The sequence below is a fragment of the Mobula hypostoma genome, chromosome 18 (genome assembly GCF_963921235.1).
Source record: "Mobula hypostoma chromosome 18, sMobHyp1.1, whole genome shotgun sequence".
In the NCBI taxonomy this organism is placed as follows: domain Eukaryota; kingdom Metazoa; phylum Chordata; class Chondrichthyes; order Myliobatiformes; family Myliobatidae; genus Mobula; species Mobula hypostoma.
The window spans coordinates 49,999,602-50,132,584 of NC_086114.1; the positions used below are offsets into that span (position 1 = coordinate 49,999,602).

Below are 132,983 nucleotides of genomic sequence, written 5' to 3' on the forward strand. Positions count from 1 at the left end.
AGGCAGAAGCCAGAATAAGAAGATGGGGGGAGGGGACCGAGTATAAACTGGGATGTGATAGCCAAGACTGGGTGAGGGGGAAGGTAAAATGCAAGAAGTTTGTACTGTTAGTGTATTGCAGTGACGGGTGAGAATCTGTCATTGTGGACAAAAAAACATATAGGTGTTACTGGCTCCAAAGTCTCAGGTAGGATGAAGCTAGATATTGACAGATTCTAGAAATAGGGATCACTATATTGAAAATGTGTTATCTATTTAAGAACGTGGTGGTATGTGTAGGGGGGGAGGAGTACAAGCTGGCAGGTGATGGGTGAGACCAGTTGAAGCGAAGGTGGGTGGGTGGGGGTGGTGACGATATAAGAGGGTTGGAGATAATAAGTGAAAGAGGTATAGGATGGAAGAAGGAGGAATCTAACAGGAGAGGACAGTGGGCCATGCAAGAAAGGGAAGGAGGTGGGGGAGGTCATGGGCAGCAAGAAGAGAAGTGGGGAGAGGGTATCCAAAATGGGGAATGGAAAAAAGAGGAGGAAGGGTGGAAAAGTGATCAGAAGTGGTAGAAATCAATGTTCACGTCATCAGTTGAGAGGCTACCCTTCTCTTCTCCTCACCTGCTTAGTGGAGTCAGAGAGAGTCGTGACATTTCAGAAGCTGGTAGACAGTGATTGACTCACCAAGGCTTAGAAGGCTATAAACTAAAGGTGAGGAAACGGGGCTGGACCTGTCATTCCCCTTTTATGTCCAATTTATTCTCTCTTATATGTCCACCAATTCTCCTTTAACTCCTTTGCCATTTATTGAAATCAAGGAATAATTCAGAGTTGCCAACAAACTCATGTCTGTGGAACGTGGGAGGAAACTGGAGGAGCCAGAGGAAACCCACACAAAATCAGGGAGAATATGCCGAGTCCACACAGACACCTTTACAAACCCTCCATCCACATCTTTTCATTATGGGGCTACCAGAGTAACACACAAAAAAAAATGCTTGAGTAACTTAGCAGGTCAGGCTGCATCTATGGAGAGATATAAACAGTTGACGTTTTGGGCCGAGACCTTTCATTAGGACTGCCTGTGTTCTTGAAAACCCATTGCGTCTGATTACTGAGGAGAGGTTAAAGATAAATAGATTTTGCCATCCCCCCCACCCCCAATACCGTTCTCAAGGAAGCACTAAGATTATTATTTTTACTACTTGTCAATTTCCAGAGTAACTCTAAGTGGTTCTCTAGTTCCAGGTCAGAATCGGGTTGTAATCAATTCTGTCCGCGTAATGCAAGTGGTAGTCCCTAATCCGTCAAACGCATTGTATGTAAATTGTTATGGAAACACGCCTTGGAGCAGAAGGACCGTACCTCAAAAATCTTACATTCTCACCGAATTGCTATCATTTTCCCTCGTGGGGATTAATATCCGCAATCAGGTATAATATCTCAACACTGTCTATTTCCCTCCAGAGATGTTGCCTGGCCCAGTGAGTTCCTCCAGTGTTTTGTGCGTTGCTCAAGGTAAAACCCCCTCCCGCATTCTTCCCTTCCTTTGGCCCCAGTGCATTCACAATTTCCTTTCCCCGGTTGGCCGTTATAAAGCAGATGATTCCAATTTTAGGATCAGGGGCCTAACCACAAATTCACTCGTGGCCTCCAACTTTGCATAGGCAGATTGTGTGCACATGAAGAGTACAAGCTCTTACGTCGCACCAATACCTCTTACAAAGGATTTGCTGAACAAAGTACTTATAAAGGTGGAAAGTACTTTTTCAGTTTTTTTTAGATTATGGGGACACGCAGTCCTCTTTTATTGTCATTTAGTAATGCATGCATTAAGAAATGATACAACTCAGGGTCATCAAGGGAATGGCGGCGTAAGGAAAAGGTCTCTCGACAAAAAAGAAGGTAAACTGCCCCAAAATCGAATTTAGACAAATACTTAATATTGCATAACTATATTAATAAAAGGGGCAAGGATGATGTCTAAGAACAAGAATAAAAAGTCCGCTTTGAAGGCTGATAAACATAAAGAGATGCAGCAAGGCGACAGGCCTAGCTCCCCCACGACAAGCCAGGACGGAGATAATGAGGGGGAATCGGTGACTCTGTCTTTGATTCTCGGAGAGATTCATGAGTTCCGACAAGATAACAGCAAACAGCTGGAAGATATTAAAGGAGAAATAGTGAAAACTAACTCGCGGATAGATGAAGCCGAAGCGAGGATTGTTGGAATTGAAGAGAAGCTACAAAATGTCGAGGAAGTGATAGCAGAAATGCTGAAGCTACAAGACCAGCTCCAGTGGAAACTAATAGATCAAGAAGGCCGCCCGAGAAGGGAAAATGTGAGGATCTACGGAGTTCCCGAAGGAACCGAAGGTAAACCCGGATTGATGATTCCCTTCGTGGAGAAGCTGCTTAGAGAGAACCTTGATATACCGGCCGCAAAAGACCTACAGATAGAAAGGGCTCACCGCGCGTTGGCATCACAGCCTCCGGCAGGCGCCCAGCCCAGATCGATTCTGATCAGATTTCTCAGTTACAGAACGAAGGAAGAGGTGCTTAAAAGAGCATGGCAAAAGAAAGGTTTCATGTGGAACAACTGCAAAATCAATTTAGACCACAACTACGCACCGGGGATTCTTGCCAGACGGAAGGAATATACGGAAACACGGAGAGTCCTGAAGGAAAACAACATCAGATTCCAGACCCTGTATCCAGCTCGGCTGAGAGTTTTTTACGACGAAGGGACAAAAACTTACGCTACGGTGGAGGAGGCAACGTTGGACCTGGCGGACCGGGGACTACCTATTAAAGTTATCACCCAACCGGAGTCGCTACTGGAGAGGATTCGGCAGAAGTCGTGGCAGTTAGTGGGGCGAGGTCGCTCCACTCGAACCAGAGTGTCAAACTACAAGGAAAAGCTGCAAATATCCAGACGCGAATGTACAGAGAATACAGATTAATTAAGAGAAATGACTGAAAAGAGTAAATCGGACTTAAAAGTAAAATGAAAACTGATAACTGAAAATAAACTAGGCGGAATAACTTGAATGATAGCAATATGGTCGAGACATAAATAGGAGAAAATTCTCTATGATTATTCAAACTGCTGAGGGCCCTCTAACACAGGGTGAAGATAGAGGTTATCCCTCTGAACTGAGGCGGGTCGGTGCTCAGGCCTCACTGTGGGAAGTCGGGAAAAATTTTCAAATGTTATACGTTCAGAAATGTCTAGGGTGTGGTTATATGTCTTGGTTTACTGTTGAGAAGGGATTGCTTACTGTTTGGTTAGAAAAGGAGAGTGCTTTTTTTCTACTAGAGAAAAATGCAAACTGAATTGGTAAAAATAATTTCCTATAATGTTAATGGGGTTTTGAATCCAATTAAAAGAAATAAGATTATGTCTAAATTGAAAAAAGAGAGGGCACAAATAGCTTTCCTCCAGGAAACACATATGAGCCAATCTGAACATGGAAAATTAAAAAGAATGGGTTTTAAGCATGTATTTTATTCATCATATAAATTGAGTCACAAAAGAGGGGTAGCTACTTTAATATCAAGTACTCTTAATTATGAACATATTTCAGAGACTAGAGACAAAGAAGGACGGTTTGTAAAGATCACAGGAAGAATAGAAGGTACAGAAATAACATTGCTGAATGTTTATGCTCCTCCAGGTAGTGAATGGTCATTTTATAGACACATTTTTGACCTAATGGTCAGTTCTCGAGGGGTAGTAATTTGTGGAGGGGATTTTAATATTAGATTAAATCCTATATTAGATTCTTCAAGAATAGTTACTCAGAATAAACCTCTGACTCGGAAAGTGAATTCATTGATGGCGGAGTTGGGAATTATAGATGTCTGGAGGGAATTACACCCTACTAGTAAAGATTATACTAGTAAAGATTACTCTTTCCCTCATTCAGCCTTTTCAAGGATAGACTATTTCTTTATCTTTAATACAGATAGACTCAGGATAAAAAACTGTAATATTGCAACAATTGATCTGTCGGATCATAGCCCAGTCTCTATATCTCTAATCCTGGAAAGGAAAATGAGGAAAACACTATGGAGGCTAAACTCACATATACTCAATAACCCGAAAGTAATGGAGAGATTAAGGGGAGAAATCAAAGAATATCTAGACCTTAATGACACGGGAGAAACATCACCAGTGATTTTATGGGATACATTGAAAGCTGTACTGAGAGGGAAAATTATTTCCATTACTACTCACATGAAAAAAATCAATGCACAAAAATTAGCAGACCTTCAAGGAAAATTAAAACAACTTCAAGTTGGAGATAGCAACAAAAGTAATTCAAATCGAAAACAGGAAATTAGGAAATTGCAAAGTGAAATTGATGATATTTATACGTTGGAAACTCAAAGAAATTTTCTTTACCTGAGACAAAAGAATTATGAAGTAGGAGGTAAATCAGCTAGATTATTAGCATATAAATTACGAAAACAACAAGCAGACAATACAATTCATAAAATAAAGAATCCAAAGACAAAGCTTGTGGAGAGTACAATAGGGAAAATTCAAGAGAGTTTTGAAACATATTATCGAGAGCTGTACTCCCAACCCCGGGCCCCCAATGAGCCCTATATAGACAGTGTATTGAATTTTTTAGATCTACCTAAACTTACAGATTTACAAAATGAAAGTTTATTAGAACCAGTAACTGTCAAAGAACTGAACGTGGCCATCTCTAGGTTAAAGGCTGGAAAGTCCCCGGGTTCTGATGGGTTTACCTCAGAGTGGTACAAGTCCCTGAAGACACAGTTAGCCCCATTACTACTTAACACCTTTAATTGGATCTTGCAGAGAGGAGAAACTCCACCTTCCTGGAGAGAAGCGATTATTTCAGTTATTCCTAAAGAGGGTAAAGATAAACTAGAATGTGGCAATTATCGGCCAATTAGTGTTCTTAATTTAGATTACAAACTATTTACATCTATATTAGCGCGCAGATTGGAAAAACTTTTACCTGGCCTAATCCATTTAGACCAGACTGGATTTATTCAACAAAGACAAACACAGGACAACATAAGGAGAACTCTGCACATATTAGAACAGGTTAATAAGAACGAGACAGAGACAATGGTAGTAGGATTGGACGCTGAGAAAGCTTTTGATTCGGTTAGTTGGGCATTCCTATACAGAGTGTTAGGAAGATTCGGCTTTCAAGAAAGGTTTATTAAAGTAATTCAGACTCTATATGACAGCCCTACAGCCCGAATTAAGATAAATGGGGACCTCTCTGACTCCTTCATTTTAGAGAGAGGCACTAGACAGGGATGCCCAATTTCTCCTCTCCTTTTTGCGCTATATATTGAACCACTTGCCCAACTAATAAGACAGCGAAATCGTAAAAGGTATCAAGGTGGCAGGGATTGAACAGAAAGTGGCGTTATTCGCAGATGATGCTTTGGTCTATCTGAGTAAACCAGAAAAATCATTTATAGGATTGTTTACACTGTTGGATGACTTTGGGAAAATATCAGGTTATAAAATAAATGTAAAGAAAACGCAGGTTATGTCCCTAAATTATACACCATCCAAAAAATTGCAGGATACATACGATCTTAAGTGGGAAGCTAAATCATTAAAATATTTAGGAATAACCCTGCCGAAGGATCTTTCAACACTGTCACAGGTAAATTATGGGCCATTAATCTCAGAGATAAAAGCAGATATGCATAGATGGAATCTTATCCCCTTTTTAAGTTTAAATTCAAGGATAAATACTATAAAAATGAATATTCTTCCTCGGTTATTATATCTTTTCCGTACTTTACCAGTGGAGGTGGATGATAATCAATTCAGGGAATGGGACAAATGGATTTCCCGCTTCATTTGGCAAGGAAGGAAACCTAGAATTCGATATAACACCTTACAGTTAGGGAAGGAAGGAGGAGGTATGGTTCTTCCTTGCCTGAGAAATTATTTTTATGCCTCACAGATAACCCCTCTGTTATATTGGTGTAATAGGGGATATAAGGCTAGATGGAAGGAAATAGAATTTGGATTAGTTGACAGTTTTCCTCTTCAGGCCTCAATAGCTGACAAAGGATTGATGGCCCAGTTGGAAAAATTTAATAATGCTTGGATAAATCTTACATTAAAAGTATGGCAGAAGGTGGTTAATTCATGTGGAATTAATAACATGTTAAAACTCTTTAGATGGTGTGCATATGATACCAAATTCCTTCCCAACAGAGGAGATAAAAGATTTGAGCTATGGATAAAGAAAGGTCTTACAACCTACCTCTCATTTATAGATAAAAGAGTATTACAAAGTTACCAAATCCTGCAGGACAACCATGGCCTAGAACATAATGACTTTTTTAGGCACCTTCAAATACGAAACTATGTTAACCAGAGTTGTAGATATACAGACCTATCAACAGTAGAATTAGAATTTTTCAAGATTCTGAATTCGGCTTGCAGTTCAATGCTTAGTAAATCAGTTTCTCGCCTATATAATGCACTCTCCCATGCTAAAAATGTAAATACACTGTATATTAAAGAGAAGTGGGAGAAAGAAGCGGGGTTGGTACTTGCAGAGGAGGCTTGGGGGAAAATCTACAGCTTTCAATGGTCCTCGACTAATTCTTTGACTTGGAGAGAACATTGTTGGAAAAACATTATAAGATACTTCAAGACCCCATATCAGGAAAAATATAAAGATACAAATGTGATGTGTTGGAGAAGGTGCGGCTCCAAGGAGGCAAATCATTTTCATATTTTCTGGGATTGCCCTAAATTAAGTCTATTTTGGGAAGGTATTCATAGAACATTAGTTAAGGTACTTAGGTCCCAGATACCTCTGAACTTTGAGACGCTCTATTTGGGGCATGTATTGTTCCTTGAACAGAAGGAAGATATAAAGTTGCTGCAGGCCCTCTTAGCGGCAAGTAAGAAATCAATCACTAGAAAATGGCTAAATCCAATACCACCTACATTAGAAGATTGGTACGAAATTATCTTGGAAATATTTAAAATGGAAAAGTTGACTTACTCCCTGAGAACTCAAAAAGAAACATTTTATCAAATCTGGAATAAATGGATTGAATATATAACCCCAATGCGAGCAGACTTTAGATGACTCTCCTAATGATTTATATTGCTCTTCTCATCAACACAGTAATATTGCTAACGTAAGCACCCCCAGTCTAAATGTTTGCTTTTTTTGGAAAATAGAGAATTAACACAAGTAAAGGGAAAGATTTGGGAAAGGGATAAAAAAAAATGAAAAAATTAAGTAAATAAGTACATAGGGATTGGATAATTATGTCTGCGGGCAGGAACAAGCACGAACAAATTGGGATATAAACACCTACAATGGTTGGTATATAGGCTTGTATGCAACATTTTGGACCAGTGGAAATGGTCCAGAAGGGTTGTATGGAAACTATTATTACCATTTTTCTTAACAACTAATTTCATTACCTAGCCTAATAGGTTAGATTTACCACAGTACATAATTATCTATTTAAATGTTTATTTTCCTTTTATATCATCTTAATGTGTACTTAAGAATGTATAAATAATTGTAGTTTTATACATATAAAAAAATGGAAAAGGTTATATGTGTGAAAAAAGTACATGATAATTGTGAATTCCTTATCCAAATAAAAATAAAATTAAAAAAAAAAGAAATGATACAACATTCCTCCGGTGTGATATCACAGAAACACAGGACAGACCAAGACTGAAAAACTAACAAAAAACACATAATTATAACATATAGTTACAACAGTGCAACAATTCCATAACTTGATGAAGAACAGGCCGTGAGCACAGTAAAAAAGTTCAAAGTCTCTCGAAAGTCCCACATCTCACGCAGACGGGAGAAGGAAGAAAACTCTCCCTGCCGTGCCCGACCACAGTCCGACTCTGAGTCGTCCAAAAACTTTGAGCCTCCGATCAGCCCCCCGACACCGAGTACCGAGCACCATCTCTGCCGAACGTTTAACCTCATCCTCGGTCGCCAGCAGCAGGCAAAGCCGGGGATTTTGGGGCCTTCCCTCCGGAGATTCTCGATCGCACAGTAGCAGCGGCAGTGCACCGGGCATTTCAGAAATTTCTCCAGATGTTCCTCTGTGCCTTTTCACGTCTGTCTCCGTCAAATCAGAATTGTGCACGGCATCCTACTTACAAATATGATATCATTTCATTTTCTCCTCTTGCAATCTCTTCAGCAACATCAGTATCTCTTTGGCTGATTGTTGTCAGTTTACCTCACTTCTATGCAAATCCTCACTTTATTCTGTACACCCTCACTCCTTCCTCCCTAGGATTGCAATCAGTGCCACAACCTTAACGTGGCAGATCTCAATCTCTTCCTACAGTCCTCAGCTGTTCTTTCTCTCTCTAGCTCTCTCTCTCAATCCATGCTCCCATGAGATTACAACCCATTTTCAGCTCTCTTTTGAGCATTTTACTGAGCGCTTTTGAAAGAACAACCCAGGTAATCCCGTGGCGTCTGATGTTAGTAACCCCCCACCACCACTCTTCATCTGTGTAGAAGGAAGCTATTCGGCCCATCGTATCTGTGCCAGCTACAGAAGAGCTTTTTAGTCTTGCACATTCCAATACATCACATGCAAATCCGTAAGCTCTATGAACGGGATGCAGGTTTTCCCATTAAAGATCCTCTAAACTTGAACAAATTAGAATAATCAGTTTGCGCTGTGTTGTATGGATTTTTACAGCATAAACTATTTTAGCAATTACTTTCTTTGTTGATGTCTTTATTTATCATGCTGTTTCCACCTATGTCATCAGGATCACTGCATAGGCAGGGCTGTTAGCATTGCCAATGATCCCTCCCATTCGTCCAACAATCTCTTTGACCCCCTACCTTCAGGAAGGAAGTACTGTGGCATTAGGACAAGAACCATTAGGGTGGGAAACAGCTTCTTCCCCCAACTCGTAAGGATACTGAACTCCCTGCCACCACCCAGTTCTCATCAGCCTAAAGCATGATACTGTTTACTTTTTAACTTGTGTCATACATATAAATTATTATTTGTTAATTTACTTTGTCTTATGTATGACAACAACACCTTGACCTTATATAACTGTCGTTGTATTTACACCATTCCTCCCAAACTGATACCTGGCAACTCCGAGTCAGCTTCTTGAATTTCTAAATTGCACTCTGGGAAGGATTCCAGTAGGGGATTCAGGCTAATGAGAGTTTGGAAAAACAGTTTTTGTGTCTGCTGGGTCCATGTTTGGCGAGAGCGTTCTGTCACAATGGGGGGCGCTGGGAACGGACCCAAATGCAAGACACAGACACTGAAGTACTAGGAATAGGAACGGACAAAACTGAATGACGGGACAGGACGCAGACTAGGAGTAGGGACAGGAACACAGACTAGGCTAGGGAAGCAGGACCAGAATGAGGGACTGGGAACAAGGAGCCTGAGCGTGGACTCCGAGCCAGAGACTGGACAAGGACCCAGAACCTGGGTCTTGACTCGGGCTCGGATTCCAAAACTAGGCGAAGACGTGACGAGGCTTTGGTTCTTGGAGACCAGGTGAAGGCGTGACAAGGTTTGGGTTCTGGGAGACCAGGCGAAGACGTGACGAGGTTTGGGTTCTTGGAAACCAGGCGAAGACGTGACGAGGTTTGGGTTCTTGGAAACCAGGCGAAGACGTGACGAGGCTTGGGTTCTGGGAGACCAGGCAAAGACATGACGAGGCTTGGGCTCATGGAGACCAGGCGAAGACGTGACGAGGTTTGGGCTCCTGGAGACCAGGACAAGACGTGACGAGGCTTGGGCTCCTAGAGACTAGACAAGGACATGATGGGGCAAGGGTACTTCGAGGCAATTCCTGGGCAGGACGCAGGACTCCACCCCACAGAGGCAAGGACGGGGAAGGATAGACTCAACCGCAGGGTAGCGGCAAATGGCCTGGCTTACCCGACAGAGGCACGGGACAGGAGGTGACAGACCCAACCACAGGGTAACAACAAACGGCCTGGCTTACCGGACGGAGGCACAGGACAGGAAGGGCAGACCCAACCGCAGGGTAACGGCAAACGGCTGGCTTACCCAACGGAGGCAAGGGACAGGAAGGGAGCTAGGTCCGGGGTGGCTCCAAGACTCGAGGCAGCCAGTAACCTCGGTGGGCTACAGAATATCTCGATGACTGCACTAGCCTTCCACCAGTGGGTTACTCTAAGGGGAGACTGACAAGACAACCCCACAAGCACACTCGATCCCAGGGCCACTTATATTCCCAGCCCCAAGTTGAGCATCAGGTGCTTATGGTTAAGTCCAACCAAAACAAGGGACAGCCGGAAGACCCGGAGTCCGCGGACCGGACCGTGATCTGGAATGCGGACTTTGGACCGGATCATGACACTTCCCACCCCCCCCCACCCCCATCTCTTTTTCTATTCCCCATTCTGGCTCCCCCTTACCCCTTCCCATCTCCTCACCTGCCCATCACCTCCATCTTATGCCCCTCTTCCTTCCCTTTCTCCCATGGTACACTCTCCTCTCTTATCGGATTCCTTTCGCCCTTTACCTTTTTCACCTATCACCTCTCAGCTTCTCACTTCATTCCCTGCTCCCCCAGCAATCCACCTTCCCCTGTCTTGGCTTCACCTATCACCTGCCAGCCTGTGTTCCCTCACCTTATTATTCTGGCTTCTTTCCCCTTCTTTTTCAGTCCTGTGGAAGTGCCTCGGCCATAAACATTAGCTATGTACTCCACTTCATAGATGCTGCCTGACCTGCTGTGTTCCTCCAGCATTTTGTATGTTACCAAAATATTGTTATAGCAATAATCAGAACCACCCGGACAGGATCCTTTGCATAAGCAATCTGTTATAAGAACTCAGCAGGTTGAGCACCATCTATGGAGGGAGAGGAACTGTTAATGGTTCAGGTGAGAGGTGATAATAGATTAGCAAACATTCTTCTGGATCATCTCAGTGGGTTGATCAGCATGTCGGGAGAAAGAAACTGACCACTGAATTCCTCCAGCACATTGCCTATTGCTCAAGATTTCATCACCTACATCTCCTCATCAGAAGTATTCTGACAAAAATGGAATGTCGCAAACATGAAAGGGCCTTGACCCAAAACGTAAACTGTTTACTCTTTCCCATAGATGCTGCCTGGCCTGCTGAGTTCCTTCAGCATTTTGTGTGTGTTGCATGGAATGTCACCTCTCTTCCCAAAGATGCTACCTAAACTGTTGAGAATTTGCAGTATTTCCCAGTTCATTGGCCTAGGAAATAATGTGAATAAAAATTATGTTATTCTGCAGATGCTGGAAATACCGAGCAACACATATACAGGAACTCAGCAGGTCTCCTCCATAGATGCTGGATGACCTGCTGAGTTCCTCCAGCATTTTACTGTGTACATGTTGCTAAGGTAAGTAAGGTCTTGACAATGTCTATACAGTATAATTGGTAACACAACAGCATCATGTGTTATTCTGGTACAAGGCAGTGGAACAGTGAGGTGTAATGGCCCCATATTCCAATATTTTCTATACTCTATTTCAAAGCTTTCCGACTATTTCATCCTTTCTCTCCCTACACCAACTCTAGAACTTTAAAAATGAAGAAAGACAAGTAGGTGCTTTAGCATTGATCTGAAGAAGTGCAGCCTTGTTGGAAAACAAATCCACAAATACTGGAATGTGAGGTAGAAACAGGAGTGATGGAAGAACTCAGCTGGTCAGTCAGCACCCGTGGAAAGATGAAACAGTTACTGCTTCAAATAAACTGCAGAAAGAATTCAGCAACTCAGGCAGTGTCTGCTGAGGCAGAGAGACAGTCAACGTTTTGGATCAGGACATTTCTGTATCACAACTAAGAGGGTGATAGTCAAGGGAGATAAACTGGCAATCTCCACCCTACACTCTCAGTCTTGAAGCAGGATCTCAGCCCAAAACATTGACTAACCCCTTGCTTCCAGAGATTTTGCCTGAACCATCGCAGTATTTTTTGGCTCCAGATCTCAGCATCTGCAGTCTGTCTTCTCACCACTTAAAATTTCAGGTCTGCGACACTTTGGTGTTTCCTGACCTTGTCATAAGGGGGCGTTGGGAGCGGACCCAAATGCAAGACACAGACACTGCAGTTCTAAGAACAGGACTAGGTTTGTCAAGAAAGCAAGGGGAGTCAGCAAGAAACAATGCTGGACATTGACACAGGCCCTGGACGAGACTAGGATTCAGTTAGTCTAGGCCTGAGCTAGGACTTGGACTAGAAACACAGGGCCCAGATGGGGAACTAGGAACGAGGAGCCTGGACAAGGACCTGGAACCTGGGTCTTGGTTGGGACTCGGAACCAGAACTCAGGTCTAGGCTAGGACTCGGGACTAGGATCTTGGCAGAGATAGGACGTGGAACTCCTGCACAGGACGAGGCACATAGACAGGATTAGAACACAAAGCCTTGACTTGGACAGGACAAGGTTCTTGAACGTGGCTTGGACAGGAGGAGAGACTCCTGGACAGGATGAGGGAACTCCAGCACAGGACTGAGCCAGGTACTCCTGGGGTGGGCAAAGAATCTCCAGCTCAGGACGAGGAATCTGCAGCACAGGACGTGGCTCTTGAACTAGGCTTGGTTAGGCTCTTGCGTACAGAGCTGGGACTCCTACTTGGAGCGCAGGCCGGGATGACTGCTGAGGTAAACTGTCGAGGATTCGGATGGGGACGATCCAGCACAGGGGAATCTCCAGCACAGGACAAGGAATCTCCAGCACCAGGCTGGGCAAGGTACTGGGCTGGGCGAGGCACTCCTGGGCTGGGCGAGGCACCCCTGGGCTGGGCGACGCACCAGAACTGGATGAGGACACGAAGCTCAGAGTTGGACAGGGCTGGAACACGGCACCTTGACTTGGTCTTGGAACACAGGAACACAGAGCCTTGGACTTGAGCACAAGAACACAGGAACATAGAGCCAGGACTCCTCCTTGGGGAGCACGGGACGTAGGGCCAGGACTCATACAAAAAACACGGACACTAAACACGGGGACACAAAGAGACAGTTCCAAACTCAACAATAGATAGTTCCTTCTCTTGGCGTGGCAAGGCTCCAGTCTCACTCTGGTAGTTGAACTTGATGGGGATACTGACAAGGTTGTAGGCGGAGGTCCAGAAGGGAAGGGAACAGTCCACCAAACAATCCCTGGTATGCAGAGGTATTTATGTGGCAGACCGAAATGAGAATCAGGTGCCTCAATTAAGGCACCCAACAGAACAAGGGAGAAAACAGGAAACCCTGGAAAAAGGATCGCTGGACCGGACTGTGAACCAGAATGCGGACTTCACAGACTGGACCGTGAGAGACCTGAAAATTTAACCGGTTCCTCTTTCTGTAAATGTTGCCTGACTGGTTGAGTTCTTCCTGCACTTTTATTGTTTCTACCTCTTCAAGGATCAAGGGTCAACTTTATTCACTACTCTATTCACTCAGTGGCTACTTTATCAGGTACACCTGCTTTGTCCACCAGTCTTCTTCACTCCAAGTTAATTACACTTTATAAACTTTTTGTGTCTCAAATTACACAGTGCAATCTGATTAGAGTGCATAACGGGAAGCTGGAAATCTGGAATTAGAGTGAAGTCTAACAAAATGGATTGAGACAGAAGCTTGAACAAAGATGAATCGATATATTGAAATGAAAATACTTTCTTCTTTTTAAATCTTTTTATTAATTTTTCAAAATTACAAACTCAATAACAAAGTTGGTACAAAGAGATTGGAAAAATGTTCATCAACATATATAAAATAAATTTTAAGTAACATAGATATAAAAGACTTCCAAACTCATAATGAGATTAAACATTAAAAAAGAAATAAAAAGAAAAAAAATATATAAACAAAAAAAGGGAAAAAAAAACCCCAAGAAAAAAAAACAAAACAGGGCTAGACCAACAGCTTATATCAGACATGTTCAATAATGTCATTAACTCCGCTCCTCTCATCATATAATTTAAATTTAGAAAAAAGATTTGGAAAGGTCAGATTATATCATATGAAAATGTTGCAAAAAAGGTTTCCAAGTTTCATCAAATTTAACCGAAGGGTCAAAAGTATCACTTCTAATTTTTTCTAAATTTAAACTTAATATGATTTGAGAAAACCATTGGAATGTAGTTGGAGGATTAGTTTCCTTCCAGTTCAACAAAATAGATCTTCTCGTCATTAAAGTAACAAAAGCTATCATTCGACAGGCTGAAGAAGACAAAGATCTATGTTCTACCATTGGCAATCCAAAGATTGCTGTAATAGGATGGGGTTTTAAATCGAAACATAGAACTGTTGAAATAATATCAAAAATGTCTTTCCAATATTTTTCCAAAAGAGGACAGGACCAAAACATATGAGTTAAAGAAACCACTTCAGAGTGACATCTATCACAAGTAGGGTTTATATGGGAATAAAAACAAGCTAGTTTATCTTTGGACATATGAGCTCTGTGTACTACTTTAAATTGTATTAAAGTATGTTTAGCACATATAGAAGAAGTACTAACTCATTGAAAAATTTTATCCCATTTCTCTGTAGGTAGGGAAAGTTGAAGTTCCCTTTCCCATTCATTTTTAATTTTGTCAGATATATCTGGCTGTAATTTCATAATTATATCATAAATTATTGCTATTAATCCCTTCTGCAAAGGATTAAAGCCTAAAATTTTATCAAGAGTGCCAGAGGGATTGGAAGTCGGAAAGGTAGAAAATGAAAATACTTTCAGTGGCTTCTTTATTAGGTACACCTGTACACCTGTTTACTAATGCAAATATCTAATCAACCAATCATGTGGCAGCAACTAAATGTATAAAAACATGCAGACATGGTAAAAAGGTTCAGTTGTTGTTCAGACTAAACATCAGAATGGGGAAGAGATGTACTTTAGGTGACTTTGACCGTTGAACAATTGTTGGTTGCAGATGGGGTAGTTTGAGTATCTCAGAAACTGTTGATCTCCTGGGATTTTCACACACAACAGTCTCTAGAGTTTACAGAGAATAGTGCAAAAACAAACAAAAAACATCCTGAGTGTGGCAGTTCTGTGGGCAAAAATGCCTTGTTAGCGAGAGAGGTCAGAGGGCAATGGCCAGACTAGTTCAAGCTGATAGGAAGACGACAGTAACAGTGATATGCAGAAGAGCATCTCTGAATGCACAAGATGGCCTACAGCAGCAGAAGACCACACAAAAAAAAAAATCAGTGGCCACCTTATTAGGTACAAGAGATATCTAATAAAATAGCCACTGAGTTTACTGTTACATGTATTAGGAACTTGCTGTGGTGTGTTGGCACAACATGCAACAAAAAACAACATTCAACAATTATAAAAAGTATTGAATTATATAATATATTTGTACGTACAGACAGAGATGACATGTGGTTAACTTCCTCTATAAATTGCCTGCACTTTCCCAGTGGACACTCCTTGGATTTATAACTCCACTGTTCTGTTCAGCCACACCTGTTGTAAAAACCATGTTTGTGAGCCACGGCAGAGGCCATGCCTGGACCTGCATTTGTGCTTGGCAGGGAGCCACTGGAGCCTTGGGAACTGCACCTCAGTTACGGAGCATATAACAAGTGAACAACGGCATTAAAAACCATCATTGGGACACACCCTCTTCTCACTGTTGCCACAGGCAGGAGGTACAGAAGCCTGAAGTCCCAAACTTCAGGAACAGCTACTTCCCTTCAATATTCAGTTCTTGAACCAATCTGCACAATTCAAATTCTGCCCCACCACAGACCACCCCTTGCACAAGGACGGATTTGTCTCTGATTGAGTTTTTTTTTATGCTGTAATATCTTGTTTTTGCACAGTTTTCTTTTGTATCTCTTTTCAATGTGTTATAATTTAACACTTGGCAAGCTTCCCCATGGTAGACTCATCCAGAAAGTCAGGAGGCATGAGGTCCATGGAAACTTAACAGAGTGGATCCAGAACTGGCTAGCCCACAGAAGGCGGATGGTGGTAGTGAATGGAACATACTCTGCCTGGATGTCAGCGACAAGTGGCATTCTGCAGTGATCTGTTCTGGGACACCTCTCTTTGTGATTTTTATAAATGACTTGGGCTGAAGAAGTGGAAATGCGGGTTAATAGTTTTTTTTTCAGATGACATAGACGTTGGTGGAGTTGTAGTCAGTAAAAATTTGTCATTAGTTACAATGGGACATAGACAGAATGGTGAACTGGGCTGAGAAGTGGCAGATGGAGTTCAACCCAGTAATGTGGTGATATACCTTGGAAGATCGAAGGCAGAATACAAGGTTAATAGCAGGATATTTAGCAGTGTGGAGAAATAGAGTTATCTTGGGGTCCAAGTCCATAATTCCCTAAAGGTTGCCATGCGAGTTGATAGGGTAATTAAAAAGGCATATGTTGTGTTGGCCTTCATTAGTTAGGGGATTGATTTCAAAAGCTGTGAGATAATATTGCAGCTGTATACAACTCTGTTTAGATTTCACTTTGATCATTGCGTTCGGATTTGGTTCCCTCATTAAAGGAAGCATTAGAGAGGGTGCAGGGAAGACTTTCTAGTATGCTGCCTGGATTAGAGAACATGTCTTATGGGGAAAGGTTGAGTGATCTAGGGCTTTTTTTTTTGGATGAGAGGCAACTTGGTAGAGGAGTATAGAGGCTGGGATAGAGTTATCAGTCAATGTCATTTTCAACGTGGTGGATATAGCTAATATGAGAGGATATCCTTTTAAGGTGAGTTGAGGAAGGTTTAGTGAGATGTCAGGGGTAGGCTTTTTACACAGAGAGTAGTAGTGTCTGGAATGCACTGGTAATAGAGGCAGGGATGTCCGGGACTTAGATGGCAACATGTATGAAAGAAAAGTGAAGGATTATGGGTTATGTAGGAGCGAAGAGTTAGATTGACGGTAAAAGCTCGGGATAACAATGCGGGCTCTTTGGCCGCACTGCCCAATGTTGTTATCTATAATTTATGTTCTGTGTGTTGTCTGTCCCTGCCTACCAGTGGTGCTGCTGCAAGTAAGTTTCTCACTAACCCTGTAGCTCGCAGTGTTTTAGCACTTGCTAATAACCTCCCGTTGACTTGAAATAAATTCTTGTATTTATTAGCATTTCTTTTCCTTTGCCTAACCGTGGCAAGTTCTTGGACTCCGCGAGCATGGCAGGGCTAGGAGTTCCTGCTCAATTTTAGGCAGATAACTTCTGCTTCTCTCCGTGCTCCAAGAGTATATACATACATACACTTGACTCCGTCAAAAAAAAACTAAAGTGCTGTATATATAGTGGTTTCCAGGGAGCTCGTTCACCTTTGGTTCCCGCCGGACACTCAGCTCTCATATGAGGCTCCAAGTAGCTGTTCCCATGCATGCGACAGCGGCCACACCCGGGTGCACCTCTTCGACAGGCGGGCTAAACCAGGTGAGGGTAGCCGGCTCCCCTCATACCCCGGTGAGCTAGAGATATGCGAAGTCACCTTCGATGCACTAGATGGATGCGATCAACAGTGAGAACCAATAAACAGGAAGGCGATTCTGCAACGCTTCGTGGAGAGCTAAGGGCATGGCAAGGCATAGAAGAAGTCATGATTATCTCCTGCGACCAAAGAAGACCCCAGCGGTGTCGACTATTGGTACCAGTGGACCTGGACTTCAGTGGTCGAGAGAGTGGAAATGCCCCAGTGCAACTTTTCCACCTTAGAAAAAACTCTCCCGCATAGGGTTCTTCGTGCGTCGAAGAACTGCACAGATCTGTCGTGGTCGGATACGGCGGGCAAACCAATCACTCCAGAATGAAGGTTCTGACCCAAAACATCAATTTCCCTCATCTTTCCGTCCAGATGCTGTCTACCCTGCTCAGCTCCTCCAGCGATTTGTTGCTGCAGATTCCAATATCTGATGGGCCGAGGGTAGGTCGAACGTGGACATGCCTGGCGTGCTGTATGGCTCCAGTTCCAATGTATACATGGGGAGTAAAACTCTCCGCCTAAAGATGTAGATTTCAGTCAGCCAAAAGCCAAATATAAGCATGTGAAGCAAAGACTGGACGATTTGGTGAAGAAACGGGAGACCACAAAAGCTGGAATCTGAAGAAACACGCAGTCGGCTGGAGGAACTCAGCGGTTCGAGTCGAATCTGTGGAGGGAAATGGTCAGTCGACGATCAAACGCCGCCGAAACGTCGGAGTCAATTTCCCTCTACAGTTTGCAGTTCTACCCGCTGGGTTCCTCCAGCACTTCCTGTGTTTTTAAAAAAGAAACATCCTCATTATTTGTAATATCTCGGTACATTAGCCTTCTTCATTTAAGAGTCAAAAACTTCGTAGCCATTTTGAAGGAGCGTTTATCTTGTATTAGATTCCTTTATGTGCCCTTGGTCTCTGCAGTCTCTGCGGGATTGGTTCCGTGTGTTAGTTTGGCCGACCGCCCAGACTCGATGATATCATTGGCTATTTCATCACATCGCGCTTGTTTGCAAGTATAAAACGCACCGCAGAAGCCAGAAGTTAAACCAGATTTGCAAGGGAAATAAGTCTCTCCGTGCAGTGACTCAACATATAGGACCCGGCTCACAACAACATTAAAAGAAGGAACCAATGCCTTGTTTTCCCACAGTAGGGGTGAAGTTCGATCGTGAAATTTTACTTCGGGAAGCGTTTGTGGCTTCGATATCTTTCTGTGATCACACCTAGTTCTGACTCTTGTAGTCCGTAGCGTGAACTTTAGTTTCCGGACGCTTACATTCCTCAGCAAAGCGCGAGACCTGCTAGAATCATTTTGTTGGTTTCTCTCATGCGGAGCGGATCACAGCATGATTCTTTACAAAATGAACCTGCTAACTTGTTTGCTGGATTTGCCTTTGGAAAGGTGGGTACAAGTTGGATTGCACCTATATTGAGCACTTTTTTCCTGTCGCCTTCGGAGTGCATTTGGGATTATTTATGCCGCCCAACTGCAAGCAAATCAAACACAGGTATATATGATAAAAATTAGACCGCACTTTCCTACCTTACTCTTTTAATTGCCTCGACTGTCAATTATCTGCTGAATCAGTTGTAAAGTTGCTACAATAAGATTTGAGGTACATAATGAAGAAGGGAAAAGTCGTTAATCATTATTCTCCGTTCTGAAGCAAAAATGACCCCAATGGTGGTACGATAAATTAGTGTAGCTCTAAGCCCGACTATCCCAGACATCGGGCAGAAGATACAAAACACTGAAAGCGTGTACCACCAAGCTCAAGGACAGCCTCTGTCCCAATGTTATAAGACTACTGAATGGCTCTCTAGTAGGGCAGGGTGACTGTTGCCTTCAATCTAACTGGTTATGATCTTGCACCTTATTGTCCACCTGCACTGCACTTTGTGGCTGTTACAACTTATTTTGCATTCTGTCATTGTTTCATCTTGTAGTGCCCTAATGCATTGTGTAACGTATTGATCTGTATAAACAGTATGTGAGATTGTTCACCTTATCATGGTGCATATGACAATAATAAACCAATTTATTTATTTATATATACATATTTATTTATTTGAGATACAGTATGGAATAGGCAATTCCAGCCCTTTGAGCCGTGCTGCCCAGCGACCTGCGATTTAACCCTAGCCTAATCATGGGACAATTTGCAAAGACCAGTTAGCCTACCAACCGGTATGTCTTTGGAGTGTGGGAGGAAACCAGAGCACCCAGAGGAAACCCAGGCGGTCACAGGGAGAACATGCAAGCTCCTTAGGGATGACGTTGGAATTGAACTCCAAACTCTGACAGCCCGAGCTGCAATTGTGTCGCACTAACCGCTGCACTCCCATGGCACCCACAGTCATTGACTGATTTGGTGGACTAACATAAAAACGTAAATGATATTCTGCCAGGTCTGCCCATGGAATCAAGAATTAGTCCATTTCCCTCGTGTGCTGAATCAAGTGTAAACTTTGTATGACTGGTGGGCATCAATTCAAACAGCTAATGCTACAAGAAAATGAAGCAGTTATATCTCCACAGATGCTGCCTGGTCCACTGAGTAACTCCAGCAGTTTTTTTTTAACTCCAGACTTCAGCATCTGCAGCATTGTATGTCTCCGATGAAGTCTCATTATTGTAAGTCAGACTTTGATCATAAACAAAGGATTTCTAGAATAATTTCAAAAGCTTTTAAAATCACCTTCCAAAACATGAAATCATACAGCATTGTGAAATGAATCATCCAACAGGATTACATAAATCAGAATCGCTTTATTGCCAGTATGTGAAACATACCAGAATTGATTGTGATTCAGTGCCAAGCATAAAACACAGAACAATACCATAATAGACAACACAATAGAAACCCACATTTTACAAGACAATAATGCAAGCAACCATGAGTAATGCACAGTCGCATGTGCAAACTTTAAAAAATATGAATGTATGAACAAACTAAATAATTATCAACAGAACAAGGAGAGCGGGAAAGACTAATGAATGTTGTGCAGGGATTGTTGAGGATATTTCACCTGAGTGAGTTTTTATTGTTGGGTTTTTATTTTCCGCTCTTTACTTTGCTCTCGCGATGAACAAGCCTTTTAATGTTGATAGCTAACATTCAATGAACTCATCTGAGTGGACCACTCACTGCAACCCGGACCTGACGAAGGAGGAGGGGAATGAAGTGGTCACCACACTGTCAATAATGGCTGAGCAAAAATATCATCAGGATACACTCTGAGATGTTAAATTTTCTCAACTGGCATAGGAAGAACCACCTGTGCCGAGCTTTCCTAGGGATGAACGTAACGCGCTTGTCCCACTTCAATGTATTGTATTGTTAATGGTTGCTCCAAATTGCTATGAGCACGCCATTCTGCTAGACGGTCTACCTCTCTTTGACAGCATGTCACAGCGTTATTAGAGATCCGTGAACTTTAGGATACTGATGGATTTGTCTGCGGAGGTACAGTTACTTGTATAAAGTGAGAGCAAGACGGGTGCAATAACACAGCCCTGAGGAGAGCCTGTGTTTATAGACATTGGACTGGACAAATAGGAGCCCAGTTTTATATACTGCTTCCTTTCTGTCAGCAAATTCATAATCCACTGACAGATCCTGCAGGGTATAGCTAGCTAGGTTAGCTTGCTGTGGAGCAACTCCAGAGCAATAGTGTTGAAGGCTGAGCTAAAATCCGCAAAACAAGATCCTCACATCAATGTTGTCCAAATGTCGAAGAATCTAATGAAGGCACAAGTTAACTGCATCCTCCACTGATCAACATGCTCTATAAGCAATCTGAAGCGTGTCAAGAAGAGGATCAGTAATGGACTGATCCAATAAAAAAACTGTCATTATCTGATTACAATTTGAATAGGCGTGGAGATTTGGACTGTCCATAAAAGAATGATGCCCTAGATTGTTCAGTGTTTGCTGATTTTTAAGCTCCGATTGTTGAACAACTTCAGACCAAGGGCTGATGTCACTGCATATAGTTGGTGTTCATGTTCCACGCTGCTGTTTGCTGCACCACTGAAAGGCATAATGGATATGTTAGCTAGGTTGAAGCAAATTAAACATCACAAAAAGTTTCATTAACTGTTTAAAAGATAAGATTTCTGTTTAAGCATTGCCCAACTCGAACACTGAAACTGACAGTTGAATTTCTTCATGTATGAACTTCGTTGGAGATATTTGAAGTATTTAATTCAGTGGCAAAATTGAAGTGTTAACATATCTCTTTACACAAGAAACTTTTGCTGACACTTTTTATAACATCTGAGGTTGGTTTTACATTACTTTTCAACTAGGCTCACTGGCCACTTTATTAGGTACTTCCTGTATCTAATATAGTGGCCACTGAGTGTAATTTTGTGGTCTTCAGCTGCTGTAGCCTATCACCTTCAAAATATGCACTAATGTAACTCATCGGACAGGATTAATCCAGAAACAAATCAAACAGCTTTTTCATTCCTTTGCCATCTGCCTATAGAAAACTCATTGTAATGGTGTCAAAAGATAAACATGTTGATTATGCAAAGAATCTGACTTAAATATATTTAAATGCAAAAAAAATGCAAAAGAGGAAATCTTGCTGGTGTAATTGTTCCTACTAAGTAACTTTGCTTCCTCTTCAGATTCTGAGTCAAGCAAGAAATAGCAGAACATTGACAATCCGTGGTAAGTTTGACTTTATTCTTCAAAGTTATGCAATGTTAGCAATTCTGTTGCATCCTGATAAAAATACCTAAGAAAATAATTAACAGTTAATGTAATTGCATTAAGAACAATTACAATGGAACAATCACAGGATAAAAGGCTAACAAACTTAACTTGTAAAGGCAGAGTGCACTAATCTGATGTTGCATTTAATGGCAATAGTGTCACCTAGAGGATGATCACTACTATAGACAAAATTGTATTGCTTTTACTTGTGTTTTTGCCCTCGGTGATGTTAAATATTTACACCTTACCTTCAAGAAACCATCTCAGATTGCCATGGGAACACTACAGATGATATACCGCACAGTAACTGGCCATTTGGCCATCTTAGTTCATCTGAGCCTCTATCCCTGAATAGAGCCTTCTGACACAGAATGGTTATAGAACAGAGAACGTCCATTTGGTCCATCAGTTCTATCTAATCCAAGTATATAAAATCTCTTTCTACTCCAGGGAAAAAATTCCCAGCTTCTCTATTCTATCCATATTAACTAAAGATCCTTATCCCTGGACTTGTTTTGGTAAATCTCTTTCCAAAGCACTCATATCTTTCCTAAAGTGTAGAATCCCAAACTGCACATTATACTCAAGTTTGATTGAACTATTATTTTATAATGATTTCCTTTACTTGTTGTATTCTGTCCAGGATCCCATTTGCTTTTTGAATTAATACTCAACCAGCCTTGCCACGCCACTATCCACATAAACTATTGGATCCCTCTCTGTGTGCACCCCTTTTATAGCTGTGACCGCACGGTGGTGCAGTGATTGGCACAACACTTCTCAGTACCAGCGACCCAGGTTCATTTCGTGCCTCTGCCTGTAAGGAGTTTGTACCTTCTCCCTGTGATCACATGGGTTTTCTCCGGGTGATCCAGTTTCTTCCCACAGTCCAAAGACATACCGGTTGGTACATTAATTGGTCATTGTGATTAGTCTAGGAATGAATCAGGGGATTGCTGGGTAGCATGGTTCAAAGGGCTGTATGGGCCTATTCTGTGCTCTACATCAATAAATAAATAAATTGCCTGTTCTCACTCTTCCTACCAAAATATAATTCTTTATTATTTCAAAGTTTTCTATTACATCTCTCACCCATTCATTCATTCCACTAGAAAGTACTGCTGCTCAAGAGTTCACCTCACCAAGTTTTGTGTCATCTGCATATTCTGGACTTTCATCCCGTACACTCAGATCCAAATAATTTATTTATTTATATTAAGGAAAGCAGTAGACCTAGTAACCATGCCCAGGAAACTGCACTGTCCACTTCCCTCTATTCTGAAAAACAACATTATGCTACTCCCTTATGGCACCCCCATTTATTCAATGAGGTTAGGTATTAATAACAAGTCTATTATATGATGCCTTATCAAATTTTGAAATCCATATACATCACATCAAGCTCATTGGCTCGCTCTTCTCTTACATATCTTTTCCTGTTCACATTGAAGGAGATATTTTTAGATTTCTTATTACGCTTGTTCTCAGAATTTACTAATGGTCTTTCTTTGCCGCTCTGTAAGAAGCCTTGCTCTCAATAGTGATAGCGGGCTGGCATCTGTCACATGCTCTTTATTCAGGATAGCAGATGCTGGAGTCAGAAACAAAAGCGGACATGCTCGAAGAACTCAGCCAGTCAAGCAGACTCTGTGCAAAGGGAAACCAGTTAACATCCTGGGTTGGGGACCCTTCCCCTGCACTGAAAGAAGAGTCGTGGGGTGTCAATGCTCAAAGCAGAGTGGGGTGGGGGTGGCAGGTATAGTGAGGTGTAATTTCCAAAGGTGTCATCTTGCTATAGTCTTTTGTCTTATACCTCACTTCTTCCCCAGCCCTGCTTTGAAAATTGACACCTTTCTGCACTTCCCTAATTCTAAGAAAGTATCTCTGACCCAACTGGTTTCTCATTTCAAAGTTCCTCCTTGAGTTCTTCCAGCATTTATGCATTTGCTGTTAATTTCTGTTTTCCTCATTACCTTTCCATGTAACACTGGCTTTAATTTCCCTACTCTTCTCCCACATGGAATGCACCCAGCGTATCGCTGAATCGTTAGATTATAGCTGAATCCATTTTAAAGCTTCTAACTGTTGAGTGTTTGCCTGTTCTTTTCCCTGTACCATACTTATTTTTATTCTATTGACATTGGTCATTCTCCAATGTACAATTCTTCCCTTGAAATGTAGCTATTCTAAGTTGTATGATAATATGATCACTGCTTCCTGGATGCTCCCCCACTGAATCTTGCTCCATTTTCTTCTAGCTAATTATCCAGAATCAATTTCAACAATGTCACCTTCCCTATTGTGCTAGAAACATCCTAATCATGGAAGTCTTCCTAAAGACACTTGAAGAATTCCTCACTTTTTTACCCCTTATCATCGTCTGATCTTTCTTTATCTAAATCTAAACCAGTCAGTGTAACCAACAAAATTTGGTACCAGGTCATAGAAGGTGATAAGAAGATAAATAACTAACAGCTAGGGCAATCCTTCTTTAACAAGAGTTATGAATGAAGAGAAGGGGGAAGTGGCAAATTAAGGTTAGGTGTAATAAAGGAAGCGGTTATTTAGAAGGGAGGGGCTCAAGAAAATTTGAAGACAAGTATGAGAACTTTTACATTGGGTCTTTATTCAGCTGGGGTTAATGGGTGAATTGGATGACATTAGCTATGGCAAAGAAACAGAATCTTGGACGATTTCAAACTTACGGAGGGGGAAAAAATGCTGTTTGACAGTAATGTCTTGCAATGAAGTGAAAAGAGGGCATTGTTGAGGATTTCAGAAAATGAGTTAAAATATGGTTAAAATTAGATCGTGTTATGGAGATGGGAAAAGGTGGTTCCTACTCCTGATAATCTCACTTTGTTGGAAATCACCGCTGCGTTGATGGCAGCACTTATCTTCATTACATTGTAAGCAATGTAGCGTGCAAACATACATGTGGAAATGCAGGACCTAGAGTCAGTAATACCATGCTCCTCTACCGAGCATAGTTGTTGGGAATTTGCTGATGCAATCAATGCTGAATTACTTGATATGTCATGAATATTAACTTTATGCAAATTAGTCCCACTAAAGATAAGCAATCTGAAATGTTGAGCCTTATTGAAAAATGGTTTATACAATTTTGAATAATATCCTTTGGTTACTGTTGAACATCACCATCTCTAAACATTTAACTTTTTAAATTTTGCATCTGATTTCCTAAGAAAGCCCATTAAAACTGGTTAATAATTCAGTTTATTTAAGCTTTGGTGTTTTCATCATCAGAGATGGAGAGGGTCACCAACTGTAAATTCCTCGTTGTTATTATCTGGGAAGACTTCCTGGGCCCAGCGCGTAAATGAAATTATGAAGAAAGCACGGCAGCGCCTCTACCTCCTTAGGAGTTTGTAGAGATTCGGAATGACATCTAAAACTTTGATGAACTTCTTTAGATGTGTGGTGGAGAGAATATTGACTAGCTGCATCACAGCCTGGTATGGAAACACCAGTGCCCTTAAATGGAAAATCTTATAAAATTTAGTGGATATGGCCCAGTCCATCACAGGTAAAACCCTCCCACCTTTGAGCACATCTACATAAAACGCTGTCACAGGAAAGCAGCATCCATCATTGGGGATCCTCACCACCCAGGACATGCTCTCTTGTCGTTGCTGCCATCAGGATAAAGATAGAGGAGCCTCAGGACTCACACCACCAGGTTCAGGAACTGTTACTACCCCTAAACCATCAGGCTCCTGAATCAAGGGGGAATAACTACACTCAACTTCGCTTGCCCAATCATTGAAATGTTCCCACAACCAATGGATTTACTTTCAAAAACTCGCCATCTCATATTCTCGATATTTACTTCTTATTTATTTATAATTATGATTTCTTGTTTTTTGTATTTGCACAGTTCGTTGTTCTCCTCACTCTGGTTGAACATCTAAGTTGGACAACTTTCACTGATGCTGTTATGGTTATTATTCTAAAGGTTTATTGTGTATGCCTGCAAGAAAATGAATCTCAGGGTTGTACTTAGTGACATATACGTACTTAGGTATAAAAAATTTACTCTGAACTTTGAACTTTTTCAGCTTCTATAGTACCTTGCTCCATGTATAATCTTGCAATCGAAAAAAGGTGTTTAAATAATTATTTAAAATTTGGCTTCTTTCTTTGCTCGCTGATGATTTTTTACTTTGATTGGCTGCTCAGCCAACATGATGTCATCACTGTATCTGGGTGCCACCGCTTTTAGTAGTAGTATAAGGAAATCAGCAGTACAAAAAAATTCTCTAAACCTCACTGAGTCTCTCTGCGCAGGTATGTCAGATGTCAGGTAAGAGGCATATATTTTCCCCAGCCAGAAAATCTAGCCCAATACTTATTCCAAGAGCGGCTTAGCCATGTTAGTTGTTTGGTCCATTGCTTAAGCACTTTGATTTGTTCTCCACTGGTTAGGAAAGGGAAAATTATCTAATGCATATTAACAAAATGCTAGAGGAACTCAGCAGGTTAGGCAGCATCTATGAAGGAGAATAACTGTCAACATTTTTGGGCCGAGTCCCTTCTTCAGTCTGATGAATCAAGGTTAATGCTTCCAATAAAAAGTACAAAGTACATTTATTATCAAAGTATGTATACTATATACTTTGAACTTTGTCTCCTTACAGTCAGCCACAAAACAAAGAAACACAATAGAATGCATCAAAAAAGACCATCAAACAGCCAATGTGCAAAAAAGAAGAACAAACTGTGCAAATAAGAAGAAGTAAGCAAATAACATTCAGAACTAAAGTTTACAAAGCTGAGTCCACAGCCAGGAAGCCAGTCAACACTGCAGCTGTTCCAGGAGCCCATCAGTTCAGTGCAGAAATGAGTAAACCTCAACAAGCAGAGAGCTGAACACCAGCGCGACCTTCACTTCTGGCCCTGACACCCTGATCTTTTCAATCTGGCCCAGCACTTAAATTGGCCAAACATCAGGTTGCTCCCTCACTCTCAAGCCCGGGCCCTGATGCTGTGATACACACTCGTGCCTGGGCCCTGCTGCCTCAGTGCAGCCCATACACAACCTTTACAATCTGGGCCAGCATTTAAATCATTCAAACATTGGCTTGTTCCTCGCTCTCAAGTCCAGGCCCTACCACCTCGACTCGGTTCTGCTGCTTCGAACCTGCGCCAAGTACACTCCAGCAATGACCAAACATTGGCCCATTCCGCACTCTCGGGCCTGGCCCCACTTCCTCGATTCAGCCTGTGTGTGCCATGCCACAACCATCCTGCACCTTTGAGGCTTTAGTTCAAACCGCAAAAATGCCAGGTCATATAGGCAGTTCAACGGCAAAGCTCTGAAAGAGAAGTTACAGGCTATTGGCTGTAGTGACATTTTTCCAGAAAAAGTGTGATTAACAGAGAATTTAGTAGTTTTTTTTGCTACCATCAAGGCATCGCTGTGTTTCACTAGCACTGTCTTAAACCGGAATAGCCTCCAGCAACAAATACTGAGAATCTCTCCTTAAGATAGAATAGCTAAATCAATCATGTGCTGACATACAACCAAAATATTTGGTTTGCATGCATCTGTACAAATCATTTCATCACATCAGTTCCTCATTATAGTTTCTAAAGTCATCTTTGTCTTTTCTACTTCTAAACTCATCCTTCTTGCCAAACCTCCTAACCTTTGGTGCGTCGTTCTGTTTCCTGGAGTATCTTCCATGCATTCTCAAGCTTGCAAATGGGGAGGTTGAAGAGAATGAGGAAAAAAAATAGTAATGGAACAATATTGCAGAAGTATAAGAACGATGTTGATCAAGTGAATTATTTCTAGAGACTGCCTACAGTATTTCATTTTTCAGTTCACTCGCTGCTATTTAAGGTTTTAAAAAATACAAATGTACATTTATGATTACTACTATGTCATGGAAGATGAGTCACAACACAACCGGTGTTGTTTATTCTGAGCATCCCAACATGGGGACATGCTTGTAGGCAACATGAGGGTGCTTCTCAATCAGGCAAGTATATTTATTACAAGGTAACTGCTGTAGTTCCAGGGCTGTTAAGCTGAAGTCACAGTGTTGAATTCTTGAGTTGGGGAATTTAAACGCGTAATTAAATGTAGAATCAGCAGCTAGTATCAGTGACGGTAACCACAAATATAGTGGATTACAGTCATAGGGTCATACAGCATGAAAACAGGCCTTTCAGCCCAAATTGTCCATGCTGACCGAGATACCCACCTAAGCTAGTCATTTATGCCTGCGTTTGGCCCATGTCCTGGTAAACCTTTCCTATCAGGTACTAGTCCAAGTGCTTTTTACATATTGTTAATGTACCTGTCTCAACCACTTCTGACAGTGCATTCCATATGACTGCCCTCAGGGTGAAAATGGCATTCACACAAAATGCTGAAAGAACTCAGCAGGTCAGTTAGCATCAATGAAAGGAATAAACAGTCGAGGTTTCAGGCCGAGACCCTTCTCTATTGAAATGAGGTTAGTTGTGGGTCAAATGAATTCCTGCCTCAGAAAGGACTTGGACTTGCACTGCAATTTGCCTCTTGCCACAATAGGTCAATGGCAGATGCAATCTCAAAGGCTCTTCACACGAGCTTAGATCACCTGGACAATACAAACACCTACGTATATCAGGATGCTGTTCATCGACTATAGCTCAGCATTTAACACCATCACTCCCACAGTCCTGATTAATAAGCTACAGAACCATGGTCTCTGTACCCTCCTCTGTAATTGAATCCTTGACTTCCCAACCAGAAGTCCACAATCTGTGTAGATTGGTAATAACATCTCCTCTTCACTGACAATCAACACTGGCACATCACAGGGATGTGTGCTTAGCCCACTGTTCTATTCTCTCTATACCCATGACTGTGTGGCTAGGTACAGCTCAAATGCCATCTATAAATTTGCTGATGATAGAACTATTGCGGGTAGAATCTCAGATGGAGATGAGAGGGTGTACAGGGGTGAGCTGTACCAGCTAGTTGAGTGGTGTCACAGCAACGACCTCGCACTCAATGTCAGTAAGACGAAAGAGCTGATTGTGGACATCGGGAAGGGTAAGGAGGGAAATCAAACCAATCCTCATTGAGGGATCAGAAGTGGAGAGAGTGAGCAGTTTTAAGTTCCCGGGTGTCAAGATCTCCGAGGATCTAATCTGGTCCCAAAATATTGATGCAGCTATGAAGGAGGCAAGACAGCAGCTATATTTCATTAGGAGTTTTGGTTTGTCACCTAAAACACCCAAAAATCCTCTATAGATATACCATGGAGAGCATTCTGACAGGCTGCGTCACTGTCTGGAAAATTAGTCAGCTCTATCTTGAGTACTAGCCTCCATAGTATCTAAGACACCTTGAAGGAGCGGTGCTTCAGAAAGGCTGCATCCTTTAATAAGGACCTCCATCACCCAGGACATGCCATCTTCTCATTGTTACCATCAGGAAGGAGGTACAGAAGCATGAAGGCACACACTCAATCATTCAGGAACAGATTTTTCCCCTCTGCCATATGATTCCTAAATGGACATTGAACCTATGAACACAACTTCTCCTTTTTTCATATATATTATTTCTGTTTTGCACTATTTAAAATCTAACTTTAATATACATATATATACTTACATTGATCTACTTATTTTTTCCTTCTATGTTATCAGGTGTTGCATTGTACTGCTGCGGCTAAGTCAACAAATTTCAAAACACATGCCCGTGTTAATAAATCTGATTCTGAATAAACCGTTGACATTTCATACTGAGAATCTTCTCTATGAAAATGGATTTTCAGTCTACGTTTCAGGCCGCGGCCCTTCACTATGAAATGAATAAGCAGTTGATGTTTCAGGCTGAGACCCGTCGATCTATACATCATCATCTTTAAAATGCTGGAGGAACTCAGCAAGTCAGGCAGCATCTAGTGGAATAAACAGTCGGCGTTTCAAGCAGACACCCTTCAAGTCCTGACCTGTTGGGTTCCTCCAGCATTTGTGTGCATTACTGTGGACCTACATCTGCTTATACTTTATAAGTACATTGCTGGGAAATCTCAAAGTAGTTTGCAGTCAATTTGGTCTTTGGAAGCAGAGGGCAAAATGATGATATCAGAACTCTTCTTTGCACTAATAGGAACTTAACTAGTCATGTTGATTGAGTGACAGAGTATTAGCAGGCACGTTGGACATAATGCCATTTTCCTCCTTCGACCTGCTGTTGTGGGACTTGTTACAAGAGTGATCAGATAGAGCCTAAGTTTAGAGTTCCACCAAAAAAGACTGCATAATTTTGGTACTCCAAATTCTTGACAGCGTTGAACCCAGGACACATGAATCAAAGGCAAGAGTGTGACCCATTGTGTACCTACTCCTCATGTGGGACAATGCATGCACAGATTGGGCCACTGACACACTCTCCTATGTAGACATCCACTCCCACATTAACCCTGTTGAGTCAATCCTTTAGATAGCAGGATACCAGGAAGCCAGATAAGCAGGAGTCAAGACGTATTGGAATCTGAAGCAATCCCAGGACAGGCTGCTGAGCCTCCAGTGGACTTTTGAACAATGGGCCTCTGAATTCCCTGGTGGACACCAAACTTGTAGAGCCAGGACTTCAGCCATTGGGCTTTGACTTGCGGACTTGCATTCGACCTTTAGGTTTCGATCTTAGGTACCAACCCCTGGATTAGCTGATGATAGGACTCCACACAGAAGGACTTGGTTTTACCATCTTGCATACCTAGGTGTGACCGGCCCTCGTGTCCTCTGCTTGCATAGACCTCCAGTCCTGGGGCCCACCAAACCTAGGGGAATTTCTGTCCGGGTAGGCCACCAACCCTCATCCTCACTGTTCCTCGTCCAAGGCACCTGCCAGAGGTCCTTCATCAGACGTCCATGATGTTAGCCGTCAAGCGCAATGCAAAATACTAGACTCCAGATGTCCTTCAATCCCACGTCCACATCACTGGCCTTCAAGCATGGAGCGAAAGCCTAGACTATGGATGTCCTTCGTCACATATCCACATCGCCGGCCTTCCAAAGCAGAACACAGAGAGGAAGCCTAGACTCCGACCTGACCTCTAACTCTTCCTCATCGCTGTCCCCAAACCCTAACCTGATGCCTAACTCACCTCACTGTCCCCAAAACCATCCCTAAGAACTTAAAAAAACAACTAAATCTAAGCGACGACCTTGATGGACAGCACTGCTCAGTGCTATTTTGACTGGAAGCTGCCTGCATTCATTCCTCAATCACACTTAACTGTGCTCAAGGAGAACAGCATAGTCCCTGTCACCAAACTTTTCTAAATTTGAAAGAATACTACTTTTATATAGAAATTCATTAATTGGATACAGAAACAGACCAATGGGTAATCTTGTAGATGTACAACTTCCTTATTTGCATAATCAATCACGAATCACACTAGAACAATACAGGTATCAATATCAATCAGAGTTTACATGTAAATACTTAAGAATTAGTGAAGTAACTGACTAATTGGAAGTGTCGCCCCGGAAGCCTTCATTGCAACTCTTTCTTATCTTGATATGCCAAATGGCTCTGACCTATGCTGGGGAGCTATGTTCTTCATGGACCTTTCTTGCCTGGGTTAACTGCACAGTGTCTGTAAACTATCCTTGCCTGGACAGTTAATGCTTGTCTTGTCATAACGTCCACATATAAGTACAATTGTATGTAAGTACTGTGGAAGCCTCTTGGCTACTGTACTATTTCCAGCATCAGCAGATTTCCTCTCGATTATGATTACTCTGGTTGGTTTGACTGGTCTTGCATACTTCCATTGAAATTGTCTTACGTGGCCTTCATGTTTATGTTGCATAAGAGATGGGCAAGTCAAGCACGCCATGCACCATCGGGGTGTTGCCAGGGACCAGGTCTGTTCTCGTGGTCAGATCCAATGTTAGCATCCATTAGACCAAAACAGCAAGGATGTGACGCTGAAGCTTTACAAGACATTGTTCAGACTGCATTTGAAGTATTGGCCCCACTTCTAAGATAAAATGTGCTGCCATTGGGGAGGGTCCAGAGAATCATTCTTGGAATGAAAGGGCTAATGTATGAGGAAAGTCTGACAGCTCTGAGCTTGAATTTGGTGGCATTTAGAAGAATGAGGAGGGATCTAAATGAAGCCTGCCGGATGTTGAAATATCTGGAGTGGACGTGGAGAGAATGTTTCCACTAGTGTGGGGGTCCATGAGCAGAGGGTGCAGTCTCAAAACAGAGATGAGGAGGAATTTCTTTAGCCACAGGGTGGGGAATCTATCAAATTCATTGTCATAGATGTCTGCAGAGACCAAATTTTTGGACATATAGAAACAGGAGGTTGAAGGCTCCTGATTAGTAAGGGTGTCAGAGGTTATAAGGAAAAGACGAGAGAATGGGGTTGAAAGGGAAAATACATCAGCCATGGTAGAATAGTGAAGCAGAGTCAAAAGACCAAATGATCTAATTCTGCTTCTGTGTTTTTTGGTCCTTTGGTGCCCAGCATTGTGCCAAAGGAAAGGAGCCGGTGCATTCTCACGTAAATTAAGCCCCCAGGTCATCGAATGAAGAAGACATTCCAGTTTGAGAGAAGGGATTGGTTGGATGGGTGGGGGGGGGGGTGTTAATGGTGGCAGTTGTGAAGGGTTAAAACAAGAATCTTAAATGATTAAGTGGTAATCTGTGAGGTATTGTTTTGAAGAAGGGAACACAAAAGAATATTTTCAATTGAAACAACTAGCTGGGATTTTATTTGTGCTTGTTTCCACTGCACCTTGGCTTTTGTGTAGCTGGATGATGTTGAAGTGTCTACATGTTTAAATAGTTTTTCCAACTCAAGTGACACATGTACCATTTCCAACCAAGGCTGCTCCCACCTCCCCAGAGAGTACCAGCAGAGTGTTACTCAATCTTTCATTTTATTTTCCCTTTGAATACTATATAGTACAGGACTGTGTCAATAAATCATTGTAAAACTGAAGTTACATATAAGTATCAAACAATGAACCATTAAAATGCAACATCTCTACAAATATAATTGCTTTATAACCATAATATTATTGCCTTTTAAAACCCCTCTTCCAATTGTTTTTTTGCCTTGGTCTATTTCCCTGTTAAGCTTGTTCAGCTGTGACACACCAGAGTGCAGATGCTGAAATCTGGAGCAACACACAGATATACTGCGGGACACTGGAGCAACACACAGATATACTGCAGGAAGTCAGTGGGCTGAGCAACATCAATGGGAGGAAGGAAACTCAATGTTTGGGTTGAAACCATGCATCGGGTGTGAGAGTGGAGAGGTGAGATGACTGGTACAGAGAGCAGAAGGGGAGAGGCAGAACACGCTTACGAGACGATAGGTAACAATTGGACTTGTTCCATTGATATTACTTCCTTGCCCTAAAGAAATTTGCCACACACACACACAGATGAATGCCACATATCATGTTGATGAGAAAGCAAGCTACCCAGCTCCCTAGGAATGACTTTCCTCCTTTTCCTATCTTTGCTCAAGATAAACTGATTTCTAAACTACAACAAAATTCTGGCTTGTTTTGTCATGCATGTTGCCTGCTCAACTCTTGTCCTGTTAAGCCACTCTTAGATACAAAATACATTACACCACATTGGCTCAAAGAACAACAAACTCCCATGCTGAGACAGAAACAAGGATTTATTCATCAGATCTACAACTAAAGTTCTATGGCTCGTCCAAGCGATACCGCGAGATGAATCATTCTCGAAACATACACAAAGACCCAGCGATAAGCGCTAATTGGGAGTCCACTTTAAATAATCACCGCAGGCTGAAAACCCGTGGCAGTCAAAATAAACTTGGCAAGATTAAACAAAAAGCACAAGGGCTTAATGACTCTAGATAAGAGGACGATGAACAAATACAGGTGCAAGGCCAGCAGGGCTCATGACAGTACCTTCCTCCCTAAGGCCAACACCTGATGGCCCAGGGAGTCCTGGGGAACTTGAGACAAGGTTGGTAAATTCAAAAAAGACATGATGCTCTTATTAAGACAGGGCTGGAAAACTCAGGAACATTGCATCAAACTCGGGAATATTACATCAAACTCGGGAACATATTATCAAGCTTGGGAACATAGTATCAAACTCAAAAATATGGTGTAGTCCTTGGAAACCTGGATTAGTCCTCGGAATAGTCTTCAAGAATCCTTGACAATTTTGAACATAGACAAGAGGAGCTTGGAATGTAGTCTCAGGAAACTTGGAACATAGCCTTGGGACAAGCACTGAAAATAGAAGGCACCCTCACCTCCAGTCGACTGAACCTCTGTTGAACCTCTGCCGGGTCCTTCTTTCATGGTACACATTGACAAATGACTGAACCCAGATGCTGAGGAGCAACAGCTCCCTTGTTGAGCCAGAAACAAAAGTTTATTCACTGGAACTCCAACCAAACTTCACTGAATTGAATTGAATTGACTTTATTACTTACATCCTTCATATACATGAGGAATAAAAATCTTTACATTGCATCTCCGTCTAAACGTGTAATTTATAGTAATTCATAATAAATAGTATGTACAACAGGACAGTCAATATAACATAGAAATACAATTGTATCAACATGAATTAATCAGTCTGATTGCCTGGTAGAAGAAGGACCTGTTGGTCCTGGCTTTTATGCTACAGTACCATTTCCAGGATAGCAGCAGCTGGAACAGTTTGTGGTTGGGGTGACTCGGGTCCCTAATAATCTTTCAGTCCCTTTTTACACACCTGACTTTGTAAACGTCCTGAATAGTGGGAAGTTCACATCTACAGATGTGCTGGGCTATCTGCACCATTCTCTGCAGAGTCTTGCAGTTGAGGGTAGTACAGTTCCCATACCAGGCAGTGATGCAGCCAGTCAGGATGCTCTCAGTTGTGCCCCTATAGAAAGGTCTTAGGATTGGGGACCCATGCCATACTTCTTCAACCATCTGAGGTGAAAGAGGTGCTGTTGTGTCTTTTTCACCACACAGCCGGTATGTACACACCAGGTGAGATCCTCAGAGATATCTATACCGAGGAACTGAAAGCTTTTCACCCTCTCAACTCCAGATCCATTGATGTCAATAGAGGTTAGCCTGTCTCCATTCCTCCTGTAATCCGCAACCAGCTCCTTTGTTTTTGCGACACTAAGGGAGAGATTGTTTTCTTGACACCACCATGTCGGGGCGATGGCTTCTTCTCTGACGGCTGCCTCATTATTATTTGAGATTAGGCCAATCAGTGTAGTGCCTCAGCAAATTTAATTAGCAGATTGGAGCTGTGGTGAAGACACAGTCATGGGTATACGGAGAGTAAAGGAGGGGGCTTACTTCACAGCCCTGAGGGGCACCTGTGTTGAGGGTCAGAGGGGCAGAGGTGAGGGAGCCCACTCTTACCTCTTGCTAGCGATCTGATGGGAAGTCCAGGATCCAGCTGTGCAAGACAGGGTGAAGGCCGAGGTCTCTAAGCTCCTTGTCGAGCCTGGACGGAATTATGGCGTTGAATGCTGAACTGTAGTCCAAGAACAGCATTCTCACGTAAGCATCCCTCTTCTCCAGATGTGCAAGGATGGTATGTAGAGCTGTGGCTATTGCATCATCTATCGATCGGCTGTGTCAGTAGGCGAATTGTAGGGGATCCAGTGTGGGTGGTAGCAAGCTGCAGATGTAGTCCTTGACCAGCCTCTCAAAGCATTTGCTTATTATTGAAATGAATGCTTATTTTTGACTGAGTAAAACCACAAGATGAATCATTCTCAAAACATATACAAGGACCGCACAATAAGCGCTAATTGGAAGTCCACTTTAAATAATCACTGTACCTGTGCCAGTCAAAATAACTTTGGCAAGATTAAACAAAAAGCACAAGGTCTTAACAACTCGATGTAAGACAACAGTTAACAAATACAGGTGGACAGGCCCACAGGGCTCATGACATGAAGCCATACACGAGAATGAAAGGATGTAGCAGGGGGCAAAATGTCGAGTATCCTGTTGGGCTTAGGGAGGACATCCTGAAATGCAGGAAACCATGAACAAAGAAACACAAAGGAGGAATGTCATATAATCAGTCAGGTCCGTCTCAGTATGAGGAGGCTGAGTTGAGCTGACTGTCTTGTGGACTAAACCACTGTAAATTATTCCCCTCCGAACTATCCAGAGAACAGGGCACATAAATAGGAATGGTTTGAGAACTGTCATTCTGCAGAAGGAGCAGTATGATTGCATTGTCCAAGCACCCTAATGATTAAAGAACTCTATAGTCTGATAACAAAACAAATGCACCTAGTTTATCATGCCGTGGAATGTCCAAACCATGAATCAAGTGATTTAGTAAGTGATAAATTAAGACAATGAAAACAGTGGAATTATTGAAGACTAACCACGTGGACATGCTAGGGTAACTTGAACATTAATAAGGCTAAGTTGTACTAAAGTTTATTTTTAGAGTCTCTTTGTATTTATTGAGATACAGTGCAGATTAGGCCCTTCGAGATGCGCTGCCATGATTTAATCCTAGCCTAATCACAGGGCAATTTACACTGACCAACTACCCTACCAAGCAGAACATCTTTACACTGTGGGAGGAAACCAGAGCACCCAGAGGAAACCCACACGGTCACAGGGAGAATGTACAAACTCATTACATGCAGCGGTGGGAATTGAACCTGAGTTGCTGGTTCAATAGAGTGTTGTGCTAACCAACCCACCACCATGCCGCCCCATATACCCTAGAATCAATAGGACAAAGAAGTAACCCAGTTGTTTAAGGGCGTAGTCTCACATCATGAATAGCTGAACTTTTGAGAATTTGATTCATGTTCTCCATCCGCCCACCTTCCGGGGGTTTTAGTATGACCTGAAATTACAGCAGGGTTTTCAGATATTCAGTTAACCACTTGAATACTTTCCTTTCCACCTACAACTATAAACACCATGCAAAGTTTCCTGCTTGAGTATCCAAGCAATTGACACTCTGCTGGACATGTTACCCAATGAAATATATCTTTTCCTAACTTCAGTAAAAGGTCAATAAAAAGAATAATAATATATATATAAAACATGCTGCTAGAGGAGCTCAGCAGATCAAGGAGCACCTGTAGAGGCAAAAGGACATTTAGTGTCTCAGGTTGTGATACAGGGTCTGATGCTAAAGCATCGACTATTTCTTTGCCTCCAGAGAAAGTGGATTGACCTAGAGTTCTTACAGCAGATTGTTCCCCATTCCAGATTCCAGCATCTGCAGTGTCTGGTGTCTCTCTTAATTCTGAAAGTTAAGAGCTAACTTTATTCCAGACAGAAGTGCAGAATTACCTCTCTCGAGTAGTTGTAAAATATCCCATGGTTTTATTCTGATGGTAGACCGAGCCAACAAATTCTTTTGATTTGTACGTACTTCTGTAACGCACAAAACAAGGGAGAATTTTTCTCTGCAAACTCCCGCACTGCTGGTATTCTATCTGTGTCACTGAGAGGTAGCTAACTGGCCCAGACATTGAAATAACTCCCCTGCTGTTGAAAGCAGTGCCAGGGAGTAGAACTAAATTTTTTTTTGCCTAAAGAGTTATCATGGTCTTGATGCTAGAATGCAGAAAAATAAAAGCATTATATATCTCACAATCGGTTGACAGACAAAATATCAGATTCCAGATAGAAAGTGCCAGAGATACATAAGAGGCCAGGCAGCATCTGTGGAGAAAGGAACCAAATTTTAATGAAGAGTTGTCAACCTGAAATGTGCACCTGCAGTTTTTGCTCATGAGGCTACCCTGCCCTGCATTCCAATATTCTCAATTATTTACAGCATTGATTTAAGAGCATCTGTCTTTATCTTATTGTGTTGGGTGACTCCAATCAACAGTTTGAATGTGGTGACCCAAACAGATCTACTGCCAGGATTAAGGAGGAAAGTGGAGATGAGTTGACAAGGAGGTCCTTGGAATAGAGAGCGTGATTTTATTAAACATGTTAGAAACAACATAACAACAGATGAATCAAACTAATACTTGAATTTTCACCTTTTAACTTCCCAACATCCAGTTACGCAAAGCGGTGAAGCAGCAACCCGCGCTCATGCACTGCAGTCACTGGTTATAAAGTGCTTTCCTCTACAGTGAAGGAACCATACACAGGCTGGCCGATTACATGGAAGAAAGCAGCATTCAGTCCACAGGGGCAACCCTCAGTTCCCCATTGCCTACCCATTCAACTCCTCATCTCACTCCAACTCTGTGCTATCAGCCTGTGGCCTACTACACTGTCATAGTAAGGCCCAATTCAAACTTGATGAACGGTAACTTATCTTTCTGTTTGAGCACAGTACAGCCTTCTGGACTCAATATTCAATCCTATAAATTCAGATGAGGCAACACTTCACCTGCAGAACTGTTGGGGTCAGCTACTGTATCCAGTGCTCTCGGTGTGGCCTCCTCTACATCAGTGAGGCCTGGTGTCGATTGAAGGCCTGCTTCATTGAGCATCTTCACTCCATCCGCCACAGCAGGTGGGATTTCCCAGTGGCCACCCACTTTAATTCCACTTTCCATTCCCACATTAATGTTTTGGTTCACGGCCTCCTCTGTTGACACAATGTGGCCACCCTCAGGTTGGAGGAGCAACACCTCATATTCCATCCTGATGGCATAAACATTGACTTCTCTAACTTCTAGTAATTTCTCCCCTCTCCTCCTCCCTTATTCATTTCCACAGTCTCCCCTCTTACCACTTCCCTTCTCCTCCCGTGCCTATCACCGTCCTCTGTGCCCCGCTTCCTTCTTTTTCTCCCATGGTCCATTCTTCTCTCCTTTAAGATTCTTCTACACTTCAGCCCTTTACCTCTTCCACTTATCACCTCCCAGCTACTCGTCATCTCCCCACCCCCACACATCCACCTTCCCCCAGACCCTGTTTCACCTATCATCTTGTACTCCTTCCCCCATCTCCCTCACCTTATTCTGTTTTCTTACCCCTTCATTTCCACTCCTGCTGCCTGGTCTTGGCCTGAAACATTGACTGTATATTTCCCTCCATAGATGCTGCCTGACCTGCTGAGTTCCTCCAGTATTTTGTCTGTAACTTCAGGTAAGCTGATTTCTCAGTATGTAGCAGTTGTCCATCTGATATTGGCTCAGCTTGTTCTGTTTCTCACATTTGAGAATGGCGTGCGTAGCTTGTCTTGCAGCCGGAAACGTCGACTCTTTATCCCCTCCACAGATGCTGTCTGATCTGCTGAGGTCCTTCAGCATATTGTGTGTTGTTATATATTTCACAACTTCCAAATTCTTTTGTCTATGTTCCTGCCCCCTAACAGCTCCATTCACACATTGGCCAGATCATCTTGTTACAGCATAGTTACCCATTTTCACCCTATCATAGACACTTCTTCCCCACACCACCCCACCCTTCCTGCAATTCTAACAAAGAATCTTTGACCTAAAGCATAAGATCTGTTTCTCTACAATACACACAAAATGCTAGAGGAGTTCTGAAGATTGGGCAACATCTATGGAAGGGAATGGCTCAGGCCAAGACCCTTCGTCAAGACTAGAAGGGAATGGGGATGAAATCATAAAAAGGTGGGGATGGGAGGGCAAAGAGTACAAGCTGGCAGGTGATAGGTGAGAGCAGGTGATTGGGAAGGGGGATGAAGTATAAAGCTGTAAGGGGATGGGTGGAAGAGGTAAAGGATTCGAGAAACAACACACATCAAAGTTGCTGGTGAACGCAGCAGGCCAAGCAGCATCTATAGGAAGAGGCGCAGTCGACGTTTCAGGCCGAGACCCTTCGTCAGGACTAACTGAAGGAAGAGTGAGTAAGGGATTTGAAAGCTGGAGGGGGAGGGGGAGATGCAAAATGATAGGAGAAGACAGGAGGGGGAGGGATAGAGCCGAGAGCTGGACAGGTGATAGGCAAAAGGGGATACGAGAGGATCATGGGACAGGAGGTCTGGGAAGAAAGACGGGGGGGGGGGTGACCCAGAGGATGGGCAAGAGGTATATTCAGAGGGACAGAGGGAGAAAAAGGAGAGTGAGAGAAAGAATGTGTGCATAAAAATGAGTAACAGATGGGGTACGAGGGGGAGGTGGGGCCTAGCGGAAGTTAGAGAAGTCAATGTTCATGCCATCAGGTTGGAGGCTACCCAGACGGAATATAAGGTGTTGTTCCTCCAACCTGAGTGTGGCTTCATCTTTACAGTAGAGGAGGCTGTGGATAGACATGTCAGAATGGGAATGGGATGTGGAATTAAAATGTGTGGCCACTGGGAGATCCTGCTTTCTCTGGCGGACAGAGCGTAGATGTTCAGCAAAGCAGTCTCCCAGTCTGCGTCGGGTCTCACCAATATATAAAAGGCCACATCGGGAGCACCGGACGCAGTATATCACCCCAGTCGACTCACAGGTGAAGTGATGCCTCACCTGGAAGGATTGGAGAAGATTGATTCAAATTGGAGAGGATAATGGACCATGGAAGAAAGGGAAAAAGGGGGATCAGAATCATCTGTGTGCTATCCTATCAAACTCCTTCTTCAACACATTACCTCTTCAACCTATCTCTTCCAATCTTCTGACATCATCCTGCCTTCCCCAACCTCCCACCTTCCCCTTCACCTGCCAGCTTGTATTGAGGTTAGTTTCCTTGCAAGCAGACAAAGACTGACAAACAGTCAATGTACAAATGAAGACAAACTGTGAAAATAAAAATAATACTGAGAACATGAGTTCTGCAGATTCTGGAAATCCTCAGTAGATCTGGAGCTTGATGGTTGTAGGTTGATGATAACTGTTCCTGAACTTGGTGGGTGGGATCTATGGTCTCAGTACCTCCTCTTCAATTGTAGTGATGAGAAGAGGACATGGCCTGGATGGTGGGGATCTTTGATGATGGATGCTACTTTCTAGTGGTGGTGCTCCTTGTAAATATACTCAATGCTGGGGAGGCTTTTGCCTGTGATGGACTTTACTGTATCCACTAGTTTCTGTAGCCTTTTTTTTTACGATGTCTTACAGTGTGAATATAACCAACTTTTATAACTGCTTTTCATATCCAGTTCTTCCAACCCCTCAGTCATTATAATAATTGCTTTCAGTAGCTCTAAAATAATTTCTATGCAGCAACCTACACAATGCATATTGCTGCAAATGTAGATGTGCCAATTATTTAGCAATACATCTGCCTTTCCATTTATTCGGTTTCCGTGAGGTAGGTATTGACTAGCTCTCTCTCCAAGCTGCAGTGACTTCTACCTTTTTTCTTGGATACATGGGAATTCACCCTTCTTGCCTCTGGGAAATTGCATTCACAGCTCATAGGTACCTTCAGGACTTCGCAATGCAAATGAAGTGCAATACTTGTTAGACTGCAGGAAATGAGCCAGCCAATTTAGAAGCAATGTCCCACAAAAGGCAATGTAACAATAACTGGATAATTGTTGATTTTAGGATAAGGTATGGCCAGGACACGCTTTGAAATAGGTATGGCAGGACTTTACATGAGGAATTCTGCAGATGCTGGAAATTCAAGCAACACACATCAGGGTTGCTGGTGAACACAGCAGGCCAGGCAGCATCTCTAGGAAGAGGTACAGTCGACGTTTCGGGCCGAGACCCTTCGTCAGCACTAACTGAAAGAAGAGCTAGTAGTCTTTTGTGTTGTTGCCTGTACATGTTGCATACTGTTGTGATTAGACGGTGCAGAGTCTGATTGTCTTGGATATTTTTTATTGTGATCGCAAGACCCTGTTGGACATTGGTAACGTAGAATAGTACAAGTCCATTTCATTGGTTCATTGGCGAGTCCAATGATGGGGGAGCTGCTTTGCCTCAATTGTGGCGAGGATTAGGTTCTCACCATGGGTCATCAGTTGCAGTCGTTCAGGGGTGGAGAGTCCAGAGGCAGTACGTGAGAGAGCAGCGGCCTCTGTGGGTGCTCTGGTATCCCTACTGGATTGGGAGCTATCACCACTCACCCCCTCCACCACCACCACTCAGTGTTCGCTTCGTGCTGCTCTCCAGTGTTCGCTCAGTGAAAGGTCAAGTTGGACCAGGAAAACCCATCATCAATTTACAGTCCTGCCACTCAGGGACTTGGACTATACTGTTTATTTTCTTTGTGACTGGATGTTTTTCTGAAATCGTAACTGTATGTGCTCTTTGTGCTTTGTGCTTCGTGTAGTGTGCTGTTGGTAATGTGTTTTGCACCTTGGCCCAGAGGAATGCTGTTTTACTTGGCTATATTCATGTATGGTTCAACAATAATTGAACTTATTCCTACCCCAACATAATAGAAATCTGCCTTCATTAGTTTATGGTGAAAGTACATCAGGATAACTATGCAACAACTGTTAAATCATATCCTTTATTTAAGTTACAAAGACAGGAAAACTCTGTTAATTCAGCATGCTTGTGATTTTGGGTGTGCTGGACTTGTAGATTTTCCGGATTATCAGATCTTATTCTGTTGATGCTCCAATAAACTTCTAATTCACATTTTTTGATTATTGATAGGTAAACCATTTCAGAAAATAAACTAATATAGTCAAGTAAATCAGTCTTTTGAATATAACGCAATACTGTACAATCTCATTGAAGTGAGGGTACTAGTAGACATGATTGATAAGACTTAAGTTTAAGACTCTAAAATCGGTACATCATTGAAATTATATCTGATCCATGTGATCTCTGATGTAACCCAGTTTTTAAATCAGGAAGTGCCAAACTTGTGAATATCCAATTTCCCACGTCTGAACAGAAGAACAGATGGTGTCACTGATTTTGATTAATCTTTAATATTTTTCTGATTATGTGAGTGGCTGCTAGTTAATCCTACTGGCTCTGTGCTTATGATTACGTGTACCTCTGAATACAAAAGATAACAACAGCTCTTTTGGATAACTGAGATATGCCTTTAGTTTGCTTCCCTTGTCTTCAGGCTTTTGCAGTATGTCATTGCAACAGTTCAACTAGTTTAGAGATGATTGTTTTGCCTTAATCTTAGCTTTTTCTAAACATCTTCAGGACCCATCTCCTTTCCAATAGTGCATTGTTCTCAAAAGCTAATCTTAGATTTTGCAGACTTCCTCGTGTTTATGATTTGCTGCTCCACTGTGAAGTCTCTTCGAGGGATGCCTACCCTGAAGAAGTTTAAATCTATTCAACGGGAGTTTGGTGAGACCCCCTCTCACTGCTCCCCCTCTATCATCTCTGCTGCCCTCCGACTCTTCAACCATGTACTCACTCAAAACCACTACCACATCCATGTATCCTTCCTGGGAACTTGTCTTCATCACCATCTTGTTCCACATAGCTTACCAATTTCTCCTTCCGGTTTACAAAATATTCCCCTCCCCTCTTCTTTTATTCCCAGCTCTGGCCTCTTACCTCTTCTCATCCCCCACTGGGTCTCCTCCTCCTTCCCTTTCACTTATGGTCCACTGACATCTCCAATCAGATTCATCATCTCCAGTCCTTTACCTTTCCTACCTACCTGGCTTCACCTATCAACTTCTAGCTCCCCTTCCCCCTCCATCCCCCCAACAATCCTTTTATTCTGGCAATTTCCTCCTTCCTTTCCAGTGCTGAAGATGGGTCTCGGCCCGAAACATCAACTGTTTATTCATGTCCACAGATACTGCCCTGTCTGCCCTGCTGAGTTCCTTCAGCATTTTGTATGTGTTGCTTTGTATTCCAGCCTCTGCAGACTTTCTCATGTTTACGTATCAATATCTACTTGTTTGAAGCCTTTCTCACATCATGTTCTTCCTTATCCTGTGGTAATTTTCCACGATAGAATGTTTTGCATCCAAGATAACAGATATCTTAATGCCACTACACCACCAGCCAGCTTTACATTATTGTGCCACTTCTAATTTTGGTTAGCATTAAGCAAATATCCAATGCAGGAAAACAAACTGAAAGATGATAATTCGTTCTGAAATTTACAATACAAATGAAACGTTCATGCCAGGTATGAAATACTATACCTGTTAATATATCTTCAATGCATACAGTACATGAAACTTAATGATGATACTGTATGCTTTAAGATTAAGCATATCTAGTTGCATTAGAGAAAGGATTTGCATCATTTAGCATCATCCTCATAGTCTGTACATCTCAAAGTTCTTTAAAGTTAATTGTCTTTTTAAATAGTAAACATTGCTGTGACAGCTAATTGTACACAGCAAACAGGAAAGGATCTCTAAACCGGAGTGCAATTAGTAGACATGTGGCCCGTAACGGACAGACAGTGACCATCTCCAACAACTTGTCCTTGACATTCAAAGGCATCACCTTCATCAAATCTGAGTTCGATGTGACAATGTATTACATCTCTGATACAATTTATGAGAGGAGAGCACGAGTCATAATGATGCCATCCTTGCATTCCTGTCTTTTCTTTAATCTTTTTATTAGTTTCAACAACAAACACATTACAAAAAGCACAAAATAATTGGGATTATGTTAATTGATAATAATTATTAAAGTTTACAGTCAGGTAGCACATAGTTAGAAACATCCCAAAATCATACAGATTAACAACAAAATATAAAAAGAGTATACATAAAATATAGTAAAAAAAGAAAAAGAAAAAAAATCCCCTAAAAAAAATCTACCTAAACTAAAGAAAACTACAGAAAAAAAGAAAAGCAAGGGCTATCATAATATCTCAGATTAGAACCAATAGTGTCGCCACTTCTGTTCCTCTCCCTATATATTGAAATCACAAAATAGATTGGCAAGGGACAAATTACATCATGTGGAATTATTGAATAAATGGTCTCCAAGTCTCATCAAATTTAATAGATGGGTCAAAAATAACACTTCTAATTTTTTTCTAGATTTAAACAAGATATAGTTTGAGAAAACCAATGAAATGTTGTAGGAGGATTAATCTCTTTCCAATTCAATAGTATAGATCTTCTAGCCATTAAAGTAACCTTGCATTCCTTACAAACACAAGAAAAGTTACAGATGCTGGAAATCCAAGCAACACACACAAAATACTGGAGGAACTCAGCGGGCCAGGGTCCGCCTATGGAAAAAAGTAAATAGCCAATGTTTTGGGCTGAGTCCTTTCATCAGTACTTGCATTCCTTAGCCTAGCCAGCCGAGGGGTGGTGAGACCTATATACCAACTGCTAAAAGTAAAAGAGATTCACAAAGTGTTTTGATGTGCTCCACATTATGTTTCCAATAGACTTTTGTCTACCCATTGTTTGGAGAAATACTGCCTGGAATGACTTTCATGGGTTTTAATCTGCTAAATGTAAGTCTACTTTACAAAAAAAGGGCTTTTCATACTAGTATCTTAAAATGATGAACATGGATAGTAGTTAATAAGAAGTTGACATTCCAAGACTTATCCTTTGAGCAGAAAGAAATTACTCTAATTAAAAGGCCCAAAACGCTGATTGTACTCTTTTTCCATAGATGCTGCCTGGCCTTCTGAATTCCTCCAGCATTTTGTGTGTGCTGCTTGGATTTCCAGCATCTGCAGATTTTCTCTTCTCTGTGACTGTAATTAATTACTCAGGTTAAATACTCCTAAACTAGTAACATTGGTGTTGATTTGCATGCATGAATTGGAAACTATTAGTTATCCTCAGTTTCATGTAAAATCATTTTTGAAAGTAACTTCATGATAAATCTAAATTAGAGAAAGGAAGCCCAGTGAAGGAAGCCATTGAAATAAAGCTAGAGGAAAAGAATTTTAATAAAGATTAAGGTCTCACTCTAAGTAAAAACTGGAATTTGATTGTGAACAAGGTGGGAGAGTGGAAACCTGATTGGACAAGGACTAACTAATCGGGAGGGATGGACAATGGGGGTATAAATACCACCAGACTAAACATGCCAAGGCATCATCCCTGATGAAGATGGCAGAGTTTGTCATCGAAACATCAGTTATAATTGATACCTGTACCCGACTAGAAGCCGGAGAAGAGTTTATTCATCATATAGATCCTTTTCCTAAATTAGATATTTTATTTAATTCCATTCAAACATCAATATTAGATTCCTAATGGTCACTGAGGAGAGTTGATTTTGGTTCTTATGTAATTACATTCCCTACATAAGGAACAATATACTATTGCTTTAATCTAGTCAAATGTTTTTGGCTCTGTGGCATTTTTGTTTAACTGACGTCATTCAGTCAAAGAAATACACTGTTTCCAGAAGTATGTTAATATTTTGCATGGTGTTTCCAAGATTGATGATTGAAAAGAAAGTATGTTTTGAGGTTTACAGTGCCTACATTTTGGCTGTGTTGTAATTGGCAAACAAGTTAGTTTACATTTAAGAAATACCCAACTCTAAAATGACAACCATTGACAACACAGTTCTTTGAACTATTTCGGTGAGAAAGGTTTGAAGTGTTAGCTTCTGCATAAATGGATAAACATCGGTTCAAGGTTTTGTAAATAATTAATCATAAATTAACGTATTCTGCTTCTCGTAATACCAATGTTTGTTAGTTGCAAGTTAGTGACAGCTGTACAGCCATAGATATAAACTGTCTATTCCACAAGGTGTTGACCTTTTCAGAATTTCATATAATTCTATTGAGGAGCTGAAATGAACTTTGAAAGCTTTGGTTTTTAACCACACATACATAGTATAAAAGGCAGGCACATCCGTCACATGATCAGCAGTATCTACTGGTGATGCTGCCTCAAAAAGGCAACTCTTACCATCTAAAATCCCTACCACCTGGGCTATGCCTTCTTCTCACAGCTACCATCAGGCAAGAGATCCAGAAGCCTGAAGTCCCAAACCAGCGAGTTCAAGAATAGCTGCTTCCCTTCAACCTTTCCATTCCTGAACCAACCTGCACAACCTTAATCACTATCACTGTATAGCAACACAATGACAGTTTTGCACCACAGTGAAACTTGTGTGCTATTATTTTTGTCTCATTGTGATTGTTCTTGTAAAGCGTTCACAAGAAAGAGGATAGGTAGGGAAAATGGAAAAAAATCACATCAGACATGATCTTATTGCATGGTGATTTGGCATGAGGTGGTACACATGGACTCCTGCTGTTCTGTCAGGTTTTCATGATTCTTTTTCCAATCATCAAGCTGCTTGATTGGCACAATCAAGCAGATGATGCTTCCCATCTGTTTATTTATTCTTTATAATTGACATGCATCTCTCCAATTTCCACTTTCTTTAAATGTCCAATGCCATGGTTACTCCTGTATTGATCTAGGACTGCCCCAAGAATTTCCTTCTCTGAAAGCAGTTAGCACACTGGATATCTTTTTACTCATTTTGTGAACCATCTAACTAAATTATCTCAACGTTAATAAAACCCCACAAACTCCTGAAATCTAGACCACTGCAATCATTATTCTCTCTACCTGACAGCAACTCAGTTTGGAAACAACTGCTTGAGAGGAATATGCTTAAAGGAGCATTAAAAAATCTGTATTTCTGAAGAAATTACATTTAGCCAATAACTTCTGTCATGCCATGCACTACATACCTTCAAAAACTGGCAAATCTATTTCATTTTTATTCAATGTGTCTGTCAATAAATACAACAGTTCCCTTAACAACATAAACATTTTAAGCAGAGTTTGATAGACTAATGGACAGATACTATATCACACGATTACAGATCGGTAATTGTTAATCCAAAAGGTCACATGTTATCTTCAAGGACATTAGCACACTCTGAGAGCATAGTATTCAAAGCTGAATAGTAGAGGACAAGGTACATTGCAACTTGCATTGTGAAAGAGAAATCTACAAATTTTGCAAGATTACGCAAGTGGTTCTTTCATACCTTTGCCATTAGCTCATTGAGTCTTGTTTAGACATCTCCGCAAAGCAAACAATTAACATCTACATTTAGTTACATATTACTTCAATTCTATTATGTTGGTGATAGCTTTGGATTTTCTTAAATAACTATAGTGATTATGCTTCAAAGTGCATTTCATTATCTGTGAGGAGATAAAGGACAACCTGATGCCACTTGTAACATCGGACATTGTGGTCTTAAAAAACTCCCAAGCATGAGCCCATCATCAGGTTTAGGCCAGCATAGCAGTTATTACAGCAACAGCATACTGGGTTTAGTTCCCATTACTGTCTGTAAGCAGTTTGTACGTTCTCCCCATGACAGTGTGATGACCCCGGGTTACATCACTGATGATGTGTCCCAAACCTATGCAGAATCTTAAGTCCCTTCATTTAAGGATTCTACATCTATTTCTTGTGATATCCTCGGGCAGACAGTGGGTGGGTACGAAAGTTAGAAAACACCAAGCTGTCTCTCCGCAGGCGGAGTGGGTAGACACCCTTGGATGGCAGCGTTATGCTGCAGAGCGAGCGGGCGTCCCTGCAGGAAGCTCCTCCTGGCCACGAAGAAGAAAGTAGCAGTGATAGTGTCTGTTCTATACTGTCGACAGCTCTGCCAGGAACCACCAGTCCCGCGGGGGGTTATTAACAAAACTTCCAACTTCTCCGACCGTGCTCACTGCTTTCAACTGCGACTGCTTGCCGCGGGTCGGCTATTTATAGAGTGAGCGGAGCCCCACCCCTTTGCCTTCCCCGCCCCTCCCGCGCGTAGCCCCGCCCATTTCGCCGCTCCCTTTTCTCTCCTCGCGCCTGTTTTTTCCTCCATTTACCCAACCTCCCCGCCACGTCGTCGGCGCACGTGACCTCCTTCCAGGCAGAGGCGGCGGCGTGGGTTCCCGCCCAGCCCTGCAACGCTGCCATTCACAAAAAAAATAGCAGAGCGCGACCGCATCTGCTGACCATCAGCGATGTGTCCCTGGACTGGATGGAGTTGGGGGAAGGCGCTGAGGTGAGCCCCTTCGTTAAGAGTAGGGTGGAACCTGGGCTGGAAGCCCTTCCAGCATCCATGCAGTATTGCCGAGTCCCCAGCCGCAACTTTGCCGGAACTTTTGCATGTGAGCCTACTTCCTTCCATGGCGATAGATTAGGGGCGCTGCTCTCCGGCTTTGGTGCCTTGTCTGCTTCTCATCTTCCGCCGTGTTCCCTCGTGTCTTGGTGGGGGTCGGGGGCGGGGAGGGTTTGGTGAGAACTATGTTAGTGTAGGACCAGCTGGATTGTCCGATGCGCTGGATGGTGGCTGCCTGTACTGTTGTGAGGATTTGTACTGTTGGTGCCCTGAAGGTGTGTGTTGGTGGGTGGGGTGTTACGCTGTGAAGGGGGAGGGTGGTCATTTGATGTGATCGGGGTCCTGTTTTTTGCGGTAGGTGGGTGAGGGGTGTGGTGGTGAATCTGATGAGGGTATTGGTTTATGGTGCCGGTGGGATGCGCTGCTGTGATGAGATGGGGGGGGGAGGAGAGGAATAGGGGGCTACAGGTGCCCTGAGGAAGGAGGGGGTGTACTGGTGTAGGACTTGCCTTTCGAACTGTTGGGTGACTGCTTGTCGTGCTGATACGCTCATTTCATGCTGTTATAGGATTGCAAGTCTTTAAACAATATTATGATACTGGCTTCTACCTAACCCGCCGCCCCTTGTTATAAATTAATCTAGTTTCAACGTCTGCCATTCCCTTTAAACGTCCGTCTCCTAACCCACCACCTTGTATCTATTCTCTTCTCCCCAGTTGTTGTCGGGTGCCTGTCACTTCTCAAAACTCATAAAGGGGTTCCTTCTAGACAGCACACTGCAGATACGTGAATGTGGAGTAGTAACAATTTACTGCAGAAACCCGGTGGGTCGATCAGCATGTGAGTGGGGGGGGGGAAGAGAAGATTGGACAGCCGACATTCCGTGTCTAGATTCCGCATCGGCCCCCTTTCTGTGTCTTCGACCTGATCCGTTCCTCGTTCCACAAATGCTGCCTAACCTGAGTTTTCTTTCCACCATCGGCACATTCTATTTTAAGCGTTTTATTCCCCTTTCCCCGCCCTGATTTTAAGTATTGTATCGGTTCTCCCTGGGATTTCCTTTCTCCTGATAGTCTCTCTGAAGTTTTTTTCTTTAACTAAAGAAGTTCAACTAATTCGTTCCGTATTTCCAGTTGGTATTTGGTAGAGTTTTATATTTTGCTACCGCACTGTACTAAAGTTAATAGCTACATTGAAATAAAACAATGCTATGCGTGTAAATGCAGAAAACGCTGGAAATTCTCGGTTGTTTGAAAGGGTGTCTGTGGTAAGTGAAACGGTCACTGAGTGTATGTTTTCGCCCTGGGATTTGCTCCGTAAATCACCTTTCTACCAAACCGACTTGTTGCTCCTCGCGCCTCTGCTTAAACAGGAACACACCCCTCGGGGAGATGTCAGTGCAGGAGCAAGGTCTCCGCCGTCAGATATCAGCACAATACTCGGAATGCCGTCAAATTTGTTCTCGGTTAATAACAATGCATAAAGTCGGATCAATTCATTATTGGGAAGTTCCCTTCCCCCTCTTCTGAAGATGCGTAAAAAATGAAATTCTCGCACTTGCTAAAAACCTCAACCCCCACCCCCAACCCCTTTTCTGCGCATCACCGCCAGGTTTGAGAGATTTCATCTGGTCACTTGTGCCTCTGTACATTTCCAGACTAATAACCCACACACACACCCAATGCTCGTTCATCAAATAATTGCCGTTTCAGATTTACGTAGTCTTTAGAGGTTAGGGTGGGAGGTTGCAGGCCTATGTGGCAACACGGCCAATTTTAGGTTTTCGAGAAAAAAAAAGGCGTTTTAACCACAGAAAAGGAAGTTAACTTGCACTGACATTGTGCAAATATCATTACTGTTGAGTTATGACTTGCTACAGGTCAGTGCTGCTGTGGCTGCCATTTTAAAGTTTTAGTTTTAAAGAGGAGATAATAATAATTCCGCGTCTTTTCCACTGGCTATGGAGGCATTTCGCAGATCATGTTTTCCAGATAAAGGATTTTCCTGCATACAATGCTTTATTGTGTTTTCGGGATGGCCCTGAGCAGTTAGATGTGAAAGTATTCTTTTGAAGTGCAGTCATTGTCTGGCTGATGTTATGCATGAACAGTGTGGACACCGTGCTACCCTGCAAATGAGATGAATCATAACAAGCTCCGAAACATTGAGCAGGTCAGGAAGCATCTGTTGGCGAGAGTTGATGTCAGGTCAGCAACTGTTTCATCGTAACTGGAAACTGTTGGGATATGTTTTAAGTAAAACCAGATGCAGTAGCTAAGAGAGGCAAGGGCATTTGAGAATGTATCCATGTACAGGAAGACGTAATGGGCAAAATGTAAGGAAAGTACCCATTGAATAATGTCCTGCATTGCAGAAAGGATGTAGAGCAGTGGTTCCCAAACTTTTTTGGGTTACCTCCCCCCTTGGCTCCCAGACCACATCCCCTGCCAGTTCAACCATTACATACAAACCATAAAGAAGCTTGATTTACAATGCACAGTGAAGGAAAATAAGAATTGTACATTAAAAGCAGTCATAGATTATTGCAAAAAGTATTTAGAGTGAAAGCTCTTTTTCATCAACAATTTTACAGCGTGTACCCCTTTCAATGAACTTGATTTTACTTACCATAGAACCATAGAATACCACAGCACAGAAAACAGGCCATTCGGCCCTTCTAGTCTGTGTCGAAACATTATTCCGCTGGTCCCATTGACCTGCATCCAGTCTATAACCCTCCAGACCTCTCCCATCTATGTATCTATCCAATTTATTCTTAAAACTTAAGAGTGAGCCCGCATTTACCACGTCAGATGGCAGCTCGTTCCACACTCCCACCACTCTCTGAGTGAAGTTCCCCCTAATGTTCCCCCTAAACCTTTCCCCTTTCACCCTAAAGCCATGTCCTCTCGTAATTATCCCTCCTAATCTAAGTCGAAAGAGCCTATTCACATTAACTTTGTCTATGTCCCTCATAATTTTGTAAACCTCTATCAAATCTCCCCTCCAAGGAATAAAGACCTAACCTGTTCAATATTTCCCTGTAACTCAACTCCTGAAGACCCGGCAACATCCTAGTAAATCTTTGCACTCTTTCAATCTTGCTGATATCCTTCCTATAGTTAGGTGGCCAGAACTGTACACAATACTCCAAATTTGGCCTCACCAATGTCTTATACAACCTCCCCATAACATCCCAACTTCTACTGATGTCTACTATAAGCCTACGGACTCTCACAGCTACCTGGACTTTTCCTCTTCCCACGCTATCTCTTGCAAAAATGCCATCCCCTTCTCGCAATTCCTCCGTCTCCGCCGCATCTGCTCTCAGGATGAGGCTTTTCATTCCAGGACGAAGGAGCTGTCTTCCTTTTTTAAAGAAAGGGGCTTCCCTTCCTCCACCATCAACTCTGCTCTCAAATGCATCTTTCCCATTTCACGCACATCTGCTCTCACCCCATCCTCCCGCCACCCTACTAGGGTTAGGGTTCCCCTTGTCCTCACCTACCACGCCACCAGCCTCCGGGTCCAACATATAATTCTCCGTAACTTCCGCCACCTCCAACGGGATCCCACCACCAAGTATATCTTTCCCTCCCCCCCTTTCTGCTTTCCACAGGGATCGCTCCCTATGCGACTCCCTTGTCAATTCGTTCCCCCCCATCCCTTTCCACCGATCTCCCTCCCGGCACTTATCCTTGTAAGCGGAACAAGTGCTACACGTGCCTTTATACTTCCTCCTTCACCACCATTCAGGGCTCCCGACAGGCCTTCCAGGTGAGGCGACATGTCACCTGTGAGTCGGCTGGGGTGATATACTGCGTCCGGTGCTCCCGGTGCGGCCTTCTATATATTGGCGAGACCCGACGCAGACTGGGAGACCATTTCGCTGAACACCTACTGTCTGTCTGCCAGAGAAAGCAGAATTTCCCAGTGGCCACACATTTTAATTCCACATTCCATTCCCATTCTGATATGTCTATCCATGGCCTCCTCTACTGTCAAGATGAAGCCACACTCAGGTTGGAGGAACAACACCTTATATTCTGTCTGGGTAGCCTCCAACCTGATGGCATGAACATTGACTTCTCTAACTTCTGTTAATGCCCCTCATCCCCTTCTTACCCCATCCCTTATTTATTTATTATTTTTTATCTTTTTCCCCTTTCTTTCTCTCTTCTTTTCTCCCTCTGTCCCTCTGACTATAACTCCTTGCCTGCTCTTCATCTGCCTCTGGTGCTCCTCTCCCCTCTCCCCATTTCTTTCTCCCTAGGCCTTCCATCCCATGATCCTCTCCCTTCTCCAGCCTTGTATCCCTTTTGCCAATCAACTTTCCAGCTCTTAGCTCCTTCCCTTCCCCTCCTGTCTTCTCCTATCATTTTGGATCTCCCACTCCCCCTCCCACTTTCAAATCTCTTACTATCTCTTCTTTCAGTTAGTCCTGACGAAGGGTCTTGGCCTGAAACGTTGACTGTACCTCTTCCTATAGATGCTGCTTGGCCTGCTGCGTTCCACCAGCATTTTGTGTCTGTTCCTATACTCAATACTCAGATTTATGAGTGCCTGGATGCCAAAAGCCTTCTTTACAATCCTGTCTACCTGTGATGCCACTTTCAGGGAATTATGTATCTGAACTCCCAGATCCCTTTGTTCCTCCACACTCTTCAGTGCCCTGCCATTTACTGTGTATGTCCTACCTTGATTTGTCCTTCCAAAATGCAACACCTCACACTTGTCTGCATTAAATTCCATCTGCCACTTTCTGGCCCACCCCTCCAGTTGGTCCAGATCCCTCTGCAATCTTTGAAAGCTTTCCTCGCTGTCCACAAGGCCTCCAATCTTAGTGTCATCAGCAAACTTGCTGATCCAATTTACCACATTGTTATCTAGATCATTGATATAGGCAACAAACAACAATGGTCCCAGCACAGATCCTTGAGGCACACCACTAGTCACAGGCCTCCAGTCTGATAAGCAATCATCCACTACCACTCTCTGTCTTCTCCCACACAGCCAATTTTGAATCCAGTTTACAACCTCTCCTTGGAAACCTAGTGTCTGAACTTTCTGAACTAACCTCCTTGGGATCTTGGCAAAGGCCTTACTAAAGTCCATGTAGACAACATCCACAGCCTTTCCTTTGTCTACTTTCTTGGTAACTTCCTCAAAAAACTCTACAAGATTCGTTAGACACGATCTACCGTGCACAAAGCCATTCTGACTATCCTTAATCAGCCCTTGGCTGTCCAAATACTTGTATTTCCAATCTCTCAGAACGCCTTCCAATAATTTACCTACTACTGATGTCAGGCTCACCACTGTAATGGCGGTATTTAATTTGTGCGGCCAATCACTTGGGTATATGGAGACGAGATATTATCTGTTAATTACACAGTGAATGGTAAGTATGTTAGGTATAGTTTTTTTCAAGAAGGTAATGAGCCCGCAGCAGCATCGTTGCATTAATGGTGCCCCATCTGTTGCACAAGCAAGAAATTTGGTGAGCGGAATGTCTTTCTCTTTGAAAACTTGCTCAACAACCCAAAATATTGCTCCCCCTTCGTATCTGTTTCTAGTCCCCTTGTAAATAACAACCCTTGAACAATGCTTTCTTTTTTATGAAGCCAACATAACCAACAAGCGAAGATTCATTGCTTGGCAAAGTTGACACATCCAACTGCAATGCAAATTCTGTTGTCCTAAGAATGTTGCTTATTCTTAGAAATTTCATCTATTCATCTTTGAACAGAGTTGTCTCTGATCGGAATCACTTTAATTGTTTGGTCTCGAACTTCCAGTAATGCACCGCCCCCCCCCCCACCGTTCACCATTCCCATCCCCTTTTCCCTCTCTCACCTTATCTCCTTGACTGCCTGTCACCTCCCTCTGGTGCTCCTCTCCCCTTCTCTCTCTTCCATGGCCTTCTGTTCTCTCCTATTGGACTTTCCCTTCTCCAGCCCTGTATCTCTCTCACCAATCAATTTCCCACCTAGTTACTTCATTCCCCTCTTCCCTGTTTCACTATCACCTTGTGTTTCTCTCTCCCCTCCCCACCTTTTAAATCTGCTCCTTATCTTTTTTTCTCCAGCCCTGCTGAAGGGTCTGGGCCCGAAACGTTGATTATACTCTCTGCCATAGATACTGCCTGGCCTGCTGAGTTTCTTCAGCACTTTCTTTGTGTGTGTTGCTTGAATTTCCAGCATCTGCAGATTTTCTCTTGTTAGTTAGTTTAGTCTGGTGACTAAACGATACTCAGAGCCTCCCTTACTGCTGACAGAATCAGTTTTCCAATGGTGTGGACATTTCCAGATTTAGCAATGAGCAATGAAATGTTATATGAACCATGCAGACCATCACTGTTATGTTGTGAGGTGCTGGTAAACGTGTTTTGAAGATTTTTCCATTGCTGGAAGTTTTCACAAAGTGACTGAAAATAAGCCAAGGTCTTGTCATTTTTATCAGTGTATTCTCTTCAAATGTTCAAGGAGTCTGGACAGTGTCATTGCCTCATTTGAAAACGTTTTTTCACAACAGGCACATTGGCTGCTGTTGGTTGCTTAATGCTGGAATAAACCCATATTTCAGACACGCCACACTATACCCTGTACATTTTTTTTTGTTCGATCTCCTGCCATTTTTATGACCACAGTTGCCTGTTGTTTAAGTCCAACCTCAAACGCTGCAGTCAATAAAGGGCAAAGTTATGATGTCAGTATAGCTCAGGCAAAACTTGACTCTGCCTGAGGGTACATAAAATTGGATAGCATTACATCAGTTGAGCCGTGGGATGGAGAAATGTGGTCAAGAACTTTCTAATCGGTAGATTCTGAACCTTACTGCCGTTGACTGCATAATTCACAGGAATTCTGTCACTGTGTGATCAGAGAATGGGAATCGTGCTAACACTGTACTACAGTAGTGGACGGTAATAAATAATGTGTGAGCCTGGCCCAGAAACAACACTATTTCTTCAGTCCAGTTTTCTCATGATATGCCAGATATAGAAGACTTGTATTGCTATTCAACCAATTATAATGTACTTCAAGCAAATTCTGAGAACGGTGGGTTAGCAAGAGATATAAGGTGATTATGTGATCATTGTAATCAATTATGAGCTACTGAAGATCAAATGCTTATAATATTAATTCATTTCTTAAATTAAGCTTGTAATCCCTCAGCTGCTTCTTGCTATTTAGTACCTCCTTTATCTTTATATCCCCTTAGAAACTCCTGCCACCCTGAGGTGTGGGGCAATATTGCTCATTTTGGGAACCACTAGAGTCTATTGAAAGGGTGCAGAAAAGCTTTACCAGGCTAGTGTGTGTATTCGAGGGGCTGAACTATAATGAGTGGTTGGGTAAACTTGGGTGATTTAATCTCTGGAATGTCAGAAACTGAGGGGAGTTCATAAAATTATGAAAGACATATAGATATCATAGACTTTAGGATCTTTTTCCCAGGGTAGTAATGTCAAATAGAGGACGTGAACAGTGTAAATAAAGTGCCATCCTGCAAATGAGATGAAATGAAACAAACCTTGAAACAATGAGCAAGTCAGGAAGTACCTGTGGGTGAGAGGACGAACAGGAGCCTTGGGTTCCACACTACCACGTTCAGGAACAGATATTATCCTTCAGCCATCAGGCCCCTGAACTAGAGAGGATAACTTCACCCACCTCAACACTGAACTGATCACGGAACACAATCTACGGACTCACTGTCAAGGATTCGTGTTCTCCCTTCTACTTCATTATATTATTATTATTTTTTTCTCTCAGCTCAAGCTGGTAAAACCGAAGTTATGGGCATAGCCAACGACACTCATTTGTCAATTGCTAGGAACTTTCAGACTCTTCTAGTGGTGCTTAGTATTGTGGACTTCTGAAGATTTACATAGATATTGCTGAGTAGCCCTAATTGTTTAATGTTATTGTGTGGTGCCTTTGGGATGATACTAGTTGTAGATATTACTATCGAGACAATGTATACCTTGTTCATATTCCAAAGTCTTTCAATTTCCTCTTTTAATTCAGCATATTTCTGGTGTTTTCACTTACTGCTTTTTGTAAGTGTGTGTTTGGAATGGCTATATCTAATTAGCAAGGTGTTCTTGCTTGTTTATCATGTATTATTATATTCTGATGATTATTACGGATTATCCTACCTGTAATAACTGATGAGTTATAATAAAATTTGTGGTATTCTGACTCTAAAAGTGGATCAGGCTTCTCTTTATAGTAAGGTGTGATTTCAGTTTTGAGCTTATATTTTAAAGCAAGATTTTGCTGAATAATGTTTGCCACTTGATCATCCCTATGTAAGTAATCAGATTGTGTTAAAGTGTTACAGAATCCTGTAATGTGGGGAAATGGGGTAGCAGTTCTGTATACATGGAACTCTGGCAAAAGCTGTGTGATATGAAATGGCGACATGGATAGACAGGGTGGTGAAAGTGTTACCTTCCTTGATCAGAGCACTGAGTAGAAGAATCGTGATGTCATTACAACTGTGCAAGAGAGTGAGACCATGCTTGGCATATTGTGGGCATTTCTGGTTACCTTGTTATAGGATAAGTGTTACTATGCTGGAATGGGTGCAGAAATGATTCTCAATGATGTTACTGGGACATCATTGTAAGGAGAGGCTGGGACTGTTTACCTCCAGAATACTGAGAGATGACCTAGAGGATTATGAAATCATGAGGGGAATAGATGAGCTAAATAGCCAGTCTTTATCCCAGGATCATCATTATTATGTGCTGCATCATATGACGTGGGCGATAATGGTCTTGACCATGAATATTCTTAGCAAATTTTTCTACAGATGTGGTTTGCCATTGCCATCTTCTGGGCTGAGTCTTTACATGACGGATGACTCCAGCCATTCAGAGATTGTCTGCCTGACGTCAGTGGTTGCATAACTGGGACTTGCGAAATGCACCAGCTGCTCATATGACCATCCACCACCTGCTCCCTAGACTTGGTGGGGGTTGGAGTGAGGGGTAGAGGAGTGGCTAAGCAGGTGCCACACCTTGCCAAAGGGTGACCTGCAGGCTCCGGGAGGAAAGGAGCACCTACACATCCTTTGGTAGAGATGTATCACCACCCCACAACTCATACAATCCCAGGAGAGTGGAGTCTAAAGTCCAAAGACGTAAAGTAAAGGGGGAAAGATGTAAAAGGGGGGACCTGAGGGGCAGGTTTTCCACAGTCTTTGGTGAATGGAGTGAACAGAGAGGGGAGTGGTAGACGTGGTACAATTACAAAAGACATGGAAACACGTAAATGGATGGAAAAGATTTAGGTGAATGTGGGCCAAACTCATGGGATCAGCGCAGGTAGGCAACTGGGTCGGCATGGAGGAGATGGGGCAAAGAGCTGAGCAGCTCCCCAGCTCCCCTTTTGTGATGCATGAAGCTTCTTTAAAATATACTCCAGCAACTGAAAGTTTTGGGGAGCAGCAGTATAACATGTTGTGCTGTAATATGTGTGATTTGTAAACAATGAACATATGTCAGTTCAAATGAAAACTTAACTCTTTCTGATCCCGTATCATGTGAGGTCTGTAAACACCATTGCTCTGTTATGACTAAATATCTTAAGTGGTTTGAGTAATGAATCCTTTCAGACTCTGCCTTATTGCTTATATGTAAGCATTAATGTACACTGTAAGCTCAAAGAATGTTGTGTGTCTGGATATTGATGGACTAGTGACTGAGGAATGACCATTAAAATGTGTAATTCATCTATGAAGCAATGCTGAATGTTGTATTAAAGGACACAATGTGTGTTTGACTAAAAAAAACAGCCTAGTTATGTTAATAGAAGATGAAAAAGTTTGTCTCATGGTTACTCTATGCATGTGAAACTTGTGTATATAATGAACTTTTTGAGCTTTCTTTGGAATTTCACCAAAGACCGGGATCACAATCTGTCATGGTCCAGTCCGTGAAGTCCGCATTCCGGTTCGCGGTCCGGTCCATGGACTCAGGACTCCGGGTCTTCCAGCTGTCCTTTGTTTTGGTTGGGTTAATCATAGGCACCTGATTCCCATCTTGGGGCTTGGAATATAAGTGGCCTTGGGGTCGTGTGTGGGCAGCTGGTTTGTCTTGTCAAGATTCCCTGGGAGCAACCTGCTGGTGGAAGGCTAGAGCAGCCACTTGCCATCTTTAGGCTACATTGGTGAACCATCGCCTCATGGAGCTTTGCTGTCAGTAGTCGGAGCTGTCTTTGCAGTATGGATTTGGCTGTTTCCCGGGCCAGCTGAGTGGCCGTCAGCCACTCTGAGTCAGGTAGGGATCCGGCTGTGTCCGTAGCCAGCCGAGGTTGCTGGCCATAACTGCGACTCGGAGCAACCCCGATGCGGAGATGGAACTGTCTGTCGTTCTTCAGCGTTTGTCTCTTCTTGTCCTTGCCTCTGTGGGTAAGTCAGGCCGTTCTGCTGTTACCCTATGGTTGGATCTGTTCCCTCTTGTCCTCGCCTCCGTGGGGTAAGTCAGGCCATTCTGCCTTTGCTCTGCGGGGGATCGGTCTTGTCTTGTTCTCGCCTCTGTGGGGTAAGTCAGGCCGTTCTGCCGTTGCCCTGCGGGGGGGGGGGAACCTGTCTTGTCTTGTCTTTGCCTCCGTTGAGTAAGTCTAGCCGTTCTGCCGTTACCCAACGGATGGACCGGCCCCACCTTGGTGTGGAGATAAAGTTGAGTCCCGGCTTGTCTAAGGATAAGCCCTGGCTCTATGTCTATGTACTGTCCAGTCTCATGTTAGTGTCGTGTTAAAGATGAGTCCCAGCTTTTCGAAGGATAAGTCCCGGCTCTGTGTTGATGTACATTGCCCAGTCTGTCTCCGAGTTATCAGCCTCCGCATTCCAAGACCCAAGACCCAAGACCCAAGACCCCAGCCTGTCTCCAGGCTCAAGCCTCAAGACCCCAGCCTGTCTCCAGGCTCAAGCCTCAAGACCCCAGCCTGTCTCCAGGCTCAAGCCTCAAGACCCCAGCCTGTCTCCAGGCTCAAGCCTCAAGACCCCAGCCTGTCTCCAGGCTCAAGCCTCAAGACCCCAGCCTGTCTCCAGGCTCAAGCCTCAAGACCCCAGCCTGTCTCCAGCCTCAAGCCCCAAGACACTGGACCCCAGCCTCAAGCCCCAAGACTCTAGACCCCAGTCACGTCCTGTCCTGTAGACATGTCACGTCCTTGCCTAGTTCTGGGGTCTGAGCCCGAGGCAAGACCCAGCTTCTGGGTCCTTGTCCAGTCTCTGGCTTGGATTCCAAGCAGAGGCTCCTAGTTCATAGTTCCTTGTCTGGGTTCCCTGTCTAGTCCATGTCCTAGCCCAAGTCTGCGTTCTTGTCCCTGCTCCTTGTCTGTATCCTGTCACGTCCCTACTGTAGTCAAGTCCTGTTCCTAGTAATTCAGTGTCTGTGTCTTGCATTTGGGTCCGTTGGCAACACCCCGTACTGTGACACAATCGGTGTCTGGGGCCCAGGGGTGGCTTCATGAGTCGGAATGAATGAGAGTTCCCACAATGACAGCAACTCAGTGTCGAAGGAATCGTGAATCCAGAAATCTCTGTGACTTGCTACGTAGTGTCTTGTGGTTACTTGTGCTTTTTTTAAGAAGTTATAAGTTAAACTTAACTTACTTTGTTGTGCTTGTTTGCTTATGTATAAATTTCCACATCTCCTGAACACTTGAATAATTTGATCTGATCAACCCAGCCCATTACACATCCAAATGGAGATAGTTTATTTTTGAGCAGCAGTCAAAATGAGCCCTAATTATTATTACACAAAATAGTTATCGCATAGGAGGAAGAGGAGATGTAGTGTCTTGGATCTATGTAGAAAGCAAATACATGAACAAAAGGACAAAATACAAAATTGGTTATCCTACAGAGACCAGTATCTACTGACCACTAACTTCTCGGAGCCTGAGAGGTTGTCCAGTAGTAGTGACCTTGTGAGCTGCTTTGTTTAAACCTCTGATTCAACAAGGGTTGGTGGGTTTTTTTTGCAACAGCAGATTTTTTAAAAATTCAAGTTTGTGCATGCCTGTGGGTTGAATACATATTCAAAGACTGCAGCAGCAGTCATGGTGGTGACAGGTTACTGCTGATTGGACTCTTTGATTTTCTGTTTATCTTTAGATATATGGATACCAGTAATTATGGTCACTTCAATGCAGTAAGGAAGGCAACTGCAGATGATTGTGCTACTGTGACAACTTCAAACATTAAATCCACATTTTCATCTAATTCTAAGCTAGTGGATTTTAAACATGTGGCCCCCCTCTGGATGTTTTAGTTTCTACAATAGTCGGACGTGAGTTATTCACAGCAACAATGAGAGAATGGTTCTTTCAAAAAGGCAGTAAAACTTAAGGCATAGCAATTTTGAACACTGAAGATAATTGTTGTATTAAATTTTGTAAAATACTGGATAAAAGTCTGAACAGTTCCAAGTGATGCTTTAATTCTTGTGAGCTTGCAGCATGTAAGGTGTCTGTACAAGTTAAACACTATAGGTTTGTTATGTGTAATGTTTACTGATAGTGGCTAGATTCTTCCTTGGCCTCAGGCACCAGCATCATGAGGATGTCTGTTAATGAACACAAGTTGTTTGAATGAGAGAAACCATGCTGAGTTAACAACATGAGCACAAAAGACCAACGAGCTTGACTGTCTCTGCGTGTCTCTCAATGCTTGTGGAACTCCTATCACAGTCAGGCTGAGTTACTGGCTTGAGAACAAAAGGTCAAAGTTTGTCTCTGTGTGTTTTGCTTTCCACGCTTGTGGAACAGCTATTTATTGGGGCATCCTTCCCTTGGTCCTTGGCATTTCACGTAGACTGAAGAAATCACCACAGGTGCCAAGGACCCATAGTTTTATGAATCGGAATCCCACGACACTGCTACAATCAAATGACAACAAAGAATTGTGAGCCTGGAAATCTTTGTACCTTACTATGTGGTTGTTGTACAAAACTTGATACCAAATAAGAATAACCATGACAAGTGGATGCTGCAACTATTTGGTTTCGCTTGAACAAACGGACCCAGACTCGGTAGTTCCTCCGAGACTCGCTTTATTGTTAATACAGAGAAGAAAATAGAGAGTTGTGAGAAATGCTTTATATTATACACTACCTACACCACTAATAGGTAGGGCCATTTGGGCATGTGGCTAAGTGGTTAAGGCATTGGACTAGCGACCTGAAGGTTGTGAGTTCGAGCCCCAGCCGAGGCAACGTGTTGTATCCTTGAGCAAGGCACTTAATCACACATTGCTCTGCAAGGACACTGGTGCCAAGCTGTATGGGCGCTAATGCCCTTCCCTTGGACAACGTTGGTGACTTGCAGCATGGGCAACTGCTAGTCTACCATACAACCTTGCCCAGGCCTGCGCCCTGGAGAGTGAAGACTTTCCAGGCGCAGATCCATGGTCTCGCAAGACTAATGGATGCCTTTAAACTTAAGTAACCCCTAGTGGTCTACACTGCCTAGTATACTTAGCAATGTCTACGTGGTCCCTGAAGCAGGCAATCGACCGTGGACTGGCTAGGGTGGAGGTCCTTGGCACCAGTTCAGCTGCTCGGCCCGAAGGTGGGACCCAGGCGAGTGGTCTGCCCAAGAAAGAACGTGCCCACCTTTAGAGCACTATCGCCACCTCCCAGTCCAGCTGGAAGGGGCCAGGCATCCAGTCTGACGCCTACACGACCCCAACTTGAGCCAACCCAAGTCCTGGTCACGTATTACATCCTCCACACCTGCAGGTACCACAATTGGGTGACCTTCAACAGTTGGCCTCTGCCTCCCCAGGGACAATGCATCCTATTAAGCATACAACCAAACAATGTGTAAAACATTTTTAGAGACAATTGATTGCTTTTACACAAATCAGCACTTCTAGCTTGCTTTCATGTATGTCATCTGGTATATCAGGGGTATATATTGTTTTCCCCTTATCTAGTATCAGGGTTCAATCTGCCTAACAACAGAACAGGCCCACAAATTCCTACTTGTTAACCATTTCTTTACCATATCCATTTTCATACCCACTCACTCTACCTACACACTTACCTATACAGTGGTTTACTTGTGCTTTCTATGTTATGATAAGTTACTTTGTTGTGCTTGTACACATTGCAGTATCTCCTGGGTATTTTGGGTCTGATCAACCCAGCCTATTACAAGGTAATGCAGTGTTAGAAAGTATTGGTGTGGTGTGAGAAGACGCAAGTCTTATTCTTAATAGAAAATGTGTTCTGGCAACTGGGATCCATGAAATTCAAGGAAAGCATCCAGCAAAAATAAGAAAATAGAACAGTAAAGCACTGTACAGACCCTTCAGCTCATGATGCTGTGCTGACATTTCGACCTACTCCAGGATCAATATAATCTTTCTCTCCCATATAGTCTTTCGTCCGTCTGCCTATCTAAGAGTCTGTTAAATTTTCCTATATAACTGCTTCTGCCAACACCCCGGCAAACCCAGGAAGACATCCTCATGAATCCAAGTTTAACAAGCACAGAGTCATCAAAAGACAGATAAATCCTTTGTTCTCTGCCATAGACAGTCTGGTTTCTTTCTTTCAAACAAACACATTGTGTCCATCAATACAGTCTCATAAATCAATTAGACATTTTAATAATCACTCCTTGTGACCTCAATCCTTAATCTCAGTGTCCATGACATATAACATTCCTTGGGCTTTCACAGTACATTACTGTTTACAGATAGACAATAATCCTAAATTCAGAAAGAATCCAGTTTAAATTCCACTTAAAAAAGGCATTCTACAAAGCAAACATGCTACATTGCACCCCTCAATATCTGGTCAGGTTAGAGACACTTAGAACTTTCCCTTCTGCTTGAAACATTTAATATGCTGTCGAAGAACAGATATCAATATCCCTTGAATGATTAAAATTTAATATTAAAATATGTGGAATTATACGGATCCCAGGATTAACCTCAACATTCACATTAAAATATAAGTGTGTGTGTGTGTATGTGTGTGTGTGGAGGGGGTGTGGTGGTTGTGGTAACAACAACTCATCGCCAATTGGAATGGGGCGGGTAAGATTTACAAACAAAGCACTACATTGTCATTGGGGATGCAAGAATCAAATTACAATCAACTTGGCACTTGTTTCTGATCACACAAACAGAAGTGATATGGGGCGAGTCACCCTAGGTGTGGCCCACTGTACTCCCAATTAGCATATCACATTATGTGCATCTTTTCCTGGAACAGTAATTTCTTTTCCACAGATCACTAGGTTATCAGTGGCTTGACAGGCCTCAACAGAAGTCCGACATCCAACAAAACGCAAGACCAATGTTAAAACAGGGCAAAGCATCATTCCTGTAGAAGCCTTTTAAAAAATGAAAGGGGAGAGATAGTTAGGATCGTGTTCATTTTCTCTTAGTCAGTTTACCCTTATCCACACACACACACAGGATGGGTGTACCATCACCCAGTATGTATTTCCTTGTCCTTCAGCTAAAGCCTCACCCCCCACTGGAGTGGTAGACATACTTTCTCCCCCTTTGCCCGACTGAATCGTTATCAGTGCATTCAGTTGTGCTATCAGGAACAAAAGGAATAGACTGTCCTGTCCTTAACAAAAAGGGAGTGTCTCCATTCAAATTATACAAAGCACGAGCAAGGACAGGTAATCACTCAGATAAAGTGCAGACAGGTGTAAGTGAGTGAAGTTGCTGTTTTAATAAACCATTCATTCATTCTGGCCTAAGGGTAATATGGGACATGGAAGTTTTGGAAGCTGTTGGACCTTAATTTGTAAACATAACCCACGATTCCCTACCGCTGTACGAGCCCTCAGTGGGAAGGAGCAATCCCCTCTACCCTGTACCCCAAAAAGACCTGAGGAGACTGAGGTCCTTTAACATCTGCCAGACGATGCTGAGGATGTTCTACGAGTCTGTGGTGACCAGTGCTATCATGTTTGCTGTTGTGTGCTGGGGCAGCAGGCTGAGGGTAGCAGACACCAACAGAATCAACAAATTCATCCGTAAGGCAAATGATGTTGTGGGGATGGAACTGGACTCTCTCACGGTGGTGTCTGAAAAGAGGATACTGTCTAAGTTGCATGCCATCTTGGTCAATGTCTCCCATCCACTACATAATGTACTGGGTGGGCACAGGAGTACATTCAGCCAGACTCATTCCACCGAGATGCAGCACAGAGCATCATAGGAAATCATTCCTGCCTGTGGCTATCAAACTTTACAACTCCTCCCTTGGAAGGTCAGACATCCTGAGCCAATAGGCTGTTCCTGAACTTATTTCATAATCTACTGGCATAATTTACATATTACTATTTAACTATTTATGGTTCTATTACTATTTATTATTTATGGTGCAACTGTAACGAAAACCAATTTCCCCCGGGATCAATAAAGTGTGACTATGACTAGCAAGCAAGCAAGTGGCAACAATGCTATCTGAGTCTGAGGGATAGATGTCACCTTGTCAACACAAATGATTTTTCTCAGGAATATTGTTAAATCTTGTCTTCGGCAAATTGTGGTAAACTGATGTGGTAAACCGTAATGGTAATGTGAGGAGAAGGAATTTCTTTAGCCAGCGAGTGGATTGATTGGCACAGATGGTTGTGGAGGGCAAATCATTGGGTATACTTAAGCTGAAGATGGTGGGTTCTTGATTACCAAGTCAGGCATGATCGAATGATGTAGAAGACTCAATGGGCCAAATGGTCCCATTCTGCTCCTATGTCTTATGGTGGAGAAACTCAGCAGGCAGCATCTATGGAGGGACATTAACTTGGCAGTTTGGAAGAAGTCATTAATTCTTTTGTTTTGTAATTTATTTTTTATTGAAGTTCATCGTCAACCAAATATTTCCATAAGATGTATTTCAGATATTGTACATATGCATCATATAATCATATTTGCCACAAATCTCCACATAATATTTATCTGAGGTATTCACCTATAGAAAAGAGAGGAAAGAAAGAACAAGCAAAAGGAGTAAACTATGTACAAGTAGGGAGTGATTTTTTACAACATATTCATTGATTTGTGAGAATAAAATCAGACCTATGAGGTGTTATGTAGTTGAACTATTTTTCCCAGTATGGATCAAATTGTTCCAACTTTGTGTGGGCATGATGCTGTGTGTATTCAGCACTAATATTTTTTTTTCCGGGAGATCACAAGATCTCCGTAATGATCGAATGCAGTCAAGCAGTAGCCATCTGATGTCATGGTCCCGTGATACTACATATGGTGTTTGTTTACATCCAGCCTGACAAGTTAATCACTAACAGGCATTGGAGGCAGAGAGACCCTCACCCCACAGACACACCTAACAAGCCCAGAACACTGCACCAAACATCCTACCTCCCTGCTGTTGTGTCTATGGAATTTATAATTTCAGGTGCCCAACACATTTGAATGCAGTGACATATTTGTATGCAAGAACTGTATACACAATTCGCACTTGAACAATAATTTATACACTCTAATAGAAAAATGCAGCAGAAATTATGTCTTTCAGCCCATTGTCTGTGGCAGAACTTTGAACAGGTTGTCCGGTTCCTCAGGGCTTCCTTTCAGTAATTTTATAATTATTTCTCTTTCACTATCTCTTAAATTCCCCAGATGAGAGTTGTGGCTTGTGTACTCACTCTTCCCAATGTTCACCTGGATCTTCTGGGATTCGTGTCAAGAAAACCCAATGGCGATGAGCAAGGTGGCTGTGACGTAGGGCCAAGTGTCTTCAAAGTATGTGTGGAATCTGCAAGGGACATCGCCTTGATGAGAAATGGAAGTCAGTCAAGGGTCAAACTTTGACAAATTTTGGAGCTAATGTTGGGCTGGAATGCAAAGCCGTAGCAATGAGGTTCTTGCCTGTGATTGGCACGAGTGGAAATGGGTAAAGGCAACCTTGCCTGGCAGGACAATGGAGCAGGATATTGTGATGAGCTGTTCATGCTTTCGCAGAATGGAGAGCTGGCAGTACATTGAAAAACAATCACTGGGTGCTTTTCAGGAGATAATTAACTACTAAATGAAGAGAACAATTGGGATCTTTGCTGCTATTGAAAATGTTTCAAGTCCTGATTGTCCTCAGAATTGCATCATTGTCTTGATGATCTAAGGAAAAGAACTTTGATTGGAAAAGGATTTATTTTAATCTGTGTTTTCAAGATTGACCAACAGGTGATTTAAAAATAACTGGTTCACAGCAGATAAGGTAATTAAAAATTATTTTAAAGAATAGGTTTAAGTGTAATTATTGAAATAAAACTTAAAAGAAAATACAATGCTAGATGTTCTTCAGAAGCCTGTGACTAGAACAGGCAGATGTCTAATTTAGTTTAGACATCGGTATTCCCTTTCATGTGCTGTCCTTGTGTTGCTGTTTGTGGGAGCTTGCTTTGCCTAAATTGACTGCCTCAACTCCTACATTTTGTGAAGTACTACATTTAAAATATCATTGTTGTTGTTGTTCGTCGTTTGTAGTCGAAGATGACCATGGCTTCAAACTCAAATGGGAGATTGGTGGCTGTGGGTCTGGAGGTGACTAATGAGGCCAATCCGGGCCCTGAAGGCTCGCCCACATGTGGGACACAAGTGGGTGGGTGCTGTCATGGCAGTGAATGCTGCTTGGGCCTTGCGCACAGCACGCTTTCGTTGTGCCTCGATGCAGCTGAAGTCAGGCGCATCACGGGCTCCTGTGGTGATCTTGCTGCGCCAAGCTGCAGAAATCCAGGGCTATGCAGACAGCCACGACATAGAGTGCTTCTACGATGCGCTTAAGGCTGTATACGGACCCCAGTCCTCTGGCTCCTCACCTCTCCTCAACGCAGATGAGACGCAGCTGCTGACAGAGAAGAAGCAGATTCTGGATCGGTGGGCTGAGCACTTTAACAACGTCCTTAACCGCCCTGCCGACATCAACGACAAGGCCATTGCCTGCCTGCCCCAGGTAGAGATCAACAAGAACCTCGACACCCTCCCCACAGTAGATGAAGTCAGGAAGGCAGTGAAGCAACTCTCCTGTGGCAAAGCGCCAGGACCCGATGCAATCCCTGCTGAGTTAAAATATCATTAAGTGCTTTAGGGCAGCAGTCCCCAACCTTCTGCGCACTGCAGACCGGTTTAATATTGATATTCTTGCGGACTGGCCAATTGGGGGGGGGGGGGAGAGGGATGTTCAAATCAACAGTGTGTGACAGGGAATGAGGAAAGGTGCAGCTGACTCCTATTAGATTAGATTAGATTCAACTTTATTGTCATTGTGCTGAGTACAGATACAAAGCCAATGAATTGCAGTTAGCATCTGACCAGAAATGCAAAGAATAGTGTTATTTACAAAAAACTGCGAATAAAAAGTAAGTGCTACAGTACACAAATATAAAAGTACTGAGACAGTACAATATGGTTGCAATATTGCCTAGCGCTGTGATGTGAGGTTCAGCAGGGTCACAGCCTCGGAAGAAGTGCTTCCTGTGCCTGCTAGTATGGGAGCAGAGGCTCCTGTAGCGCTTACCAGATGGGAGGAGAGTTGGTTAGGGTGAGATGCATCCTTGATATGCTTTTCGCTCTGCCCGGGCAGCATTTATGGTAGATGTTCTCAATGGTGGGCAATTGGGTGCTGATAATCCACTGGGTAGTTTTCACCACCCGCTGGAGTGCTTTGCGGTCCGATGCGGGACAATTGCCATACCACACTGAGATGCAGTTGGTGAGTATGCTCTCACTGGTACAGCGGTAAAAGTCCGTCAGTATCCTGGGACAGAGGTGAGCTTTCTTGATGCTCTGCAGGAAATATTGTTTCATATCGCCAAATCATATTGTTTCCATGCGGCCTGACAGCACATGTTTGCAGCCCGGTGGTTGGGGGCCACTGCTTTAGGGTACCCTGAGATAATGAACGGGGCAAATGTAAGTGTTTTATTGATAACCATGTCCTATTTATTTATTGCAGTTTAATGCGGAATAGGCCCTTCGAGCCGCACCTCCCAGCAATGTCAAATAAAATTTACTGTATGCCAATGATTTGGATGACATAATTTGCGGACAGTACAAAGATAGGTAGTGTTGAGGAAGCAGAGAGGTTGCAGAAGGACTTAGATTAGGAGAATGGGCAAAGAACTGGCAGATGGAATACAGTGTGGGGAAGTGTATGGTTATAAACCTTGGTAGAAGGAATAAATCTATTTTCTAAATGGGGAGAAAATTCAAAAACCCGAGGTGCAAAGGGACTCTGGAGTCCTCGTGCAGGGTTCCCTAAAGGTTAACTTGCAGGTTGAGTTGATGAGGAAGGCAAATGCAAAGTTAGCATTCATATCGAGAGGACTAGAATATAAAAATCATGGATTTATATTTATATGGATGGAAAAATAATGTTGAGTCTTTATAAGGCACTGGTGAGGCTTCACTTGGAGTATTGTGAACAGTTTTGGGCCCCTTATCTGAGAAAGGATGTCCGGACATTGCGTTCAAAGGAATTTCAGGAAAATGATTCCTGGATCGAGAGGCTTATCGTATGAGGAGCGTTTGATTGCCCTGGGCCTGTACTTTTTTGAATATAGAAGATTGGAGGAGGGATCTCCTTGAATCTTGAAAGGCCTCGATAGAGTGGATATGGATTCCCTATAGTGGGGAATCTAGGACGAGTGTGCACCACCTCAGAATAGAGGGACATCTATCTAGAATGGAGATGAGGAGGAATTTCTTTAGCCTGAGGGTAGTGAATCTGTGAAACTAATTGCCACAGGCGGCTATGGTGGCCAGGTCATTGAGTATTTATCATGGCCGTTGATAGATTCCTGATAAGTCAAGGTGTGAACGGGGAGAAGGCAGGAGAATTCTGCTCCATTGCCTTGTGGTCTTATCCTTAGCCTATTCACAGGACAATTTACATTGGCCAATTAATCCCAGCCTTTGGGCTGGGTAAGGAAACTGGAGTTCCAGGAGGAAACCAATGCATTCACAGGGAGAACATACAAACTGCTTATAGACCACAGTGGGAATTTAATTTGGGTTGCTGGTAAGCCTGATTTATACTTCTGCGTCAACGCGTCGCCGCAAAGCCGACACGGATCCCTACGCGAGAGCCTGTGTTGCTGCAACGCGCACCTCTCCCAAAATGTAACTGCGCGTCGCGGCAACGCAGACCGTAAGAACTGTGATTGGTCCGCTTGGTAACATCGCATTTCATTCTACGCTGCAATAGCTTCCCATTGGGCGACTGAAGGGCAGGGAAGGAACTCTGGCTGCAATGTTTTCCATAAAGCTTTACAGACCTCCGAAATTATGGAGGACACATTTCGCTTTTACGAAAAAAGACGCTCGCTTCTTGTTGACCCCGAGAAAGACTACCATGGCCATGAAGCCTTGTGCGGGCAGGTGCGTTCGCGAATTGCAAAGCGACGCAGACACACCAACGCACAAGTATCAATGCTCACAACACGCGTCGGTCACTTGCGTAGGTTATGGCGTCCAGTTAACGCAGAAGTATAAATCAGGCTGTACTGTAAAGCATTCTGCTAACCACCACGCGACCATTGAAAGTACATTTCCCTCAGGATGGCAGCAATGGATAGAAGTTCCACTTGCAAGCACGGATGCGTGTCCTACACTGACAATTCAGTGCTACACAAAGACAAAACTTCATTGGAAATTGCATTGTATATGGGTTGAAATTGGAGGACAGGTTGGTGACAATTTTGACAAACGGGGGTTTCCATTTGTCCCATGGATTCAATGGAAGTATAGCTCCAGTTTTCTGTCTGGCAAGCAGTTGGCAACATGAGATGAGCGCCAGCGCTTACCGCGAAGTGAAAAAGGAGCTGTGGGGTGGAAATCTTCACTTCGAACACAGAGTTTCTGAGCCGATTAATCATTTGCTGCCTTGTCAATTTTTCACTCAAGCCATTAACACATTGTGCTTTGTCTCTCCTTTCTCCATTTGTTCCCTAAGGCCTTTTGTTCTCTTTCTGTTTATTCAGTCACCTTTTCTCCGCCAGCCACTTTCCGTTGTCCTTACTTTCTTTAAATCTTTAACTAAATGATTTAGTGTAAAATAAAAGCATTTTCTGTTCTTAGTGGATTTTGCAGTGGGAACTATTGTGAACAAGGGGGCTTGGGCACCAGACATCATGAATGATGTTTGATCCATCTTTCTTTCTTTGCCTCCCCAGCAGCCCCCTCCCAACTCCCGAAATTAAGGGTAAATCTTTCAAAAATAAACTTTTTTTTGAGTAATTGAAGTCCATGATTTCATATTAGTCCAATGTTGACTAATTTGTTTGATCAATTTATGATCTAAGCACAAGAGATTCTGCAAATGCTGGAAATTCGGAGTAACACATAGCATGATGGATGAACTCAGCAGGTCTGGCAGTATCTACAGAGAGGAATAGAGTGTCCAGATGAAGGTCCTTGGCTCAAAACGTTGACTGTTTATTCCTCTCCATAGATCAGGGTGTCTCAACCTGGGATCCACACACCTTTTGCTTCATGGTATTAAAAAAGTTGGGTACCCCTTTTATTGATGCTGCCTGACCTGCTGAGTTCATCCAACATTTGTGTGTGTTACTTTTCATCTAAGGCTTTGTTATGACTGATTACAACTGAGCCACATGAAAGACATAATTGGGAAATATAAAGGTCTTCATTCGTGCAGTAAACCTGCAGGAGAATCCAAGGGAATCTCACTATTCTGGTACAGTTTTATACTTCAACACAAAGGTGACAATAAGCAAAGAACAACAGTTTCATTTGCTATAATCATCTACTTTAAAGTCAGATAAATATAGAGAATTTATCAGAGCCCATGGTCTGTTCTTCATCAAATTACGGTATTACTTTGCACTGTTGTAACTATATGTTATAATTATGTGTTTTTTGTCATTTTTTTTAGTCTTGGATTGTCTTGTGTTTCTGTGATATCATTCTGGAGGAATAAATTGTATCATTTCTTAATGCATGCATTACTAAATGACAATAAAAGAGGACTGCGTGTCCTCATAATCTAATCAAATCTAATTTGCAATGGTGGCATGTCACGACTAATAGAACATCTTTGAATATTCGAACTAAGGCCCTTTTGTTTGTGTTGAAGGATGCCCCCATGAATATACAACTAGCCAGATGGTTCAGCGACAAAACACATCTGTCGTGAGCTGTGCATTAAATGGCAGGGATACACCTTTCATAATGTTCAAATACCTGGAGCATTCATCCCGAACAAGATAAAATCTACAAATGCTGGAAATCCAAGCAACATACAAAATGCTGTAGAAGCTCAGCAGGCCAGGCAGCATGTAAAGTCAACATTCCGACAGTCCTGCTGAGGGGTTTCAGCTCAAAACATTGTCTGTACTCTTTTTCATAGACGCTGTCTGGCCTGCTGAATTCATCCAGTATTTTGTGTGTCTTGCATAGCATTCATTCTCTAAGTAGGGCCAGAATCCATTGTGATTCTGGCCCTACTTAGAGGAAGACAATGTCTTAAAGCAGGGGTGTCAAACTCATTTTAGGTCACGGGCCAGATTGGGCAAAATGCGACCTCATGCGGGCAGGATCAGTTGTGCACGCGCGTGCTCCCACAGCTTTCGTTGCCTTCGTTATTTCAACCTGCTCTCATGTGTCTCAGTCTCTGCTATAACTACAAAGTGTTTCACTTTACGAATTTCATTTCTTATGAAGGAGATTGCCTAGCAAGCATTATTTTTATGATTGGTATTAATTTACAATTGTAGGCTACAAGAAAGTTGTGATGAGAGAGAGAAAAAAAACAATGCTATTTTGGCTAAGATTGTTTTGGGAGCCACATCCTTTCCATTAATAAACCATTTGAATTCGAACATTAGCAGACACAAATGTAGATCTAATGAAACAAATTGTAAATGTAGGCTATACAACTGCACCTACATTTTTATTAGCCTACTTCTAGCAATCAAACTCAGACAATGAACACAGTTAGCCTCAAATTTTTATTGAAGTGATCACATTTACAATAATAGAATAGTCAGAAAATGAATGAATCACAATATCATGACACTCAATATTTCATAATGCATTTTGCTTACATGTCACAGTGTCATTCATTTTTCACTTGCTGTTTCCAGACACCTGACATCTCTTGGCTTTAACTAGCCTGTCAATATCAGGGACCAGTTCCTGGGCAGTTGTGATTTTCATAATGTCATTTAGATGTCTGTGTGTCAGCTGCAAACGCAGTTTGGATTTGTTAATGTTCATTATGGAGAACGCCTGCTCACAGAGATATGTTGTCCCGAACATGCAAAGGATCTTTGAGGCAAAGCCTGTCATCTTGGGATACATCAGTCCTACATATTGATAGAATGAGTCCAGACCCACAGTCTCAAATTTATATTTCAAAGCTGAGTTACACACTGAATTTCAACTAGTTCCATTTGGAATTCCTCCGACACATCTGTTGCTGCGTTGACGGCAAACAGCGAGCAAAATAGTGAGAATTCCTTCTCGAGCTGAGTGAAGACTTAGAAATGTTTCTGAAACTCACTTTTCAGCCGTGTTATTTTGTCCTTGTACCTGTCCACGTTGTCATTCCCATGAGCGACATGCACAGACTGCAAAGGGGGGAAATGAGCTGGGTTGCTCTGGGATAGTTGCATCTCCCACAGGCCTAATTTAATTTGAAAGGCACGAATGCTGTTTGTTGCGGCCTTGCATGTTAACATTAACATTACGCATTTAAGTGCTCTATTATATCCACCAAAAATGCAAGATCATGAAGCCAGTCTGGGTCATCCAACTCTGCCACCGGCTTCCCTTTCTCGTTCATGAATAGTCCAATTTCCGCACATAATTGAAAAAAACATTTGAGCACAACCCCTCTGCTCAACCAGCGGACTTCAGTGTGGTAGGGTAGGCCGTGTCCAATATTACTTTCGGACAAAAGAGTGTCAAATTGCTGATGGTTGAGTCCCTTGGCTCTAATAAAATTAACCGTTTTGATTGCTACATCCATGACATTGTCCATTTTCAGGCTCCTGCTACATAACGCCTCTTGGTGTATAATACAATGAAAATTCCAGAATTCCTGCTCTGGATTCTCTCTCTGAACTTTCTCTCTGAGTTTCGCAAAAACACCTGCCATTTTCCTGACCGTGGATGGTGCGCCATCTGTGCCACGCCGACAGCGTGACTGCAATCAACCCCCAGTCTGAACAAGGCCTCGACGAGGCTGGAGAAAACGTCGTTCGCTGTTGTCGTGTTTGTCATGAGCACCATCTCCACAAACCCCTCTGACGGTCAAAGATGCAGCAACACCACGAATAAATATTCCCAATTGAGCTACATCAGTCACGTCGGTGCTTTCATCAATTGAAATAGAGAAGGCAATAAATGACTTCACTTTGTCTTTTAGTTGACTGTTCAAATCTCCTGCAAGGTCCCCGATTCTCTCTGCCACAGTATTTCTTGATAAGCTGATATTACCAAAAGCCTGTCTCTTCTCAGGGCACATCAGCTCAGCCGCCGTCAGCCTGCATGCTTTGATGAATTCCCCCTCTGAGTATGGCTTCAACGCAGCAGCTATTTTGTTGCCAATAATATAGCTGGCCTCGACAGCTCCATCATGAGTCTCTCGACTTTTGGTGAACACTGATTGCTGTTTTTTTCAGAGCTGCTTCAAGCTCGGTTACCTTTTGCGTTCTGAGTCCTGCGTACTTGTCATTTTTTCTCCATGTGACGTCTCATAGTGTCGTTTGATATTGTACCCTTTTGCCACAGCCACTTGTTGCGAGCATATCAGACACACAGGTTTGCCGTTGACCTCACAGAAGAAAAAACGATCTATCCAATTATCGTTGAATATCCGACCTTTGATGTCAACTTTTCTTGGACCACGCAGCGAACAGTCTCAGCCTTGCTATAGGTGTTACTTACCTGTGTACTCTGTGTGTTTACACCGAGTCTGACAATGTAAGTGGGGCCCTAGTGGTCTTCAGTGCGGGGTGGTAGGTGCTCATGCACAGCGGGTGGTTAATTGTTTTCTAAGTACACACAACAAGCTGCTGGTGCAGCCGGCAGCACAGACAGCAGTGGGAGAGAGAGCGGCTGCCGTACAGATGCAGAATAAATAGTCGTGAATGTACTTTTTTCCCCCCCAAATCATCCCGTGGGCTGGATTGGACCCCTTTGGGCTGGTAGTTTGACACCCCTGTCTTAAAGCCAGTGATACATTTCACTAGTCACAAAGTATCAGTTGTACAGGTTTTATTTCCTGACGACTGGTTCTCATTTTAGTTAATACTGTACGTAATGCTGCTATCCAGAACGTCATTTATTTATTTCCATAGACGTTGCCTGAACTGCTGAGTTCCTCCAGCATTTTGTGTGTGTTCCAGGGCATAAGTTGCCCTAAATGTAGCAGTTAGAGGAGAACTGGGATCAGAATGAGTTGACGTGCATTTGGTTGAGCATAAGTGGGGAATGCGTGCTGGCATAGATTCAGTGGGATGAATGGTCTGCTGTCTACTAAGAAACACATAAGTGATGTAGGAAAAGGTTTTTTTTTTGAGTAGAAAAATTCAAGTGGTCAACATCAAGAACAACCATAACCATGTCGACAAGTGCACTATAATTAGAAGACACCACAGATGGAATGGAGAGAAGGTTGATGTTGGTCCAACAGAAATAATGTATAAATAAGGGAAACGATTCCGGAGCAAAGGCAAATATTTAGGGAAAAACATGGTAAGTGAGGTTATGAAAATGAAAGCAAATTTATGCTGGATTTCCGGATTTAAAACATTTATATTGGTGAAATTGCTCGCGGATTAAATGATGGCCATGGAATGAAAACAGAAACAAGGTCATTGACCTGAAGTATTCAGTTTCTCAGGATGCTGTCTGATACACTGACTGTCTGAAGGACACAGGCACACACCACAAGGTCATCTGCGCGGTTTGCTTGGTGGTATTACAACGTCAGCGAGATGGATTCAATTCCACTGCTGTTTGTGTGTGCTCCCTGTGATTGAGTGGCTTTTTTTCCTGAATGCTCCAGTTTCCCTTCCATATTCCAAAGGTGTGTATGGACTTATCTGATTGGCCACATGGAGTGTAATTAGGCTGCGTGGACCCGTTGGGTCGGAAGGACCTATTACAGTGCTGTGTCTTTAAATACAATTAAAATGTGTCAGGATTGGGCGAATGGAAGAAATGTTATAGTTAGATATTGATCAGGGGCAGAGTCTTCACTGTACAGGAGGGTCGTTCAGGGGAAGTATGTCAAACATGGCTGGGAGTGAACCTCTGTGTTTCACATTGGTTAAGAGATAACTGAACATCTACTTTGGAATTGTATATTCCTCCAGATATGTATAAAATATCGTGCGAAAATGTTGAACCATGCTGTGTGATCTTGCCGCATTAATGGGTTCAATAGGTACGTTTAATGTCAGAGAAATGTATACAATATACATCCTGAAATTCTTTTTTTTTCGACAGACGTCCACAAAAACAGGAGTGCCCCAAAGAATGCATGACAGTTAAATGTTAGAACCCTCCCATGCATAAGCAGCAACAAAACAATGATGCCCCCCCCACCAGCAAAAAAAGCATCTGCACCCTCCACTAAGCACTCAAGCGAGCAGCAAAGCATCAATAAAGACACAGACTTGTAGTACCCTAAAGACTACTCATTCACCTGGTAATTCGACATACCACAGGCTTTCTCTCTCCCTAATGAGGGAAAAAAAGATGTCTCCATTGTAAGATGAATACAGAAATTATCTGGTTGACTTTAAGTGCAATCAGAGATGAATTCTGATGAGAACATGTGCTAGTAGTTGTGCAGTGGCTGAATTCTGATTATATAAACTGAAGCAAAATCAATTTTTCTTTAAACTTTGTTAACAAATTCGGGGTTACCCAAAATTAATTCAGAATTGTGTGGAGTAGGTGGTAAAATGGTTTGCAGGTTATCCTGTGGATTAAGCTTTTATTCAAGGGTACTTGTCAAAGGATTTCCATTGATATTTTGATGCCTTGCCTTTCTTCTACAAGGCTTCAAGATTTGTTGCAATTGTTGACTTAAAATTGCAGTTCAAATAGTTGGGAATTATTAACCATAGATTAGTTTTGGCATTTATAGCATTTAGTCGAACTGATTTGTATGTACTACTTTGAAAGGTATAACAACAGGAACTATTGGCAGAGCTGTCTTTTCAAATAGCAAAATACCCCTATGTACTTGAGACAATATTATTAGAGGTTGATGCAAGTGTATCGTGAGGTAGATGAAAGTTTTTGGATTCTCTTGATGTAGATAGGAGAGTTCAGGGAGGGTGTTTCAGAGCTTGGGAACTTGGCTAGATAAAAACATACACATAGATGAGGGGATACACATAGTGCAGTGGATGTGAACTACATGGATTTTAGTAAGGCATTTGACAAGGTTCTACACGGTACGCTTATTCAGAAAGTCAGAAGGCATGGGATCCAGGGAAGTTTGGCCAGGTGGATTCAGAATTGGCTTGCCTGCAGAAAGCAGAGGGTCACGGTGGAGGGAGTACGTTCGGATTGGAGGGTTGTGACTAGTGGTGTCCCACAAGGATCAGTTCTGGGACCTCTAGTTTTCGTGATTTTTATTAATGACCTGGATGTAGGGGTAGAAGGGTGGGTTGGCAAGTTTGCAGACGACACAAAGGTTGGTGGTGTTGTAGATAGTGTAGAGGATTGTCGAAGATTTGCAGAGTGACATTGACAGATGCAGAAGTGGGCTGAGAAGTGGCAGATGAAGTTCAACCTGGAGAAGTGTGAGGTGGTACACTTTGGAAGGACAAACTCCAAGGCAGAGTACAAAGTAAATGGCAGGATACTTGGTAGTGTGGAGGAGCAGAGGGATCTGGGGGTCCATGTCCACAGATCCCTGGAAGTTGCCTCACAGGTAGACAGGGTAGTTAAGAAAGCACACGGGGTGTTAGCTTTCATAAGTCGAGGGATAGAGTTTAAGAGTCGCGAGGTAATGATGAAGCTCTATAAAACTCTGGTTAGGCCACACTTGGAGTACTGTGTCCAGTTCTGGTCGCCTCACTATAGGAAGGATGTGGAAGCATTGGAAAAGGTACAGAGGAGAATTACCAGGATGCTGCCTGGTTTAGAAAGTATGCATTATGATCAGAGATTAAGGGAGCTAGGGCTTTACTCTTTGGAGAGAAGGAAGATGAGAGGAGACATAATAGAGGTATACAAGATATTAAGAGGAATAGATAGAGTTCACAGCCAGCACCTCTTCCCCAGGGCAGCACTGCTTAATGCAAGAGGACATGGCTTTAAGGTAAGGGGTGGGAAGTTCAAGGAGGATATTAGAGGAAGGTTTTTTTACTCAGAGAGTGGTTGGTGTGTGGAATGCACTGCCTGAGTCAGTGGTGGAGGCAGATACACTAGTGAAGTTTAAGAGACTACTAGACAGGTATATGGAGGGATTTAAGGTGGGGGCTGAAGGGCCTGTACTGTGCTGTACTATTCTATGTTCTATGTACACTAAACACTGGAGGACCCAGCATCTGTAGAGGAATAAACAGTTGGTTGTTTGGGCCTGGAACTCTTGGGTGGGGTCTGGCCATTCAGCCCATTGAATGTGCTCTGCCGTTGCATCATTGCATTCATTATCCCTCAAAACCCCACTCTCCTGTCTTCTCCCTGTAACCTTTGATGCCCTTACTAATCAAAAACCTATCATGCCCTGCTTTAAATATATCCGATAACTTGGCCTCCACAGCCATCCATGGCAATGAATTCCACAGATTCACCACCCTCAGACCAAAGAAATTCCTCACCTCTTTTTGAAAGGGGTGTCCTTTAATGTGAGCAAGAGAAAATCTGCAAATGCTGGAAATCAAAGTAGCACACACAAAATGCTGGAAGAACTCGGCAGGCCAGGTAGCATCAGTGGAAAGAGTATAGTCTCGTGTCGGGCCAAGACCCTTCATCAGTACTCTCAGCCCAAAACGTCGACTATTACTCTTTTCCACAAATGCTGCCTGCCTGCTGAGTTCCTCCAGCATTTTGTGTCCTTTAATATGACTGGGGGAAAACAAAACTCACAAATTTTGAAAATGCATTAAGAAATTGTGAAAATATTTTAATTAGTAGTAGGTACTTAATTCATTTCTTTCTATGAGCCTGTCACCTCCCCTGCACAGATTGGCGGCTTCATGTGCCTTGCGTGTTACACACTTGGGCACCCATGGCTCTCCACATCAAACGATCCTCGCAGCATCAATGATATCTCACACATCTTGGCAGCTTTGCACTTTAATAATTTGAGTAAGTTGGACTGAAGATGTATTGGGAATTATGTAACTAAACCTTTTTTGCTTTTGTCATTGTTCTGACTTCATTAGTTTTTACATTGAGGAGTTGATATAACCCCAAAAATTAGTGTGACGAATTAGGGAATCTCGGCAATTACCCTTGGGAGTTTTTATCCAAGATAATATTTGTGTTAAGTCAACTGTTTATCCATTTCTGTGAAAACAGTCTTTATGAACATTGGCATCAATAAAATTGTTGAATTTAGAGGTCTTATAAATGAAAATAACTTTTGAAATAACTTCAACAATGACTGCTTTTTAAAATCCAGTGAGTGGACTACATTCTTTATGTGGATTTGAGGTATTTGCGGAATTTGGTGTGTATGAGAGAGAACAATTAACTTTTGAGTTATACACCTGGCAAGCATTGAAAATTAAGCATGTTTTTTTCAGCGCTGCAGGATGAAATCTATCAGCTAAAAGTGAAAGTTAGTTCGAAGTGATCAGAATAATATTCTCTGCTTTGTGACAGGTAAAGTCAAAGCTGATTTCATCAGCCATTATATGTCTAGATTGTATTATCATAAATCCATAAATGCTTGTTGGTACATGATTGAAACACTGTAGTTAGATTAATAGGGATACGTAGATAAAAATTATTTGCAGTCTCTGATTGCTGTTCTTCAAAGCGTGTACCTGGCAGCTGGTTATTGGCTGTCGCCGCAGTGATTGTCACAAGTCTGTTTCCTTTGTCAAACAGCAACACACAGCACCTGAGACTTTCCGTTCGTTATTGCTTCAGCTGCAGTGTACACAGGATGTAGGTCAAGTCCCCTAAAGTTTCTAATGAACTGATGTCTATGCGTAACTTTCATTTGGGGAATTAATGATGGACCGTGTCAGTCAAGAACTATAATGGTACGTGGTAGTATATTTTAAGGATTTGTACTAGTAGTTAGTTGTTTTGTAATTCTCATTGCAACATATTTATCAATAATTGTTGTAAACAAGGAAGATCAAAGAATGCAAAATGTGTCTAAACATCAGCAATTCTTAAATAGTTCCAAATCTTAAGTGGCTTATGCATTTTTTCAGTACAGTTTCAGTCCGTATATTTATATTTTCCCCTAAGTGGGGTTGTTGTTGTTCTGAATCTATTGCAAGAGAGGAGAAACTTTTGCACATGATTTATGCCATGTTGATGATAGATATACATGCTGTGATGAAGTACTTCTGTGGTTCCAAGTCAATGCCAATGCTGCTGGTTGTAATGAATATTGTAAATTTTGTATATACTTGTGTATAAATATGTTTAATAGATAAATTCCACATTTTCTATTGATGGTGCAACTTAAAACCACTGATCATACTAAGCTGATAAGTCACTTGTTGGTGAATTGCTTCTATTGTGAGAGGGCATTATATTGTGATTAGCAAATATCCTGGGGTACAAACCTGCCACCTAGTGATAGTTTAAAACACTCTACATGCATTACAGCATAATCATCGAAAACACTTGAGTTTACAACAGCCTTAAGCACTCTTAAGCGTACGGTTAAGTAGCAAAAAGATCACTACAGTTTAACAGTGGTACATCTGTTGACTAGCTTTTTTTTATGCCATTAGCTAACTTTATGCCATTTTTTTAATCAATTAATTTTGTCATGTAGATGTAAGTATGCAAAAAGCAAATAATTTATTAAAGGTAGTGAATCAGATTTTCAATATCAAACTGCAAGCAGAGATTGAGTGAATCTTAGTAAAACCCCTTCCTTAATGGGGCTCTGTAACCCAAAGGTACACATGTCAAATAGAATAAAAACACCGACGTAAATAATAGTTCCTGTAACTTGTTAAAGTTCGGGTCTCTGTACAATTTTTGATTTACAAATAGCGTAACTGCTACAAGGTTTTTACAACATGGTTTTCAATTTTCTGATTAAATAATCCCTTTTTGGGATCCCATATTTGTTGCTCTGCATCAATAGTATATTTCTGATTTAAATTAAAGATGGAAAGTTTGGATATTGCCTCCATAAAAAGTTTTTGACATGCCTGAAATGTACCAGTGCAAATAATTCCATTCCTTTTGGCTTTAATTAAACTTGAATGTCATTATAATGTCAATTGTCTATATAATGCTAATAATCCAAGTTCAGAGGCAATTAAGGGTGACTCATAATAACACATTCCTGAGATATCATCTGGGCTGGTTTTGTTTAATGTTGTGTATTCAGGTTGAAGCATGCACTCAATGACCTCTTCATTAGGTACACTTGCTCCTTAATGTAAATATCTCATCAGCCAATCATGAGGCAGCAACTCAATGCGTAAAAGTATGCAGACATAGTCAAGAAGTTCAGTCGTTGTTCAACCAAACATCAGAATGGGCAGAAATGTGATCTAGGTGACTTTCACAGTGGAATGAATGTTGGTGCTAGACAGGGTGGCTTGAGGTTCTCAGAAACTGCTGATCTCCTGGAATTTTCATGCACAACAGTGTCTGGAGTTTACAGAGACTGGTGCAAAAAAAACCAAAAAAAAACAGTGAGCAGCAGTTGTGTGTGTGAAATCGCCTTGTAAATGAGAGAGGAGAAATGCCAGACTGGTTCAAGCTGAAAAGAAGGTGACGGTAGTTGGAATAACCACATATTATAACAGTTGCGTGCAGAAGAGCATCTTTGAATGCACAACACGTCAAACTTGGAAGTGGATGAGCTACAACAGCAGAAGACCTCGAGCAGGAGGTACCTAATAAAGTGGCCACTGAGTGTACCTGTTGCTTTCATGTTCCTGATTCCTGTATTACAAGATACTACAGTTTATAGTCAAATCTTCATTTAAGAAAATATAGGCACACCTAATCATGGGAATTTTAATGGTGCAAATATAAAATTTAGTTTCTGACTTTCCCTAAGTGGATATCTGAACTTTGCAATGTTGCAGTTTTGGTTCGATGCTTACACTTTAGTGACTGTAATTATCTGGTCCTTCAGAGCATTGAACTCATTAATTTCAGAGATCAGCATGTTTTCAGTGTTATTTCGCAACACGCTGGAGGAACTCAGCAGGTCTGGCAGCATCCGTGGAAACAATCGGTCAACGTTTCGGGCCGGAACCCTTCAGGCCCAAAACGTTGACTGGTCGTTTCCACGGATGCTGCCTGACCTGCTGAGTTCCTCCAGCGTGTTGTGAGTGTTACTCTGACCCCACATCTGCAGAGTATTTTGTGTTTCAGTGTATTTATTGTTCTTCTGATTTCACTTTTCAATCACCTCACTATTTAGGTTTCCTACAAAGGCAGTGCTTTTTGCTATTTGCTCCCCTTTACCTTCTCAGCTGGCACTACCACCCATCTCCTGCATCTGCTACAGTATTCCCTCTATTCTTTGCATTATTTCTAACTTTTAGCAGTTCTGAAGAAAAGCCTTCAGCTTGGAGCTATATTTGTTTCTTCCTCTCCTCAAGACTTGGGAATCCTTATATTGTTACTGCCAAGTGAAGAAGGAGCACTTGCGATGGCCTTGCTCCACAAAGTATTTCCAGCAATTCTGTATATGTGTCTTCAATTCTTTGGTCCTGACGTAAACACAGTGTGATATTAAAGGGCCAGCAGTTAGCTGCACCATTTGTCAGCTGAATTGATCTAACAAAACAAGGTGGGTAAAGGTGAGAGCCACAAACTCTGAATGCAGATGGGACTCCCGTCCAACTCTGAGTTGGCATGTTTCTTCAGGCACTTATTTCAGGTTGTCTGATGCTCACAGTGCACAGACTCAAAGGCTCCAAAGCCATTGCAAGCGTTCCTTCTCTGTGGCACTAATGATCTGGGGATTCCCAAACATCCTTGGGGATGTTACATTCCGCCCCCCCCCCCCCCAAAGGAAGAGGGTTTGAAGAAGTCCTTAACTTGGCTCTGTCTTCGTAATCTTTCTGTTTTGGAGCTTGGAGGAAAGTGTCTGGAGTGTACTTACCAGAAGTGAACAGTTCTATATTAACTTTGAAGACAGGCTTCACTCCTGTGAGAAGTTTGTTTGGAAAGGATGTGCGGCATTCCAGCAAGAGAGTTTTAGCTAAGGTGTTGCCAATGACACAGCCTTCTTTCTTGATGGTCTTCACTGAGATTGGCTATTGTGGAGACCTAGATAAGAATCACATCTTGGATGCTGTCATGAAGTAATTGCATCCAAATTTGAATGTACTCCTAGGTCCTTCTGGAGATAGCACATGGTGAAGATCATGTCTATTGTACCTAGGATGGGCAGAAGTCATGCTGGAATGCAAGAGGTTGTTCTTTGTCCACTGAGAGGAGGTGGTCAAGGAGAACTCCCGCAATCATTTTCTCTGTAACTGTTAGTCAGAACACCCCTCTTATCGCCTTTGGATTTGTCTATTGTGTTGAAGTTGATCATTATCTGCAGTTCATCATAACTGACACCTGCAAAGAGACATTTGGTTTCTCTACCAAGAAGTTTCAGCAGTAGGTTTACTACAATGACTCAGAGTAAAACTAGCTTTACTAGAATGACTAGGAGACCTACAAATCTGAGATGTTCTAGGATTAGAAGCCAGGCTGTTCTGAAACGAGCTTGAAGACAGAAAACCCAATCCTTGAAAGAACGGACAGTAGATGGAAAGAGTGTAAGAGGCTCAGCAACTCTTAACAGCCATGATGTTCTTCAGCATTTCAAGGCCATCTTTGGTCCAGAATCCAGGGCCTATTGAGTAGCTGCTGGAAGAAATACATCAATTTCCACCCCAGATCTGTCCTTAATGTGAGCAGCCTTAACTCCATCCCACTTGATCAGATGATGTCTGACTAGATCTCAGTCTGTAAGTCACTTTCCTGAAGATAAAAAGAAACACAAAACAGAAAATATTTTCACTTTTGGAATGTATGTTTAATAATCTATTATTGAAGAGGAATTAGGAGAGCATTTAATCATATACTCAGTCAATATGGGTTTCTGTAAGGGAAATAGTATTTGAGACAGTTTGAGGCAGAATTTATCTTGGTAAATATGACAATAACAAATTGATTAAGGAGAACCAGTAGATGTAGTGCATTTAGATTTCCAGAAGGCATTCAGTGAGGTGCAAGGAAAGATTGTTACATAGGGTATTAAGGGTGATGCTAACATTAGCTGACATTAGTCAGTGGCTGACTAACAGGAAACAGTTGTGTTAACTCTGAATTCAGATTGGCCATTAATAACAAATAGAGTGTAATCTGAATTACTACTGAGGTTTATAACAAAACTATTGAATTGGGTGGGCATGTTGATCAGTGGGGAGCAGTTGGTCTGAAGGGCTTGTGTATACAGAGGAACAGTGCTTACTGAGACCAAATTTGCTGATTACACACATAATAGGTGGGCTGCAAGTAACGCGAAGAGGTCAAAGAGCCTGTAAAAGGATATGTGAGTGGCAGATGAAAAGTAACGTGGGGAATATGTGGAATTGCCCACTTTGGAGGAAGGAGTGAAAAAATTATTTATTTTCCACAGTGAGACTACACAAAATGTCGTACAAGGTGATTTATGAGAGCATGATAATGGGTGAAAAGATGGTACGGGGGCCTAGCAAGCAATTAGAAAGCTAATAGTGTTTAACAGCTTGTAACAGGCTGAAATCTGCTTTGGAAGAAAAAATAAATAAGAGAAGAACTGGAGATACTGTTACGTACCCCGTAACTGGGTTGCCAAACCAGCAGAAATGGAACACTCGTTGGAGTCTGGATTACTAGGAACTAATAAAGTTTCATTAAAGAAATAAGTAATACAGTACACTAATCGTAAGGATATAAATGTAACAGGTTAGCAATGATAGTATACACATATACACAGAACTAGGGTAATAGGAATCAACCAAGCTCTACCGCAGTCTAGTGGTAAAATGATCAGTCTTAAGTGAAGCAGAGTTCAGTTCAGTTTAGTGCAGTTCGCAGTAATCGCTGTTGTCGTACAGTTGGAGAGAGAGAGATGCAATTTGGTTTCAGGCAGACCTTTTGATGTCTTCGCAGTTGGTTTCGGGCAGACCTTTTGATGTCTTCCATCCCGCTCTGGTCACCGACTGTAACCCCTCCGTTCCGGATACAATCGTTCTTCCGCGGTAAACCCGGCACCCAGGCAAGGGTGGACACACACCCCAGGTTCCCACCGATCGTACCTTTACACCCTGTGAGCCTCTGATCGGTTCCCGTGAACCGGTCCTCCAAACTCCCACCAACTTGTGGGTGCACACTGCTCTTTCCAGCGTCTCGTGGTGTGTCTCGTGCCTTAGCAAACCTGCTCTTTTTATCCCCCCCACTGGGGTATCACCTGTCCATCAAACTTCAAACCGTTCAGGTTCAAAGCAACCGGTCTGTCAATATCTAAATTGTGTTTCTTTCTCGTTAATCTCTCCATTTTCTCTCAGTAGCATTTTGAATGTTTCTCCATTGTCTTTCTTATCTCTCTCATTAGCATCATCTGGCCGGTAGCTCTGCTGGGCGTCACACATGACAATACTATGAGGCAGATATTTCACAACCGCTTTTACGTTGAAAGGTTCATGTAATAGGAAGGGAGGGGCAAGCCCAGGGGAATTGTAATTATTGGGGAAGTGTTACAGAGAGAATTGTTTGAGCTGTGAGCTGACAAAGCCTTCGGGTTCTGAAAAGCAACATACATAAAAGTTGCTGGTGAACGCAGCAGGCCAAGCAGCATCTATAGGAAGAGGCGCAGTCGTTGTTTCAGGCCGAGACCCTTCGTCTGGACTAATGGTTCTGAAAACCTTTGTACCCAGATCTTTAATGGATGGTGACATTTTTGAGTATGGAAAGCATATGGATTACAAACATATAGGCAAGTTTTGATAGCTGCTTTATAGGGTACAGGAGAACCTGCACCTGGGGTTCTGCATACAGTTAGAGTCTCCAGTTTAAGGGATGATCTACTAACAGCCTCCTGTACAAAACTGTTAATTAGGTTGATTTCTGAAAAGAGGAGGTTGACAGAAGAAAGGTATGTGTAGAAAAAGCAGAGGTGATCTTATTGAAACGTACAAGATTCGGAGATGGATTGACTTCGTAGGTGCTGAGCAGATATTGTTCCTAGTATAGGCATCAGGCATTATGGGGTGCAAATCCAGAATAAGGCTTTCTGGGGAATGTTTTCTGAACTGTGAATCTTCGGAACTCTCTGCACTGGAGAGCAAAGGAGGTGGAGTCATTGGGTGTATTGAAGGCAGAGATTAACAGGTATAAACCTTGGAGGATGTGGGAAGAGAGAACGAATATGGTGTTCAGTCTTAGATTGGATCAGCTGCAATCTTTGTGAATGATGGAGCATCTTGAGGGGCCGATTGCTGTACCCTTGCTTCTGTTGGTATCCTCCAGTGTTAATTATTAGGATCTTTGTTCATAATTTGCAAACAGTTTAAAGCATTTTGACAAAGACTGACCTTGGTATGTAATTCTCAATATGCATTGACACCTTTCCCCAATAAAACTTCTGTCCTTTACCCTGATAATCCAATTTTAATATAGTCTGTAAAGAAAATGGGTATATTACATCAATTGGAAGGAGGTCTGAAAATACTTCAGGAGATCAGAGGCAAACCTAGTCTTTGATTCATAATTTACCATGTTGAAAAATGACCAAATCCTATACCTTTGAGGGTACCTGTCATATTCAGTGGCAGTAAGTGAAGAAATTGTCTTATCGTCTAGACAGAGTTCCATTTTATCTTTTTCCTGTTGATTCTTAATGACAGGAAAGTCACAATAATAAAGTGAATAATATGCCTATAATTTCATTAAGCAGCCATTCTTGTAATTGATTTTTTAATTGTCTGATTCCTGCACAATAGCAAATGTGAACTTATTTCATCAGTTGTGTACATTACAATAAGATGTATGCAATTGATGAAATGTGTCCATATTGACAATGTTGTAAATTAACCATTTATTTAATTTTATCTGTGCACATTTGCATGCATTCTGCATTGTTAACCATGATACAATATTGCTTGATTTTGTTTTAAATATTCTTTTCTCTTTTTTTCCCCTCTGGTTAAGGCCCTTTTCCTCTATCTGGAGCAAATAAAAGACCTGAAGCATCATGATGGCCAATAAAAGAAATCTTGATTGCATAGATTCCCTTACTTGTAGCAAGATGCCTCGACTGGAGAATGAACACAATGAGTTATCAACAGCGATTTGTAAATCCGGCACCCAGCCGAGTTACCTGCAAGCAAATTCCCTTAAGTACACCGGATCTTATTTAGCATATCATCTTAGAAATCGAGATGGAACTGACCCCTCGGGATTCTGGAACCAATCGCATCCCTATATGCAAACCACGAGTATTCCATCTGTCCAGTCACAACCTGTTGAAGACGGTCGCCTCGGCAGCCGTTTGTATCAGACAGAAACTGAAACTCCTTCTCCAACATTTCAGCGAACTGTAAATGAGAAAGATAAGCTTGACTTAGTCAAAGATCTGATGAACGTTCGGTCAAAGTGGGTCACTTTTGTGGAACGACAGAAGAGCCTGAGAAATGGTCAGAATATTCCTTCTGCGGCTGGGAAACTTAACTTGCTCGCACCTGCAGTCCACAGCTGTGGAAATGTAGCATTTCCACAGCCTGTGTATAGAAGTGGCATTTGTTGTTCCGGGGCTGGCTGCTCCTTGGAAAATTCAGCAGATCATCTTCATAGAAGGGCACAGGACACTGAATGGAGAATGGCAGCTCCAGTTACTTCAGGTTGTACAGTTGCAAACGGTGATCACTTGATGCAAACTCAGCAATATGGTAATCCTCTTTTGAAAAATAAATCACTGCACCATGGATCTAGTCATTCACCGATTAGCTCCATGGCCAGAATGCCCAAGGAAGCTAGAAGACTACCCGGAGTGCCATCATCCCTGTGCCAAGGGTATGGTACTTACAATGGTAATGTTCTGCAAGACCTCAGGTATTCCATGCTGCCGTACGAAAACTCCAATGGAAACGTGCCAAGTCATGCATCTATGCACAGCCTCCAAAACTTCCAGAAACTTCCTTTGCAGATGTACTCGGCAAGTGAAGGACCGCAGGCACAGCCGCCTTTTTATTGTGACAAGTCGTCACCCCCAAAGTTCCCCATTCCCATTCAGCCAAAAGCTGTACACTCACAAAACACTATCTTAAATCAGCAGACTGCAGGTCTCTACTCTCTGTTGCATCCTCATGGCCTCAGAGCGCAGGTGAGCAGGTGCCCGTACCCAGTTCAGGGCACGGGCGGCCGGTTGTCTGATTCCAGTTCCACATTCGTAGGGCAGCTAAGCCCAGGGAATCCTTACCCCCACTACTCCGAATCTCTGGGATATCCTGTTCATCACCCTCCATTGCAGAAAGGTATCCCCATGACAAGTCCTTTGGTTCATCCCGGGTTAGAATCCGGAGGGAGGCTGGAGTTGCAAAGTCCCTCCAGGAAAAGCTCGTCCACCTCGCGCCAAGACCCAACAAGTGGAAAGCTGCCTCCGTCTGAGACCCTGCACTTCAGGTCACAGGCTATTGTTGACGCACAAGCAGAGAAGAGATGTTACAACTCATTGAACTCGCTTTCCAGCCAGCAGCAGTTGATAAGTAAACACAGTGCCTTCCAGCCAGTTATCTCTGGGAAGCACTTGAAGGGGACATATGAGAGACCAACTATCTCCCCTGCAGATCAAAGACCAAATGATATTTATGTACACGAACATATGCCGAGCATAGATATTTTGTCCAATAGCAATCATGGTATATCAACATTCAGTAAAGAGAACGAAGGCATCAAAACCAAACTGGTCGACTCTGGCCTGGGTAGCCCATCAAAGTGTTATAATAATAGTCCAAATAGGAAAGCATCAGAGATTAATTTCCTATCTGCCTCTTCCTCTCGGGAAGGCAGGAGACTCTCTGCTCCTTCCCCACCTATGCCGGTTATTAATAACGTATTCAGTCTGGCTCCTTATAGATCTTACCTGGAAGCCACGGGTCTGTTTTTCGCCAGGTGTCAGAAATGTCAGTCAGATTGCAATAAATCTGTGAATTGTTCATGTTCTTCAGAAAGTAAAACTAAACATAATCGCAATGCTGGAGTCATTGATCCAGATCCGCACAAGCAAAGCCCTGCGAAGCTTTCAAAGGGCATCACTGAATTGCAATACAAGGATGCTGAATTGATGCAGAGCAACTCTCCTCTCTGCACTGGAGCCAGTCAGAAAGAGGGCTCGTCAGGAACGGAACTGAGGAAAGCAGAAAGTGGGAAGAACCCTGACATTCAGCATCAAGGCATTAATTTGTCTCCTAACCTCAGGATTCACAGTGTTTCGCATCAGCCAAGTAGCAAGTCCGCAGCGGGTCACGAGCCTGATCATAACGCTAGAAAGACCGAGGTGACTAAAATGCACGCTGAGTCAGTGTTGGACCTCAGTATTAAGAACAAGAATCAGCCTGTGGCTGTCACTCAGCCGAAGATCCCATCTGCTTCTGGATTAGGGGAAGATCGAGAAAGCCCTGGAGGAACCATAAGAGAAAAAGAAGGTAGAGGGAAGTCCACAAGCAATGCAGAGGGACAAGGCAGTACAGCAGATGTCACTGAGCCATCTTCATCTTCGGTTCCCTGTGATTTCAGGGAAGAATTGAACGACAAAGAAATACCGAATGAAAGGGAAGAAAATACTACGGCAGAATCTCAGAGTAATAAGAGAAGACAAAACCCGGACGCGCCATCTGAGAGTAATGGGACAGGAGCAGTGAAATCCTCTGAGTCTAGCAATGTGGTGAACAATACTGCCCTCACAATGGAACTGAGTAAATACAAAATACTGAGACCAGCCCCTGCTCGAGTGGATGGATCCAATCCTACTCAGGCAGCTGGAGACTCTGATGCCAAAAAGTTAAGTTTGCTTGGATCAGTTAATCCATTGCGATTAGTTCTGAGACCATTGAAGCTGGTCATTCCTGATGAGCTAAAATTGCCGCTGAGTCCTGTTACAGAATCTAAAACGTCCCCCTGTGAAACCGAAGTTGGCATCCCCAGTAACGACGAGTTAATGCAGAGCGAGAGTAACACTTACTTTTCCTTTGTGCGTCTTCATCAGTCCCTGTGTGACATGATTGTGCGGTCCGTGGCCGAAACCTCCGAAGAAGTTTTGCGTGGATGCTTGCAGGACATTGAGACACAGAACCATGGCAAGGAAAATCCAAAGATGAGACCTTCACTAAAATCGAAGAATAATACTAGAAATGAGGTATTAAAGGTGTCAAAATCACAGGAGATTTGGCTCAATTATGGACAAATTCAACCAACTATGCAAAAACTGCTCTCCCATCTGAAAGCCTATCATTTTACCAGAAGGTGCCCGTTCCCCCACGTAATAAGAGCTGGCACAATTTTCATTCCAATATATTTAGTGAAGGAGAAACTGTTTTCCAACGTCAAGGGAGCAATGATTGATCAAGTTTTTCAGGAGCACAAAATAGAACTGCGGCCAACAACTCTGTCGGAGGAGAAGATACTGCAGAGTGACTTGCATCTTCAGAGATGTTCTTCCAGATTAATCAAGCTGCTATCCCTGAAGCAGCTGCCTGAAATCTATCCAGATTTGTTGAATGTTCTGTGGCATACTTGTGCAAAAGTCCGTCTCGGTAAGTACCTTCCATACCTTAGGTGAGAGCTGTTTCTCTGGCAAGTCCAACAACAACTTAAGATTATCAAGTTTTTAGCTTCAAAATATTTAAAACTTGTTAGCCGGACAAGTCCAAATCGCAGGGTTCTACTGTAATTTCATAAATAAGCTATTATTAGTCAATGTCTTACTGTCACTTGGAGAGCTTCACTTTTTTTCCTCCCTCTTCTCACCTTTTCATCTCCCAGTTAGCCTTAACTGCTATGACTGAAATGAATTAACAATTTGGCCTACTTGCTAAATAATTGCTACTTTCAAAATATACATGGCTTCTGTTCTTTGTATTAGATACTAATGGTTCAGTCTTGTAGCATAAGTATATTGAACCCCAAAACCTCTAAATTAAATTATCACAACTTTTTAGTTCTGATGCATAGTGTTATAACAGTTGTCAAACAGTTGACTGTATGGAATCTGGAACTGTTCATCCTTCTGGAAAACATCCCATTGTAGACGATTTCCACAAATATCCCACCTTGTAGCTTAAAAGCCTGATTCATGCTTTTCATACAGGTTATTTCTGAAAAGACAGTATTAAGTTAACCCTGGCTTTTACAGTTGACTTTGGACAATCCTATAAGTCTGAAGACAACAGAATTGGTTGTGATGTGATTTAAGCGATTAACAGGTTTTATTTGGCCAATGGGGGTGAGAGGGTTTAATGAGAAAATGTATGCCAGATCTGTTGATGTTACCAAACTGAAGTTCTATTTCAATGTATAATAATTAAGGAAGTACAAAACTGAGTGTTTTGTTGACGTCATTAGCTTTTCTAGACTTTTTTGTCAGCAATCAGTGATTGCCATTCTCCAGTGGTTTGGTTTACCATTCTGTTTCCTGTCCATATACAACCAGGAGGGGTTAATAATCACCAAAGAATGCAGGTAGTCTAGAAGAGGTGAAATTCCACCCTTGCTGTCACTCGTCCTCCTGTAGCGTCTGCCTACTCCTGATTTGTCACCATCCCTAATCAGTGCAGCTGTTACTTTCCATTAAAAAATTGAAATACCATTAAACTATTATGTGAATATTCTCCAAGAAAGAAATTTGTATTGATCAGTTTAATCAGGTTGTATGGAAGACCAGCAGTTGCCCACGCTGCAAGTCTCCCCTCTCCACGCCACTAATGTTGTCCAAGGGAAGGGCACTAGGGCCGATACAGCTTGGCACCGGTGTTATCGCAGAGCAATGTGTGGTTAAGTGCCTTGCTCAAGGACACAACACGCTGCCTCAGCTGAGGCTCGAACTAGCGACCTTCAGATCACTAGACCGATGCCTTAACCACTTGGCCACACGCCAACACAGAAACAATATACAGCGCCTGTTAATCTTCAGATCTACACGTGCTTGGGATGTGGGAGCAAACCAGAGCACCCAGGGGAAGGTTTCACAATTGTAGGGAGAATATACAAACTCCACAGAGCACAGGAGGTCCAGATTGAACCAGCTCACTGGTGTTTAATGGATTCGCTCTTAGCTGTACCTCCCTTGTGTTAACCAAGCTGTGGTGTGTTTAAAGTAGCTGAGTGTCAACCCCATGTTATAAGCTGATATTTGTTGTTCTCATGCTCATCTTCAATTCCCAGGAATCTGCTACAACTAGAGCACCAACTAGAGTCAACATTCAAAGAAAAATATTCCTGATTTATGTTCAAAAGTACCTGGAAATAAGCACATTAGCCAAGAATACAGGCTTCGGAAGAAACATGGCACCATAAATATTTTAATATTTGGGGGTTAACCTTGTGTAAAGGAAAAGGACAAACTTAAAGCAAGAAGGTGTAGGGTTTAAATGAATTGGAGGTCATGGTTGAGTATTCTGGGAAGGGTGGATTTTAATTTAAACCTCTTGCCAAGCTGCTTGTAACCCTAAACTTGAATGAACATTTCTATCGACACACCTGACACCAGCTATCTGTGTGGCTTCAGTCTGCCATTTTGATGCTATATTCTGCTGGATATCTATAAGTTTTGCTGAAACTCCCCTCATTTCATTTACAACAAGTATTAAAGACAGCAAACAAAGGCACCAACAATAGCTTATTCCATCTTCCAAGCATGAGTCTTTCATCCTTACTCAGAAGTCCATCTCACCATAAGTACTCTGAAACTTGCACGTTCGAGCTAAAATTGCACATTTGACCATTTTGATTTCTTGCATTACCCTCTGCTTCCTCTATTTCTCATCCCAATGTGATCAGTGATTACACTTCCATTTGCTAATCATTGCTCAACTTGTTTCTTCTTCATTTTTCCTCAGTTTGATTTCTAGTACTCATTGTTTCTTAATGTCTTTTGTGTACATTAGACATAACCAGATTTATTACCATTGAAGCTGGAGTCTTTCTGGTTTGTATTGTTCAATTATTTAGTCATTGAGGTACAATGAAAATTTATTTTACTCTTTAGGCAGAGGTTCCCAACCTTTTTTTTAATGCCATGGAGCCTTCGCATGAACTGACGGGGTTTATGGACACCAGCTTAGGAAACCATGCATTAGGGGACGTGTTCCCTGTTATTCCATTCTCCTGTAGTGAGTCTACCACATAATACAGCATCATGAAAAGTATGCAACAGGTTGCAGGGAAGGAATTTCTTGTTTAATCTTTGAATTGTACCTCTTGTGTGGAATACCGAATTAATCCTGGCTTCTGATTTCCCCGGGTTTACTTTAATGAAAAGTATCACTTGCATTTCATGAGGTATATTGAAAGCTTTCTTTTTGGAATCAAAATGCCAAACACAGTGACTGACTTAGAATGAATGACCTTGCAGCATCTGCAAATGGTCAAATAAAGTAAATTGCTCATTAGTATTACATCTACTTTCATTGCTGGGTCTAACTTATAGAAATTCTCTTCCTGATCTGCCCAGCTTTCTTTCTCCATTCAGTGCCTGGTCTAATTTGAAGACTGGCAAGTGGCCATTCATCAGCCAACTTTTCTATCCATTGTAAATCATATTCTCAACTCTTAAAATTAAACTTGCAGAAAGTGAATCAAAATACAGTCAGAGAGCAAGATGACTACAAATCTTGTTATTGACCTCACTTGAAATGTTAAAAACGTGCAGAAAAATAAAGCATGCATGATTGGAGATAGAGGAAGCAAACTCATGCTGAATACAAAATATAAGATTTGGAAAATAATATGCATCTATTTATTCAATGTTTGGTTTAAAAGACCTGCATACTTTGTCTTTTATCTTGTTACACACGCTTGAAATCAAATTCAGTTTGAAAGTTTTGATAAGTTTTGTGTTGTCACTAAAACTCTGCTACTCAGATTAATCTCTCCTCGATGTTCCAAATTGTGCCCTAGGTCTCCACTACCTTCGCCATAGTGGAAATCACTTGGCCCTTTACAGAGCTGGGAGGGTAGTTCCCTGCACATTTACAAATAGGGATAATGTGGGTGAAGAAGAGGCAAATCTTATCACTATGAGATGCACTTTAAATAGTTTCTGAGCGAAAAATATTAGATGTAATCTGCAATTTGAAAAAGCGACATAATAGAAACTGATTTTTGTACCAATCTTAAAATGTATATGAGGCTTAAATCTTGCATTAATAGTTAAAGATCGATGTAAATAAATTTTTATTTTGCAGATCTACCTACACATGTTGATCTAGATGCTCCAGTGCAGGTATATTTTAACCAGTGTTTTGAATCCTGTAGCGTTTTCTTTTTGTTCACTTTCTTTAATCAATAATGATTTAATTCGCTTTTCTGAAATACTGATTGGATGTGATTCTTGCCTTTCACAGGTGGAGAAAATGAGGATACCCTAAGGAAGACTGCCATCACTCCAAGCCCGGCTGAAATGGGTGGTAGAAAAAATAAGTCAGATTCTGGTTCTGCTAAAAAGAAAAAAGTAGTAAACAAAACACCAGGGGAAACCCCTCCTCCCGTTAAAGAAAAGCCCAATGATGGCATTACTGTAGCCAAACTTGGTGTAAAACTAAGAAAAAGGCGAAGAAATGGTAATGTTTCTTCATGCACAAATTCCAACCCTGTATGTACTAGCTCTAGCATTGGTACATTGTCTGGACACAAAGTAAGCCCATCATCAGTTGACCAGTCAGAAGAACCTTGCTCCACAGAACATGATCAAGATGCTTGTGCACCAAAGTTATCCAAGGAGTCCCAGCCAGCTCCTCGAAAGTTACGCAAAACTACCAAAGAGCTTTTGGATGAAAAGGCTATTGTGAAAAGTAACTTTGACAAAAAAGGCAGCACTTTGGTAGTTAAGTTGAATAGAGTAGTTATTAAGAATGACAACAAGGGACCAGACATTCCCCGCTCTGTAAAGATCAAAGAATTGCAACCACCAGTAAAGAAAAGCAGCACTGCACTGAGGCCAACTAGAAGCACATCTAAAGTGCTCCACCTTCGTGGCTCTATTGTGCGGCTAAAATTTCAGAAATCTGTGAAAGCCCCTCCGCCCAGAAACATAGTATTGAAACCATTTACCACTAGAAAGCCTTTAGTGACTCGGAATTCTCAACGGCTGGATCAGAAGAAAAGTTTGAAACCTCTACACTTCAAAGAACATCAGGAGAAAGAGTACCCCAATTTAGTGGGCAAACGTATCAGACATCTGTATGAGGAAAATGATAAAACTGAGTCTTGGTATAAAGGTGTAGTGCTCAGAGTGCATGAAAAGCACCAGAATCCTCTAAAGACTGTGTATGAGGTCAAGTATGACACTGAACCTGATTGGCAGTACTACCTTGAACTCTTGCAAGATTATGAGAAAGGATGGCTGAGGGTTGATGACTGACTTCTTTTAAAAGTAAAATTATGAATTGTCTTTTAATATTTGGGATGACCACTATGGAAATTGAAACAAACAACTTGTAAAGGAATAACGATTTTACATTTTGTAAGAGATCTACAATGAGTCTTTTGAGTTTACCTGCAGGAAATGATACCTCTACAGCCATTCCTTCCTTCCTGGCAAAATAATGTGTGCTTTGATTTTAGTTACAACTAAAGTTGTTGGTGTGAGTCTGGGCAAATAAGATGTAATGTCAAATGTGGATGATATAGTGTACATGTTCCAAGCTCAAATCATGGGAAAGGTTCAAATTTCTGAACCAAATTATATGAGTAGAATTACTTGCGCATTAGATTCTCCTTGTTTTCAAAAGCACAAAGTGCAGGAACAGCCCTTGACGTGTGCCCCTTGTCTCTGGTGTTTGGTGTGAATTCTCTTCTCTAGGATCACGCAGCCAGAATCCTGAGCAAATATCCATTTCATCTGTTGCTTTGGGCTGCAGAGCATGATTATAGTCCCTGAACAATATTTCCAGCAAAAATGGGCTAATTTACAGTGTAAAAGATGTGATTTTTAATTTCTGGGTAGTACAAACAGGGCATTGAAAATCATTTGTGTATATCATGTTTCTTGGAGATTGGTTCACCAGCCTGGAATACAAATTTGTTTTTAAGGTTCAGTAGTACAGAAACATTTGTAAACTCCTTTTTAACCTCCCTCCCTACCTTTTGTCTTCTGAACATACAAGTCTGTTGTGCTTTAATGCATCAACAGTACTGCTGCGTTGGTCTTTGGTAGAATATAAGTCAATAACCAATGATACAGAAATCTCAATTTCAATATTTTGTCATGTTAAAACCATCTTTTTTACTTGCAGGAATCACAATCAGCAACTTATCAATAGTAGCAAATATATATTGACCAGCATTATTCTTGCAGTAAACTTGGCTCCCTTTCGTCTGTCAAAAACTATGCATGCATCCTATTCATGGAGATGCATGTGCTCATCTCTTTATTGCTGCTGTACAGACTAATAACTTGAGGAATTGATAACAATTAAGTAGCATAGTTACACTGTGGTGTTTTGTACTTTTAATAACTTACTTTTTATATCTTAGTAAGTTAAGGATGTTGATATAGTGTGCTTAAATGTGAATGGTAGGTTGAAAAACCATTGTTACAAGCTACTTTGAATTATGTACTTTTGTATAAAGATTTTAAACTATTGAAATTTGTCTCATTCTTTTGAATGTATTTGCAATGAAGTAAGTTAAAATTCATGGCTGTACAAATATGACTCCAGAAAAGATGCTTGCAAATGTACATTGTCTATATGCCATGAGATTTAGCAACAGTAAACCTATCTTGTTTTAAGTATTTGGTATACTTTGTGGATCCCTGCATTATATGCTGGAGTTCCAGGAGTCCCTACAGACTGATACAAAAGAATTTTCCTGCTCTTGAGAACAATGCTCAACTAAAAGAAAACAAAAGAATAGAAAGACTATGTAATTATGATTTTAAGGTAGGTATCTTGGAAGGTCACTCACACAACTAATAAATAAATGGGTCTTCTAGTCTTGTCTCAGTTGAAGTTTAAGCACTGCCCAAAGCATCACCTGTTATTTTTTTTAATCAAATAATTTAATTCGTCACTTGGAGCAGATGAAACCGATTCTTTGTCTCTTTTAAGATGCTCGAACACTGCACTGCTGGTTGCTCGAATGTTTTTGACGCATTCAGTGTGATGCTACTGCACCCTTTGATCTAAGGCCATGGGACAAGATGCAGGCAAAGCAGAAGCTGATGATTTCAATAAAGATTTATTTGCCATAAAATTGCTGTGTTCTGTGTAACTGCAAGAATTTGCACCAGAGATGTACTGTTCATGGCTTGATTTATTTAAATAACACACAAGCAAATGCTTTTCACTATCTCAGTGCATGTGATAATAATAAACCACTACTGCAGATCCTAAAAATCACATTTAACAAAATGAAATTCTGAGCATGTTACAATGTTAATGTACATTTAGGCCAAATGTATATGCATTGCTCTAAGGCATAGATTCCATTCAGCCTTTCCTACAGTTATACAGCCCTCTGTCATCTAGTTCTTAATTCCTGACATGCCTTCTAATTTGCCCAGTATTTACTGGGTAGCTCAGCTGTGGCTGACACTGAAGATGTGAAACCAACAACAAGAAGTATACATCAGAATATTTCCAAGTGACTTGAGAAGCGTTTCAAATCATCCTTTGGAATGAAGAACTTATCTATCTGCATTTCTTCTCAGTGAGGACTCCAAATACATACAAGTACACCAGCCTTCTCATGACTGGGTTGTCTTCAGTCTTGCTATATGCCAGCAATTTAACAAATTGGGTTCTTTTAGAAAACTGTAAGTAACCATGTGACTCCTGCTGCATTCTCCATTTCTTGTTTCTTGCTGAATCTGTTGATGCAAAAGAAGAACTTGTTATGGCCTATATTTTGTGTGGGCACTTCGTACTCGATGCACTTTCCTTGTTGCTGGATATTAACGACTCCCAGTGGCATTTTTCAAAGTTGGATTTCTCTTACTCTTGAGGCTATCTGGTTTCTTGATGCTCCGTTCCTAGAAGAAACAAATGAGTGGTTAAATTTTCGAGATTTACCTCATTTGCCTTGCTCATTGAACTTCCTCATCAGCTGAAGCAATCAGTGGGTGTTAGAGCTGGCACTGCCTCTGACATCCATTGAGGTCTCTGTTGGTCAGTGTCACCATGGATGTTGTTTCCAAGCTGTGTATATGATAATGGAAGCCAATACAATATGATATTGAAAGCAAGCTGTTGCCCATGCAATTGATGAATCCAAAGGAACAGAGATCAATACAGTTTGGCAACAGCATTGTCATAGGAGGTTATCTGGATTCTAGCTTCTGATTTTCACGCCCCCCTCCCCCCACCCCAGGTTACTCCAAAGCCTTCCCCACAAGTGGATATAACCACAAGTAGTTTGAGTTTTCTTATTTTAGCTGTCAATCATGGCCGGTGAGACCCAAGCTGTTTGAAGCAGCTTATTTTAAGGCACCGGTAACCCTTCTTTGCCCCTTCTATCAGTAGAAGTGCTTTTGCCAGGCTTAGTAGCTAAGCTATATGTAGAGGCCAGGGGTTGGACTTGGTTGTCAGAGGCCACATGAGATGCATGCCATTGGGAGCACTTAATAAGTAACAGCAGCTTATCCCCACTATATCAGCTGTGTAACAACCTTAAGGAGCCATGATACCTGTCTGCAGCATAAATCACCCTCTCTTTGACTTCCTCTTTTGTGCTCAGTAATTGCTTTACCAGTCCCCATTCTAACCAAGGTGACATTTACAGATAAACGTTTCTTGAGCCCTTTCCACTTGTAGAGGTGTCTTTGGAGCTGCAGTGTAATTATTCTGCAGAAAAAGTTTCAATACTGCACCTCTTAGTTGAAGCTCACACTCTGGAGTCATAATAGTACTTTGAGCTCTGCATGATTTCAAGCCACATATTGTCCTCACAGCGGAATGGGGCTATCACATCATGGTGATGTTCTCAATGGTTCATCTTCCACATCATTTGATCTGATTCTAAACAAAGGAAAGCTGGGCTTCTGTGTCCTACATCTGAGGAACTACAACTGCATTGGAGTTGGTCTTGTTTCATACATGTTGAGCTTCCTGAGCTCCTCTTTGCACTCGTGTACTGAGGAATGCCAATAAACAATCTTGAATATCTAATATTGCTCTTCTTGTCTCAAGACAGCACAATCTCTGAGCCCTTGGAAAGCTGAACTTATGGAAAGTTTCTGAAAGTTCATCTTGATCTCTTGGTGTTACAACCTCTTTCTTGGTCTTGCTAGAGCCAAGTAACTATGCTTTGGCTTATGGAGACCTTCCCACACTTGCTTTAACATAAATAATGTATTTTAGAAATCATTTCTTTGGTTTTTGCAAACATGAGTGAGTTAGTTATTTTACTTGGTAAAAACGCACAACTGCTGAAATACACCAGACCGAAAAAAGGTGGCTTTTTATTGTGAGCATGGATATTCTTAATGTGGTTCTACTTTTTGGGCTGGTCATCTTGTTCAGATATTTTATCCTTGTTTGAAAGATGTACTAAGACATTCTTAGCCAGAAACCTGGTCTCCAGGTTTGTGATAACAGAAATAACTATTAATGGCTGCAATTATTTCTGAGCAAATCTGGACCAGCACAAATGTAGTAATTGAGTTCAATATAAATTCCAGTTATTTTTATTGGAAACTACAGTTTCAAATAAATTTGGATCACTATCATTTATTGAGAAGATGCACGATGAAGAAATCTAGACTCAAAGATGTGTATATTTTCCCATTATTTTTGTCATAATATATTTCAAGGATTCTTTGTCTTGTCAAGGTCACTCATTTCAGAGCTAAGAACCATTTATTCAACACATGGATCTCGAGAACAATGAGAATGGAATACTGTACTTCACGATATTTCAGGATCCAGTTAATAAGATATCCTGCCAATTTTGGTGGTGGAGTTGAGTTGATTACTCTTGGCCAAGATGAATCCTGCAAGAGCAAATGTGATTAAGAGAAAATGTATTGCATTCTACCTCTCAGAATCTCCATTACATGTGTGCTTGAAGACCGATGTAACTGTCAAGATGGCATCAACTAATTGACAACATTGCTTGTGATTCTTTCTGCATGTGTCTGCCTCAAGCTATTACCTCTGCCAATAGTTCACAAAGCAAAATTGGTTTGTTGATCAGGTCAACTGAAGAGATGTGCACCTGATATATAATCCAATGGACAATATATTACCAGAGAGACAGTGAAATGGGAGCTGGCATTGTGAATTCTGTTGTCTCCATTAATCTTATATACCCAATTCAAATTCAAAGCTCCATAAAAGATGCAGATGCTGGAAATCACAAATAAAAGTAGAAAATGGTTTCTACTCAATACACCAACTATTCCTTTACCTACTCAGAGACTGCCTGACCTGAGCTCCAGCAATTTTTTTTTGCAAGAGGAAGTACAACTTGGTTTCCAGTTGCAGGAATATTTCGGTAGGACAAAGGCAATATCTCCAGTAGGATTAAGGCTAGGGTTTCCAGTTTACAGAGTTATCTAGGTAATAAGTTAAAGAGGACAGTCAAAGAGAAAACACACAAGAACATGTAATCCTGTGAAACCAATAGGAGAACTTTAATGACCAGCAGATCAGACAATAGTATTGGAAAATGCAAATCTTCAGTTATTATTACATATTAGTAGCCTTACAACACAACCATCCATGGCTAAATCAACTAGAAAACGTGAAATTAATTCAATAGTGAGTTTTAAAGGCTGCCATGTGACTGGATGGAAGCTGAGGTGCTGCTCTTCAAACCTAACGTGGGCTTTATTAGAACACTGGAGGGTCAGTGACAGAGCTCAGAGTGGCTGTGGGAGCCTGCAATTTAAAATTAAATTGTTTTCTCTCCTGTAGTGCTCCAATGTTGACATGTACAAGTGAACAATTGCTTCTATTCGGACAAAACAAATTGCTGCCTCTTAAGCAGTAATGAAGCAAACACTTTATGATTATCCTAAGTGATGTTCTCTGTGGATGTGTGATATCCATACAAAGTATTCTTTGGACCAAGCTATTTATCTTACCTTAGTCTTCCAAACCTTGTAGTATTAGGTTGGAACTGCAAGCCACCTACTGAAACACCTTCCACAAACCTAATTTCTCTGAGAACCTGATGTATGTTTTTCCACTCGAGTGTGATTAGACCTTTGAAAACTCAGTTTTTTCCTTCTCTGGCAACACCCTAACTATAATGGGAGTCTCTTGAGTGTGTAAGAGGGATGTCAAAGAGACATGAAGCATCCTTGACCAGTAAAATCAAGGAGCAAGAGGGTATTGGCTCCCTTAAAGATCAATGAAGTAATCCATTTCAAGAACCAGACAATGTTGTTGAGGTCCTAAATGGATACTTCTCAACGGAATTAATCAAGAAAAAGGGCATCAAAAATATCAAGTTCAGGGAGGAGTTCAAGAAGCTGTAGAGGGTTGTAAATTTAGTTGCTCCATCCTGCACGCTATCCTACAAAGTACCCTGAACGTCTTCAAGGAGCGGTGTCTCAGAAAGGCGGTGTCCATTATTAAGGACCTGCAGCACCCAGGGCATACCCTTTTCTCACTGTTATCATCAGGTAGGAGGTCAGAAGCCTGAAGGCACACACTCAGTGGTTCAGGAACAGCTTCTTCCCCTCTGCCATCCGATTCCTGAATGGACATTGAACCCTTCAACACTACCTCACCTTTTAAATATATATTATTTGTTTTTTGCATGATTTTAAATCTGGGCAATATATGTGTACTGTAGTTGATTTACTTATCGTTATTATTTTACTCTTTCTCTTCTCTATTGTATATTGCATTTTGCTGCTAAGTTAACAAATTTCACAACACATACTGGTGGTAATAAACCTGATTCTGATCCTGATTACATAGAAACATAGAAAATAGGTGCAGGAGTAGGCCATTCGGCCCTTCGAGCCTGCACCGCCATTCGGTATGATCATGGCTGATCATCCAACTCAGAACCCCGCCCCAGCCTTCCCTCCATACCCCCTGATCCCTGTAGCCACAAGGGCCATATCTAACTCCCTCTTAAATATAGCCAATGAACTGGCCTCAACTGGGTGAGTTAGATCTGCTGGTTGAATGGTGTCGCAACTTCAGGAAGGGGAAGTTGAAGGAACATACACCCATCCTGACTGCAGGTTTAGCAGTGGAAAAGATGGGCAGTTTCATGTTCCTGGGTGTCACCATATCTGAAGAGCTATCCTGGGCCCAGCTATTGATGCAATTATGAAGTGGACACACTGGCAGCTATACCTCATTAGTATCTTGATGAGATTTTGTACATCACCGAGGACCCAGTAAATTTCCACAGGTGTACCATGGAGAGCATTCTAACTGGTTTCATCACCATCCAGTATAGGGGAGGGGGCACTGCAGAGGATTGGAATAGAAAAGCTGCAGAGTGTTGTAAACATAGACAGCTACATTATGGGAGCTAGCCTCCTCAGTGTTTCATCTTCAGATGCTGATGCCTCAAAAAGACATGAAATATTGAGAACATGAGATGAAGAGTCCTTGAAAGTATGTTCATAGTTTGTAGAAACATTTCAGTGATGGGTCAAGTGAAGTTAACCCCTTTGGTTCAAGAGCCTGATGGTTGAGGGGTAATTACTGTTCTTGAACCTGGTGGTGCGAGTCCTGAAGCTCCTGCACCTTCTTTCTGATAGCAGTAGCAAGAAGAAAGCATGACCTGAGTGGTGGGGGGGGGGGGGGTAGGAGGGGGGTTCTCTGATGGATGCTACTTTGCTGCAACAAAGCTCAGTATAGATTAACCAAATACTTTACCTGTGATGGGCTGGGCCATATCCACCACTTTTTCTAGGATTTTCCATTTAAGGGCATTGGTGTTTCCATACCAGGCTGTGATGCAGTTAGTCAATATACCTACACCACACTCATAAAGAACTCAGCCTTCCCTGAGTGCAGTAGTTCTAGGTTTTTTGAACATCTTTACTGAAGGAACAATTGACAACTTTCATGTCACTAGTAATCCATTGATAGTGACTGTAACAGAACATGTTGTGTGGCAGCAATGTATCTCTGACTGTATCTGCTACTGTACATTTAACTCTACACTTTCAGTTGCCAGATTTACCTTGTATTAGAGCTTCATTTTATTATCAACAACATATTTAAACTATTATATTTGAAAGATTATTGGTCACAGATTGTACTTGTGGAAACTTGTGCAGTTACTGTAGAAAAAAGATATTGTTAGATTTTAAATGAATTTGAGTGTTCAGGATATTTAGATAGGGAACTGAATGAGATTTATTACAGCAGATGGGATCGGGAATGACTACATGATACATTGAAAAACCAGTGAGAATATGTTACACTCAGTGGCCACTTTATGTCCTCATGTCCATGGTATTCTGCTGCTGTAGCCATCCACTTCAAATGGCACCAACAATGATTCTATGGTCAAGGTTTGACATATTGTGTGTTCAGAGATTCTCTTCTGCACACTGTTGAAATGCATGGTTATTTGCATTACTGTGGTCTTCCTGTCAGCTTGAACCAGTCTGGCCATTCTTTTCCAACCTCTCTCATTAACAAGGCATTTTCATCCACAGGATGTTTCTCACACATTTCTTGGTAAACACTAGAGTATGTTATGTGTGGGAACCCCAGGAGATCAGCAGTTTCTGTGATACACTAACAATTTTTGGCAGTTTGGCACCGACAATTACTCTTCGGCCAAAGTCACTTTGATCACATTTCTGCCCCATTCTGATGTTTCATCTGAACAACAAATGAACTTCTTGGCAATGGCTGCATGCTTTTATGCATTGAGCTGATGCCACGATTGGCTGATTAGATATTTGCATTAATGAGCAGGTGCACAGATGTACGTAACGAAGTGGCCACTGAATATTGAGTTTCATGGTTTTAATGAGATTCATTTTGTTTTCTGTTTTGCATATAGTACAGTACAGCACAAGAACAGGATCTTTGGCCCATTAAGTTGTTCCAAGCTAATTAGACTAGTTATAAAACACTTACTTTAACTAATCCTTTCCACATCCCTCCATTCACTGTACATTTATATGCCTATCTAAGAGCATCTTAAATGCCTCTGTTGTAGTTGCCTCCACAACCACATCTGGCTGTGTATTCCAGACACCTACCAGTCTCTGTGCCAAAGCATATCCCTCAGCTATATCTCCCATATGCTCTATTTTCCTGGGGTGTAGTGACATTAATGGCTTTAAAAGCAATCATCATCTGTCCCTGATCACCTCAAAACTGTTGATTGCAAATTAAGAATATACCCAAGTGTGGAAGTGAAACTCTGTGCTGTTCCAAGTTTCACAATGAGCTTCATTTCTTAACCGCAATGTAAGGTAACTTCCACAATGTGGGTCAAAAGTTCAAATTTTTGTTTTTTACATATAGGTTGCTCACAGGATGCCAGCATTTATTGTTCATCTCCAATTGTCCCTGAACTGAGAGATGCGTAGAAGTTAACAATACTGCTGGGCCTGGATTCACACAAATGTCAGATTGGTAAGCATAACACAGGTGAACATTGTTGAGACTTTACATTGCATATGTAGTCCATTAATTCCTCTTAACTTCTGAGGTAGAGAGGTAAGGGCTTCCTGTGGATAGCCAAACCAAAGAGTGGCCGCAGCTCAGCATATCACAGGAACCAGTCTCTCTTCAATGGATTCTGTCTATACTTCTCATTGCCTCAGTAAAGAAGTCAGCATAATCAAAGCCCTCACACGCCCTAGACCTTCTCTCTTCTCCCTTTCTCATTGGGCTGAAGATAAAAAAAAACATGAAAGTACATACCATCAATATCCAGGACAGCTTCTATCTCACTGTTATCAGACTCTTGAATGGTTTTCTTGGCTTCACAATCTACCTTGTTATGAGCTTGCACTTTAGCACTACACTCTTTTGGTAGTTTTTTCACTTTGTTCTGCATTCTTATTGTTTTACCTTATTCTAGTTTAATGCACTGTGTAACAATTCAATTTGTATATACAATATGCAAGACAAGGCCTATGACAATAGTAAAAATTGAACTTGAACTGAAATTCTGACCCAACCTTTAGCCATAGACCCAACACACATTCTTGACCCTAGCTCCAAATGCAAACCTACCCATCTTACTGGCTCCTGATGTTCCCAGCCCCTACACAGACACCAGCTAATGATATTTGAAGACATGAAATGCAATCCATTTCAAGTCAAAGAGGAGTCACCAGAGACACAGGAAGGGGCTTACCAAAACTCCCAGGAATGCACGGCTGTCCTCATATATACTCAATGCACAGATGTGCAGACAGTGTATACATTGTAAAATAAACATCCGCTGAGGAGCTCTGTGGGTTGGGGAAGCATCTATGGAGGGCAAAGGAATTTCTGATGTTTCAGGTCAAAACCCTGTATCAGCACCGAATGGAGCGGCGAGATGACTAGTACAAAGGAGAGAATGGAATAGTGAGAGAGGAATCAGAGACTGGGGAAGGCTGAATGATTACTGGCAGGTTTTGCCAAGTAGTGGAGGGGCGTAGGGGCAATAGTGGCAGGTGAATGATAGTTGGAGGTAGACAAAGAGAATAAAATAATAATGATGGAGTGAGGTGGGAGGAGGGGAGGATGAAGGTTGAAAATGCCTTCTGAGAGTGTAAAGCAGGAACACAACGACAACTAGTGATGGAGTCTGATGAATGAAGGATGTGATAAAGGGTTTAAGCAATAGAAAATGCTGGAGGCAGCATCGCTGGAGGGTAATAAGCAGTCAACATTTTGAGCCAAGGCCGTTATCAGGACTCATCTTCAGAACATTGACTGTTTCTTTCCCTCCATAGATACTGCCTGACCCACTGAGTTCCTCCAAAGTTTTGTGTGTGTCGCACCAGCATCTCCAGAATGTGCTTACGATAAAGGGCTGTTCAAAGAACAAATAGTATCAGAAGAGTCACAATATAAAGCTTGGAGGACTCACTGAATTTCTGCAGGTAGCAGACGACAGAAAGAAATCGGAGCTTTAGAAATCACTTGGCTAATGAGTTAGGAGCAAATCTACAGCAGAGAAGGTTGGTGGGTTCCTCTGACCAGTCAACATCAGCTCACTTTGAACTGCACAACTTCACCTTGGTTTGTCAATCTATCAGCATTGTGAGCAGTTGTATAAAGAAATGTCATTTTTGCTTAACATCTGACACCACAGAGAACATTCCTCAAAGTCCTCAGAGATGCAAGAGCAATAAAAGCTATAGCATACATTGGAAACTTGATGTTCAGAAAATACTTGACATAAATGCTAAAGGTGATGTCGAAAGAGGAAATAGACAATGGCGAGCAGATGCTTCAAACAGTGGAAATGCAGAAGTGTTACTTTTTTCTGTTTCGTTATTTACCAACCTTTGCAGGATTTTCTCATAAGAGCAAAATTAGGCCATTCAGCTCATCGAGTCCACTTCACCATTCCATCACAGTTGTATTATTAACCCTCTCAACCTCATTTTCCTATCTTCTCCCTGTAACTTTTGTTGCCCTCATTAATCAAGAGCCTATCAACCTCTGCTTTAAATATATTCAATGACTTGGCCTCCACAGCCACTTGTGACAGTAAATTACACAGATATACCACCCTCTAGCTAAAGAAATTCCTCCTCATCTCTGTCCTAAATGGATGTCCCTCTAGTCTGAGGTGTGCCCCCTGGATCTAGACTGAGCCACTCTAGAAAACATCCTCCTATATCCACTTTTTGACATTTGGTAGGTTTCAATGAGATCCGCACCCCCCCCCCCCCCCAACTTAGGAAGCATAGGCCCAAAGCTATCAAAAGCTTCTCATATATTAACTCTATCATTCCCAGAATCATTCTCATGTACTCCTCTGGAGCCACTTCAATGTCCGCACAACTTCTTAGATAAGGGGGTCATAACGGTTCACAGTACTCCATATATGCTCTGGCCAATGCCTTATAAAGCATAGCAATACATTCTTACTCTTATATTCTAATCCTCTCAAAATGAATGCTAGCACTACATTTGTCTTCCTTACCACCAACTCAACCTAAAGTTAACATTTATGAAATCCTGCACAAGGATTCCCAAATCCTTTTGCATCTCTGATTTTTGAATGCTCTTCCCGTTTAGACAATAGACTATGTTTTTATTCCTTCTACCAAAGTGCAAGACAACAGACTTTCCTGCACTCTATTCCATCCGCCCTTTCTTTGCTCATTCTCCCAATCTGTCTAAGTCCTGCAGACACCCTGCTTCCTCAACACTACCTGCCCCTTCAGTTATATCCTTATTAACTGTAAACTTGGCCATAAAGCCATCAATTCTGTCATCTGTATCATTCACAAATAACATGAAAAGAAGTGGACTCCACACCAACACCTGTGGAACAGCACTAGTCACTGGCAGCCAACTAATAATGGCCCCCTTTAGTCACACTCTTTGCCTCCTGCCAGTCAGCCAATCTTCTCTCCATGCTAGTGTCTTTCTTTCATGTAATACCATATCAGCTTATCTTGCTAAGCAGCCTCATGTTTGACACCTTGTTAAAGGCCTTCTGAAAGTCCAAGTAAACAACATCCACTGACTTTCCTTTGTCTCTCCTCCCTGTTATTTCTTCAAAGAAGTTCAACAAATTTATCAGGCAAGATTTCCCTTTAAGGAAACCTTGTTGACTTTGACCTACTTTATCATGTTCATCCAAGTATCCCAATACTTTTTCCTTAATAATAGACTCCAACAACTTCCCAACCACTGAAGTCAGGCTAACAGACCTATAATTCCCTTTCTTCTGCCTTTCTCCCTTCTTAAATAGTGGAGTGAAATTTGCAATTTTCTTGTCCTCCAGACCATTCCAGAATCTAGTGATTCTTGAAAGATCATTACTAGGGAAGAAGGCAAAAGAAAGGAAATTATAGGCCAATTAGCCTAACCTCAGTGGTTGGCAAAATGTTGGGGTGTATTATCAAGGATGAGATTTCAGGGTACTTGTAGGCTAATGATAAAATATGTCAAAGCCAGTATGGTTTCTGTTAAGGGAAATCTTGCCTGACAAATTCAGTAGAGTTTTTTGAGGAAGTAGCATATAGGGTGGTCAAAGAAAAGGCAGTTCATGTCATTTACTAGGATTTTCAGAAGGCATTTGATAAGGTGCCACACATGAGGCTGTTTAACAAGATAAAATCCTATGGTGTTACAGGAAAGATACTGGCATGGATGGAGGACTGGCTGACAGGCAGGAGGCAGTGAGTGGGAATAAAGGGGGCCTTTTCTGGTTGGCTGCCAGTGACTAGTGGTGTTCCTCAGGGCTCAGTATTGGGGCTGCTACTTTTCACATTGTTTATGAATGATTTAGATAATTGAATTGGTGGCTTTGTGGAAAAGTTTGCAGATAATATGAAGATAGGTGGAGGGGTCAGTTGTGCTGAGGAAGCAATGCAATTGTAGCAGGACTTAGACAAATTTGAAGAATGGGCAAAGTAGTGGCAGATGGAATACAGTGTTGGAAAATGTATGATAATGCATTTTGATAGAAGGAATAATAGTGCAGATTATTATCTAAATGGGGAGAAAATTCAAACATCAGAGGTGCAGAGGGACCTTGTGCAAGACTCCCAGAAGGTTAATTTACAGGTTGAGTCTGTGGTAAAGAAGGCAAATGCAATTCTTTATACAATATTAAAAACAAGGAGATAATGTTGAGCATTTATAAGACACTAGTCAGGCTGCACTTAGAGTATTGTCAACAGTTTCGGCCTCACATCTCAAAAAGGATGTGTTGTCATTGAAGACGGCCCAGAGGACATTCAGGAGGATGATTCCAGGAATGAAAGCATTAACATATGAGGAGCGTTTGGCAGCTTTGGGCCTGTACTCACTAAAATTTAGAAGAATGTGGGAGAGAATCTCATTGAAACCTACCAAATGTTGAAACGACTAGTTAAGGTGGATGTGGAGAGGATGTTTCCTCTGGTGGGGGTATATAGAACTAGAGGACAGAACCTCAAAATTGAGGGTCACCCTTTTAGAACAGAGGTAAGGAGGAATTTTTTTAGCCAGAGAGTAGTGAATATGTGGAATGCTCTGCCACAGACTACAGTGGAGGCCAGATCTGTGGGTATATTTAAACCAGAAGTTGATGGTTTCCTGATTGGTCAGGGCATCAAATGACATGGTGAGAGGCAGATATCTGGGGTTGAGTGGGATCAGGGATCAGCTGAGATGAATGGCCTCATTCTGCTCCTATGTCTTATGGTCTTATGCCTCCACAATCTCTTGAGCTACCTCTTTCAGAACACTGGGCTGTAGTCCATCTGGTCCAGGTGATTTATCTACCTTCAGACCTTTCATCTTTCCAAGCATCTTCTCCTTAGTAATAGCAACGACATTTATCTCTGCCCGCTGAGACTCTTGAAATTCTGGCATATTGCTAGTGTCTTCATAGAGAATGATACAAAATACTTATTAAGTTCCTCCTCTATTTCTTTGTCCCCATTACTAATTCTCCAGCATCATATTATGGCAATCCGATACCCATTGTCAACTGTCTTTTACTCTTTACATATTTGAAAAATCTTTGGTATTATCTTTTATATTATTGGTTAACTTCCCTTCTTATGTCATTCTTTTCTTTCCTTATGGCTTTTTTGGTTGCCTTTTCTTGTTTTTTAAAAGCTTTCCAAACATCTAACTTCCCACTAATTTTTGCTATGTTGTATGTCTTTTTTGCTTTTACGCTATCTTTGACTTCCCTTGTCAGCCACGGTTGCATCAGCCTCCCTTTAGAATACTTCTTCATCTTTGGATGTATCTGTCCTGTACCTTCCAAATTGTCCCCAGAAACTCCAGCCATTGTTGTTCTGCTAGTGTCCCCTTCCAGTCATCTTTGGCCAGCACCTTTCAAATGACTAAGTAATTCCCTTTACTCCACTGTTATACCAATACATCTGAAATTATCTTCTCCTTCTGAAAATGCCTGGTGAATTCTATCATATTATGATCACTCTCTCCTAATGGTTCCTTTACCTTAAGCTCCCTAATAAAATTTAGTTCATTACACCACAGCCAATCCAGAATAGCTTATCCCCTAGTGGGTTCAACCTCAAGCTGCTCTAGAAAGCCATCTCATAGGCATTCTACAAATTCCCTTTCTTGGGTTCCAGCACCAACCTGATTTTCCCAATCTATCTGCGTACTGAAATCCCCTATGATTATTGTAACAATGCCCTTTATATATGTGTTTTCTATCTCCTATTGTAATTTGTATCTCACACACTGGTATCTGAGGTTGAAGGCTGAAGTTGTCTACACTGTGGCTTTGCCAATACAATCTCAGTGGCGACATTAGAAAAACAATAGGTTCCATGGGGGTTTGCAATCTTTATTCTTCTCTTTCAGCTTCAATGTATTCTTATCCTCCATGAGATGGAGGATTATTCAATCCATTTGATCCATTTTAGATTTGGGAACCAATCCCATTTGTCCAACTTCCCCTCCTTTTTCCCTCTGTCCATGTACCTTATGTCAAGTCCTTATCTGAAGAATTATTTAAAACTGGGTCATTAGCTTTCACAAGTAAGTGGAATTGTACCTGTTGTGACTGTGGCATGCAGAATGGAGTTGTGGATGTAAAAGGTCTTTATCCAGTACGACAAGCAGGTATTTCTCTTGAAAACACCCTCTGGAGAAACTTTCCAAACTCAAGAGTATACTGGGGTTTTATACTCTTCAAGGACAAAGAGTTGCGGCCCTTATCTTCGAAAGGATGCGCTGAAACTGGAGAGGGTTCGTAGGAGGTTCACGAAAATGATTCCAGGATTGAATGGCTTGTCAAATGAAAAGTTTTGATGGTGTTGGGCCTGAATTCACCAGAATTCTGAAGAATGAGGGGTGACCTCATTGAAACCTATCGAATGGTCAAAGACCTTGATAGAGTGGATGTGGAGAGGATGTTTCCTATGGAGGGAGAGCCTAAGACCAGAGGACACAGCCTCAGAATAGAGGGGAATCCTTTTAGAATGGAGATGAGGCAGTATTTCTTTAGCTGGAGAGTTCTAAAGAATTCTTTGCCACAGGCAGCTGTGGAGGCCAAGTCTTTATGTATATTTGAAGCAGAGTTTGATAGATTCTTGATTGGTCAGGGCATGAAGGGATATGAGGGGAAGGCAGGAGATTGGGGCTGAGAGGAAAATTGGATCAGCCGCAATGAAATAGTGGAGCAGCTCTATGGGCCAAATGGACTAATTCTGCTCCTATATCTTATGGTCTTGTGGTCTTACAACAAGTGAGTAAATGAGGCTTGAATAGTCACAATTACAGCTTAATTCACCATTAAGTGTGTAGACATATAGCTCCATATAATTACATATTAACAACTGAAACATGACTCTACTACAAGAACAGATCTACAAATTAAACACCTTTGCTGGGAATCCAAATACCCCAAACAGCATTTCTTTACTACTGCATTGAGAAGTAGATCTCTACAAACAATGGTGCCTTGATACATGTGACAACAATAAACTAATTCCAGTGCCACATTGGTAATAACATCTCCAGTCATCACAAGCACATCTCAAGGATGTGTGCTTATCCCACTGCTCTACTCTCTCTACACTCATGACTATGTAGTTATGTACAGCCAAACACTATCTATAAACTTTCTGAAGACCATTGCTGATGGAAGAATCTAAACAGTGATGAGGAGGCGAGATAGAGTTTGAGTGGTGTCCACAAGACCAAGGAATTAATTGTGCACTTCAGGAAGTGGAATTTGAGAGAACACACACCAGTCCCCAGGGAAAGGTTAGCAGTGGAAAGGATAAGTAGCTTCAAGTTCCTGGGTATCAACATCTCAGAGAAACTATCTTGGACCCAACACATGATGTAATCATGAAGAAGGCATATCAATGGCTATGCTGCATTAAGAGTTTGTGGAGATTTGGAATGTCACCAAAGACTCCAACGAATTTCTACAGATATACCATGAAGGGTATTCTAACTGGTTGCATCACCGTCTGGCATGGAGGTTCCAATATACAACTCTGAAAGATGCTGCATACAGTTGTAGACTCGGCCAGCTCTACAATGGACACAACCCTCCCCACCACCGAGGTCATCTTCAAAAGGCAGAGCTTTAAAAAAATGCCACCTGTCATTTAGCACCTTTACCAACTGGGATATGCCCTCTTGTCATTTCTACCACCAGGGAGGAGATGTAGGACCCACAATCAACATTTTAGTAAAACTGCTGTCAGATTTCTGAATGAACCATGAACACTACTTTCATATTTCTCGTTTGCCCTATTTGTTTATTATTGTAGCTTATTGCACTGCTGTCACAAAACATCAAATTTCATGACGTCAGTGATAATAAACGACTCTGACTCTGATTTGTTCATTCTATAATTATTATTTAGATATTTCCTTCAATGGTTTCTGACTGTATATAGTAGATAACCTGATGAAATAAAGTATTCCTTTTGCTGACTTCATTTAGTCATTGTTAAAGTCATCGGTGAGATTATCAGTTTGTTTCTCTGGAATGAAGAGCAATAATTAATCTTAATGACCTTACAAACAACTACCTAGCAGCTGGGACCAGCTAGTCTTACAACACTTACATTAATGACTGCACCATCTTCCAACACAATGCGGAATACCATTGGATATGTAAAGCAAGCCAAGGTAGACGAGAATGATTCATTATAACAGCAAAATCATTTGGGAACACCATTGTCATGACGCCAGTGTAGGAGTGTTTGTTGTGGCTCTCTGGGTTGGAAAGATGCTGAAGTGTGTCTCACAATATTCATACATGTTCAGTTGTGCTTATTGAGTTCTATCCTATTAAAATGGAAATGCCTTACTCAACAATGCTTCAAGACAGTTCTTGAAAACTTTAAATTAAACCATCTTAGATAACTACAACAACTCTGTCTTCAATATGCAGTTGCAAATAAGTTGAACTTACATATATCATGGTACAATTTACTCAATCATTAGTAGCAATAAGTATTTATCATGGGATTAGTTGTAAATCCTTCCACACCTGTGTGGTGAGATTTCCTTCTCATCATGTACTTGGCATGCTTGCTTTCAGACTCATACTTTCTAGACTTGTGTTATTTTCTCTTCCTCTCGCCCAAGATACTTGATCTAGGTGTAGAATATAAAATGCTTTCAAATACATGCACGGTTAACAAGATCCCATTGTTTATATAGTATACTATATTAAACATTTAAAATCCGATTCCCCTTCCTGTTCCAACATGTCAGTCCATGGCCACCTCTTGGGCTAAGATGAGGTCAACCTCAGGGAAGAGGAGCAACACCTTATTTTCTGTCTGGGTAGCCTCCAACCTGATGGCATGAATATCGATTTCTCCCGGTAAGAAATTTTTCCCTCTCCCTCCCCTCTTCTTTTCACCGCTCTGGCCTTTAACCTCTTCTCACCTTCTTATACTGCCCCATGGGTCCTCTCCTCCTTCCCCTTCTCCCATGGTCCACTCTCCTCTCTCATATCAAATTCCTTCTTCTTCAGCCCTTGACCTTTCTCACCCATCTGGCTTCACCTATCACCTTCTAGCTATCCTCCTCACCTCCCCTCACCTTTTCATTCTGGCATCTTCCCCTTTCCTTTTTCAGTCCTGAAGAAGGGTCTTAGCCCAAAACGTCGACTGTTTATTCATTTTCCACAGATGTTGCCTAACTTGAGTTCCTCCAGCACTTTGTGTGCGTTGCTTTGGATTTCCAGCACCCACAGACTCACTTGTGTTTATAGTACACTTTTGCCACTGACCACGAGTATCTGTGGGCTTATGAACTTCCCTGGTTTGGAAAGGGATACAGTGGTCTTCATAGAGGCTGTAAAGTTGCATAACACTGGGCTCTACATGTTGTTCAGTGGGTCATATCTTGAGGTAGAAATGGTCTGCTTTTGAAAGATTTTCCAAGTTCAAAGTAAATTTATTATCAAAGTACGCTCAAGTCACCATCTTGCAGGCATTCACAGTGGAACAAAAAAATACAACAGAATCAATGAAAAGCTACTCACAAAGACTGATAAGCAACCTACATGCATGAGAAGACAAGCTAGCAAAGAAAAACGGAATAAATATTAAATAAATAACTAGATAGCAAGATAAATAAAATAAATAATATTGAGAACATGAGTTGTAGAGTCCTTGAAAGTAAGTCTATAGATTTCCTATGAGTCTATAGATATTGATCTATTGGTTTATGATTGTCACAAGTACTAAGATACAGGGATAAACACAAGAAATTCTGCAGATGCTGGAAATCTTGAGCAACACACACACAAAATGTGGGAGATTCTCAGTAAGTCGGACAGCGGCTATGGAGGAGTAAACACTCAAAGTTTCAGGCTGAGACCCTTCATCAGGACCGGAACAGAACGTAGCAAAAGCCAGAATAAGAAAGTAGGGAAAGGGGAGGAGACTGGCAGGTGATATGCGAAGGCAGATGAGAGGGGAAGAAGGGTGGGTGGGAAAGGTCAAATGAAGTAAGAAGCTGGGAGGTGATAGGCAGAAGAGATAAGGGGCTGAAGAAAAAAGAATCTAATAGGTGAAGACGGTGGACCATGGAAGAAAGGGAAGGAGGAGGGGCATCAGAGGGAGGTGATTGGCAGGTGAGAAGAGAAGGAGTGAGAGGGGGACCAGAATGGGGAATAGACAAAGAGCAGAGAGAGTGGGGGAAGGAATTACCAGAAGTCTGAGAAATCGATGTTCAATATTGTTTTCTGAAATACAGTGAAAAGCTTTCGTATGCCATCCAGACAGATCATAAGTACAGCAAGGAAATCAGACAGCATAATGCAGAATATAGTGTTGCAGCAATGGACAAAATGCAGTGCAGGTTAACAAATAAAGTGCATGGTCTACAATGAAGTAGACTGGGAAACTAAGAGTTCACCTTTTAGCCTCTGTAAAGTCAGTTCAAGAATCTGATAACAGTAGGACAGAATCTTCATTTGAATCTGATGGTGTGTGCTCTCAGCTTTTATATCCTCTGTGCCTCTTGGGGAGCGTGAAGGGAGAACGACTAGGGTGAGAGGGGTTGATATGTTGGCTGCTTTACTGAGGCAGTAAGAAGCGTAGTCATGTAAATGAAGGGGTTACTGTTTTACATGATGAACTGAGCTGTGTTCACTACTCTCTGCAATCTCTAGTGGACTTTGGCTAAGTTGTTGCCATCATAAACTGTGATGCACCTAGATAGGATGCTTTCTATGATGCATCTATAAAAATTGGCAAGAGTCATCAGGGACATGCTGAATTTCCTTAGCCTTCTGAGGAAGTAGAGGCATTGACATGCTCTCCTGGCCTTAGCATGTGTGTGGTTAATCCAGGTCAAATTGTTCAAAGTTCAAAGTAAGTTTATTATTAAAGTACATATATGTCACCATATACAGCACTGAGATTAATTTTCTTGCAAGCTTTCATAGTAAATACAAAGAAATACAATAGAATCAATGAAAGACCACACAGAAGCCAGACAAGTGGCCAATGTGCAAAAGACAACAAACTGTGCAGGTATGAAAGAAAATGATGATGATGATGATGATGATGGTGGTGATGATGATGATGATGGTGGTGATGATGATGGTGGTGGTGATGATGATGGTGGTGATGATGATGGTGGTGGTGGTGATGATGATGATGATGATGATGTAGCCATTCCAAACACACATAACTTACAGAAATCAATTAGTGAATAAAACAGAAATATGCTAAATTAAAACAGGAAATTGAAAGAATTTGGAACATGAACAAGGTATACATTGTCCTGATAGTAATATCTACAACTGGTATCATCGCAAAGGCACTACACAATAGTGTTAAACAATTAGGACTACACAGCAATATCTATGTAAATCTTCAGAAAGCCACAATACTAAACACCTCTAGAATAGTCTGAAGGTTCCTAGCAATGGATAAATGAGTGAGGTTGGCTATGTTTGTACCTCAGGTTTTACCAACTTGAGCTGAGAGGAAAAAAATAATAATTTGCCAAACAGTGCTCAATAGTAAAAACATAACAAGGGCAATAAACACTTTCGTTATACCAATATTAACGTATTCTTTTGGCATATATCTTGGCCCAAAACTGATCTGGAAAATTTACAAAGAAAAGTAAGAACTGAAATGATCAATTTTAGAAAACTCTACGTACACTCAAACACACTTAGATTAACACTGCCTAGGACAGAAGGAAGAAGAGGAATAACAGACATAAAAAAATTTATACAACAGTCAGATAAATCTCTAAAGGATATATTTTCATCAAGAAAAACAGGATTCAGCACTCTTTATGCTAGGATATGCAATTCTGATCAGAAATACACACCACTGAACTTAAATAAAAGCACACCAGAAAAATGAAGAAATGATCACTATAGAAGAAAAAGTTATCCAATGGAAGAGCATGACCCTCCATGCAAGACACCTCATGATCTGAGCAGACTAGATGACGCCAAGGAGGCATTGAATGCCTGGCTCAGAATTGAGGATCTCTTCTCAGAAACAGAAGGGTTTCTCATGGCAATGCAGGACCAGGGGGCTTAGCATAAGAAATTATCAAAAATACCTAATAAAAGACCAAAAGATTCAAGACAATAAATCCAGAAAACACCAAGTGGAACCAAAAACATTCCAACACATTACAGGATCCTGCAGCAGTTTAACTCAATCTGATTACTTACACCAGCGCAATCAAGAGGCAAACATCATTCATCAAAATCTTGCTTTAAAATACAAACTCATAAAAGACACGATACCTTACTATAAATACATGCCTGATCCAGTTTGAGAGTCAGAGTCCTACAAATTATATTATGACCAATCCATTATTATAGATAGGACAACCAATAATATCTGTCCAGATATAATATTACAGGATAAACAAGCAAGAATGCCTTATTCAATAGATATAGCCATTGCAAACACACATAGCATACAGAAATCAGTAAGTGAAAGACACCAGAAATATGCTGAATTAAAAGAGATGCAGGATAGATTCTCTGAAATGATAACTTAGAGGAATTTAAAGTTACTGACCTTCTCCACCTCTGGTCCCCCGATGTTGTCCGGCTCATAGATCTTCGTTTAACTCCTCGTGAAGTCAGTAATTATCTTCTTGGTCTTGCTGAGAATGAGTGAGAGGTTGTTGCTGTGGCACCACTCAGCCAGATTTTCAGTCTCTCTCCTTTATGCTGATCCGTCATCACCTTTCATTCAGCGATCGACAGTGGTGTCATCAGCTAACTTAAGTATGCCATTGGCCCTGTGCTTAGTCTCATAATCATAAGTATAAAGTGAAGGGGCAAGGGACAAAGCACACAGCTTAGTGTGGTGTTGTTCCTGTGCTGCTGGTGATTGAGGAAGAGATTATGTTACCAATATGATTTGACTGGGGTCCGCAAGTGAGGAAAATGTGCATCCATTTGCACAAGCAGGTTTTGAGACCAAGGTCTTGGAGCTTATTGATTACTATGAGGGGATAATAGTAATGAGTACAGAGTCGTAGCCAATAAAGAACATCCTGATGTATTCATCTTCGCTGTCCACATGTTTCAGATTTGAGTGAAGATCCAATGAAATGGCATCTGCTGTTCACCTGCTGTGATGGTAGGCAAATTAGAGTGGATCCAAGTCATTCCACAGGCAAGAGTTGATATGTTTCATCACCAACCTCTCAAAGGACTTTATCACAGTAAATGTAAGTACTACTGGATGATAGTCAGTGAATCAAGTTACCATGTTCTTCTTGGACATCAGTATTATTGAAGCCTACTTGAAGCAGGTGGGTACCTCAGACTGCCAAAGTGAGAGGTTAAAGATATCAGTGAACAATTCAGCCAGTTTATCAGCATAGGTCTTCAGTACTTGGCCAGATACTCCATCTGGGCCAAATACTTTCTGTTGGTGCTGAGAGTGCTCTCACATTGACCTCGGAGACTGAAATCTCAAGGTTGAAATCACCCAGGAGGCTGTGGGAATTCATGAAGTTGTCTCCATTTTTTGATGTCAAAGAGAACACAGCAATTAGTGCATTGCTATTGCAGCTCAGGACATCAGAAGTTCAAAGTTCAGTCCCAATGTTCTCCCTAAGGAATCTCAGTACATCCTTCCCGTGGAATGTGTGGGTTTTCTTCGGGTGCTCCAGTTTCCTCACAAAGTGCAAAAATGTACCAGGTAGATTGTAAATTGTCCCGTGATTAGGTTAAGGTTAATTGGTGTTGTCATGGTTGTTGGGTGGCGTTGCTCAAAGGGGTAGCCTAATAAATAAATGAGAGGCACTGAGCTCATCTGAGAGCGAAATCTTTTTGTCACCTATGTTGCTTGATTTCACTTTGTAGGTGATAGCGCTCAAACCCTGCCGAAGCTGTCGAACACTCAGTGATTCAGGTTTCATCCTGAGCTGCCACATTCCACGTAACATGCCTTTCCAGAGGTCAGACCTGGACCTCTTGTATTTTACTTGGTTGTCGGAACTGACCACCACTGATCTGGCCTGGTTCATCCAGGGCTTCTGGTTGTGGAAGAATCTGGATAAGTTTGTGGGGACACACCCATCTATGACTTTATAATGTCTGTGACAAACATGGTGTATTCATTCAGATCCACTGATGAGTCCTTGAACACGGCCCAGTCCACTGACTTGAAGCAACATTGCATTTGCTTTTTTGCCTCCTGTGATCACCTCATTGTTGTCCTTATCCCCGGAGTTTTGCTGTTTAGTCTCTGCCTGTATGCAACTAAAAGTAGCACAGCCAGATGTTCAGATTTCCCAAAATGCAGTCTAGGAATGGAATGAGTTGAGTGTGTTGGAACCCCTTGTGTGAGACTGAAAATCTGGCTGAGTGGTGCCACAACAAGAACGTCTTACTTAATGTCAGCAGGACCAAGTAGATGATTAATGACTCCAGAAAGACAAAACTGGAGGGCCATGAGCCTGTCTTCATCGGGGGATCAGAGGTGGAGAGGGTCAGCAACTTTAAATTCCTCAGTGTCATCATATTACTGTCCTGGGTTCAGCGCGCAAGTGCATTATGAAGAAACACGTCAGTGTCTCTACTTCCTTAGGAGTTTGTGAAGATTCAGTGTGACATCTATAACTTCAACTAACCTCTACAGATGTGTGGTGGAGAGTATATTGACTGGCTGTACTACAGCTTGGTGTAGAAACACCAAAGCCCGTGAGTTGGAAAATCCGACAAAAAGTCATGGATGCAGCCCAGTCCATTACAGGTAAACCCCTATGCACCATTGAGCATATCAACACTGCACATTGTCATAAGAAAGCAGTATCCATTATCAAGGATCCCACCACATAGGTCATACTTTCTTCTTACTGCTGCCATCAGAAAGAAGATACAGGAACCTCAGGACTCACACCACCAAGGTTCAGAAACAGTTATTACCTTTCAACAATTAGGCTTGTGAGGGGATAACTTCACAAAACTTCATTTGCCCCATCACTGAACTGATCCCACAACCTATGGATTCACTTTCAAGGGCTCTTCATCTCATGTTCTCAATATTTATTGCTTATTTTTATTATTATTATTGTTGTATTTTCATTTTTTTCTCAGCTCAAGCTGGTAAAACCTGAGGTCTGGGCATAGCCAAGCATACTCATTTCTTAATTGCTAGGAACTTTCAGACTATTCTAGTGGTGCTTAGTATTGTGGCAATATAGGACCAACCAGGTGGTTAACACCTAAAAAAATTATTGTTAATGTATATCCTGTTCCTGTTCCATAGTCTTTCAATTTCCTCTTTTAATTCAGCATATTTCTGGTGTTTTTCACTTATTGATTTTGGTTTGTTGTGTGTGTTTGGAATGGCTACATCTATTAGGTAAGTTGTTCTTGCTTGCTTATCCTGTATTATATCCGGATGGTTATTATGGATTATCCTATCTGTATTAACAGATCAGTCATAATATAATTTGTGAGACTCTGAATCTAAAACTAGATTAGCAAGGTTTTGGTGAATAATGTTTGTCACTTGATTGTGCCTGTGTAAGTAATCAGATTGAGTTAAACTGCTACTGGATCATGTAGAGTGTTGGATTTTTTCCAGTTTCTCTTGGTATTTTTTGCATTAATTGCCTTGAATTTGTTGGACTTTTATTATGTATTGTTGATCATTTTTGTTTTAATTACCTTGTCCTGTTTACCTTGTTCAATTACCTTGTGTGACAAAAGACCGTTATCAGAAGATTGATACCGATGAGAGAGATAAGAGAGACAATGGGGAAACATTCAGAAATGTTAATGAGAGATGAGAGAGATAACGAAAAGAGACACAGTTCCGAATATTGTCAGACCAGTTGCTTTGAACCTGAACTGTTTGAAGTTTGATGGACAGCCGATACCCCAGCAGGGGGATAAAAGGAACAGGTTCGCTAAGGCAAGAGACACACCACGACACCACGAGATCACGAGGTAACGAGACCCTGGAAGTGCGGTGTGCCCCCCCACAAGTTGGTGGGAGTTTTGGAGGTCTGATCGCGGGACCGACCATAGACGCACATGGTGAAAAGGTACGATCGGCGGGAACCTGGTGTGTGTGTCCGCCCTTGCCTGGGTGCCGGGTTCACCGCGGAAGAACGGTCGTATCCGGAATGGAGGGGTCACAGTCGGTGACCTCAGAAGATATTAAAAGGGCTCGCGCCGAAAGCTAACTGCAAAGAACAAAGGTCTGTCTGAATCCAATTTGCATATTCTCTCTCCAACGACACCACAGCGATTGCTGCGAACTGTACTAAGCTGAACTGAACTCTGCATCACTTGAGACTGATCGTTTTACCCCTAGACTGCGATAGAGCTTGATTGATTCCTATTATCCTAGTCCTGTGTACATGTGTGTTTTATCATTGCTAACCTGTTGCATTTATATCCTTATGATTAGAGTACTGTGTTACTTATTTCTTTAATAAAACTTTCTTAGTTCCAGTAATCCAGACTCCAACTAAGTGGTCCATTTCTGCTTGTTTGGCAACCCAGTTATGGGGTACGTAACGATTGTCACAAAGAACCCTCCAATTTTGCTAAGTGGTCTGCAACTCTGAGCCAGGCGTTCAATGTTTCCTTGTTGACATCTAGTCTGCTCAGATTGTGGGGTTGTCTTCCATGGAGGCTCTTCCATTGTTTAACTTTTTCTTCTACTGTGATAATTTCTTCACTTTTCTGGATTGTACTTTCATTTAAGTTCAGTGATGTGTACTTCTTAACAGAATTGCACATGCACATGTGCAGTGCTGAAACCAGTTTTCATTGATGAAAATAGAAGTTTTGTAAATTTTTTTATGTCTGTTATTCCCCTTCCTCCTTCTGTCCCAGCTGGTGTTAATCTAAGTGTGTTTGAGTGTACATAGTGTTTTTAAATTTGTCTTATTTTTCTTTGTAAATTTCCAGATTGGTTTTGGACCAAGATATTATCCCAAACAAATATGTTAATAGGGGTGTAGCAAAAGTATTTATTGCCTTTGTTATATTTTTACTATTGAGCTCTGATTGACAGATTTTCTTAAGCCTTGAAGTAAATTCTCTTGGAAGTTTTCCTTTTATCGCACTATGATCTATTTTCTTTGCTCATTGATATTTACATGTTTTTCACTTCATCCATCAGTTGTATTGTGTCCTGCTGCTCTGTTTTATATTCTCCTAGACCTATTGTACCTTCCTTTATGTTTAATGTTCTGCATTTATCTAGTCCAAAGTTTATATTTTTATCTTTAGAAAATAATTCTACTATTTGAATTAATTGCTTTAGTTTTATTGATGAAGGAGCGTATAATTTCAAATCATCTATGTGTAGAAGATGTGTCGAGGTATAATTCATTTGGTTGACTCTGATTTGATATCCTGTTTTTGTCTGATACAGTAAATTAGAGAGCAGGCTTAAAGCTAGACAAAACCATAGTTGGCTTAGAGAGTCACCCTGGAAAATGCCTCAGTTTATTTTGATAACAGTGGTTGTTCTTTTTTAATGTTAATAGATAGGGTGATTATAGTACGCCAATACTTCATTAGATGTTGGAGGAATTTCACAAGTATCGGGTGTAGTTTATATCTATTAAGAACTTCTATGAATCACAAATGTGAGTCAGAATCAAATGCCATTTTTTCATCAGTACAACAACATGAAAGATTTCTGCTTTTCCGCCGGGCTTGATTTGGAATGACAGAATCTATTATCAGTTGTTTCAGCCTTTTCTATCCTTACATCATCCTTTTTGCTGTTCTGTAAGTATATTGTGGTGTCTAAGTGAGTGGCGATTAGTTACAGGATGCATGATGTTACAGTTTTACATCCAGCTTGTAAATAATTAATAGGATGATATTTTGTTGGGTCATTTCTCCTTTAGGTAAGAGATATGTTTTACCTTCTGTCAAAAATTCAGGCACATTTTCAAGATTTTTAAGAAAACTGTTGATATGTATTAATAAGTACTGACGAAGGCAAGTACACTTTTATACCAATAAGTATGAATATTATCACTGCCCATACTTTTCCAGTTGTGGATATATTTTATAACTGCTTTTAGCATATCTGTTGTAGCTTCAGGTATTTACAACTCTTCAGTTGAGTAAATGTGTTCCTTTTCCTCCCTAATCCAGCTTTCTTCTTGATTGTGCGTCACCCTGATTGACCATATATTAGACCAGAAGTTCATTTCCTCTGCTGAGGTTTTGGTCCATCAAATTTAGATTCAATGTTTCATATGAACCTTTTTCATTGTTTCTGAACTGATAATTTTGTTTTCTTTGTCTGGCCCATTTTATGTATCTGTTTAGTCTGGCTTTGAATGCACCAAGCTTTTGTTTTAGTATATCTCTGTATTCTATAATGCTCTTGGTAGGTTGATCGTATCTTGTACGGACATTATTATTATTATTTTTCATTCTTTTTGTATTTGCACAGTTTGTTGTCTTTTGCACAGTGTTTGTTCGCCCTGTGGTCATTCATTGATTCTGTTACAGGTTTTGGATTTTATTTGGTATGCCCGGAAGAAAATAAATCTCAGGGTTGTATATGGCGGCATACATGTAATAAAATTTACTTTGAACTTTTGAACTTTGTGCTGTGGGTGATAACGTTAATGATAAATCGGCAGGAATTTCTTCAAACAAACTTGACTGAAGTCCCAAGCAATGAGTTGAAAGGTGCCGGGGTAGGTGGATTTCTGTTCGCTGATCGCAGCACTCAATACTCGGAGTGCCTGTTTAACATCAGCCTTTGGTGGTATGTAAGGTGCAGTCAGGATCACAGAGGAGAACTTTGGTAAGCAAAACATTCTGCACTTAATCATTAGCTATTCCAGGTCGGGGGAATAAAAGCACAACAAGATCGCTACTTATGTCCAAGCACCACAATGGATTTATCACGAAACATAACTTTTGCTTTCTCCTAATCCAGCATCAATCTGGTGGATTGAGAAGCCCTTGGGTCTTACCGATTTATCTGGCGTGTCTTGAGTGAACCCTGTCTCCGTGAAACATGGAATGCAGCAATCCCTCATTTTCTCCCAACACAGCAATCTCGCCCTTAGGTTTTTTGCTGGTGATATTTACACCTGAGGACTTGAAGCTCACAACCATCTCTAATGCAGTAGCCAATGATACAGACAGGGGATATACCTGTTTCCTGAAGTTGATGACCAGCTCAAACAAGAGGAATTCTGCAGATGCTGGAAATTCAAGCAACACACATCAAAGTTGCTGGTGAACGCAGCAGGCCAGGCAGCATCTCTAGGAAGAGGTACATTCGACATTTCAGGACTAACTGAAGGGAGAGTTAGTAAGAGATTTGAAAGTGGGAGGGGGAGGGGGAAATCCGAAATGATAGGAGAAGACAGGAGGGGGAGGGATGGAGCCAAGAGCTGGACAGGTGATTGGCAAAGGGGATACGAGAGGATCATGGGACAGGAGGCCCGGGGAGAAGGAGAAGGGGTGGAGGGAGGGAAGCTGAAATCGAGTGATAGGATGTAGTCTTGGCACAGTACCGTAGTAGTTAGCACAACGCAACACAGTACCAGCAATTGGGCTTCAATTTCTGCTGCTGTCATTCTTCCTGGGACCGTGTGTATTTCCTCTGCGTGCTCTGGTTTCCTCCCACAGTCCAAAGACGTAGCAGTTGGTAGGTTAATTGATCATTGTAAATTGACCCGCGGTTAGGCTAGGGTTAAATTGGGGGTTGCTGGGTGGTGTGGCTCGAGGGGCCGGAAGGGCCTATTCTGCGTTGTATTTCAATAAATAAATAAAATTATCTGCTTCTTGTATTCTTGTATTTGTTTTTTGTCAGCCTTTCAATGTAAGAAGATGTCCATCAGTGAATGCTGCTTTCTGGCCCATTCCCAGGTGCAGGTGTAGGTGCTGCAGGATGTACTGAAGATCGGTGCAGCCGCCGGAAAGGTCTGTGGGGAAAGACAACAGTCTGGGGTCCTGCTAATGGGCCTGATGAACCTCTGGCGGAAAGTACAAGGATGAAGCATTAGTGACGTGGTCGTATTGAAGTCTATGTGTTGAAATGATGGTTTACAGTAAATAAAAAAAATGACCTATCCCAATGGTATTACTGTTTATTTGACAAGAAAAGTATAATTTTCTACCCACCCTGGCAGTCACCTGTTCACCAAATTGCCATCAGCGAGACGCTACGTGTTCATCACCACCAGGACTATACGTCATCTGTGAAATTTATTCCCTGTAGCTATCCAGCTTCTCCACAAAACTCCCTCAGGTGTAATATCCTCACCAACCCTGCACAACATCCGTTCAATGGCCTTTCCTGCTCTCCTTGTTCTGTTGATAGTTATTGAGTCTGTTCATTTGCTCACATCTATTTAAGATTGATTATTGACATCTGCGCATGTGACCGTACTGCTGATTCTTGATTGCTCGTGACTGCTTGCACAATTGTCTTGCAAATTGTTGGTTGCTTTTATGTTGCCTGTTATGCTATTGAGGTGTTGAAGGGTCGAGGTGTCAAAGAGGCCAGCCAGGATGTTAGAGCAGGAGCTGGTCGAGGTGTCAAAGGGGCTGGCCGGGGTGTTAGAGCAGGAGCTGGTTGAGGTGTCAAAGGGGCCGGCCGGGGTGTTAGAGCAGGAGCTGGCCGAGGTGTCAAAGGGGCCAGCTGGGGTGCTAGAGCAGGAGCCGGCTGAGGTATCAAAGGGGCCAGCTGGGATTTGGAGAAGGATCTGGCTGAGGTGTCAAAGGGGCCGGCCGGGGTGTTAGAGCAGGAGCTGGCCGAGGTGTCAAAGGGGTCAGCCGGGATGTTAGAGAAGGAACCGTTCAAGATATCAGGAAAGGAGACTGTTGGGCTATTGGAGGAGCCCACCAGCGTGTCAGAAGAGCCGGTTTGCTTCAGAGGAGCTGACCTGGCTGCAGACCGTGTTGCTGCTCGCTACTCGGAACCACCAAAGTTGGTGCAGTATAACCTTGATAGGTTGTCTCAGGCATTTCACTTGTGATCACAAGACTCTTTGGACAATGATAATGTAAGTTGCCGCAGGTCTGTTACCCTCGTCTGGTGGCAGGACAGTCAACATGGGAGCTGTGTAGCCTCAGTTGTAGTAAGGACTAGGCCTCAAGCCTCAGGCTTGCCTGCTGCTGCAGACTGGGTGAGAAGATACAGAACTGTTACAGCGTTGGTGTCCGTGCTTGGCTGGGCTCTAGCGTCTCCTATCAGTGCTGCCTTCCTGTGCTCGAGTGACACAATGACAGGCTGGATTGCGTGTGTCTGCACACCGCCGGGAGATGGTCAGTCAGTCACACCTACTGTGCCTCATCTTAGACCACAGCAGATAGAACAGTACAGTACACGCCCTTCAGCCCATCAAGTCCATACCAAACTTATTAGGCCTAGTCTCATCGTCTCGCATCTGGACCATAGACCTCCATACCCCTGGTGACCAAACTCACATCCATCACTTCCTCTGGCAGCTCATTGCACACTTGCACCACCCTCTGAATGAAGAAGCTCCCCCTCAGGTTCCCCTAAATATCTCACATTTTGCCCTTAACCTATGACTTTTAGTTATAGTCTCACCCACCCTCAGTGAAAAAAACCTGCTTGCGTTAACCCCATCAATTTCCCTCATAGTTTTGTACGCATCTATCAAACCATGTTCTTTCAAACCACTTCTCTTCAGGTCTGTAAGGCTGAACCTGCCGTACCTTCCCTGCTCTTCTCCACAGTGAATAGGTCAGCTATTCCTTGGCGACCAAGATGTGACACGGCACTGGACATGTAATCCAGTCAATGCACTGCATAGTCTGATTGTAACTCCTCTTGACTATTGGACAATGGTTCTGACAAGATAGTGTATCACACTAATGATTATCTTGATTAAAACATAGAACATAGGATATAGAAGAGTAAACAGGCCCTTCAGCCCACAATGTTATGCTGACCATTTAACCTACTCTAAAACCAATCTAATTCTTCCCTCCTACATACCCCTCCATTTTTCTGTAAACCATGTGCCTATCTAATGCCCCTAAAGTATCTGTCTCTATCATCGTCTCTGGAATGGCATTCCACGCACCCACTACTCTCTGTGTAAAAATGTACTTCTAACATCCCCTTATATTTCCACCAATCACCTTAAAATGATGTCCCCTGGAATTAGTCATTTCCACCCTGGGAAGAAGTCTCTGGTTATGCACTCCATCTATGCTCTTATCTTTTACACCCATCAAGTTACCTCTCATCCTCTGTTCCAGAGAGAAAAGCCCTTGCTTACTCAATCTATTCTCACAAGGCATGTTCTCTATTCCAGGCATCATCCTGGTAAATCACCTCTGCACCCTCTCTAAAACTTCCTAATGCTTCCTATAATGAGGCAACTAGTACTGAACACAATATTCCAAGTGCAGTCTAATCAGGATTTTATAGACCTGCAACATTACTTCATGGATTTTGAACTCAATCCCTGACTAATGACGGCCAGCTTCTTAGCAACCCTATCAACTTGTGCCCCATCTTCGAGGGATCCACGGCTGTGAACTGCAAGATCTCGCTGTTCCTTCAGACTGTTAAGAATCTTGCCATTGACCCTATCTTCCCAAGATGCTGTGTCAAACTAATTAATCCAGGAATTAAATGCCTAACTAAACTAATCCCTTCTGTTTAACACAATGTCCATATCCATCCATTTCCCGCAAAACTCTCCCACTTATTTGGCCCATTGAGTCCTGGTATGGTAATCCCGTCTGTCCTGTACACCTGCTCTTTTTTTTGAAGCCCTTCTTTCATTCTCCCTCGAGTGCCCGGCCAGCTTCCTCCGGAAAACCCTGTTTCCAGCAGCCACACAAGCCAGTGAGTTCTCTGCATTATCTCTCTCATTGAAAATATTCACTCTGTGCCCTAGTCCTTGAATCCCACTCTAATGGGAACACCTCGCACCATTGACATTATCTAACTGAGACATGATCTTGAACTTTTCCTGTTAACCTTCTTGCTCTGAGTACAACTGTCCCAGCTTCTTCAGTCTAATCTTGTACTCGAAATGTCTCAGCCTTGAAACTTTACAGCAAGCATTTTTTTCGGAAATAACTTTTATTCATGATAAAAATGCACTCAGGGCCACTTTATTAGTTACCTCCTGTATCTAATAAAGTAACCGCTGAGTGAATGTTTGTGGTCTTCTGCTGCTGTAGCCCATCCACTTCAAGTTTGTTGTGCTCTTCTGCACACCGCTGTTGTAAGGGGTGGTTATTCCAGTTACCGTCACCTTCTTTTCAGCTTGAAGCATTCACCTGAAAGGAGAATACAGGGAGTTAGGAAGGGAGTTGAGAAAAAGGACCGCAAAGGTAGTAATCTCGGGATTACTCCCTGTGCCACGCGACAGTGAGAGTAGGAATGCAATGAGGTGGAGGATAAATGCGTGGCTGAGGGATTGGAGCAGGGGGCAGGGATTCAAGTTTTTGGATCATTGGGACCTCTTTTGGCGCAGGTGTGACCTGTACAAAAAGGATGGGTTACACTTGAATCCTAGGGGGACCAATATCCTGGCGGGGAGATTTGCGAGGGCTACTGAGGTGACTTTAAACTAGAATGGTTGGGGGGTGGGAATCGAATTAAAGAGACTTGGAGAGAGGAGGTTAGTTCACAACAGGGGGATGGGAACAAGTGCAGAGAGACAGAGGGGTATAAACAAGGGTAGAAGCAAAAAATAGTAAGGTGAAATGTAAAAGTGGCAGGCCGGCAAATCCAGGGCAAAAATCAAAAAGGGCCACTTTTCAACATAATTGTATAAGGGCTAAGAGTGTGGTAAAAGCAAGCCTGAAGGCTTTGTGTGTCAATGCAAGGAGCATTCGTAACAAGGTGGATGAATTAAAAGTGCAGATTGTTATTAATGAAATTAGGATCACAGAGACATGGCTCCAGGGTGACCAGGGATGGGAGCTCAACATTCAGGGATATTCAATATTCAGGAGGGATAGACATGAAAGAAAAGGAGGTGGGGTAGCATTGCTGGTTAGAGAGGAGATTAACGCAATAGAAAGGAAGGATATTAGCCCGGAGGATGTGGAATCGATATGGGTAGAGCTGCATAACACTAAGGGGCAGAAAACTCTGGTGGGAGTTGTGTACAGGCCACCTAACAGTAGTAGTGAGGTTGGGGATGGTATTAAACAGGAAATTAGAAATGTGTGCAATAAAGGAACAGCAGCTATAATGGGTGACTTCAATCTATATATAGATTGGGTGAACCAAATTGGTAAGGGTGCTGAGGAAGAGGATTTCTTGGAATGTATGCAGGATGGTTTTTTGAACCAACATGTCGAGGAACCAACTAGAGAGCAGGCTATTCTAGACTGGGTATTGAGCAATGAGGAAGGGTTAATTAGCAATCTGGTCGTGAGAGGCTCCTTGGGTAAGAGTGGCCATGATATGGTGGAATTCTTTATTAAGATGAAGAGTGACATAGTTAATTCAGAAACAAATGTTCTGAACTTAAAGAAGGGTAACTTTGAAGGTATGAGACGTGAATTAGCTAAGATAGACTGGCAAATCACACTGAAAGGGTTGACGGTGAATATACAATGGCAAACATTTAAAGATCACATGGATGAACTACAACAATTGTTCATCCCAGTTTGGCAAAAGAATAAATCAAGGAAGATAGTGCACCTGTGGCTGACAAGGGAAATTAGGGATAGTATCAATTCCAAAGAAGAAGCATACAAATTAGCCAGAGAAAGTGGCTCACCTGAGGACTGGGAGAAATTCAGAGTCCAGCGGAGGAGGACAAAGGGCTTAATTAGGAAGGGGAAAAAAGATTATGAGAGAAAACTGGCAGGGAACATAAAAACTGACTGTAAAAGCTTTTATAGATATGTGAAAAGAAAAAGATTGGTTAAGACAAATGTAGGTCCCCTACAGACAGAAACAGGTGAATTGATTATGGGGAACAAGGACATGGCAGACCAATTGAATAACTACTTTGGTTCCGTCTTCACTAAGGAGGACATAAATAATCTTCCGGAAATAGTAGGGGACAGAGGGTCCAGTGAGATGGAGGAACTGAGGGAAATGCATGTTAGTAGGGAAGTGGTGTTAGGTAAATTGAAGGGATTAAAGGCAGATAAATCCCTAGGGCCAGATGGTCTGCATCCCAGAGTGCTTAAGGAAGTAGCCCAAGAAATAGTGGATGCATTAGTGATAATTTTTCAAAACTCTTTAGATTCTGGACTAGTTCCTGAGGATTGGAGGGTGGCTAATGTAACCCCACTTTTTAAAAAAGGAGGGAGAGAGAAACCGGGGAATTATAGACCGGATAGCCTAACATCGGTGGTAGGGAAAATGCTAGAGTCAGTTATCAAAGATGTGTTAACAGCACATTTGGAAAGCGGAGAAATCATCGGACAAAGTCAGCATGGATTTGTGAAAGGAAAATCATTTCTGACGAATCTCATAGAATTTTTTGAGGATGTAACTAGTAGAGTGGATAGGGGAGAACCAATGGATGTGGTATATTTGGATTTTCAGAAGGCTTTTGACAAGGTCCCACACAGGAGATTAGTGTGCAAACTTAAAGCACATGGTATTGGGGGTATTGATGTGGATAGAGAATTGATTGGCAGACAGGAAGCAAAGAGTGGGAATAAATGGGACCTTTTCAGAATGGCAGGCAGTGACTAGTGGGGTACTGCAAGGCTCAGTGCTGGGACCCCAGCTGTTTACAATATATATTAATAACTTAGATGAGGGAATTAAATGCAGCATCTCCAAGTTTGCGGATGACACGAAGCTGGGCGACAGTGTTTGCTGTGAGGAGGATGCTAAGAGGATGCAGGGTGACTTGGATAGGTTAGGTGAGTGGGCAAATTCATGGCAGATGCAATTTAATGTGGATAAATGTGAGGTTATCCACTTTGGTGGCAAAAACAGGAAAACAGATTATTATCTGAATGGTGGCCGATTAGGAAAAGGGGAGGTGCAACGAGACCTGGGTGTCATTATACACCAGTCATTGAAAACGGGCATGCAGGTACAGCAGGTGGTGAAAAAGGCGAATGGTATGCTGGCATTCATAGCAAGGGGATTCGAGTACAGGAGCAGGGAGGTACTACTGCAGTTGTACAAGGCCTTGGTGAGACCACACCTGGAGAATTGTGTGCAGTTTTGGTCCCCTAATCTGAGGAAAGACATCCTTGCCATAGAGGGAGTACAAAGTAGGTTCACCAGATTGATTCCTGAGATGGCAGGACTTTCATATGATGAAAGACTGGATCAACTAGGCTTATACTCATTGGAATTTAGAAGATTGCGGAGGGGTCTTATTGAAACGTATAAAATCCTAAAGGGATTGGACAGGCTAGATGCAGGAAGATTGTTCCCGATGTTGGGGAAGTCCAGAATGAGGGGTCACAGTTTGAGGATAAAGGGGAAGCCTTTTAGGACCGAGATTAGGAAAAACTTCTTCACACAGAGAGTGGTGAATCTGTGGAATTCTCTGCAACAGGAAACAGTTGAGGCCAGTTCATTGGCTATATTTAAGAGGGAGTTAGATATGGCCCTTGTGGCTAAAGGGATCGGGGGTATGGGGGGGAAGGCTGATACAGGGTTCTGAGTTGGATGATCAGCCATGATCATACTGAATGGCGGTGCAGGTTTGAAGGGCCGAATAGCCTACCCCTGCAGCTATTTTCTATGTTTCTATACCTCCGACCTCTCTCATTTACAAGGTGTTTTCACCCTCAGAACTGCCGCTCACTGGATGATTTTTGTTTTTTCACACCATTGTAAACTGTAGAGACCGTTGTGCGTGAAAATCCCAAGAGATCAGCTGCTTCTGAGATACTCAAACGACTTCGGCTGGGACCAACAATCATTCCACAGTCAAAAGTCACCTAGATTACATATCTTCCTCATTCTAATATTTGGTCTGAACTAAAACTGAACCTCTTGACCATGTCTGCATGCTCTTATGTATTGAGTTGCTGCCACATGATTGGCTGGTTAGATATTTGCATTAAAGTTAGATATTTGCACCTAATAAAGTGGCCACAGAGTGTATATACAAAATAATAAACAGTGCAAAACCTTTTATGATAATGGTCATTATGTTCAGTAGTGTTAACTTTTTTAAACCATTGCACTGTTGCGACTCATGGTTTGAAGGCCTTCCCCATGGATTCAGCCCCTTCATGTTCAGTAGCAGAAGGAGCTTAGGCTGTGACCCTTCCCCACCGAGCCTTGGCGTTGGCTGCACCAAGCCTCAGTCCATCTCTCAGTACATACACCTGCAACCTGGAATGGGCCAGCGGGCAGCGTTCCCTCACAGACATCTCAATGTGCTTGAAGACCAACTAGTTTCTGGCAGACTGACGGAATTTTTTCATTGATATGATCACCATCTGGCAGCACTTTATGCCTGCCTCAGTGCCTCTGACACCAGCGCTGGATCAGAGAGTCTAAAACTGTACAGCAAGCATTGAACGAGAGCAGGCAGGAGAGATTATTTAAGTCATAGTGTCATAGAGAAATATAGCGGGGATCCATTGTGCTAGCTCCAATTTCCTGTCCCAAAACACTATAACCCTCCAGCAGTGTGGGCATGTCATATACCATTGAGTAAGATTCATTCTTTTGAGAATGTGGTTTCTTTGTATAATTATCTCTCTGCAAGTGAACACAAGTCTAAATGAATGTGCTCAGCATATCTTAATTCTTTTCACCTTTTCCTTAATCCAAACAACCCTGAGTTGCATTATGGCACTTTGCATTATGGCAGACTTTGACAAAGCTTAGAATTTTTTCCCAACAACTTTCCGCCCACAAGACCTACAAGAAATCACAAGACAGAACAATATATGAAATCAGAGCAACCAATCATGGATTACAAATTTCAGATTTTGCTATTCCATGACTTGAATGCATTAGCTTCCAGTGAAGTACTCACCAGATTCTGTGTTTATATGTGAATGTTGATGTATTTACATTTACCAAAAATATA

General features: G+C 42.0%; 1 protein-coding gene across 11 annotated transcripts; it reads left to right on the forward strand.

The window, feature by feature from the left end:
- Window positions 1–18,475: 18,475 nt before the first annotated feature.
- On the forward strand, window positions 18,476–97,677 carry c18h15orf39 (chromosome 18 C15orf39 homolog). Of its 11 annotated transcripts, XM_063070832.1 has the most exons (6): window positions 18,476–18,857; window positions 22,095–22,137; window positions 33,309–33,492; window positions 39,231–39,279; window positions 87,430–91,028; window positions 94,836–97,677. In XM_063070832.1, the coding sequence occupies exons 5-6, from the start codon at window positions 87,473–87,475 to the stop codon at window positions 95,849–95,851; spliced, it is 4,572 nt and encodes a 1,523-aa protein (XP_062926902.1). In that variant the 5' UTR covers window positions 18,476–18,857; window positions 22,095–22,137; window positions 33,309–33,492; window positions 39,231–39,279; window positions 87,430–87,472; the 3' UTR covers window positions 95,852–97,677. The 11 variants fall into 11 exon arrangements, with proteins under 11 accessions (XP_062926902.1, XP_062926906.1, XP_062926904.1 ...); XM_063070836.1 differs by lacking the exon at window positions 33,309–33,492 and having other exon boundaries at window positions 18,476–18,963; XM_063070834.1 differs by lacking the exon at window positions 33,309–33,492.
- Window positions 97,678–132,983: the final 35,306 nt, after the last annotated feature.

Excerpts from the sequence above, each read along its gene's own strand:
- c18h15orf39 (XM_063070836.1), top strand. The coding sequence starts at position 87,473 with ATGATGGCCAATAAAAGAAATCTTGATTGCATAGATTCCCTTACTTGT. Across the intron at positions 91,029-94,835 it reads TTGTGCAAAAGTCCGTCTCG|GTGGAGAAAATGAGGATACC; the intron begins GTAAGTACCTTC and ends TGCCTTTCACAG.